We start from the raw sequence: 142,248 nt of genomic DNA on the forward strand, positions 1-142,248 counted from the left end.
GGGTTAACAGGGTAAAGGAAAAGAACAACTTCACGGTCAAAACCATCAGAAAAGCTTCACAAGGAAAGCCTGCACAGTGGGAAACAGAACATATGAAGAGTCGTTCAAGGTCTGGGGAGAATATAGGAATTACTATGTAATATAATGAGCTGTTTTCCATTGGACTTTGTGAAGTCAGTGTACAGAACAAAATCTCTGAATAAGCAAAATGTTCCAAAAACCCCCGATCAGCAGTGCTCGCTGCACAATGTGATTGTCAGGAGGAGATTTCACTTAGAAAAAAAATACAGCCTAGTCTAGGAAGAAAACTGACATTCACTCACTGCATAGCACCTTGTTGCTGAAGGTATTGCTCAATTAACCCCCAGCTACTACTGATTTTTAAAACTATGCCCCCAAAAATGCATTGCAAAGATCAGCTGTCTCTTATGCAACCTCTGTAGAACACAAAGTGCACAATTGCCCAACAACCTAAACAGGCAGCACTGTCAAAGCAGTACATTCACCCAAGTTTTTCCCATTAAAAAAACCCAAACAAACAAAAAACAAACCAAAGAACCAATGAACAAACAAAATCACAGGGGGGGGAAAAAAGAAAAAAAAAAAGACAGGTCTTCCTAGGGAACCATGGAAGCCTTTTAACAGACAACATGCTATGACAAAATAGATTATATCAAGGAACTGTCAAGGCTATCAATAACTGTCTATCAATTCACAAAACACACGGACACAAGGAATCAAATTATAGCCTATGGCTCCATTACTGACTTTTGTGGTGTTTGTCAGAAGTGCTTTTTAAATAACAGTACCTCAAATTCTTCACACAGGCCACCAGAACTTATTGCTTTTGCATCTACAGTCCAAAAAAGCAACTCAGCTCAGTAAAAATTCCTAAGGTTGTATCAATGCAATCTGTGTAGCTTTCAAATGTTATATCACTCATACCATGTCCTGGAAAAAACACGAAGCCATTATTTCTCCCCAGTAATAAATCATCTAAGCACTGCAGTACTTTCTGTAATGGAAGAGCTACACACTGCATCTTCCATTAACTTCTGGTTTAATTAAATGTTCCTTGAATAAATCTTATGCTTACACTCTTGTGACATGCTACCAGTGCCGACTTCTCCATTTATAAACTGGCTGGATTCAGTCCAATCATCCCTGCTTATTGTACCTGTCACTCACAGAAAACTCCAGGCTCTCAGTTCTCCTTGGACCCTTCTTTGCTAGTTATTCATTCTATATGGCTGTAGAACTGAATTAATCATGTGAGCTACGTACCCACAGACCTCTTTTAGCTTTTGCTTCTTTGGTGTGGCCAACAGGCTGAAGGAGGACATCAACATTTTTTGAAGTTAAACTACTAGAAGAAATTGAATTTACTAAGCAGGGGCACAGGCACTTGATTTAGGTTCAGTTTCCAATTAGGCTGAAATCATTGACTCAGTGAAAATGAAAAGCCTCCTCTTCACCTTTGAACACAGAGTCTTCTTACTCACCTCCCCTAAGAGTGCAACAGCAGTGTGAGAAGTGACTTCAGACAAGTTAGAGCAACTTTAAAACTTGAGAATCCTTCAAATGGCTGTACATCTCCAGCCCACTGAAACACCACGTGATTTAAGCTTTGCTTTTAGTGATAACAGATGAGGAGAATGTATGTTCAGCCGCTCTCTTTCAGCAGATGAAGGGATATGTCTCAGAGAGGATGTTGCAGCAGTTTAAATCACTATTAACTTAATGATTTCACTCATCTGACCAAATGTCACTGCGCAGTCTTGGAAGGGAAGGCCATAAGCAGTTCTTCCAGAACATGTCAGCACAGAACGAGGATAAGCAGCAAATCAAATGCCACTGGCAGCAAACATACACAAAGTGGAATTTTTCTTTCCTGAACCAAGGCAGTAACCAGGAATTTCTGTAATATTATATCATAATATGCACTCCATGATGATGAGGAATCATCTTAAATTTTCATCATGATAAGAAACCTTAAGTAATCTATTTTTATTGAAAACATCCCTACAAATTCCCTTATATTACATCTTCATTATATTGGCATAGTGGGGTTTCTGGAGATTTTATATTTCCTGCTTTTAAAAGGGAGGAAGAGAGGTGTAATCCATACACACATTTAAAATACTTTAACAACTTGGGCACCTAGACAGAATTCACAAATCTCTCTCGAAAACAGTTTTAAAGCACGGATTACCAAAATTAAGTATTTCAATGGCTAGAAATAGCACTCAACATAGAAGTGTTGCAGTTAAACTTAAGGTTCTTATTACCTCTGTTTCTGTTGACCTGTGGAAAATTCACAGGAAACAAGCTGTGACAGAAGTCGCTACTGAGGTTTTTGGACTTTCCAATCCATCATAAAGCAGCTGGCACCAGACAATTTAGATATACAATTTAGATTTTAAAATTCTGTTTCAGAACAGCATCACTCTCAAATAAAGGGAATAAAGTTAATTATGTGCAGAACATACTTGAGTAATATTTAACTTAATTTTCCTCACAATGTCTAATATGATACACTGATACACCAAGGAAATAAATTTTGTATTTGTAACAGATCCATTGACAGCAGCAAACACTTTTACAGCAATTCATCAACATGGTAGAAGTCTACATGTGCACGACTTTATCTTCCACCCAAATCAGTACAGCTCAGTTAACAAGCTAGCAATTTTAATCTAATTAGCACAGGTTAAAAAAGCCCTGTAATTTGGCACTGCTGTTTACTTGGATATCCACAATGACCTCAGAAATTCTTCACTTGAGCAAGGTTTACAAATCATTAAGTTTCAAAAGAACCAGTGAAATTTGAGGAATCATCACAAGTATACTGAAAAGTTAATCAAAATTCATTTTATCACCACTACAGTGGGACCTAGGCTGCTAAAAAAAATTTAATTTTATTCAAACACCAGGCCTATGAAGCAGAAAGAAAATTATATTCTTAATACATGCAACCAATATGTGCTGGGGGCCACCCAGCTGGGAAGCTGCTTTTCAGGGCAGGAGCTGTCCTGGAAGCACCAGACTGTGCAGGAGCCAGGAGTGTGTCCTCACTGCCGCGGCACCCACGGTTCCATCAGGGACACTTTGTCAGCAGGTCAGGGAGGGGATCCTGCCCCTCTCCTCAGCACTGGTGAGGCCACACCTGGAGTGCTGTGCCCAGCTTTGGGCCTGGACTGTCAGACAGCAGTGCCAGTGGGAGCTCAGCACTGCCAAGGCTCTTGGCAGCCCACATTCCTAATTCCACTGTGAGATGAGAAGCACCACTGCCTGTATCCAAACCCTTCCAGGACACACAGCACCACACTGAGTGCAACTCAGTCAAACTAATCTGGTTCCCACAATTCAGCCTAACGATAATTTTTGACCACTGGATGAAACAATTGTCTTGGTCTCTTGAAAAGGGAGCAAGTCCACTAAGACAAGGAACTGCAGTAACAATCTGAAGGCTCTTGAATAACAGAATCCTAAGCATCTGGATTTTAGAATCCTAAGCATCTGGTTCTTTACAATCTCACTGGGGTCTTTGTGGGCAACATGCATGCTGGTCTCCTCAGAGCACATGGGCCAGGTATGCAGGCACTACTGCTACTGCTTTCAAGCTCATCAGAAGCTGCAATTAAATAAAATCTCTCAAAATCAGAAAATACATGGCATGAGTCAATGAATTTCTCAGATATAAAGAAGTGATTCAGGCATAGTAAACACTTTCACTGCATTACTCCAGAATCCTCAGAGGCATTTTTTGTCACTTCATCTCAATTAACCTCCCAAGAAAACAATTCAGATCTGAACAAGAGAGAGGTGAAAAAGACATTACTGACAATACAGAAAAGCTTACCCTGATGTCATAATGCTGCATTAATTGAGTCATAGGGATATTTCCTGGAATTCAGGTTTGGAAGCAGGAAAGCAGGAGATACAGACAAAAGAACAGCTATGTGCTGAATCACAGGAGAAGATATTTCAGATATCAATGAAGTTATTACTGCTAAAAGTTAGGATTTCTCAACTGCTCCATAAAATATTATTCAGCTTCAAAATGTTCTCCATCTCAATTTAGCACATAATGTAAATGAATAGTACAGTAATTCTAACTCTCTCACGGTACCTTTTATGTTACAATATGGTTTTGTATCTCCTTACTTCCAGAAAAGACAATTTACTGTACACTGACACCTGCCACCACTTGTTTTGACATTGTTGTTCAGCACCACCTTTTCATAGCAGAAACAACAGAAATAAACCATCAATATCTACTACATTCTTTTCAGGCACTTTTTTCATTATGCTACACTGCATTTCACACAAGAAAATTCAGTGCTTCCTTTGGAGCAGGAATAGTTTTTGTTGCTTGAAGCAGTTGGTGATCACAGGGATCGTTGTAACTATATACAAAGCCCTGTGGGGCTCTAGCAGCACTGTGAAATTCTCATTAGTAGAGAGACTACCTAAAACATAAAACACACTAATCTTAAAATAAGTAACTTTAACAAAACCAGGCCTTAATGGTATTTGGACCAGATGCTCAAAATGTCTGTAGAAATCCAGCATTATGTCACCAGTGCTTTTAAATAAAATAAAAAAAAACAACAATGTGACTGGGATACAAAAGTACAAACATTTATGCAGTTCTTATACAGATGAAAGCTGAAGTTGTTTAAAGTATATCAGTTTTTCAACTGTTCATAGTAATATATCTCACTACAAACCTTCCTTCTGCTTTTTTCATAACATTCTTCATTTCACATAACTTGTCAGACTTCCAGGTTATACAACTCTTCCTCCTCCTGTGGGTTTGTACTCTTTTCATGTTTATGCACAGTGTGCTCACTCTGTACACTCATGGGTCTGTCTCAGAAGACTTGCACTACCACAAACAAGTGTTAATTATTCTGCCAGTGATCAGCGCCAGAACTACTGGGACTACATTGCTACTTTCGCTGCTCCAAGAACCAGGTCATAACCTAAGGAAATATATAAATATACGGCGGAGGAACTGGACATCACACACAGACCAATATGTGCAAGCGAACGCCAACTTTATTATACACCACACACAGTTTATATAAAGCTAAAGCTACACACTATTGGCTAAGTTAAAAACCTCACACCACCAAGCTACAAACTTTAATTGGTTATAATCAGTGTTTATATTATCTTATCCTGGCTGTTCTCACACACCTGCAGAGTTCTGTAAGAACCTAAGGAGCTCCCATGAGAAACCTCTAGGGAATAGCTAACGCCTCCAAGCAGCTGTGACTTGTTGCTGCTTCTCAGCTGATAGTTAAGTCTCACAGTGTTTGTGCAGGCTGGATTCAGTCTTACAGGACCTTATATAGATCTGAATTGCTCACTTTTGATTTTATTGTAGCTACAAGAACCAGCCTGAAAAGAGCTCCTGACAGAAAAGCTGAACACATAAACTTGATCAAGGCCACCATGAACATAAAGCTGTCAAACTAATGGTCCCACAGCCCAGTTGCTGCTCACTAGTTGTGATAACTGCATTGGAGAGCACAGAAAATCCTGAGGACTTCCCAATATCAGATGTACACAGTGGAGTCACCTGTTTCAACATACTCACTGCTTAACACGGACATCAAATCCCATCTCCTACCCCTCTCCACAGGTTGCAGTCCCAGTCTCAGCTGTGTGCCCCCCCCTAGTCCCACAGTCCAATATTATCTGTAAACCTTGAGTGGTTTAAACATTTCTACACCTTCTGTACGTTTCATTCCCCTTCCGCATTTTAGCATCCATTCCCAAGACAAGATTGCTGTGGCAAGGAGAATTGCAATGAGGTTGTTGACATCATACATGCTCTAGAAGTATCCAACCAGGACAAATGTATCGGTAGCCTTGGTGCACCCTCTCCCACACAGTTCTGGAATTCCTCACTGTGCTGCTCTCCTACCTTTTGAAACTACCCACAGTTGGTGAGAATTTATTCTTCAGTCTCAATGTAACTCAAGTATAAGAGGTTTCCCTCACACCCTAGAGTCACATGGTTTCTAATTTTAACATTAATGATGATCTAGGCAGACTAAAAAAGCAAAAGTGGGAGTTGCATTAACTATGTTAAATGGAGAATATGACCAACAGTAGAAAAGGTGTTCTTACTACATCAAATTTCTCAATGCAAAATAATACAGGAACCTGTAGCCATAGCTGATTTTTAAACAAGTTAAAAAGCACAGTATTATAGCACCATAATAAAGAAGCTGAATTCAAATAATTCAGAATTTTCTCTAACTGTTAACAGATGAAATTCACTGTATTGGCAAGACACTTCACTTGGTAAAGGTCACTTGCATTGGATTTCCTGTAGCATCAGCTGTACCTTTGAAGATTATAACTCTGAAAAAAACCCCACCAACTCCTTTTAAAGCACCTACACAACCCATTGGTACAATGGACACAATTCCCACCCTCCCATCACCAGCATTCATTGGTTTTGTCATCGTGTTTCCTGAGGGACTAGAAACAGTCTCATCCAGGTACCTGTGCAAAAACCTGAGGAACAAATTCCTGCCCTTCCAAGAGCACCCAGTCAGTGCTCCTCACTTAATCTGTGCCTCCCCAAGATATTACCAGTTTTCATGCACAGAGGATTTAATTAGCGCCCTGCGCTAAAAGCCAGCCCCGGGTGTCACTTCAAAGACCCATCTATTACAGAATGGAATGACAGGAACAATTACAGCTTCTCCTTATGAAGCACGTCTGAGCAATTGAATTACCGAACTCGGCCAACACGAATTTGCCTCTCACGCGCTTCGTGTTGCTTCGAGAGCCCAAAGCGCCACCTCCTGCTGAGCAGCTGGAACCACAAATACCCACATTTCTGCAGCCCGTGAACTGCTGCGGGGACAGCGATTCACACACTTCAAATCCGTCTGATTGGGTACCACAAAAGAAACACGTTTTCTCACTGAACAGCTCAGTCTGTCACAGCTGCCAGATCGCTGCTCCTCGAGAGGGGCAGTCACACGAACAGCTGGAGCGCAGCTGCCCAGGGCACACACCGGGAACAGGACCAGAGCAGTGACCCTTCCCTGTACTCAGCACTGGTGAGGCCACACCTTGAGTGTTGTGTTCAGTTCTGGGCCCCTCAGTTCAGGAAAGAGATTGAGGGGCTGGAGCGGGGCCAGAGAAGAGCAACGAGGCTGGAGAAGGGACTGGAGCACAAGTGCTGTGGGGAGAGGCTGAGGGAGCTGGGGGTGTTTAGCCTGGAGAAGAGGAGGCTCAGAGGTGACCTCAGCACTGTCTGGAACTCCCTGAAGGGAAGTTCCAGCCAGGTGGGGGTTGGTCTCTTCTCCCAGGCACTCAGCAATAGGACAAGGGGGCACGATGGGCTCAAGCTCTGCCAGGGGAAATTGAAGTTGGAGATCAGAAAAAACGGTCTTTGCAGAGAGAGTGCTCAGGCATTGGAATGGGCTGCCCAGAGAGGGAGTGGATTCCCCATCCCTGGAGGTTTTCAAACTGAGATTGGCCGTGGCCCTGAGTGCCATGAAAGGGACTGGAGTTGGACCAAAGGTTGGAGTTGATGATCTCGGAGGGCTTTTCCAACCCAATCGAATCTATGATTCCAAGACATAAAGCATATTTTGCTCAAATTTCAGCAAGCAGCCAAATAGCACTTTGTGCATCTTTGCAGAAAGTTCAGTATTTTTTATAAAAATCTCACTTCAAGCCTATTGTCACTGTTTCCAGCAGGAAAACAGCAGGTAACTCCCAGTTGTCCCAGAACTGAAGAGAAACTGACCTTGATAAAATTACTTCATAGACCTCACACACACTTTTTGAAAAAAATCACCGATTGTATTAATGCAAAAAAAGAAATATCCTTAGATTAGAACCAGATAGAGTCATAGAATAATTTAGGTTGGAAAAAAATCTAAGATCATTGAGTCCAAGCAATGGATCAATATAATTATCAAACAAATATAAAATACAAAGCTCAGGAACACAGAACACTCACAGCTGATACCCAGATATGATGAACATAAAAGAGACTCTAAGGACAACTAAAATTTATTATCAGAAAAAAAATTCGAGCCTCGTTCAAGTTTTGACATGAGACAAGGAGAGGGAATGAGATGAGTCAGGCATTTGGTGTATTGACTAGAGCCACCTGTGTAATAACAACAATAACAAAGCAGTTTTTATTTACATCTTGGATATAGGAGATGGCAGAGTAATAGATGCATTTGCTGTCAAAGCTACAACCAAACTTACAACATATTTGGCTAAAATTAAGAGAGGAAAAAACCATGTAATACTAAAATTTTACTTCAAATAACAGACTAATTTGCTTTGTCTGTTTGAAGGACCTTGGTAGCCTATAAATAACCCATCATTTCCCACTTCAACTATAAATTGGGCTATTCCTATTTCTCTCAGCCTTTGTAGAAAAACCTTGATTTCAGATGAAGTAGTTCCAAATCAACACAGCCAGAACCTGGAAATTGGCATAGTAATCATCATTAAACTGAAAGCTGGTGGAGCCTTAGACTCTGTGCTGGAGTCAGTGTATGAATTAGTGACATTCATGGCTCATAAAAAAGAATCCTTAGAATGATAACAAGTATTATGACACCATGCTCAGCATTGACATTCCTTCCACCACCAGTGAACTTGCTGCCAGTTCAAACTCTGGGTCCTCTGGTTCAAGTCACTTCTGCAAAAAAAGAAATGATTATTAAACTCATTTTAATCTTTCATGCTATGGAATATTTACTTCCCTTACTCTCAGAAAAAAAAAAAAGGCAACAAAAAGGGCAACCTGCAAAAAGTTGCGGAGTACAATCATTCTAAAACAGGACTTCAGTTTTTGTAGTGTTTGAACCAAACATCGTCTAACAAAGGTATGGAGTATTAATTACTTTTTAATGTAACTTCAGAGAACTTCGCAGAGAATCACAGGAAAAATCCAACAGAAAAATAATTAATACTCAGTATCTTTGATACGGCATTTGGTTCCAACAGCACAGAAATTTAATTAGAGAGGCAAAATGAAGAATACTGCATTAGAAGTACAGGCTTGAGAGACCAGTATTGCGATTGATCTACTTAATACTTTTATGATTTTTAGCACAGGAAGTTGCAGCATGTGAGTGAAAAATCTTCAAATGACACTTGGAGGAGGCGTCATCAAAGCGCGGGCGCTTTGAAGCACCTCACTGAGGAACAACGAGACAGCCCTGAAGGCCACAACGGGAGGGACAGACAGCACAGGGGAGCGGCCGCGCCCGCCGGGCCGGCGTGTCCCGGAGCCGGGAGGGCCGAGCCCACTAAGGCCGGAACTCCCTCAAGCCGAGCCCCCTCACGGCCGGGGAGGGGCGGGGCGAACCCTCCCGCGCACAGCGCGCGCCCGACCACCGGCCAATCAGGCGCCACGGCCCCGGCGCGCGCCCGACCACCGGCCAATCAGGCGCCACGGCCCCGGCGCGCGCCCGCCGCTCGCTCAAGGAGACGGAGGGCTTCGTGTGGGGGCGGGAGCGCGCAGTGCGCGGGGCTGCGATTGGCCGGGCCGGCGGGAGGGCGGGGCTGCGATTGGCCGGGCCGGCGGGAGGGCGGGGCTGCGATTGGCCGGGCCGGCGGGAGGGCGGGGCTGCGATTGGCGGGGCCGGCGCGATGGCGGCCGCGGTGATGGCGGTGGCGCCGAGCGGTGGCGGCGGAGACTTCTCGGACTTGCGGGAGATCAAGAAGCAGCTGCTGAGCGTGGCGGAGCGGAGCCGCGAGCGCGGGCTGCAGCACAGCGGGAAGTGGTGAGCGGGGCTGGGCACGGCGGGACGGGCCGGCGCCCGCGGGCCCCGCGCTGACACGCTCTGTGAGGGGCGGCTGAGGCAGCTGGGGTGGTTTGGTCTCGGGGAGGCTCAGGGGGCGCCTCATCGCTCTCTGCAACTCCCTGGCACGAGGCTGCAGGAAGGTGGGTCCGTCTTGTCTGCAGTGAGAGGATCTGGGGAAATGGCCTTAAGCTGAGCCAGGGGAGATTCATTGAGATATCACACAGTATTTTCTCACTGTTCGAGCGGTCAGGCATTGGAATAGCTGCCCAGGGAGGCGATGGAGTCACCGTCCCTGGAGGTGTTCCAGAGGCGTCGGGATCTGGTGCTGGGGAATGTTTAGTGGTTACGGTGGCAGTGCTGGGCTTGGACCTGGCGGCCCTGCAAGTCCCCTCCAAGCGGGATGACTCGATGATTGTAACTCTCTGCCCCCGCCAGGGCCGCCGAGCTCGCGTTCGCTCTGGAGCCGCTGCCGCTGAACGAGCTGCCACCGCCGCCCGCGCTCACCGAGGTACGGCCGGGGCACCGGGACCGGGCTGCGCTCGGGGAGGGGAGTGCGAGCTCCGGGGAGGGGGTGCGAGCTCCGGGGAAGAGGAGGTGTAGCCAGGTGGGGGTTGGTCTTTTCACTCAGGCAACCAACAGTAGGAGAAAAGGGCATGGGTTTAAGCTCTGCCAGGGGAGGTTTAGGTTGGATATCAGGGAGAAGTTCTTTACAGAGAGAGTGATCAGGCATTGGAATGGCCTGCCCAGAGAGGTGGTGGATTCTCGGACCCTGGAGGTTTTTAAGGTGAGACTGGACGTGGCACTGAGTGCCATGATCTGGTAATCAAAGTGGGGTTGGATTAAGGGTTGGACTTGATGATCTCAGAGGTCTCTTCCAACCCAACTGATTCTATGATTCTATGAAAGGACTGCGAGCTTGGGGAGGAAAAGGGCTACCAGCTCCGGGGGAAGGCGCTGCAGCTCCCACGGGGTGGGCTGTTTAATCCCAACTACTGGGGAAAAAAATGTGATCATGATCTCCCAAAGCCTGGGGGCGGGAGGTTGGAAGGCTGAGAACTTCCCTTCTGTTCTATGTTCATTGAGGCAACAGACTCAACAGCCTGTTGCTGTGTCCTAACTAAGGTACTCTGGAAGCAAAATTATTCCTTTTTACTGAGGTAAAAATCTATTTTAATACAAATTATGTTGTGCCACCAAACCTGTGCTCCCTAGGGCACAATAGAAGCGTGTTTTGTCTCCATCCCCACCTCTGCAGGTGTACAGTGGGGCTCATAGGTGTGTGCCTGTGCTGATAAGTTACACAAGTGTAACATGTCATACGTGCATGTCAAGGTATAGTTAGCAAGGAAGTGTCCTTGTGTATGTTTGCAGGTTAATATGCTTTGATAGGGAATTCCTGAGTGGGTTTCTTGCTTATGATCATTCATACTCATTGAGAACTAATTCCTGCCTTCCAGCACCTTGTCACAATTTGTTTCTGGAATCTCACTGTTTATTTTAAATGTTCCTAACTAGTCTGTACTCGTTATTTGAAAACTCCAGAATCTGGTCATGTGAGGGAGTGAAGGGGCTTTTCTGATAGTACTGAAACCATCTTTGAGGATGAATGAGCAACAGTTTTAGCTTTTGGAGCAATTTCATTAATATATTTGTAACCATGATTTTCCTAAAGTATGTTGGAGCTTCTCAGGTCTTAAAGCTTGTGTGTGTCCCTGCAGGAGGACGCTCGTGACCTGGATGCCTACACACTGGCCAAGTCTTACTTCGATCTGAAGGAATATGACAGGGCTGCCTACTTTTTACGGGGCTGCAAGAGCCAGAAAGCTTATTTCTTGTACATGTACTCCAGATACCTGGTAAGGGAGAGGGAAAAGTTGCCTTTCAGCACTGAACTCCTCTGCTTCCCACCCCTCCTTGACATACCCTACTTTTTGCCTATTCTGTTCCACCTTGAAGTCCCTATTCTGTGTTGGGGGAAAGGAATACAGGGATGTTCTTTTCAGAACTGTAATGCTTTTGTGAGAACCCAGTTTACTGCAGGCACTGCAGCAAACAGGGAATATACCATTTTAATGTAATCTTGGATTTCCACTTTTTTCTACAGTCAGGGGAAAAGAAGAAGGATGATGAGACAGTGGATAGTTTGGGTAAGTCTCTGATGTCAAGAAAAACAAGACAATATAATGAAGCTTCCACTATTGCCTGTTCATGTAAATCATCTTGGATTTATGGCTTTCCCCTCAATTTTTTGGATAGTAGTGTGCTGTAACATGATCTCTTTCATCCTCCTTTAATTCACTGGCTTAATGGTTACAAATTTTCATCTCTTAAGTGTTCTATTAAAGTAGGTGACCAGATTAAGTGATTTTCTTTAAAATGAGATCAACATTCGCAGGCTGGGAAGGCTTCGTGTCATGTCAGTGATGATTCTGAATGTACCCAAGACTTTGCAGCTGCTGGGGGGAGACTCCTGATTGCAGGTTTGCTCTGTGACTTTCTGTTCATGCAGGACCTCTTGAAAAAGGACAGGTGAAAAATGAAGCTCTGCGAGAACTGAGAGTTGAGCTCAGCAAGAAGCACAAGGCACGGGAACTGGATGGATTTGGCCTTTATCTGTAAGTGTCTCTGTGTGTTTGTTACATATTTGTGTGGATATGCAGAGTTTTATGATCCTGATTAACCTGGTAACATTTTTTACAGGTATGGTGTTGTGCTGCGGAAGCTGGACCTGGTGAAAGAAGCAATAGATGTGTTTGTTGAAGCTGCCCATGTCTTGCCTTTGCACTGGGGAGCTTGGCTGGAACTTTGCAACTTGATTACAGATAAAGAGATGGTAAAATCTGGGAGATACCAAGATGTGGTAACAAATTCCAGAGCTTAGCCTGATTTGGTAACCAGTGATTCTGTTGCCACAAGATTACTGTTGCCCATTGCTTTATTCTGTGACACTCTACCAGGCAATACAATTGAAGACTGTAAATTGTGTTGTTAAAACCTATTTTTCTTCAATTGTTTGCCATGCTGTAGCTTGAGAATCTTTATACAGGCCAGGCTAATTTCTTATCATTCACCCACAAAATGGTTTAAGAAGTGGCTAATTCATGTACTCAGAAGTAGTCAGCAGAGTTATTGCCTTGTCCCATGAAGGAGATCCTCCTAAGACTTACATTTTTGAAAACCAAACCAATAATGTACAAAGTCACATTTGGGGCTGGATGGTAAGAAAGAACCAAACTTAGATATAAAACCAAAATATATTTTTCTTTCTGCATGAGATTTATGAGTCCCCTGTTGGAATTCTTCAGTAAATTCTGGGTGATGAGGTATTTAAAGCAGCACAGGTGACACAGAAGAAATCCTTACCAATTTGTGGGAAAAGGGAAATGCATTTTTATGAGATTATTTTGAGTCTGTTCGCGTAGTTCATTGAAAATAGCGATAGGATACTGATGTTCAAACACAGGAAGAAAGTGCAGACTTTCAAAGGACTTCTGAATTTAATGGAAGAATAAAGTTAGTGGCTGAAGCAAGAGCCAGGTGATGTCAGATTTGAAGACAATTTCTTCACCAATTGATGAAATGGTTTCAATTCTGCAATTTCAACAGTCATGGGAGTAGATTGGGAGTAACTAAGTATAATTATGTGGTCCCTATTGCACTGCTTTATCAGACTGGATGTCTTAGTGCTCTTTTTCTGTTTCAATATTCTCAGTGTGTAGGCATTATTTAGTCTGTCCTAAGGGAGAACCTGATATTAATTCTTGGTCCTACTACTGTTCTTTTGTAGCTGGTTGTTAACAGTTTAAGAAAGCAATTGCAGGAAAGCCTCCTACCTCCAGACCATCTGCTGAATCAAGGGAGGGAAGATAATGGGTTCTTTGCCACAGGAGGCTTGTGGAATACTACTGATTGTAATCTCTTCCTCCTCTTCTTCGGTTCTTGCTAGTTGAAGTTCCTGTCCTTGCCAGATACGTGGATGAAAGAATTCTTTCTTGCACACATTTACACAGAGCTGCAGCTGATAGAGGAGGCTCTGCAGAAGTATCAGAGTCTCATTGATGCGGGATTTTCCAAAAGCACTTACATCATCTCTCAGATTGCAGTTGCCTACCACAATATACGAGGTCAGTGACACTTCACTAGTAGGAATGAGCCTCTTGTTGTGAACTTGGCATTTATAGTTCTTGGTGTCCCATTTGTTGTTGTTTCTTCAGATATTGACAAAGCCTTATCCATCTTTAATGAGCTAAGGAAACAAGATCCTTACAGGATAGAAAACATGGATACTTTCTCCAACTTGCTCTATGTAAGGGTAAGCATTCTGTGTCCTGTCCATACTCGTGGTGTTTGTCAGAGGTATGTTAAACACTGGCAAAGCAGCTGGTGCTGTCTGACCTCTCAGTACACGCTTTCTGCTTCCCAACTCCATGGAAGAGATAGCACTGTATGCATTCCTAACTGCCTGGGTTTTCTTTGAAAACATAACATGCTTTCTCAGCACTTTCATTTCTTTGTTTCACTAGAGCATGAAGCCCGAGCTGAGCTACCTGGCTCATAATCTCTGTGAGATAGACAAGTACCGTGTTGAGACCTGCTGTGTCATTGGTGAGAGCCAGCTCCTTTACATATTCTTTTTTTGCTGTCTGCAGGCTGTGAAAACACTTGGGAAACTGATCAGCCAGCAAGGCTATCAAAACCACTTGGTGAATGTGGGTTCAGGCACCCTGAAAAGCAGAGTAAATGACAGAGTACCCTTTTCTCTCACTTCTCTCTGAAAGATCTGCTGTAATAGTACCAGCACAGGAAGCAGATCCATGTACCTGAAAATCTCCTTATAGTTTTCAAATTGTAATGGAAATAATTCTCTGTCAGCACCAGGAAATTATTTTGTTAGATCATTACATTCCAAGGGAATGGGATCTTAAATTGATTGGTACAACTGGAAAAGGATTGTTCAAAATGCTGGAGTACAGTGCTATTATGTCTCTTGAGGTTTGAATCAGATTTGCCTTTAATAGGACTCCTTTTTATAATTTAAGTTAGGAGGTAGTAGATTATACCTATAACATCCTTTTTCTACACCTCTGTTGGTTTGTGGGGTTTTAAAATTTATTTAAATATTGTGACTTTTGCTTTAGGAAATTATTATAGCTTGCGTTCCCAGCATGAAAAAGCAGCACTCTATTTCCAGAGGGCCTTGAAACTGAATCCTCGTTATCTGGGAGCCTGGACACTCATGGGACATGAGTATATGGAAATGAAGAACACATCTGCAGCTATCCAGGCTTACAGGTATCACTCATGTACTGCACAAAATGGTGTTTGTGTCCGAAGTAGAAGATACTAAGTTTTGTTAGTCTGCTGCTAAACTTGGTTTTGATCCTGACAGCTTTCTGACTAGTTCATCTCCTTTTCTTTGACAGACATGCAATAGAGGTGAACAAAAGGGACTACAGAGCCTGGTATGGCTTGGGGCAAACCTATGAAATCCTCAAAATGCCATTTTACTGTCTCTACTACTACCGACGGGCCCACCAGCTCAGGTAGAGTTGAGGACGGACCCATGTTTATTGGTCTTCATTCTGACATGGTTGCTACTGGCTAAGGAATTTACATACAGGAATTAAGTTGGGGAAGGAGAAGAACATCACTGCTTTGTGATTTGTGCACTCTTACCGTACCAAATCCTTTCAGTTGTGTTAGTCAACTCCTAAGGTCTCTGTCAGTTAAATGCTGAGGAACACTGGCCAGGAGTATGAGTTATGTTTTATGCAAGAGAATGGCAGACTGCCACGTGTAGATTATTTTTTCCCCTGGCCCCCCATAGCTCACCTGAGGTCAGCTGACTACTTAAGGAATTCCTCTTTTACAGACCAAACGATTCTCGTATGCTGGTTGCTCTAGGAGAATGCTATGAGAAACTCAATCAGCTAGTGGAAGCTAAAAAGGTGAGAACTGATGTGTAAGACTTTGGGGTGTCTCCCAGGACACTGTGTGGAATCACAGCAAAATTGTGTTGCTAGTGCTGCCCAGTCTGCTGGAATCCATTCCTGTGGCAGTTACAATTGGGGAAATGCTGCTGGAATGTAATTTGAGTAGCTGATAAATAAAGAGTTGTCTGCAGATACCTGCCCCTTTTGCTGACAAACCCTGTAGTTTTCTGTTTCTGACTTGTATGCTGTAGTCATTTTTGTGGCATGCTTGACTGACTTTGCTTCCTTGACAGTGCTATTGGAGGGCTTATGCTGTGGGAGATGTGGAGAAAATGGCACTTGTGAAACTTGCCAAGTGAGTATGGACTGTCACTGAACTGTCAGAGTTGTGTTAAATGCAAGTCACACTTTGATACCTAATGGTAAAATACTGAATGTAAACAAATGGGATTGCTGATAGGTAGTATTACTTTTGGAGCTTTGTAAGGACTGGTGTCTTCAGGTCTATACTTACTGCAAATTCTGGTGTCCAGCTTTAAGTTTCCATCAGGATAACTAGGGAACTGGCAGCATAATGTGGCTTGCAAGAGACCTCTGAATCCTGAGATGATTTGAGCAGGCAGTGCTACAATTGCATTTGTTGTATTGCAGCTTAAAATAATCCATGATGGTATATTATGTACAAAATTGCAGCTTGATTTTATTTTTCCTCTCTAGTGTGTGACATTGGGACAGGGTCTAATGTGAAATAAATGTGAATATTGTGACATCAGCACTATTTTTTTGGTGGGGATAAAATAATATAAAGTGGGAAGAGTGAACGGGAAGGAAAAGGGCAAGTGAAAGGTGAGGCTTCTGTACAAATTTGGGATGTAGCAGGAGAAGGAGCAGTGGAGGAAATAATGAGTAAATAGAATGGCAAAGGTCTGTTAAAAAGCTTTAAAATGTAACAGAATAAATGAAAGTCCCTGCTTTGATTGTCACTGCTTCTTGCAGTCAGTATCTGACTGCCTCCCTGCCAGCATGAATGTTCTCAAGCTGGATCATCTCTTTCCATGGGGGACAGTACATGGTGCATGTCCTGCAAATTCTGAAGGAAAGGACCTGGCTTAAGTCCAAGTCAGGTTGAGCAGGTACTTTCTTATAGACCAAGAAGATCTTCAACAATTCAGTCTCGTTCCAGTGACCCACTTTCCTCCTTTTCTAGGCTACATGAACAGCTGAATGAATCTGAACAGGCAGCTCAGTGCTACCTCAAATACATCCAGGATATCTATTCTTGTGGGGTAAGATAGTAACTTAGGAATAAAGGAGAAGTAAACATGTAAACTATGGTAAGCTGTCCCAGAAGGCATTTACAGAAGATGTTTTTTACCGCCCTCACTGTAGGAGGTAGTGGAGCACCTGGAGGTCAGCACTGCGTTCCGTTACCTGGCCCAGTACTACTTCAAGTGTAAGCTCTGGGATGAAGCCTCAGCATGTGCTCAGAAATGCTGTGCCTTCAATGACGTGAGTAGCTGCACAGGCTGTGGTACTTCTTGCTTAAGGGATCTGTGACCTGGATCTTGGCTCCCCTTGGAGCAAAAGGAATCCTTTATGAGGGAAGGAGGGCTGTCTGCCATGCAGGTCACATCCTGAGTGGTGATGGTGGTGTTTGCTTGATAACTAATGCTGCTTATGATTGATAAAAATCATGGAATGTGGTGTAGATGGTAAAATTGAACCATATCTCGTTGGTGTTCACTAAATAAAAGAATTTGAGACTCCACATGGCAGTCTTAAGGCTGCTGAAAATCTTGGTGGTGAGAAGGTAGTTAAATGGTCACAAACTCAACACACACTATGTAATGATGGCACTCATAAAACTTCCTTTAACTCATTTTCTGTGTGCAGACAGTGCAGAGGATATAATAGTACTTGGGGTTTGTGTACAACTCCATATTCTGCAATGTTCTGTATCCTTAAGTGGGCGGTTTGGGATTTTTAAGTTCACCCTAGTGGTAGACACTAGCCATGGGTGCTGGGTGTTTGGCCTATCCTTAACAAAGCTGCCTGGAGCTCTGGGGAACCTGAATTCAGCTTTTTTGAAGCTTTTCCGATCTACTTTTTCTTGGACTATTTAGACAGCTTCAGTCATTGATGGTTCTGTTCCCTGAAATACCAAAGAAACATGCCAGTCAGGGAAGAAAAGGAGGAAAGGCTAAAGCCAAAAACCTTACATACCTTAACATTTTTTAAGGAGCAGAAGAAAAAAGAAATGAGGATTGTTCTTATAGCTGGTAGCTTTACAGAATGACAAACTACTCTAACTTACACTGCTTACATACTAAATTTGACCCAGAAGCCACCCATTCATAGGTGTTTTGTTTTGTTTTCTACAAATTAATTTCAGACTAGAGAAGAAGGAAAGGCCCTGCTGCGGCAGATTTTACAGCTTCGCAACCAAGGAGAAACATCATCCACAGATGTTGCTGCTCCCTTTTTCCTCCCTGCATCGTTGTCCGCCAACAACACTCCCACACGTCGTGTCTCCCCACTCAATCTGTCTTCTGTAACACCATGAACAATGCTGATATTTCTGACCTGTGCATTGGAGGTGACATTTCAGATGGGAAATGCAACCACTTGCTTATTTCCAGGGAAATTCCTCGGTTGGTTGCTGCCCTCCCATGAAGGGTAGGAGTTATCAGAGCCCAGCTGAAGACAGATGTGCCCCAACAGGCACAGGGGCAGCTGATGTGAAAGTGCCCGTGCTGAGAATGTGGGAACCTGCTCTTCTCGCTAAGTCATTCCAGTTCGAGGGCAGACATGCACCAGTACACAGGACTGGGGCATTGGAAAAAGCTTGTCTGCTTAAGTTAAAATACATTTGAAGCTTGATTCTGCCCTCTTACCTCTGGGCTTTGCTGCACTTCTTTGAATGACCTCTTAATAGTATCACTGCTGCCCTCATCAGAGACTGTTACCTGTTTGGCTAGTTAATGACTTTGGCTTGTCTTGAACTACACAGATGTTTCACTAAAGCAGTAGAACAGGCACAGAGATCGGTGCCATGTCTATGTTGACGGATTGAGACATGTCAGAGGAGTACCAAGTACCCACAGGTGACAGCTGTTTGATGTTCTGTCTGTGGATCTGACAAATAATTTTGGCTTTCAGTAGAAAAGCAGACAGTGGGATGGCACAATTGAAAAACTAACAGTCACTGTCCTTGGGCTTCTTTATGGTGCAGTTTTCATGTGTACTGTAGCAAATGGAATTGGATGAACCATAATGGATCTTGTTGCTAAGGAGGCAAAAAGATAATTATGCCTTTGTTTCAGAATTAGTGTCCTTATTCACCCCTATAAATTTATTACAGCCTTATCCCTATGGCTGTGGTGTGATTTTAATTAAGGACAAAGCATTTTAAAAGCCCTTTCCCATTTAGCAATAGCTTCCTCTGCTTCATGAGGCCAGTTGTACAGGGGGGCTGTGGTTCAGTCCTGGGTCCTCTGTATGATGCATGTGCCTGGAGCAGAGGGATCCCACGTTCTTGGTTCTGGGCATCTGTAGAAATTATTGTCTTGTTTTATGCTCCATAGCACACATTGAACCAGCATTTCTACAGCAGATGGTTTTAAACAGAAGTGGATCTTGATGTATTTCGCAAGCACTCTCCATGTAAACCTGAGGATATGAATGAGACCATTTGTAAAATTGTTGTCATTAAGGGCAAATTGTGCCTGATGAACTTGGTAGCCTTCTGTGATGGGGTTAATGTGTTGGGGAATAAGGGAAGAGAACTGATGTCACTTACCTGGACTTGTGCAAAGCATTTCATACTGACCTGCACAGTGTCCTTGTCTGTGTGCTGGAGAGACATGGATTCAATGGGTGGGTATGGAATTAGCAGGATGGTCGCATTCCAAGAAGGGGACCAGTGACGAGGGGTGTCCCTGGCGGGGGGGCGGGGGGGACGTCACCCGGCCCGGGGCTGCGGATGCCTCGTGTCTTGCCGGCTGTGCTCCGAGGGCAGCGGCCCCTTGGCGGGCAGGGAGCCCTGGCCGTGCCGTGCCGGGTCCGGCGGCCGCGCAGCTGCGGCGGGGCGGGCGGGGCTGCCGCATCCCCGGCCCGGCAGCGCAGCCTCGGCCGCGGGGCGGCGGCGGGGCGGGCGCCCGCCCTCAGCGTCGACGCGCAGGAGGCGGCGGGGCCGGTGTGGGCGCTGGAGCCGCGGCGGCGGCGGGAAGATGGATGTGCCGTGCTCGTCCCTCGCCGCTCGGCATCCTCCCCTGGCCGCGGCACGGTGAGTGGTGGCGGCTGGAAGGGGCTCCCGGTGCCCGCGGCGGCGGAACAATGAGCGGGCAGCTGCGGGGAACCGGGGCGGCGGGGGAGAGGCAGCGATGGAGGTGATGGAGAGAAGAGGAGGGCAGCGGGAGCCGGCGCTGATGATGGAGAGGCGATGGCGGGAGAGGCGTGGCAGGCGCATCCCGCAGCCACCTCATCCTCCCGCCGGCCCCGCACCATTGTGCGCCCGCCGGGCATTGTCGGCACCGTGCGGGGCGGCGGCTGCTGCAGGGGAGGGAAGCGAAGGGAAGGGATGCTCCGGGGGCGATCGCGGAGCCCAGGATGCTCCGGGGGCGGTCGGCAGAATCCGGGATGCTCCAGGGGCGGTCGTCGGAGCCCGGGGGATGCTCGGGGGCCGGGAGGAGCCCGGGATGCTCCGGCGCCGGGGGCGATCGGCGGAGCCCCGGCTGGGCCTCGGTGCGGCGGCTCTGCGGGGCATCCCGGGCGGAGCGGGGCCGGCGCGGCCCTGCTCGTTCGCACCCGCGGAGCATCTGCGGCCGCCCCAGCGCTCACACGGCCGTGCACAAGGCTGGTTGCCGAGAGTGATGCTCAGAATGGCACCTGTGCGTGTCTTGGGCTGTCAGGGCTGCTGTGTCTGTGTGTGTGTGTGTGAAGATACTCTCCCTTACAAGCGCCGACCCCGCTGGATGCATCTCTTTGTACGTGCAGTGCCTTTCTCACAGCCATTGATGGATGAAAATTGCCTCTTGGGCTGGTGTGCAATCTATGCTGAAATTACTGGATTGCCATCCCTCAGTTCCATTACGGCTACTCAGGACAGATCTAGATCCTGCATTTTTGCTACGTTATGGCACTGAATGCTCATTTGTAGACTGTTTCTTGTTTTTGCTGTGAATGCAAATATATAAAAGATGCCGATCCTACCTTATAGGCTGGGAACATAGAGAATGATATATTTTAGAAGTTTAATTTGCACTATTTTATAAGTAAAAAATTAATTACATGTATTATTTAAAACATTTGCATTCTGATGCTGTCCTGTGCATCACTGTAAGATGACACGTTGGTCTCCCATCCTCAATGTCTCTGATTTGCTGGGTCAGATTCTGCAGTGGAGCAGATATCGTGCCTGGTCTGGCCATCTGGGTAGCCCGTCAGAAGAATATTTTGTCCCTTTTCAGACAGTATTGTGGGGTTTATTGCATCTGCTCTGACTCAGGTTTTGTTTCTATTGATCTGGCCTGCTGCTCTGCATAGGAATTTCAAACCCAGGCCTGCTGTGCTGTAAATGCTGCCTCTGCTGGCACTGGAGTACGTTCAGATGGGTGCTTCAGTGAGGTAAAAGACCTGGTGATTCTAAGAGGTTATCCAGGAACAGGTATTATTTTGGTGAAATCTGGGAGTGGTGAAATGGTCATTGTAGAAGAGGGTGCAGGACACAAGTGCTCTATGAGTAGTTCTGTGACAATCAAAAGGCATTATGAGCGCCTTGATACAAGAAGGATATCAAACTATTAGAGTGTGTCCAGAGCAAGATGGTGAAGGGTCTTGAGGACAAGGCTTAGGAGGAGCAGCTGAGGTCACTTGCTTTGTTCAGCTTGGAGAAACTGAGGGGTGACCCATCACAGCTTCCTCATGGGGGTCAGTGATGAGGGAAGTGCTGGTCTCCTCTCTCCAGTGACCAGTGATAGGAGACAAGGAAATGGAGTGTAGCTGCATCAGGAGAGGTTCACAGTGGACAGTAGGAAAAGCTGATTCACTGAGAATGGTTGGGCACTGACACAAACTCTCCAGGGAAGTGGTCAGGGCACTAAACCTGTCAGAGTTCAAGGACCATATGGATGGTGCTCTTAGTTATGTGGCTTAGTGTTAGGTGGCCCTGTGAGGAGCAGGGATTTGGACTTGATGATCCAACTTGAGATATTCTATGATTCTAATCAAGTTATGGGATTGCAGCCAGTTCCACCTGTGCTTCCACAGGGAGCAAAATCCCAAGGAGAAGCTCAGGGAGGAAAGACTGGAAAGTTTTTGCTGGGATTTCCATAGGAGTTGCCTGGTGGAGGTGGCTGCCAGGAGCTGTTGAGGAGTCACCCCTCTGGCTTTGTCCCTTTACCAGAGCTGTGGCAATGGGGTGGGCTGCTGGGATTCCCTGATTGTCAGCAGAACTCCCAACAGAAAGGAGCAGGTTGCCACTGACAGATGCTGCAACCTTTCTGACTTTCTGCTCTCTGTTCTGGTAGTGCCTAAGGTAGAGAAACGTGGCCCTTGTCTTGGAGATTAATTGCTTCCCATGTCATCCCAAAGCTTCACTTCAGGCTCTGTGCTATTGCTAATGCATCACCTCAGCCTCCCTTCCAACAACCTCATCCCTGTCACCTTTCAGTGGCTTCTGGTAATCCCTCTGCTTTCAGGGGTTGTTCCCAGGTAAATAATCTTCTAAATAATAACTTCTGTATCCTGCTCATTAGGAACTGAACATAGGATACAGCTAAAACATGGTTATGTTTTAAGGACGTGATTGGCTGTTGTAATTTGTAAATGTATGCTGGGTTCTGGTAGAACTTTATTATCAAGACTTTATTGTATTTGGAAATATGCTGCATAATTTCTCTGCCATTATAAAGGGTAAGTGGCCTCAGCATATTCAAGTGGGGAGAATGCTGTGAAACATAACTGGGAGAATGATGCCCAGAACAATTTTCAATTTTTATTTCTATTCATTCATTTGATAGTTGATATTGCAGTTTAGAAAGTTATAAAAATAGTCCTCCAATTCTAACAAAGGTGTGGTGGTGGATTCTACTGTTATGAGTCTGGTGTAATTCAGATGTAGCTCGAGCAGTTGAAATCCAAGTAGTTGGTTAATTACAACTTCTGGGGTTTTTCCCCCACTCCTTTTTAACCAAACTATGTGAGCCTGAAGATGCTTTCACTGTTGGGTAATGGTCATTTTTAATTGTGGTCAATATTTGTGTTTTCTATTGGCTTTGTGAAGTCGCAGGGCAGCAAAATAGTCCTTACCAGATACCCAAATTTTGAACCACTTTCCAGTGATTTCGCATCTTCTGCATTCTTTCAGATTTCTCTTTAATCTTTGTGTTTGGAAATGTAGTATTTGCACTAAGACTACAAAACAAATGTTTTTGTTTTTAAAAGCAGGTATTTTGTTTTATATTTATGTTTGTATTCTTGACTGTTTACATGTTTGCATTATATGTTTCTAAATCAATGGCTTACGTAAATTTCAAGCAGGTAACATCTTCAAAGTTCCTCTATAAATCTATATCCCTTGAAGATCTGGTCTTTACTGGATTATAACAAATTTACCTTCCCATCTTCGGAGATGGGTGCTCTGCTGCCTTCTCTTTATAGGTCTGTGCAAAGCACCTGTGCAGATCTCGGTCATCAGTTCTCAATATCCAGAATCCATGAGGGGTAGAAAATGTGGGGTTTGTAGTACTTCTAGTTTCTCTATCTTTAAGGTCTATTTGAATTCCTCCTTTAAAATATGAGCACTAGAAATCTTTGCTCCAGGAGGTGGGGCTCTAAATAGAAAATTCAACAGCATGCTGGGAAGAACCATGGGAAGGCTCTGTGGTGTGGCTGCACTGAACCCTGTCAGGTCAAATAAGCATAAATACAGCTCCTTCAGAAATGACAGAAGAACAGTGTGGATCACAGTCTGCAGCTTGGATTCCAAAGCATCCAGTGAATTTTAAAGGAAAAATAATGCATGCAAGCATTTTCAGGAACACGGTCTTTCGGTTCTTCTCACTAGAACTGATGGTGCTGTTTGCTTTGCTCGCCATACAGTTGGATCACAGGTGGGTTGCTGAGAAACTGTCACACGTCCTGGAAACTTTAGGATCTGTGTTTTCCCTGGTAGATGACATTTGGACATTGCAGTTCCCTGTGTTAAACAGTGTGCATCAGTGATTGTCAGAAGGGGAGCTGTCAGGAGGGAGCTGATGTCGGGACCATCCCCACGGCAGCCTCACACAAGGAAGAGGCACAGAATTGCAACACACGTTTTATACAGAGCTGCTCAATGAAACCTTTCTAGTTAACAGCTTAACAAATAACAACAATTAAGGAATACAAAGACAGGATAGACTACAATTCCATTTCTAACTTTGATGAAATGTACTCTGATGGATAACAAAGCAAACTGATGTACGTGAGAAAATTTTTAGGATAGAAGAGCTGATATGGTATGCCAGGTCTTCTTTTGTGTTAAAAATGATAATACAAAGTGTAAAAGCATCTCAGATTAGTTAATAAAAATAACAAAATAAATTATTTTAATTAATTGAGAACAGCTAATGCTGAAATGCACCTTGTTTTTAATTTTCACTTTTTGAATTCCTTCCATCTCCACCCAGGAGGTGATATCTTCACACCTATAATCCATTTCTCAAGCTATTTGTGGATTTTTGTTGAAACTGTTTATTATAATAAAATTAAATAAAGTGTTAGGGGAAAGACTTATTAAACCTTACATTTGCATGAACTATAAACAAAGGGTCTAAGCAACGTGGAAACTAAAATTGAAAAGAAGAAGAAACAGCTGTTGAAAATTGCACTGAGGTCCCAGGTGGTTTAGGGCAATCAGTAATGAGTGAGTAAATAAAGTTGGGAGAAGGAGGGGCATCAGGGTTTCTGGTTTTGGTTTTTTTTCTGCATGTGTGCTGGTTTGCTAAAGTTCACTAAGCTGATTTTTTTTTAATTGGATGTGGAAATATTTTCCCTTATTTGTTTCTACAGTGTGAACAAAATCCTTAGAACTCTTAATGTTACAGGTAATAGAAATTAATTAGAACCAGTATTGTACTGTTTTGCTTGCATTTGGGGTAGGCTTGTACAAAAATTTTAAGGAGCCAATTGTATTAATACACAATAGAAGCTTAAATTTTCATGAACGTGAATGTGATTTTTGTTTTGGAATTCTACTGTTTGTAGGTAAGTCCTTGTGGTTTTTTTTTTCACTGTGTTTATTTGTATTTAAGCTTTTGCAAGTTGCTTTGTTCCATCTCTGTGTGTTGGTGAGGAACAAAATGAGATGCACTCATTTTTTGAGAATCTGCTTTAATTTAATGCAGCCTTCAGTAATATCCCCTTCTGATGTCCCCCCTCTGATGGGAAATTGTGATCAGTTACAGTCAGTCTTAGGTGAACAAAGAGCATGTGGGGACTGTTGCACCGGAGGAAGGTTGGGTTATTTACGGCTGAAAGAATAACTGTGCTGGTTCCAATTTGGTAACTCATAACCAGGGAAAGGTTGCACTAATTTGGAAACACTTTAAACAGCAAAGCTGTGAGTTCAATGTTTGTCCAGTGTGTGTTCCAGGGGCACAGCTGGTGGGTGGCACCCACCTCTGCCTCCCCAGAATAGCCACAGGTGACACATCCTTGCAGTCCGGCAGTGGCATCGCTGCCTCTGGAGCCCAGCAGGGCTCTGTGCTCACAGATCCTCCTGCCTTGTGCCACGTGTTTTTGTGGGTCACAGCCTGACCTACATGTTGCTGTTTCCTTGGAATGTGCAGTGACTGTTGCTGACCTGTGTGGGAGCCTATGTGAGGTGAACTCGGTGAAGATAAAAGTATTGTCTTTGGAAACAGATTTGAAACTGTATTTTGTGATCTTGTAATCATAGTGGGATTGTGTCAATGTTTGGACTTAATGATCTCAGGGGTCTCTTCCAACCCAGCTGATTCTATGATTCTAGTAGCTTAATGCCTATCCAAATCTCCCTGAAATTATCATATAAATAATTTTCTGGTTTCAGCCTTAATGGAATCTGTGTGTTCAAGACAGTATCCTGAATGTCTTATAAGGGAAACCTCTAGGGGTGTTTTTTTGTGCTTTGTCATGTTATGTATGAACCAGCTGGATCTAGTGGGGGGCATTTCACGTTGAAATTCTTTTCCAGCAGCAATCCAACTCATCACCTGCTTACAGGGGAGGAGAATACTGCTAGTGCTTCCATTTAGCAGTCCACTTCAGCTAAAAATCATCCTGTAGGTTGCAGGGGTAGTTTTTAAGTAGTGAACTGTAAGGATAAATTTTACATTTAACATGCATTTCATTTTATCCCAATTGTTTATTTGTCATGTTCTGGTTTTCCCATTATGAACAGAACTGCTTAGGTGAGCACATGTGATGTTAGATGGTACATTTTCATTTGGTTTGATTTGTTGAGAGGTGTGACAGGTACTTGTTCCTCAGCTGAGCAGTGCCATTGGTGGAAAACAAGATTCCTGTTGTTATCTGATCAAAATCCTGTTTCAGACCATTCTTAAAGAGTTCATAGGCTCAAGGGATGACAGAAGAGCCTGTCTTTCAGCATATGATAGAAGGGTAAGATTCACAACAATTCACAAATGAGCCAAGACCTACTCAGGTCACAGTGTATTCATAATCTTGCGTGTTTCTAGTCAATGTAGCTTGTAATGTTTTTATTTTTAGAGGTATTTTGACTCTAAAAGTTTAATAGAAATGGCTAATGTAAAATGTGTTTACATTTCTCTGAAAAGATGATGTGAAGAGACAAACCATTGGCTTAGTTTTTTTGCTGAATTTCCCTGGTAATGGGAACATTCATATTCTTTTCCCAAAAAATGGAAGGAAAGGCAAGAGGGATACAGGACATGGGAAATTAAAGCAATGTGTACATGAGGTTCTGTAAGACATAATAGCAATAGGGTGGTAGAAGAAAACACAGTTTTTAAAGATATATTGAACTGCAACCTGATAAGAAACTGCAAGAAGGTAGAAATCTGGTTGAAAGGAAGGTGTCCAAAAGAGAAACGAAGTCATGGTAGAGATCTACCTTGTTAAAAGTGAATGTGGGATCCCAGAGTGCAGATGTTGTTCTGATTCTTTCTGAAACCAATATCTGTGGTTATTAGTTGTATGAAAAGCTGAGCTAAAAATGGCAAAAACTTCTACAGTTAATCTTATTACGGTAAATAGAGAAATTAGTTAAATATCTGACAGTCTTTAGTAGTGAATGTAAAATATCTTTGTCTGGTAAGACAAGAGATAATCTTGATTATGGCCTTAGGAAGAAAAGGAAGGGTTTTCAGGAGAAGGATACAGGGCATGAATTTCCCTCACTGTTTGTTGTTTTCTTGTTTATTTGCATTTCAATCAAATTAGAGATGGTTTTGTTGGGTTTTAAAATCAAAATTAAATAAAGGAGAGGCTGATACTATAAACTCCATGAACTGTAGTGTTTCTCTTCCAGGCAGTGCGTGTTGTTTCGTGGCTCAGTGTGACCCTACTTGCATAAAATACATTAACAAAAACATCTTTTTAGTAAACTAAGAATGGACCTTGAATGGTACAGAACCACTGAAATGTTTTTTTGCTGGGCTGGTTGGTAGAACTTTTCCCTGTCTTGACCATCCTGCTGTTCTTAAATAGTCTCCAGTCAGTGTCCATGTGCATCTCGTGCTGAAAAGTACCAATCTTGGAAAATATCCATTTCCTTTTGGGATAGGGCAGGATTTTGTTTTTCACTGGTAGTGTTGATCTCGGTGTTCATTGTGTTATGGCAACTTCTGGGGAAATAATTCTATGAAAAAGAGACAGATGGTATTTTAGCCACGGAATACTGGAATATTGGTTTAACAAATCTGCTTAGCTCTGCTGTGGATAACAATAATGCTTCTGTCCCCTTTTGACTGTTTCCATGGAGTCGCCAGCAACTTGGATAGGGTGTTTTTGGTTCATGTTTTAGAGCAAGGGCCAATGGTAATTTTAGCATGAGCAGCCTCTCAGTGCCAGATTCATCCTGTATTCTGTGTGCAGAGCCCCATGTCCAGGGGACTCGGTGATTTCAGTTCAGAAGGTATTTTAATATTCCTGAAAATAACTACAGTATTGATTAAAAATCGAACTACAATAGGATGATTTTTGTGCAGTCAAAGGCAGAGGGTGGTTAGGATTTGTTCTGAAAGCTATTTGTCACCTTTGGGTGGAATAAAATGCACATAAACAACTACTGTGTGAAATTTATAATTTTCTGACTATAAAAAGAAATTCAGAACACATTTGTATGAATGGTGCAAATATTTTCAGCAAGTCTGAGTTTTTTGGGTTGATCTTGCGATGCTGAATTATGATGTAATAGTAAAATAATATAAATCATGCTTTTAATCACAGTTTTCATTTATTATGTGTTTTGTTATGTGACATAACACAAACAGGGCAGGATGCAATAATTCGGGCTTGGATTTTATTCCAAAAAAAATGTGAAGCATAGATGGAACCTGGTAAGTGAAACCCAAAGCAAAGACCTCTTCTAGGATTTGTTCAAATCCCAATAGCCAAGTGAGACAGATTTTGGAGACACAGGGAGTTGTGTGTGGCCAGGTGAAAGTATTATTTCCTTAAAATTCTGCTTAAGGCCAGATCAACAAACATGAATCCATTCCAGCTACTGGGATGAAATTTCCAGCAAGTAAGCACTGGGACTGCTCCTCTAGTTCCAAGGGAGTGTCACTGTTTTGTGGGAGTAGAAAATGCCCCACTCAAAATTGTTGCAAATTGCTGGCTGAGATGGTGAACCAGGAAAAGGATTTGCTGAGGATGAAAAAGTTTCACATGGTATTTGCATCATGCTTGCCATGTTCTGAGTTCTGGTTCTAGAGTCAGGATTGGGATCTAGAGCCAGGCTGCTTGGAACAGCAGTGTTGATTTGGAAAAACCCGATGTTAGGGTTGCCTAACCTGAATCACAGCACCCTTTTCTGTTGGAGAGTTGGGTCAGTGGGGTTTCAAATTAGCATGTTAACCATCATCTTGCAAGAGCTGAAATGCTGGCTGGGGGCCCAGAGGAAAACATGTTTAGATCAGAGTTTGTGCTTGTTCGCATAGCTAAATCCACGTCACAGTGCAGTGAGTGTCACTTCAGCAGAACCAAGTGTCTGAGAGCAGAGTGTTGACAGGGACACATCTGAGTTGTGGCTTCTATCTGCTCTTGCCCTCAGAAAGCAGAAATTTGAAATATAACTGAAATTGAAGTCTGACTCAGAGTGAGCTCAGATGGAGCAAGACCTTTCCTATGGGCAAGAAAAATAAAAGCTGCTTTCTTGTAATTGCAATTTCAGCTATAAACTACTTCTTAGTGGCAATAAAGTTATTTGTCCATGTGACAAGGTCCTCTTTAGAGATGATCACACAAATGAGACAATTCAAGAATTTCTGACAGTCCCTTTTAGGTGCTATGTAATTCCCAGAAACTTCCTCCTGGGACTGCAGATTCTGGAGGATTCAGTCAGAGATGTTCTATTACAGGTGATCAGTTGATCCTTGAAATGGCCATAGAGATGGGCTGGTGCTTGTAACAACATCCCTATTGAAGTGTGTTTTGCCTTGTAGAAGGGACTTCTGAGAAAGGAGATTATCACTCTCAAATCCTGGGAGTAAACAAGCAAACTTGGCATGTGCCCTGTTTCTCATTGTTTATAGAACAGGTTGTATTAACATCTCACTGAGCTGTGAACTTTTAAATACTGCTGAGAAGTGATTGTCAGTTGGGCTGAACTGCAGTTTGCTTGTTTTGATGTTGTCTGAAACTGCCCCCCCGACTCTGGAAGTCCCCAGTCCATTGGTGCTTTTTGCTTTCTGAAAAGTCTGACAGAATCCAGGGTACCAGTATGAACAGTGAGCACGGTTACTCTGAGCACTTGACTGGTGCTCCAGGGGGAAGATGAGCACTTACAGAAAGGCCAGTGAGGTCCCCAGCTGAGGTCAGTCAGATCACAAAATCTAAACCTGGCAAGGGATTGACCAGACAATAACTTAGAGAGGCAAAGTCCTTTCCAGAGTTAGCATGTAGTGATGATGTGGTTATAAAGGTACATTTGGTGATACTGCCCATCACAGTCCTGTCCAAGGAGGGTTTGCAGCTTCTTCAGGCTGCTTTCCTTTATTGTGAGGGCAGCAGGTCTGTCTAGTCATTGTGTACCTCAGTTTAAGAATGCAAGCTGGGGAAGAGTGGCTGCTGTCTTTTCTCTATGCTGTAAAAGCTGTTCTGCCTAACAACCAGTTTGTCAGTTTTAGTAAATAAATCTTCACAAAACTCATCGGTGTTGTGAACTGAAGCAACCCTTTTGCTTCAGTTTTCAACAATGTTTAATTAGTGTATGGTTTGACAAGTTGCTTGGTTTTGACACAGCTGGTTCATTAAGTGTAACAGTGTGTAAATCAAAATAGTATTCTCAGTAGTGATGCATTGATATCACAATAGCAGGTCAATTTAATAAGACACCTTCAATATTTCCAAAATTAAAATACTAAGTTTTCAATTTATTTTCTGTTAGGCTGAGAAATTCTTAAGTTTTAACATTTCTCTCACTGCACAAATTATGCCTTTTTTTTAAACCAGTTCTAAAGGTTGAGACTGTATTGAAATCTACTTAGATTTGACCTCTTTTCTTTCTTCCCCCTGCAGCACTTTTAAATTTTTTTAATGACAAGAAAGACCATGGTCTTCAGGTCATAGAGTCATAGAAGGTTTGGGTTTAAAGCCCATCCAGTTCCATCCCCTGCCATGTGCAGGGACACCATCTACTAGACCAGGTTACTCCAAGCCCTGTCCAAACTGGCCTTGGACACTTCCAGGGATGGGGCAGGCACAGCTTCCCTGGGCACCCTGTGCCAGGGCCTCACCACCCTCACAGGGAGGAATTTCTTCCTTATGTCCAATCTAACCCTGCCCTTTGTCTGCTTAAAACCACTCTCTTTCCCAAGCTTATTACTGCATTTGCATCTGAGCATTGGGGGATATGATAAAATTACATGGGACATATCCCTGTAGGGGACTCAAAGTCCATGAATGACACTTCCTCACCATTATGCATACACTTTATTTTATCCTGTTAGTAACTGGGAGCAAATATAATAGTTAACATTATGGCTAAAACATTGCAACCCACCCCAACACTTCATTTTATTACAGAAGTGGTAAAATAGTTGGCTTGATTTACCTCCTGCCTTGGAAGGCGGAAAACGTTTAAAGTATTTGAAATTTCACCATGTGGAATGAGATCAGAAAACTATGCCTGAGCAGAATTTATTCTATTCTGCAATGTTTGGATCTGTTGCTTCTTGATAAAGCAAAGTGTTGTGCTTACATATTTAACTCCAGAAATCAGTACAATGTGCCTAAAGTAGCTTTGTGTGCCTCATAAAACAGGAACCTGGAGGCATACAATTATCCAAAATACTTCACTTTATATTTTATATGTAGATACATGCTTCTATTTAAAACAAACACTTTTAAAATGTAAATTATAATCATGATTAGTGGTCATTTTTCCCTCTTAATAAACTTCTTTCACACAAACAGAAAGATGTCTCAAAACCAAAGTTCAGCTGTAGAGTACCAGTCTATATCAGCTATTCAGCCAAGCTACACTTCACTTAGTGAGGCCACCATTTATATCCCTTCTTTACTTTGAATCTGAAGGTACTCCATAGATCTCTTAGCTCAGATACCTTTTTCCTGTCTAGAAAAAGGACTTTCTATTTTGAGAGGAGACTGCTGAGTCTGTTATTGATTTTTCACAATAACCCAAGGTGCTTTAGACTCCTGTGCCTGGGTCTGATAAATCACCGCTTTGAACTGTGGTACAATTATATTCATCAAGCAACACCTGTCAGTGAATATTTTCTCTTCTCTCCAGCTTGCCCTGCACAGAGTTTTGTCTACTGTGTTCCAAGTTATTTTCATTTGAATCCCAGTCTAGTATGCCACACACATCTGTGATTACAATATGTGTCTTTTAGCATTCAAGTCTGTGGTAAAGAGAGTTGGAACGACTCTGAGGAGAGGAGCATCCCCTGGAGTGGTTACTTGGCAGAGATTAGAGCTGGTTGTTTGTGCCCATCTTTGACATACAATTAGAGCAGATAGCACCAATGCAGCAAAAGAGAACTGTTTCAGTTATGTTTTACTTTAAATTTGGTTTCATATTTAAACTTTAATTTGGCTAAATGGTGCTTCTCTGGATCACTCTTGGGAGAGGAAATTAAGATGTGTTATTCTGTGTATATCTGGATGCTTCTTAACGCTGTTGGAGTGTTCCTGATCAGACCAGAGCTGTGAATTCTCAGCCCCTCACTGTGGCATTCTGGTATATGTGTGGCATTGTTCAAAGGACAAGAAAAAACATGAGTACGTTAATTTATTCATTCAGCAAGATGAAAGGCAGTGTGGCTGATTAAGATTCTAAGAGTTAATAGAATTCTGTTTCCTTCTTTTCTCTCAAGTCCCCAGGCTCAGCTGCAAGGATGTTTTATGGATTTGCTTACCATGGGAGGTGTATTGGTCTCCTGCTTCTGTTCCTGTTGCAGTTAATGGCAAAGTTCCCTTTTACTTTAGCACTGTACAGATGTACTGGTAAAGCAGTTTTCAACAACAGACACTTTTTCATATTTCACATAAGATTTTTTTTAACTGCAGTTTGGTAGACAAGTGGATAACTATTCGATTGGAACTTCTTATTGTGGGAATGGAAACAGTTTTTCATTGGTTCTCTTTAAAGTTATTTCACACAAGTGTTTCAGATGGCTCTTGTATTTGGTGGTCCTCATATTAGGCAGCTGTTGCATAATTAGCAGAGTCTTTCTGCTTGCTATAAATGCACAGCTATATGCATATTCTTCTGTAATGAGGCCTGCTGGGAGATGCATTAATAACAGAGTAAGGGACTGTGGTACAGATTCTTGCTGTGCAGTCAAAATGGACAGCAGCACCTGCCTTTAGAAAAGGGATAGGTCTTTCTGTGTTTTGGAAAGTACTTGGTTCACTGTAATTGAATGGATTTTTGAACAAGTGTTAAGATTGTCAGGACAGAGACTACATCTAAAATTTTTCCTCTGTCTTACCCCTGTGGTATGCAATAATTTCCTGAGGAAGCCTTAATTCTGAGGATTTGTTACTGTGTGAGATTGTTCCTCTGGCTTTGAACTGAACTATTACTGCTGAAACAGGAGGTTTTGTTCTGAAGTGGGGGTTTGAATTCCATAGGACATTTCAGCCTCCATGCTGACTGTATTGCCATGCAGAGCAGGAGGTTTGTTACTGTGCTTTGCCTGTGTTGCTTTGTGGTACTGATGGCAAATCCCATGTGATTTTCTTGGTAAACAAGGTTTGTGGATGCTCCCAGGGGTACAAACAGCACTCCACAGCTGGAGCATGTCAGGGAAAGTGGTCCACAGCATACAAGTGATCTTTCTCTAGCAGCCTTGATATTAAGCTGCTCTCATTATGTCCTGATGCTGTCACTGTCGTACTCTAGAGAAGAACAGGGATGAGTAAAGTGCCACAGGAAATGCCTGGAAATGCTGGTTTGGTCAGACTTATTGGAACAGCCCCAAAATTCCCTCCTGGGTTAAAGCAGGGAAATTAGGTTCTTTCCTTGCCTTTCCTTCTACAGTTGCATGCAAGTTTTTATTGAATTAAACGGACTGTTACATTTGGAGGTCTCTTCTGTTTGAACACAGATTATGATTGTGTTTATGTTTTGTACTTAAAGCAAATAAAAAATGAAAGTTAATGTGTAGCCTGATGATAATGCCTGGAATCTAGCATTGGAGCACTGATAATTGTTCCTGCAAAGCTTCACCACTGCACTATGTACGATTCCCTTCTTTGCAGTCTTTATTGTTCAGCACTTTGCCCATCTCCAAACTTATAAACCAGATCTCCAAACATCCTCTCAGCTAGCAGCCACAAACAGGAATGATAATACTATCAAATGAAAATGAATACAGGGATAATGATGATGTTTGTCTTATGGACAGAATTTTATTTTATACTGTTAATAAACAGATGTTAAAACCCCAGTGGTTAGGTGATGGTGTGATACTGGCATTTCTTTCCTCGTTTGTAAACTAGGATCTTCTTTCTTCAAAAGGCACACGCACTCATTTCTCACCTTGTGGCAGATTGTCAGGTACTACAGTAAGAAGATAAAAAGTTTTTTCAAGATTTCATTTGTTCAAAGGAAAATATTGCAGCTACGATTTTCATAAAGCCTAAAAGAGTTACAGGCCCAAATTCCACTGAATAATTTGGGCACAGAATGTGCAGCAGGGAGCATTCTAAGTCTATTTTTGGATCCATTTCTTTTGGGTATTTGAAGGCCAGGTGATGGAAGTTACTGGGATGAGCTGTTTTCTGCCCTTGTGGGCTGTTATGGGCATGTGTTTGGCTTTAGTTTTGCCTTTGCTAGATGCCTGCACTGTGATCTTTACTACTTTGAATGAATGTAGGTTTCATTGTTCCTCAGGAGGTACAGCGTGTGCTTTTGTTCCTTCATAGTCAAGGTTATTCCTGTGTTGAGACATAGAGATTTTGTGTATGGAGGCAAAATTTAGCTCATGAGACACTTTGCTGTAAGGAGGGGTTATGCTTTAGAGTACATTTTAAAGGGACATCAAATGACTCAATTCTGTGGAAACTGCCATGTTTCTGCTTTTCTGAAAAATTACTGTTCAGGTTTGCATTTGAACCTACCTGTGAAGTACAGGCATAAAAAGCTATGCCCTTTGACCTTTGAGTCAGAACTGCAGCAGAGGGACCGAAGTGACAACGTGGCTTCAGTGCTGTGGTGGCCAGAGGAGCGCAGCCCCCGTGCATCCCATCTCCAGCTGCTCTTGTTCCGGCATTGGCCAGATCAATTCCGGTTTGCTGCGTTTTCCTGGGCATGCCAAGGCTGTATTTCTGCTCTGGCTGTGCTGCCTGTGGCGGCGGGGGGGAGGATGACCCAGAAAATGCTCACAGCTGCACAACCCAGCATGGGGTGTGGGAGGGTGTGTCACTGTGACGTGGCAGCTCTGTCTGCCAGCGTGCTCACCTGGGCAGGTGGCAAACCTGCCAGCCAAAATCACCTCTTGTTTGGAGAACATCTGCTTCTGGTACAGGAAAGATGCCTGAAAATATGTGACCTGACCCCTGTGGGTGAAGGCTGGCTGTGGTCACTTGTGGCTGCACTGGCAGTGCTGTTGAGCCAGTGGAGCGGCTGTGGCTGGGCTGCCTCCTACATGGTGCAGAGCCGGGCTCTCGAGGCAGAAAGCCGGGTTCCTGAGGCACAAGGAACCTCAGAGGCCATTGGGTGCTTCATGGCTCCCCATAAACCAGTGTTTTGGATAGTTGATTAAAATCACAGAATCACAGACTATTCTGAGTTGGAAGGGACCTACAAGGATCATCGAGTCCAACTCTTAAGTCAATGGCCCACATAGGGAATTCAACCCATGACCTTGGCTTTATTACAACCAGTGAGCTAATCTCAGGGTCGAGAAGATAGTGAGGTGGGTGGCTGAGAGAGGGACAGAAAGCCAAGGTGTGCAGAGGTGTGTCTGTGGGGGCCTGTGGACAGGTTCTTTCCTTTAGCCAAGTGGGAAGTCTGCCACATTCCTGAGTGTGAGATTTCTGGTTTAGGAAAGGCTGAATGCCAGAGCCTGTGTCCTCACGGCTGGATGCCTGGCTGGACATGATAAGCTGTTATTGATCTGCCTGTCACCCCATCCTCTCCTGTCCCCCATCCTGGACCAGCTCCCTGGGGGCACTGAGGAGGAGGACCAGCTGTAAAGTGTCTGGGGCAGGGGGCTTGCTCAGCCTACTGTCTCTTCGCTTTTTGTTTGAAACTGATTCCACATAAGAATAAAGGCTTTTCTTGGAATGCCAAGGGATTCCCTAAATACAGCAGCAAGTCTTTTCAACAGATGAGAAAGAATCTGTAAGTCCCAGAAGTACTTGTTATACTCTCATTTCTTTTCTTTTGTTCTGTGCAAATGGAAAGTTAGCTTTGTGATGATAGGCTAACAGTGGGATTAGTTATATTCTTCTGTTTCAATTTTTGTCTTCTCTGAGATCATGTTTTACAGATTGTTTCTCTAGTATTTCTAAATAGCTGTAGGCAAGAGTGAAGGGAGTGCAACATTAGTTTTAGTGACTTGTGAGGCTGGTCAAGCTCTTTGGAGGTAAAAGTTGCCACTGAAACCCCGCTGTGCTGCCTGTGGACATGACAATTTAAACGTGAGGTCAAGAGAGAGAGCAAAGCATGTCCCAGTCCTCAGAGGATAATGTGTCCAGGATTATTTCCCAGGGGTTAGAAGGAGCTCAGGACTACTGTTTCAAAGGCTTCTTTGACCTTATGTAGGTTTGCACTGTTAGCTATGTTTTGGAATTGATAGACAACCTACCTAGTGACTACCAAGTGGGGAAGGCATAGTCTGCAATTATGTCATTATATGTGTGCTTTTGAGTGTAGGTCTGTATGTGTAGCCACACCTAAAGGTGTATAACATAGTGTGTTTGCTGGGGCAAGGGCAAAATTTGCATTATGCATGTTATTTTCTAGTATGTGACTTTGACCCTATTTACACTAACAACCAAATTATGTCCACCATATATATATGTATTGTGTGTGTGTATATATGTGTGTGTGTGTATATCTCCACCCTATACATGCTGTGTTTGTCCCCGACGTGAAGTTCACTTTGCCTGCACAATTCGGGCATCCCATTTCAAATGGATCTCATACACAGTTCATGGTAAAAAGCAAGCCCATGGTTTGGAAGACAAAAACTGTCTGGTCAGATTCCTCTAATGCACTTTATTACAGCAAAACAAGATAAAAGCTAAGATTCTTACTAAAAATAGAGAGAGTCCAACAGGGAATGTTGCGGTGCAGTAAGAGGTGATGGCCTCAGCTATTTTCCTGACGAGGCACTAGGCAGTTTCTGTAAATAAGGCTCGCCTGTCACATGTGCAAACTGGAGCATATATGCCCATGGCTGTTTGGTTGGTTCATGTTCATGCCTCTTCATACTTGGCTGAACTTTCCCTGCGAAGTCTGTGATGTTTCTCATGTGCTGTTATTCCAGTGAAACAGGGATGGCATTTTCTGCAACTTGTCTTGTTCCTGTCAGATCAAAACAGAGAAGACCCAGTTTTGAGCCTTCAACTCCTGTGACAAAGGCCTTCCCTAAAACCAGATTGCTTTGAAATTGTGTGACCCCAACTTGACAGATATAATAGTGATTTTTACAGATTAACAGGGGAAGGCTCAATGCCACCCCTCCCCAAACTTTGAGATATCTTTAGTGAGATTGTTTAGTTGTGGATCCTTTCAGATGAGGGTTATTAGTGACTATCCTGATGTGAACAGGTAAGCATGTGTTTGAACTCACTGCAATGGCAGCTTCAGGGGACAAGTCCTGGTGAGAAACCTGTTACCAGCTGAGTCCTGCCCCTACTAATCCATCTTGCTTGGCCTCACCACCTCAGAGGCTGAAGGTTGTTCACCCTGAGGTTGTGCTGACCTTTCGGTGCGAGCCTGGGGGCAGCAGCCTGCAGTGTTTTCAGGTCCTGCTCATACTTAGAATAGCAGAGGGAAGTCTGGGGTCTGACTGTGACCATGGGGACCCAACTGAGAAAGATTTGGTTCTCTTGGCCAAACACAGCAGAGTTCAGCTCTCAGCAGCCATCCCAGGGCCACCTCTCCATCTGCCAAGAGTTCTGATTGACCACCCATGTGCTGGCAGGGCACATCTGTCTTGTCTTAAGGAACTGCTTGCCCTAAGGGTGGTTAACTGGGCCTTCTTGAAAGGGATGCCTGGCTTAAAAAGACCTTTGAAATGAAGCAGTCATTCCCAAGGCCTCATCAGCAGGATACATGCTGCAAGGGAGAGAAAAAAGAGTGTTCATTCCACTGCTTTATCTTCAGCCTGAAATTGGGTTTCAGGGTTGTAATCAATAGAGAAATGACTGATAGGAGAGGGGTTGGACTGTTCTTCATATTCTTCACTTCTGAGATCTGGGTGTAACCAACCAGTGGAGGCTTTGTGTCTCTCTACAGAGACCCATATAACTCATAGTCAAGGAGCTGGACATCTGTGACCATTTTCTGCTCTGGACAGCATCGTGCAGGGACAATTTAGCAGAGAATAAAAGCGTGAAAGTTACTGATGGAAATGATTTACTGACCCCAAACGTCCCTGAGGCAGAGACACAGGGCTTTGTAATGCTTTGGTATCTCCACCTACCTGAGGGCCCAGAACACTGTGATTCTGCAAGGTAGAGGCTGTGGTGAAGTGCTGATTTCTTTCCCAGGTGTTTCCATCCCAAGGTGTCTCTTGTAAAGACGGAGAAAGGTGTTTTTCCACTTCTATAATATGCAAAGCTTGTTTTTGTAAATAAATGTGCTTATTGGCATGGAGGATATAAAGCAACAAATGAGTGTAGGAGAAAGGGAGAAAAATGGATTAGATAGATATAGGTTGTCCATGTTATACATAGATTGACACTGAGAGCAGTATTCAGAACAGACTCCTTTGCCACTTCAGATAAAGGATAATGCTGTTATTGAGGAGCACATATAGGTGTTGTTTTCCTCTGTACTTTCTTAATATATTACTAAACCCAAGTATCAACAAGAAGGTAACCTAGAGTGTGATGGAAAAGAAAGACCTAGATCAAACAGCAAATAAAGGAAAAAAGAATTTAAATGGAAAGGATGGAAGTCAAAATAAAAGAAATTGCAATAAGTGAAATTTGTAGGAAGGAAGGAAAACAAAAGAATAATGAAACTATATAGGGAGGAGATTCAGTGTAATTGTTCATTCAGTTATACTTGTCTTTTTACATTCAATCTTAAAGATTACGGGGTGTTTTCCTTGAGGCATTTATACTTTTATGGCATGTTCTGCCACAGGAAGCAACACAGTGTTATCTGCACACTCAGTGTTTGTCATGCTGTGAGGCTAATATTTGTTTCAGACCTCTGGGAGCATGAATACAAATAAACTTCCAGCTGCTTATATCATGCAGCTAAGTGTGAATTGATCTTTAAAAAAAACCCAACAGAAATCAACCGTCCCCCAAACAACTAACAAATAAACCTTGAGATTCGAGTGTGTCTTTTTGTACAGTAGTAGTTTAAGTTCAAGTGTATCCACTATCTCTTACTGATAAATACTCCACAGCCTGTAGCAATGTTCTACTACTTCTCATAAAAAGTTTGGCAAATTCTTTAGTAGATTAACTTGGCTTTAACTCAAGATACATCTCAGAAGATGCAGTGCCCCATAGCTTGCTGTGAAGTCTCATTCTCCAGCCTGATGTCCAGATCAAGAGGCACAGTAGGAATAGGCTCTTCCAAACTATGCAGTTTCCCTTTCAGTGGAAGCCAAGGTGAAGAAGTGATAATGTGGCCTGTGGCTGTGACACTCACCTGTGCAATCATTCCTGTACTAGATAATTCCTGAACAGACCTGCAGCCAGTCCTGTGAGCTGGGACTTCTTGAAATTAATTGCCAAGTGCTTTGTTGAGCCCTGGCAACCCAGCTCAAACTCTTGTGGGGTGGTTGATGTGTTGTAGCTGAAGGACTTGCCATCCAGTATCCTCCAAGGTGTGCAGGACCTTCAGAGAGCTTTAGGTCCTCCCTGATGTTGCATGAATACTCAGGGTACTGCATCTAGTTTCATTTTAAGAAGTTTGAGGAGGGCAGTACTGCTCTTGGGATTATTTCTGTTTCCAAACTTAGTTTAATTTGGGCAAATTGAAAGATTTTCTTTGTCTCTCTGACACAGTTCAGAAAAGGCACATGGCAGGCTGCAGTGATTTCAGGAGGAATAAGGTTGTGGCCACTTAGGATGCACTGTTTACACTGACTACTGAGGAGCAGTTCTACACTTATCAGTCATTCTGCCATCCTTGACTTCTGCTTCATCCTTATGCCGCACGGATTTTCTTTTCATTCACCAGGAGAGTTGCACACAACACTGCACTGCTGGTGGCAGTATTCCCCAGCTTTATCACATTCATTCTTTGCAGGTAGACAAAGTGCATACCCATGCTTGTCATTCCCATTTGGATGGTTCTGCTGCTTCCTGGGTTCTTAGTATTTTACATGTCAAAAGATCAGGATGGTGGCTTTAGGTATTAAATAATGCCTTTTGCTTTTCAGAGCAAATCTTTGTGTTTTGACCAAATATCAGTTGTACCAAGGGGCAAACTGCACACAAAATAGCAGAACTCCTGGAGTTGTTACTGTTGGCAGCATGGCTGGGAGTGCTGGCCTTTGCTGGAGGAGCCTGCAGGAGACTATTAAAGCTGACAGTGCCAGTGAAAAAGCAACGAGCCACGTAGGCTTGCAGTGAGGAAGGGGACTCATAAGCAAAAAAAAATCCACCTTCAGTTTCTAAACCATTGAGTTGCTGGTGTTTTGTCACAGGATAACGAGAATAATTTCATGCTTTATATCCCACTTTTCCTCTCACAGGAGTAGAAAATATTCCGCTTTGTCTGTTTGCCTTTTGCTACCTTTCTTGAAGCCTTGTCTGTTCAGCTCAAGATCAGTAGCTCAGCAGTCCTGGAGTCCCACAAATTTGAATGATCTCAGCATATCACTGCTGCCTGTAGAATGGCTGTGCATACTAGATACTAAACCTGTGGTTTACATCTGCAGAGGAAAAGATAAAAATGCCTGTTTGATTAGCTGTTAAGGAGTAAATTACCCTGTAGTAGAAGAGTGAGAATATGTTTTTTGACCCTTGTTATGGATTTCTCTCTAAACTGTGTTCTTTCTCAAGTGTGCATGCTCTGCTGCCACGTGACATGGGCTTTTTTTGCTGCCATTCAGTCTGTGCTGTCCATCTGCAGGGTGGGCACCTGTGTATTTATCTGTCTTTATTCATTCAGGCCTCAACATCCAAGGTGGCTCATTCTTGAATGAGAACAGTAGTCTTTTATGAACTGTTTAGCTGTATACAAAGCAATGCCAGGATTTCAGAGGTGGTGTAACTGGGAGCAGAATAGAAGCCCTGGAGGATAGAGGACAGTGTTTTCAGGATAGCAGGATCAATATGGATGTGTGTCATTTCTGCAGGTTTTGTGGATGTGGCAGGAATGTCAGAGTGATCATGAACATGGCACTGTCTAATCCCTGTTCACTGCTGAGACACAGTGACACAGAAATTTCTAAGCAGCTTATAAAACCCATGTTTATTTTGTGTGTGGACAGAATACCTCTTTATCCAAGGCTGTCAGTAAGTGCTAATATACAAAAGAAATGCAAAAAACCCACCACCACCTCCCCACCTCAAAAAACCCTGAACAACAGGGATATAGGACAGAGGCATACTCATGTTCTTAGTGATATGAAAAACCCCCTTGGTTCCCTGATCTTTATATCATGCTGTTGTGCTTGGATTTAGGCTTATTGCATCACTTTGGCTTAGGACAGATTTTTCCCAATAAAATTCAGTTGATAGAAACCACTAGTGGAATTTTTTTTTACAATTCCTTGGAAATGCTGAAGGGGACAATTTCTGGTCTGTACAGGCTTTTGCATGTCATTAGTTCTCTGCTTCTACAGAGATATTGATGAGGACCAGCCCTTTCCCTTTTCTCCTGTGGCAGATGGTAGAAGTGCTGTGGAAAATCTGAGTTTGGCACAGGATCTTGCAGGGGATCAAGGTTTGGGAAGCGAAAGAGAATGATATTGTTGGTAGATCCTTGAGACTGAAGTGTCTGCTTTGTGGTTGCCTCAGACTGCAAGGAGTGGATTAGGTAACCTGTCCTTTCCAGTCCTGTACTCTCAACACCACAAACCCTTATGGTAAAAGAATTCCTGTCTTCAGTGCACGGTGCCCCTTTCTGAGAACTGAGACAGGACATCCGTGCAATCCCCACGAGTGGGCCAGGCTGGTGGACAGAAGCACGATTGTGCTGGGATGTCCCTTGCAGGTTTTCAGACAAAGATTGCAGTGTGTGGAGATGGGAGCTCTCTCTTGTGTTCTGTAACCATGTGAGCTGTCCTGCTGCAGTGTCCACTGACCAATAATAGTATGTCTTATTTTTCACAGGGCTTCCAAAGCAGCTGAGTCCAGGATCTTAAGGAATGCCACACAGTAGTTGCTGAATTAACTGGCACTGAAAGAAACAGAAAAAGATGGCAGTCAGTATTTGAAATAAACACGCGGACTCTCACAGATAAGAAACCATGTCAAAAAAAGGACGTAGCAAGGGCGAAAAGCCTGAGGCACTGATTGTTGCCCTGCAGGCTGCCAATGAGGAACTCAGGACCAAGCTAACAGACATTCAAATTGAGCTACATCAGGAGAAATCTAAGGTGAGTGAGGGTTTAGGTTTAAATAGCAGTGTCTGTCCTGAAAAAGAGAAACACATGGAAAAAGTGGTATCACAGAATTCAACAGATGCCACACAACTCTTTCCTAGAACAGTGGTCTGATTCTTTCCCAACTTATATGCATTTGCTGTGGCTTCCTCTGAAAGGAGTCCTTTTTACTGAACTGAAAGTTTAAGAAGCCTCTGCCCTCAAATGGAGCAATATATTCATGAGAAGTTGTAGGAACCTTGCTGTTTCTGAGCCCTCCAGTTTTCTGGTGAATTTGACTGATGTTGACTACTGGGTTAAAAAGCTGTTAGATAAATGCACATATATATACATAGAGTCTTATTTCCTAAGGAAGTATTGAAAATACATGTAGTGTCACAGTGAGGCAGGACACCTGGAGAAGACAAGGGTTAGAGTTTGGTTTGAGTAAAGGCAATGCCTCAGGAGTTGGCGCATGTTTTGTTGTAGAAGGGTGGAAGATTATTTAAGGTTTGCAGCAGCGTCTTGACATAGACAAGTCTGGGTGGGCTTGTTTTGATAATTTTTTGTGGGTAGGAGGTGACTTTCATTATATCTCCATGTAGGTTGCTAAACTTGAAAGAGAGAAGACTCAAGAGACAAAGCGAATCCGCGAGGTGGAGCAGCGCAAGCAGACCGTGCAGATCACGGAGCTGAAAGCCAAACTCCATGAGGAGAAAATGAAGGAGCTGCAGGCTGTGAGGGAGAACCTCATCAAACAGCACGAGCAGGAGATGACGCGGATGGTGAAGGTCCGAGACAGTGAAATCCAGCGCCTCAAGTCAGCGCTGTGCGCGCTGCGGGACGGGAGCAGTGACAAAGTACGGACAGCGCTGACCATTGAGGCTCGAGAAGAGGCCAGAAAACAGTTCGACTCTGAGCGCCTTAAGCTTCTGCAGGAAATTACTGAATTGAAGTCTGCCAAAAAGCAAGTAGATGAAGCCCTTAACAATATGATCCAGGCCGATAAGATCAAGGCAGGGGATCTTCGGAGTGAGCACCAGTCCCACCAGGAAGCCATTTCCAAGATCAAATGGGAGAGTGAAAGGGATATTCGACGCCTGGTCAGTAATCAAAACAGTTCATGTGTTCTCTGAGTTTGCCTATTGTGTCTCTTAGCTTTTTATGCATAACAGAACTCTGCAATGCACCACACTTTGAAGAAGTTTTACAAACTTCTCACTGTCGTTTCTCAGGAATATACAGATCACAGTGAGCCAGCTGGAGCACTGTGATGGCAGCTAACAGCTTGAAGTAGGAGAGTGATTGGCCTAGTCCACAAGAATCTGGCCTCCTGATACATACGTGGTGAAAAGGGTTAGATAAAAGTGTTTGCATCTGCACTTGCAGTTTGTTGGTTTCTCCAGCCCATGTTATGGTATCCTGAACATATTAAACCATGGCAGGAGAGGAGATATCTTTTGATTTGGCCTTGGCATAGCCTTCAGTAATTATGGGGGGAAAATGAACAAAAAGAGGCCCATACCAGCAGTGGTGCAGGTTGCCTTGTTTCCCTGTGTCGTGGTTTAGGAATGATACTCCCCAGTTTAGGGGTCCCACTGAGACTTTCCAAACCACACTGGCACTTGCTCCCTCCCCCTCCCTCTTGGCATGATAGCGAGGAAGATTGGAGGCACACAAGATAAAGATCATGGGTTGGAATAAGAATAATTTATTTGAAACAGCAATGAACTAGCTTAAACTCTGGAGTTTATCAGAGTTTATGCATATAAATACCTGACCAAAATGCAATGGGAAAGCTTGAGCTTTTTGTCCAATTACCCATTAACATGTCATACCATGCTCAGTTCCTGGGCTTCACCCTGTGTAATGCTGATGAATCTCCTCCTGTGTCAAAGTACAAAATCCTCAGACTGTGTCGTTTTACAGGCCTGGTGCAGGTTGGTAGAGCCGATCTGAGGGGTGAACACTGCTCTTAAGTAAATCATATACTGTGAGACTGGAGAAGGCTGAAATGCTGTTGCCTTCGCACAGTAATGTTGTTCTGGTGTTTCTCTCATTCAGATGGATGAAATCAAGGCTAAAGACAGGATCATATTTTCCTTGGAGAAAGAACTGGAGACACAGACAGGCTACGTGCAGAAGCTGCAACTTCAGAAGGAAGCTCTGGATGAACAGCTCTTCTTGGTGAAGGAGGCAGAGTGTAACATGAGCAGTCCCAAGAGAGAGATCCCAGGAAGGGCTGGAGATGGTTCGGAGCACTGCAGCAGCCCTGTATGCAGGTTTTACTGGTCCCTGTAAAACAGAAGCATGGATGTGTTTTTCTTGCTGAAATACCTCCTCAGGCCCTGGGAAAACATTGTTATTAACTACAGAGAAGTTATGTCCATAGAGCCTTCAGAGAGAATGCTGATTGGACAAAGCTTTCCTCAGTTGTTCTATTTACAAATATAAAACATCTTAAGTAACTAGTGCCCCTTTGAAAGAATAATTTGATGAATATAACTAGCTTGTTAATGTGCATCCTCAAAAACAGATAATATGAGGAGGATGGGCAGAGAGGGGCAGGGGGGGAAGCCTGGATGTGGAGAGTCCTGGAGATTCTTAGGGGGCCTCCTTTTTGTCTGCCTTATTCTACCCACAGACAACGCTTGATGCCATTCACAAAGCATGCAACTCAGCCATTGTGTGATTAAACTGAACATGTTTACACAACCAAAGTATATATAAAATTGTATTTACACATGTACAAATGAAGAATAAGAAAATAAATTTAATTGACAGTGAAATAGGTGCCCTTTTTCACGTGGTGTCTTAGCAAATAGAAGCAATCTATAGGAAAAAGCAATAAAAATTAGAATCTTTTAGCTTTTCTTCTCCCATCCTAAAAAATTCTCTGTTCGGTTGTTTTCTCTTTATTTTTAAAAACAGCTTAAAATTTTCAGGTAAAGTATCCCCTGAACCAGACACTTCCTTCCAAAACCAGAAGTATTTTCCCCAACATATTCAGTATGGTAAAAGTCCCTAAAGATAACTTGTTGATGACAGCTTAAGTTGGCTGCTGTGTGTTTTTTGAGTATCCTGTTCCCAAGCACATGTGTTGGAGAATCAGTAAGAGTGTGATGTTGTTGCCCACTCACAGGACTTGCGCAGGAACCAGAAGAGGATTGCGGAGCTGAACGCCACGATCCGAAAGCTGGAAGACAGGAACACGTTGCTCGTTGATGAACGAAATGAACTGGTGTGTGTGCTTTGCTCTGACAGACAGAGCAGGTTGAGAGCCACAGGGAAAGGCAGACGGGGCAGGATCTGAGGATGAAGCCAGGGATGAATATGCCTTGTCAGTCCATCAGGCCCATCACTCAGGAGTCTGAGGAAGACTTTTTATCCTAGAATTAAACAGTAATTTCATTGAAGTTACATGAGCACAAAATTACCATGGAAGTTGAGGCAGTGAGGCTTTATAGGATTCTACATGAATGCTTCTTTTCCCTCCTTGACCCCTTGAGCACACAGCAGTGTGTGGTGAGACTTACCTTGTAAATGAATTAAGGTCTATGCTGTCTATAGTCCAGTATTTGACCAGGCTGAGAATAGTTAAGTACTGGGTCTAGGGGGAATGGATGACAGTGAATTGATCCCTTTATCTGATTTCCCGCTCTGTGGTGAGACCTGTGTGTTGAATCAGTACCCTGGCTTTTTAACCTCTTCACATTTGTACTTCTGTGATTAAGGATGAGTGTGACAAGTTCACCTCTTGATGTTTTTTTTATTCCTGAGCTGGAAATCTTAATGCACCCCTTTCATACCAGTTTAGCTGACTTAGATCTCAGTGTTCTTACTGTCAGAATTGCAAAATAGTGTTTTATCAAGATGCAAATTACAGTTAGGTTCATGTCTCTCTCATGACAATTATTTATTGCTATTATCAATCCAGTTGAAGCGTGTCCGAGAAGCTGAGAAACAATGTAAACCTCTTCTGGAAAAGAACAAGTGCCTCACGAAGAGAAATGATGAACTTATGCAGTCTTTGCAGCGCATGGAAGATAAACTCAAAGCAGTCACTAAAGAAAATATAGAAATGGTTGGTACTAAAGATCAAAATGAGGATTACTGGATGATCTGTGTCAGTTCTGGTGGCCACATCTCCATAGTGTATGCATGTATATCCATAGAGAATATGTGTTGTATATAGTGTGTAATACTATTGCTAATGTACATAGCCATGGTTAGGTCTGTACTATTATAGACTTACATAGTATAACACCATGTATTATGCATACATTGGCAGTGTATTTAGGTGAATGCATAATCACAGTCTAATTCTAGCCCAGAAGTTAGAATATTGAGTTTCAATTAAAAAAAAAAAGTTGTATTATTAAGGCATGTCCTACTGTGTTATTTTGCATTTGGAACTCAAAAAGGAAGCTGTTAAGAGTGATGTTTTCAGCCAGCATGATGTTCATCTTGCATGTACATGTTCTTGTTACAGCTGATGGTGGCAAGGTGAAGTTCTGGTGTGGCACTGACCACTACATCTTCCCATAAAGCATATACACATGGGTAGACAGATGTGGAAAAGGGAGAATGGTGGTGTTTAAATTTGGATAGGACTATAAATTTCACATATCAGAGCTATGTGAAGGGAGGTCAAAGCAAATATGCCTGTATAGCATTCAGATGGGATTGGCCTGAATATCAGTCAGCATGCAGGCCCTATACCCTTACACATGCACTGATGTTGCTTTGGCATTAATACAAAAGGAGGTGGATGTTCTGGGTTGCCAGATGTAAGTTGGCAGGCTGAGATGACTTTCTATGCTAAGTATGTCCATGGGCCTTTTCCCTGGCTTGCCACAGCCACTGTCCTGAGCAGACTGAGTGCCGTGCAGTGGGTGCAGCTTTCCTGGTGATTAGACTGGGACTATCAGATTCACTTTCTTGTCTCATAGCAAAAAGACTTCAGCATTGCAAGGTTAATCCACTTTAAGACTCTGCAATTCACCCACGCCCAGAAGACAGATAAACTTACTGCAGATGTCACGGGTCAGAATTACTCTTCCACAACTCTCAGTGCAGGTTACAGTCCCTTGGGCTCTCACAGCAGAGAAGGCACTGGGGAATCTGCATGCATCAGTCATCAGTGGGCAGCACCACTGGTGCATATCTGCACTCACAGCATATATGTTCTTACTCAGCTCCTTGACATCTGTTCTTCATGGTATGGATGCCCAAATCATGAAAGTTATCAAGCTGTGGGTGGCTCCAGTAATTCTTCCAGACTGTACCCATGTTTTTTCCATGCATATGCTCAGGAGTAGGCAGGATATGGACTTCTAGTTAAAATAAATCTGTTACCACAGTTTTGCCTTCCCTCCTAGTCTGACTGGATGTATGTCTTTCACGTGAGTAAGGCATGTCCATCTCCCCATTCAACGGCCATACACTGAGTATCAGTAAGTGTATGGGTTCATGGGAATAGATACTATTTGAATACCCACTGAACTCTGTTTGCACATATGGGGGCACCTTGATGCATGGCCAGGGAGGAGTTATAGTGTGTGACCGTTAAGGGCTGATGTAGAGGCTGTATAGCCACACAGGAACTAAATAGATAAAGCTTTGTTGTTCTGGTTGAAGAACTCAGCCTTGCTGTGCTGCTTTATCATTAAAAAGCACTGATGGGTATTAATAAAAAAATGGTTTAGCTGAAGCATATTCAAAAGGCTGTACAGCTTAAATGAAAGGTAATGTCTAACTTTTAACTGAAAGGTGGTCTTTTAGTTGCTGGATCTTATTTTGTCTGTTTCTTCTTATTACAGAGAGAAAAAATAACATCACATCCTCCTCTGAAGAAGTTAAGATCTCTCAATGACCTGGATCAGGCTAATGAGGAACAAGAAACTGAATTCTTAAAGCTTCAAGTCATAGAACAGCAGAACATAATTGATGAGTTAACAAGGGTATGTCCAGAGCACTGGGAAATTAGGAATGTTTGCTGTGTACTGTTCACCACCACTAGTATTTCTTCTTATAACTAGAGGTCTGAAACTTAATACCTTTCCTACTTTTAGCATCTGCAGATGTTTAGATGTGGGTGTGTATGTGTGCAGTTTAACTGAATTTCTAGCCCTTACAACTCAAAGAATAAGCCTGTGTGTGAATTGAGCTTCAGAAAGGAGTGCAAGCTAACAACTGTAGAGCTTGGAAAGGTACCTTCATATTCACAAGGCAGGGCTGTGCCAAGATGCTTTACCCTTTTAACCGAGTCATGCTTAAAGTTTCCTTAGCAAGAGGCTGGCCCATAGTGCCATATCATGCACTGGAAGAGCATGTGCAGCAAAACAGTGGGTCACCAGTTCTCCTGTCCTTTAATGCTGACAATCCCTTTGTCAGCTGACTTTGCATTGTGATATTGAGGAGAAGGAGAAAGACTCCAAGACAGGCTGTTGTCTCTTCTGAGACATCACTGCTAGGAGTGGTGAGATCAATGTTCCCATCATTTAATGACCTTGAGACAGAGGCAGCATCTCAGCAGGGAAGGCAGAAGAGAGCCCCTCATACAAGGCCCAAACCAGTGCTGTGCATGAGGCCACCCAAGGTTTTTAGAGGGTAATTCATCAGTGCCTGTTGTTTTCAGCTGACACATATAGAGATTGGGACATGAATCCTTCCTTCCACCTGGATTCAGACTCCTGTTTGAACATATTAAGAGAGTGACTGGAAGCTCTATGAGAAGAGACAGTAGCTTTTTAATCTTATTTTCCAGGACAGGGAGAAACTCATTCGTCGCAGAAAGCATAAAAGGAGCTCTAAGCCAATTAAGGTAAGAAGAAAAATTGTTTTTAGTTTACAAAATGGTAGTAGGCTCTGTAGGAAAACACACTTTAGGAATCTGATTATAGAAAGCTGTGTAGATTATAACACTGTGCTTTAGTGATCAGGTTTATAAACACCTTAGTTTCTTTGGGAGAGCTTTTTAAATCCAGTTTGAAATTCATTTAAGGGCGTGCGACTATTTTACTTTCAGCAAAATGGGGCATCCCCCCCGAAATAGTAATAGTTGTCCTTCCTTCTGGTTCCTATAAATATTGGTCTCAAGGTCTGTTATTCTGAGAGATATTTACATTTCAAGAGACCTTCCCATCTATTTTATGCGATTTATTTTTCACAGCACATATGGGCTAAAGCAAAATCCTTGTGCATCCCTGAGCTTCAAGTGGAAGTTTCTGCCTGAGAAACTGAGTGTCATTCTCTCCTACTCAGTTCCACAGGCCTTGGACTAATTTTGTATGAATGGGTTAAGTTGAAAACCAGTATAATTTACAACTATTTTAGCACTGAGTAGTCAGTAGTGGTTCAAATAGCTCCTTTATTAGCTGGGTGTGAAGAATAGCTTTACAACACTCATGTCGTAAAAGTGGAAATACTTGTTGCTTGGTTGCTCTTGGCCTTCAAAGACATCCCCTTAGTGCATCAGCATGTTCTGTAAAAGTAATGCAATGCTGTCCTACACATGGGGTATTTCAGACCAGTAAATCCTTGTTGTGTCATCACATTGTTTCTGTGTGGGTTGTGAAACAATACACAGCAGACACAACTAGGAGACAAGGAATGAAAGGTATTTTATTTCTAAACCAGAGATTATAACACTGGAGAATATGGAAGTTACCTTCACTTGAGAACACAATGAATGAAAATTATAATATATGCAAAAGGTAATCGGCATCTTTGGTACATGTTTTTTGGGCAATTCAGATTCCAAGTTTAGAAGCTTTTAAGCTGTCAGCAAAAGTGAAAAATGTTGCAAAGCAGAAGTGCATCTTAATTGCTCGTTGATCGGTTTGCCTGCAGAATTATTCATGAGCCCAGTATTTAAATGCTCAAATCTGTACCTGAAACCAAGCCTGCAGAGTCAAACATCTGTACCTTCACAGGACATGTCTCAACAGTCTTCATTTCATTTAATTCAGCTGCTGAGATTGGTGATAGCAAGGTGTCAGACACACGACCAAACTGCAGTGTGAGCAATCTCTTAAAATATGTGTCCGTTACTGTAGTCCTGGAAAGATGTTACAGAAGTTGCTTCATACTAGTTTTGTTTTAGCAAAGCTTTCACTCACTTAGTCCAACAGCAATATCAGTGACAGAAGCACCAAGACTTTAAAAGTATCAGCAGTGTCGGTGAGACAGACAGGGCTTCCTATTCTGCACACATTTCCAGCTCTTTATGGTGTTATCTTTGCACACCAGTCTGTATGTCAGTAGATGTCTGCTGAAGAGCTTGTGGTTAACAAACTATTCCCCTGCCTTCCTGCAAAGGCAGAGACTTATCCTTTAACTTGTTCCTGCTCCCATTATAGTTTCCAATTAGACTGAGACAGATCCTCAGCTTACAAAAATTCATCAGCAAACCTATTCGCTACCAGCACAAGACCTAATATTCAATGTCCTCCCTTTCAGTTTGTTTGGGTATGGTAATTGCAGGGGTATCCCATTGCTCATTTTTCATACCTTGTTTTAAGTAACTAGCAACTCTCCCTGCACTCCCTTCCAAAATTCATGCTGTGAGTTTCCAGGAAGATTCAGAAACCATGTTTTTCCTTCTACAGAGACATGTGGTGGATACATTTTTTGGATATGATGATGATTCCATGGACTCTGAAACATCCTCTGTGGCCTCGTATAGGACAGACAGGACACCAGCAACCCCAGATGATGATCTGGATGAGGTAAGATCTGACTCTTCCCATAGGCAAATAGAGGTTTTTAAGAGACGGTCACTTCCAAAACAAGTGGTCAGACTCTCAAGGACACTTAGGTTTTTATAGTGCATATTGAGTGATAAGTACTTTATTAAGTTTGACCTCAATTTTGGTTACTCATATACTGAAATGCTAAGAATTTCTTCCACAATCTAGTCCATAGAGTCTATAGCTATGTCTGCATTGCAGTTTGAGGTGGTTTTTTTTTTTCCTCTCCCCCTTCAGGGAAACAAACCTATCACATCTCTTTTAGTTTAAAGACATATAAAGGCTGTACAAATTCCCTATTCTTATTATTTCATAGCTCAGCAAGCTCACTGTGATTCAAAAAGTTATTTGAATCAAGACTAAACCAACTGCTGTGCTTAACAAATCACACTTGCATTCTTTGCTTTGACAGTGTTTTGCTGTCCTGTGCTTAGACAAGTCCCTTCTTATTCTTCAGGGTTTAGCAGCGGAAGAGTCAGAGCTGCGGTTTCGGCAGCTTACAAAGGAGTACCAGGCCCTGCAGAGAGCATATGCACTGCTGCAGGAACAGACAGGAGGGGTTATAGATGCTGAAAGAGAAGCCAAGGTCAGTATTTGTTTGAGGGTTACCAGCATTTCATTCCTATCAGGACATACAAGGGAATGAAGTCATACACAACGTCCCCAACACACGTCTGTTCACTCGTTTGCTGAGTAAATTTTTAAAGAGAATGACAATTAGGAATGGACACAATCACTCAGTTTATAAGAGACTGTCCTCCACCTGAACCTGAAAGCTGCAGTTAGGCAGGCCTGCCAAAACAGGCAACTCTGCAGTCTGGCACAGAATCACCAGGGTTTTCTCATCCTTTGCTTAGGTGGGTTGAGGTTGGGTCTTAAAGGTCAATGAAGGCCTGTGGGTTTTCACAAAGGCACACATTGCACAAACTTTAGGAACACCTGAATTTCTAACAGAGAAATGCAAATTACATTCAAATTTTAATGTGATGCAGGCTACAGTAAACCTTCCAAGGGTAAAATTGTCCCTTTAATAAAATTATAGAATCACTCAGACTGGAAGGGACCTTAGCCAGTCTGCAGCCCAACTCCTGCTCAAAGCTCTCAGCTGTGAGATCATACCAGTTTTTTTAGTACTTTGATGAGTTAGCTCTTGAAGACTCTCCCAACAGTTACAGTTCCCTCTTCCTTTTGCCACTGTCATCTACTAAGCACTCTTTTTTTTTTTAATTCAGGGCTTGCCCCTTATTAGGATCTTTGAGCAAAGTACCCCAAACTTCTGAGCTTGCATTTTGCTGCTCTGATGTAATCCATGGTAATATCAGACTCAGGTGGAGAACTGGGACTGATGCACCAGTCTGTTCCCTTGTGTCATCTGTGTGCCAGTCTGAGGGGTGGCACGAAACATCACTGAGTCAGAATCTTTCTAACTGTTTCTCACTTAGTGGAACTGACAGCATGAAGCCAGGCTCTGCTAGTTTTGATTTCTTTTTAATACCAGTCACATTGTGGTTTTGTTACTGTTTAATGCTGTGTCTGACTTCAATAGGCTCAGGAGCAGCTCCAAGCTGAAGTCCAGAGGTATAGAGCCAAAATAGAAGATCTGGAGAAAACTTTGGCACAGAAAGGGCAGGTAAGTAATTCTTGGGGGTTTTTTTCCTATTTTATATCTTGCCTGCTCTGCTTACAAAATACCTAGCACAGTTTCACTATAAACTTCCATGAGATGGAATGTTGGTGGTCAGTAAACAGGCAGGTCTAGCAAGGTCAGAAATCATACTACAGCTTGGTAGGCTAATACATCATTCTGTAAATGACAGTTTGTTCCTCTAGGATTTTAAAGCCTAAATACTGTGGCTCCAGTTTTCAATAAATGTGCCCAGCCTCATGGAATTTGATTATTCTGTAACAGTACTGCTTCATCCAACAGGACTCACACTGGGTGGAAGACAAGCAGCTTTTCATTAAGAGGAACCAAGAGCTTTTAGACAAGGTACGGTCCCAAGTTTTGCTCATTTGCTCTGAAGGGTTATCTGGATCCTGTGAATCCTGTCTAGGATTTGGATTTTGCACAGTCTATGCTATCTCAACTACTACTCACCAAACATGTAATGTTTCTTGTAACAGTCACACAGATCTTGATTTTAAATATTTTTGTTAGATAGAGAAACTGGAAGCAGAAAACAACCGTCTGCAACAGGAGCTGCAGGATGCCCGAGACCAGAACGAGCTGCTGGAGTTCCGCAACCTTGAGCTGGAGGTGATGGATGGGCTCCTTTCAGTAGAGCTGGTAGAAAATTAAATGAGTGTGCTTGCACTGGCCACCCACTTTAATCAAGGATTTGCACAAGTGTTGTTGCAATAAGACAGAGTAATAAATCAGGCCCAGCATTTTCAGTTGTGAGCTGAAGTATGTCAGCTCTAATATGCTGGAAATAGAAAGCTGGTTCACCTCACCCTGAGCCAGGTGCCCAGCATGCACAGGTGAGCTCAGCTGATTAACATCAGTGTGCCTCTTACTATACCTGTGGCCATGATTTTTCCAGGACTTTGGAGCAGCCTGTCTGCCCATGTGCAAGTGCTGTCCCTTTGGTGGGCACTGGGCACTTTCCCTGTGGAGCCCCTCTCCTTATGACCTGCACTGGGTACAATGGTCCCTCAGGTGTCTCTGGACATTGATGCACCTCTATGGGTGGCCAAAGCACTGGGCCAGACCTCAGGCTGCTTCTCTGCAGACTGCCCCTAGTAACAGACTGTTCTTTGGAGCACCACCCTACCAAAACTTCACCTGCTCTTTTCCCCAGTATAAGCTGGTTTATTTTTCAGTTGTTCAGTTCAGTAGCTGTCCAAGGCCAAACAGTTGCCACACAGGGCTTTTCCTGGGTCTCCTAAATCAGTGCTGTGTCAGACTTCCCCCTTATTTATAGAACTCTCCCACAGTTTTACCTGACAGCTGTGTTTCCATATAACAGGGAGCTGGACTGATCAAGTGAATTACGTGTTCATAAACCAAAAATATATTTCAAAGTGAAGCTTTATCTTCACTTCTGTGCTTGCCTGAATGCCTGAAAGGAACAAGAAATAACATCTTCAAATTTTTATTTTTGCCTTTGATCCTTTAAAACTGGACAAATATTTACAAATTTTAAGCAATAAAGGTGTATAAATAGCTAAGCTGATCAGCATCTCTGAACATATTGTTTTCCACAGATGTTGGAATACACAACATACCAGGATGAGCAAATGTGTAATCTGAGTGTCCTAATAGTCTAAAGTCAAACACCTGTTTCTAATGAGAGCATTTACAAGATGTAGTTGTTCGACACTTCATAAAGCAAATAACTTGAATCTTACTGAGGTGACACCCTTTCAACAGACAATTTGCAAATCGACATAATTCATCAGATAATCTCCTGTAAAACAATTGGCTTGGGTTTAGGATCCTGTCCCACTTGGCCCACTTTTCAGACTAGGTCTAAATGTTTCTTCCTTAGACTTGTAAAATGAGAAGCTTGGCTTTGCAAAGCCTGACATAAACAGCATCTGTAGCATTTTCTGTGTGCATCTCCTGCTTTCTAATATCTTCTCTGGTATGTTTCAATTTATTTACAGGAAAGAGAGAGACGGTCCCCACCATTTAATCTCCAGATTCACCCATTCTCAGATGGTGTGAGTGCTCTACAGATCTACTGCATGAAGGAAGGAGTTAAGGTAGGTCAGTTTTACAAGGCAGTGCTTCTCCCTGCAGGAGTGGTGGGTGTTGCCCATAGAACCCTTTACTAATAACTCCACTACACTTCAGGCATTTAAACTCAGTCTAATGTAGGAGTGTGATGATTGATGCAGTTTGGTTAGACACAGAATTCTCACCAGAATGATAAAATCTGGTTCAGAAGCAACTGAAATTGTATGCTGCATTTGCACAGGATAAAACAAAATGACTGATTTCCACATGTTTCATAGGAGGGATGGGTAATGCAGCCATGATAAAAGGTGCATGCTGTGGCTTTACCTTACTCTCTCTTTGCAGGATGTCAGCATCCCAGACCTCATAAAGCAGTTAGACATCCTGGGTGATAATGGGGTAAGTTGAAATGGGAGATATTTTTCCTTTGCAAGCTGCATTTTGTACAGTACAGTAAGTGATACCTATAATTATTGTGGTTTTCTAAGATCCTTGTTAAATTATGCATCTTTTATGTCTGGTTTAGCAGAGTGGCCAAAGACCACTGATATTTGAAGCTAGGCTTGACTTTACTCCATTCACTCAGGAAAACACATGAATTAATTTGGCAGTCTGAGTCAACCACTCTTCATCAGGACTAAGTTGCCTTCAAAACAGTTTTGTAAATAGGCAAAAGTTACCAAATTCCCTTGTGGCTTTCTAAGAGGGCATTGCTGTCCACATAAAAGAGATCATCCTGTATCTCTGGCTAACAGTAGATATGTCTTAAGAAAGTGTTTGAAAAATAAAAATGAAGAATCATGATTGTCTACTCATGTGCAGGTGTCAATCAGCCTTATTTTTACATAAGCTTTAATGGATATCCAGCTTTGTAGAACTAACATGAAGACAAACAAATGGGTCTAATTTTAGTTTACATTATTCATAAGGTGCAATTTAATGAGGACATACAGTTAGTCCATATCATACAGAAGGGCAAATGCAGTAGTCTTTTTAATATTTTAACAGATTTCGAATGTTTCAATGGGAACAGGATATTCAGGGCTATAGGGTACCTCTGAAAACTGTAGATCTGATCTGTAGGCTGGATTGTCTTTCTTTATGCAGGAAACTGGTGCCAACTTTCTTCTTTCCTCTCTCCCTCTTCACAGAATTTAAGGAATGAAGAACAGGTGGCCATAATTCAGGCTTCCACAGTGTTGTCCTTGGCAGAAAAGGTAAATTGTGTGCTCCCTTTTCTCATGTGTTATCTAAACCTCATCTAACACATTTTCTGCCTTATTGTTGTCGTCAATATTGTCAAACTTTCTAGTGTTCGAAGTGATTCCCCAAGTAAAGTAAATCATGCCAGCAGAGTCCCAAACACCTTGCTAAAAGCAGCAAAAATATCTGACTCAGCTGGGCCAAGTTCTGAAGTAAAAAAAACTGCAAGTACAAAAGGATATCAAATGAAACCTGAAATTGAAAACTGAATGAGAAACCAGTAGACATTTAAGCCATAAATAAGGTATAGTTTGGGATTTCTAGTTCTGAGATTTCTGAAGCCTCTGAAGGGCTCTATATGCCTAAAATTTCACTGAAAGTATGTGTCTAAGTTCCTTGTTCAAGAGATTAAAAAGAATGGGGGTTGGTTAAAATTGCTTTCTGAGGCTCAAATGCAACACAGTTTTGTCAACTTGACAGCTTCAAAGGACGCTACTCAACAATTCCTCCTTTGCAAGCAGAATTGCCATCTAGCCAGCTAAGCTATTTGAGGTGCTACAGGCCCATTGTGGGCCTTTATCCATGGGATGAAATTGGTTCCCTGTCCATCCAAGGACATGTGCTTTCCCATCTTTCAGTGACTCAGCAATGGTGACTCAGTTGCTGTTTCCCTGCAGACATCCTGGCTGCCTCTGTCACGGGAGAACAGCCTCAAGATGAGCCCAGAACTAGCAAGAGGTTACTAAAGACAGACTATCAAAATGCTGTAGATATATCCCACTTGCCACTGCTTGTGTGCCTAGAAAACTTAGCAGGTTACAGCTCTCATTGTCTTCCCTCCAGTGGATCCAGCAGATTGAGGGAGCTGAAGCTGCTCTGCATCAGAAAATGATGGAACTGGAAAGTGATATGGTAAGAAAACTCTCCCTATTACACATTTTGGGGACACTGAATGTGTCACACTTAGTTGATGTGCCAAAAAAATAACTAGGAAAAGTCTGTTGGCAAATGAACTATGCAGCTTTTCTCTGATTATTGGTGAATCCATTGAATTGTTTCTGGTCTGGTTCACATACAACAGCAGAATAACAGAAATAGGGAAAGTTTGGAAACTTCCTCTGTCTTTTAATGAGGATGGCTGTTTCTTAATAAGTACAGAGGGCTCAAAGATTGCTCAGTAATTTTCAGAGATGTAAATGCCTGCACTCTGTCTCATAAGATTCACACTCTAAACATCAGCTGTTGTATTGCATTTTATTCAGAACCAGAATATGAGAAACTAATGAATTATAATATTGTTTGCTTTCATTACATGTTAAGTAAAGTTGGTACCTTACCTTCCCCTTACTCTAGTTAAAGGCAGTAACCTACAAGATGAACAACCATAACTACAAGGGTTAGAGAGCTGTAGTGGCTTGAATTCTGTTCCTGAGGTATGTCTGTACTTGAGTCTATTCAGTTTGAGGTAGGCTGAGAAGTTAAAGCACAGCTGCTTCCCCCAAGTAATGTGGATATGTCTGTTTAGCTCCTGTTTAGTTTAGTGCACTTTCACACCTCCTCCAAAATAAGAGAAAGCACAAAAGGAGTTGTTCCCTAATGCCAGTGGAGGTATCTTCAGAAAAACCCCACAGAACCCCCTAAGTTAAACTACCAAAATGCTGAGTGATGCCACTGAGGCCAACAGAGAAGATGAATTTAGTTCTAGGTACATCAGATGTATTCCCATACAAGAGCAATCCAAAGCTACTTCCCACTCCTCCTTTTCTAACTGACAGGTATTAATGACTGCAGAGAATCAGTTGAAAACCAGACTCCTCATCCTACTGAATCAGATATCTGTAGATGATTTAATAAAACTTCCAGAAGTATTTGGAGTAACTAATTCACTTTTCTGTCCAAATGATCTTGATTGTAGGAGCAATTTTGCAAAATAAAAGGTTATTTGGAGGAAGAATTAGACTACAGGAAGCAAGCCCTTGACCAAGCATACATGGTATGTACAAAGGAAATTCTGCAGCACATACTGGCCAGCCTTGCTATAGGACACACACTTGTTGAATCAGGAAGAGGTTTTTGCTCTTTTCTTAGTATTGGGTTTTTTTAAATTTGACTTTTTTCTCATTCTTTGAGAATGTACTAGCATGCAGTCTGCACAGCTTCAACACAACATCTTGCCTTTTTATGTCATAAAAAGGCACACCTCCTGAAGCCTGAAACACTTTTGTCAGTTAAAGGCAGATATTGCTCATTAATGTCAGCTTGTCCAAGTGGAGTTTTTTAGCACAATGGGTTGAAATTTTGGAATTGGTGAAATATTTTACACTTAAAATAGGTATGAAAATTCTCTCCAACTTCATCTCTGTAACTGCATAAAAAAGAATGAAGATTTCGATGAAAATTAGTATTTAAATATTTTTAAAGTTCACATCCTTTTTTCAGAACACAGAACCATTTTCTGAGTTCTGTTTCTCACATTTTTGCACAATTGAGCGCAGGGGCCACATCTCATGCAGGGAATCTGCCACCAATCCCCCAGTTCCCAATGTGTTTTAAACCATATTTCATCTCTAATTGGCTTTTGGTATTACATCAACCAGAGGATCCAGGAACTTGAAGCCACCTTGTACAATGCTTTGCAGCAAGAAACAGTGATAAAGTTTGGGGAACTACTCACTGAAAAACAGCAGGAAGAGCTGAGGACAGCAGTAGAAAAGCTAAGACGTCAGATGCTGAGGAAGAGCAGAGAGTACGATTGCCAGATTCTTCAGGAGAGGATGGAGCTGCTCCAGCAGGCTCACCAGGTATGAAAAAGGAGCCACACATCTATCTACTCAGCCTTGCTGTGTAAGAACACAGTCTGAGGTTAGATTTAGCCAAGCTCCTGGCCATGAGAGAACCTGGCATCTGCTTTTTCAATTGTTTCATACTTTATCTCTTTTCTGTGCATGCAAACAGATCCTACACTTTCCATCTGTTTAGTAAAGGATTAATAAAAAAACATACTGTGAAACAGAGGCACCATTGATACTGATTTCCAGCATTTGAGGATCCAATTACATGTACACAGGATCACATTTTGAGCAGTTGCACACATGGCAAAGCTGTGGTTTGGCAGGGGAAGTGAAGGGAGTCACAAGATTATCCCTGCCACAGAAGTGGATTTGTTGATTTCTAGGTTTTTGCACTTGGAACATTAAGTTAGTTGTTCAGTGAAGATTTACTGAGAATTTAATGAAGATGCTTTCTTTTCTGATTTCCAGAGGATCCGAGATTTAGAAGATAAAACTGATATCCAGAAGAGACAAATTAAGGATCTGGAGGAAAAGGTTGGTTTCCTTATGGTTATGAAACAAGCTGATCAACTTTGGTTTGAAAGTGGGGTCCTAGTTCTCTTGAACTGCACAACCTTTCTGTTCCACCCAATCAACTGAACCCATTGGTGGTGATCGACTCTCCTACAGATACTACATTATTAAACCTGCTTAACTGTTAATTAATTTAATTGTTAATTTAATTGTTAATTCATTTAATTGTTAATAAATATATGTATGTGTATGTATGCATATATACATAGATCTATTCCTAGGCTATTTTCAGCATGGATTGCAGCCACTGTTTTGTAATGCACTTACAAATACTCCCCATGCTATTTTTGATATCCACCTTTGTGACTTAAGTCAATCCATGGGGTTTTGTAGTAACAGTTATACCCCAGGTTTTCAATATTGTGCCAATTGTAGTCCATCACCAGAAATAACAGGGTCTGTTTTCTAAGCATGGGAGGTGGTATGGTACCTAGAGAAGTAACTAGGGGAATACAGTGTTTTCTGAATGCATAGTTACTCCAGTTGTTCTACAGAGTGCAAAATTAATTCTGATGCTTACAATGCCATTACCTTTAGTTTTTAACAACCTTCTTTTTCTTCTGCAGTTTCTATTTCTATTCTTGTTCTTCTCTCTTGCCTTTATTCTTTGGCCTTGATGTCAATGTGCCTCTTGGAAAGGTAAGACTGTTTTATTTATTTCCCCAAAGCTAGTGCTTCTTGCACAGAGCTGAGGATCACAGCCTTGTGTGTTCTTGTGGATGTTTGGAGTCAGCAAATTTAACAGGTTTTTGTTGTCAGTTTGTAATAGTTCACAGTAGGGTGTTGTCATACTCCTGAGTTACTGGTGATACTGTGCTATTCAGAATTGTAAAAACAAAAGCTAACAAGCATTTGACAATATGAAATAGCCAAGAGAATTGCAGGTAAAATTCAATGTTGGTGTTTGCAAAGGGATGTAGATAGAAAAGAATTATAATAACCTCAACCATATATATATTGTGATGTGCTCTGAAGTGACACTCAGGAAATAAATCAGGAGGCTGTAACAGGTAGAACTCCATGTCCAGCAGCAGGAAAGATGCAAAAAAGGGCAAAGAAGACTGATCAGCTGCAGAGAGACAGGAAGGGAGAGAGAGATGGAAGGATTTTTCTGGCTCAGGAAGTGACACTATTAAAAGGAGGTATTGGAGCGGTCTAGAAAATTTATCATAGAATGGATGGACGGATGGACAGCTTACTATCATTCACTGTCTCCTCTAATACAAGCAGTTGTCATGTGATAATCTTCAACTAAACAAAAATTCATAATTAACCGTACAGAATTTAAAGAAGTCTCTGCCACAACATGCTAGGCAGAAAGTTCAGAGTTCAAAAAGCAATGTGAAGATGGGCAAATAAATCAGAGAACTGTAATGGTCCCATTTTTCCATCTATGCTGGGATATCCAGGATAACAGAAGTAGAACATAGCCTAGAAAATGTTACATTAAAGTCTCAAGAACATGTCATGATGGGACGGAGTTTTCTGATTTGGGGACAGAGCCATACCATTGAATTTCTCACTGTATCTCTTGGCTCTGGCTTCTGCTATGTCAATGAATAAATTCCTCTGCTCTGCACTTAAGGCAAGCTGAGAATACAGTTGTGTGAACGATATTCTGCCATGTCCTTCCACCGTTTGTGCAGCTCAGCCTTTCTTTCCAGGTGCAATACAAGGTATTGATTATAATTAAGTGGCATGAGTCCAATTCAGTGGGGTTTCCTTTTCCCTTTAAGGAAAAAAACCCTACTTTGTGCTTCATTCCAGCTAGATCAAGGATTTCATTTGCAGTTTTGTGGAGATGCAGACACAAGTCTGAGAATTATCCACATCAAATGGGAATCCACTGTCTCCTTGTCCAGACAGACCTCAAAAGGAATGCTTCTTCCATGGCTGAGGCAGCAATACATGGGGAGGTTGGGCCGGGTGGGGAATGAGCTGTAGAAAAGAATCAGAGGCATGTGGACAGATCAGTGATCACAGCTCTTGTAACCAGCAGCAAATATCGTTATTGAGCTGCTGCTATTTAAAACATACTGCCTCGATCCAGTGATCATTAAACAGATTAAGTTCTGACTGCATACTTATTAATGTTCCTGCTGCAGGGTTTCTGGGAACCATGACACAGCACAGCAGTTGCCAGATGTTTAGAGTGACTGTGACTACTGAAAATTTGACTTTACAATTTCCTGCTTAATCATATTGGGAAAAAGATCAGGAAGCCTTCTGAAACAGCCAAATTATGTACAGGATAATTTTAAGAAGCTAAAATTTTCACATTACACAGTAGTAGCAAATAGTTTTATATGACTGTGTCTTCTGCTGTACTGCAGAATCATGAGCCCAGAACAAGCAGTCAACCTAGGGCAGATTCCAAATTAAAAAAAATCTTGGATTTAAAGTGCAGCTTGAAAACTCACAGGAATTAATAGCAACATTTGCAAGAACCTATCTGAGTTTTTTCCATTTGCCTGTAGTGTCATCCTTTTTCAGTTCCTCTTACAGCTACAATAATGTCCTTGTGCAGTATGTGAGAAAAACTTGGGCAATAAGAGGCTCAGAGTTTTCTGTATATATACATTTTACACCTCTATTTTTCTCCCTATATTGGTCTGGACTTGGTTCTCTAGTGAGTATTTACATCTGGTACAGCTACAGAATTGGTAAGAAGCTTATGCATCCTAGTTTTACCAACACTGGTATTGACTGTGGTGGAAAAAAATAAGAAGCCAGGGGGTACCTCAAAAGACATCATTTGCTCAGTTTAAGTCGCCTTGATTAAAAATGCATTCATGACATTCAACTACTGAACAGTGCTTGCTACTCCTATCTCTTTTAAGATGAAGCATGCAGTAAAGTCTGCAGTAGAGCATACATCCTGAGAAATACAAATTAAAATTTTCATTAATATTAGAACTCATCAGGAAATGGTGTCTTCCTGATTTTTACATGGTTTTTAGTTTTGAAAATAGGTTCTTATTTCAAGTTTAATAAAAACATCACTGGTAGATGCAAATGACAAAAATATTTTTAAGAAAGCATAAAAAGAATTTTTATTTATACATATGACATATTTTTCATTAGAATAGAAAGAGATGATTTACATGAAAAATTTAACTGTAATTGAACTTAGAATAGGAAGTCCCTAGTCCTGGGAAAAAAATGCCAATGTGTGCTTCTTGAGACTGTCTGCGTGGTTAAGTAGGCCAGCACAGAGGAGAAAGGAAGGCATGCTGAGAGCTACAGACCTTACAGACAAGAAACTTGGCTTTTCAAGAATTGCAATTATATAGCAGTATCTTTTGAAATAAGCATTTCCCAAAACAGAAAAGAAAATCCCCTATTATTCTGCCATTGGAATTCCAGTTATGCTGATTAACCTTTTGTCTTGGAGCCTATGAAAACATTTCCAGTGCCTTTTAAGATTTCAGTGTCTTCATGTGAAGAAAAAATGTGTTTGAGCAGCCCCACAATGGGCTCTGCAATGTGCTCGAAGTCAGACTGCATTCTTCATTGCAGAGCAGCCATTCCTTCCCTCTTCTCAAAGCAGGAAGGGGAGAACCAAGAATAGAAACTGAGAAGAATCAAGACCATCTAAAATACAACACCTCCACATTTGCTGATAAACACTGACATCCTTTTGGCCTAATTTAAGGGCAGAGATTAGCTGATTAGAAAAGTTAATGAGGAGTTTACTGGCAGAACTTTCTCCTAAACTTCTGGCAGGTTTGCTATTACTCACTTGTAGTCACTTTGTCCGCAGGGGCTGCTGGGTCCCATCCAGCTCTCACTCCCTGCTGAGCTGATGCCACCTCAGTGGTGTATTCCTTAAGTAGGGCTAACAGTCAAGGGCAGCATAAGCCCTTCTCTGCTGTCTTTAGGGCTCACAGGACTGTGCCAGCTGCAGCATTGACTGTGATGTCACTGCAGGGGGTTTACATGGATCCCTTAGGAACTGTGTCAAGACTTCACTTCCACCCTACACCCCCAGCCTGGCCCATCTCCTTCAGTGGGTTTTCCTCTTGTTTTACAGAGCACCTAAGGTTTGGCAGGTGTAAATCCCTTTGGAGACCATAGGAAGGCTGCTCTAACTACAGTGCCAAGATGAGTTTCACTCATGGAGTTCACTGTTGCTGCATAGTGGCTGGTCCCCAGGGTACTCAGTGGTCTAATTCCCCATAGAGAGGATCAGAAGCATCAGTGAGAGCTGAAATGTGGTTTACAGCCCCAGAGGGCCTGCTGGTGGGTTGTGCCACTCCTAGGACCACCCAGGAGATAAAGGATTCTTTTGCATATTTGGCTTTATGAATGTCAGGTAGGAATCAAGAATATGGATTAGAGTGAGCTGAGAGACAGAGAAAGAAGCCAGGACAGTGATGGAGATAAAGAGGATGGGACATTGACTATGAAAGTGGGAAAAATCTTGTGGGTGAGGTGTGTGTGTGGGATACATAAACTCAATGCTTTTCCAGAGGATCTGCACTGCTGTGAACTCCCTTGAACTGTAAAGAGAGCTGCAGCAGGCCCAGCATCACAGCACGCATGATACCTGTAGAGTGTTTTACCAAGGCCAGTCACTCCACAGGTGCAAAGCATCAAGTCTTGTAGCAGTTCCTCAAAAACAAGGCAATGGTAAGCTCCTCGTCCCCTGCCTTCACCCCTTCAGTTTCCCCCGTGAGATCCTCTGCTTTCAATACCTGAGGGGGAATCTCCAGACAGAAGCAGTTTGGGAACGATGTTGCAAGATTGAAAGGGATTTTAGCAAGACTACATTTTCTGAGGCTGGAAAACATGGAATTGGAGAGTATTGATTTGTGTCTCCCATTCACATTAAAAACCACCTGCCTTCCCAGGTGACTAACTTAACAAAGGTCAGTGTAGCATGGGGCGTGTACCATCAGCATCTCTTCTTCTTACAGCTACTAAGGTATATTGACAGGGGAATCTTTGCAAAATTGCTTTACTTCTACTGAATGCAAGTGAACTGTCTTAACCTTCTTGTAAGGGACTGCAAACAAAACCCACAGCTCTTCCTTGAAACCCACGTAGGGAATGGAGCCACTTGATGGTGAAAGGTCGTTCATGCCTTGGTGCAGTTCATGCCTTGGTGCAGTTTATCCTCTACCGACCTTGTAACCAGCTGAGAGAAAGCCACAGTGCAGTCCCAGTTGATACTTTCTGGTTTCTTTCTTGCCCAGAGTGAACCCAGCACTCGCTGCTGTACTGAGATTACAGGGGACAAGTATGGAGGAAACGATGTGCAGCAGTATATAGTATCCTGAAAAAGAAGCTCTCTAATTCCTGTTTATGCAGGATTTTTCAACCTGCATTGTCTCTGTGCTCGTGAACATACACATTCCCTTATTTGTGATCACAGAAGGAAGTGTGTTCTGTGTGGATTTTGCACCCAGTGAGTTTTACTATGTAGGCTTGAATTGAGAGAACAAAGACAATATATGCCTTTTTTTGCCCTGTTTCCAAACCTGAGAACTAAAATTCTTTTCCATGGGTAGGGAAGGCTTCCTTGGAACAGCAGAAGGCTGTGTTTGCCTCAGTGCTGCATTATCCACAATTCTGGGTTTGCCCTGATACCACAAGGATACTGCCTGCTGCCATGTCTCCTGTCACTGGTGAATTTTAGGCAGCTTTGGTTCAAGGGTCATTGAAACTTGAGCATAACTGTTCACCTGAAGATGCCTGTGAGGACTTTCATGGACCAGAGGGCTGTACTTTGTGGGGTATAAACGGACAGGCTTAGCAAAATATCTGGAATTTTCACAAATGCTTTTCATACAAATGAACAAAAACAGATTAACACTGATAGCTGTTAGAACAGACCTTTTCAGCTTCATCTTGGCTGCTGGGATAGGTAGGTAGAGGAACTTACCACTTATGTGATACAGATGTTCTTTTTTTTTTATTTTTAGAGTGCCCGACCACACAGAGAAGTCCTTATAAAGGCAAATGCTTCCATCCCCGATGAAGAGAATATTGTTTACACCTATTTTAAAAAGTATAAAAATGAACAGCCTGTAGCCAAGACTGCAACCACCTTGTATTTTAAAGCCATCACTCAGAATTTGTTACCTGACAGTTCCTCTCTAAAGCTATGATATATGCTGCATCTAATGAAATTCTATGTGTTGAAATTACAAAAGGGGAAGAAAAATAAGCTGTGAACCTACATCACCTAGGAAGAACTTAAAGGGAAGGAACCACTTTCAGCTGATCTAGTCAGTGTGTCTTGGGCATGGAACCAAAGTTACAACAGAAAAATCTATCCCTGCTGTGCAGGGCAATCTTCTAAATGTCACCCTGTCATCCCACAAATGGATTAAAAGTGAACAGGACAGAGCAGGAGAAACTGGAGCTGTGGAGAGATGCTGACAACCAAGCGCTCGGTTTGAACTGTGTGGCTTTCTGGCTGCAGGGACTCCTGCTCACCCTCTTTGGTTTTAACCTCAGGAACAAATGACAGCTGCAGTGTGTGAGGAAGAAAGGAAAAAAGCCAGTCTGGGTTATTGCAGGATAGGTACAACAGGGTCACCACGTTTTGTGCTTGAGATGGTAACACAGCACCACCCGCCTTGGCCAAGGAAGGGGAGAAGAGGGTGTGTGGTGTAAGGAGGGTTTCCAACAGACTTGAAGCCTTATCTCTCTTCACTGTCCCTCCATGAAGAACAGCCTGTCTACTATCAGATACTTTTCATACTCTTTAAAGACTGCCATTGAGATAATATGACTATACTTGGTTTTACTGTTGAATAATCACTGAGGATCACTGGAATGGACCTACAGAGTAGCTTCTGAGAATGAAAAGTTGGATGTGGGGGGGGAAAGCCAATGGGTCATGTGGATCATGTCCATTTGACATGATCCACAAAGCATCAGCTTCCAACTGTTTTGTCTCATCATGGAACAAATATTTTGGTTCAGCTTGTCAACTGACTTTGTTAGCTGGCTTCCTGATCAATGACACATAAACCAAAAATGGAGAAAAGCTGTGTGAACACAACCTTATTAAGAGTAAGAAGTATCCCTAGTCTGTTTAGATTTTTCCACAGTTAAGAGTAACTAAAAGTAGTTTGCATTTCAGAGCATTACTTACCTCTTCTAATCACAAAGCCTGGAACCTGCCCCTGGTGCCTCCCTGAGGGTCACAGGTCCCATGCCCCCAGTACTCTGTAAAAACCACCCTGAGGAGCATCACCCTGCAGCAAACACTGTGAGGGTCCCATGCTATGGGGAGCAGCAGAGCCAGCTGCCCCCACCCTCACTTTCCCCACTGATGGGTTGGCAGTGCACTTCTCTGTGCCTCTGCTTTCGTTTCCCTGTAAACAGCATCGTGCCTGGTCAGACTTTGGGTTCCTGTGGCAAGGCTGTGTCTTCCGTGAGGGACCCTTAATTTTAACTGGGAGAAACATATGTCTGTACTACAAACTAGAAAATTAAGGGCCAGAATACAGCCTGTGCGTTTACTTGCACCTTCAAAACAAGGCTCACATGTACCAACATCTTACGCACACAGACTGCTCATCAGAAGCTTTTAAAGTGCTTTCCAAAGAGTTTTTCCTTTGTTTGCCTATTTACTTCTACAGATGAAGCAGCTGAGGCACAAAGCAGTGAAGTCACTTGCCACAGCAGCTCAGCAGGTCAAAAGCAGTTCTTGGCCACAGGAGGGAGGAAGTTCCTCTAGTGTTGAGGGTGCCAGCCTCTCACAGATACCTTTTTTTTTTGGTCAAAATAACTTTTAATCACTAATGTCCATTTACCCAACTGCGTTGCAATGCTAGACTCAGTTTCTCTACAAAGTCTCCTATCATCCTTGAATGCCAGGAGATTGTGTTAAGGCTTCCATCAAAGGTTAGAAGTTATCAGCAAGTGATTATTTTCTTGTCATGTTCCTTAAGATTAAATATAGAATGACCACACCTTCCTGGAGCACTCTGGTTCAGCCAAGGGGTTTACTGAGTTCTGCACCAAGCTGTACGTTTGTTTGTTCATTTTTTTAAAAACAGGCTTGTAGGCAGATACATTACGGGACTGCAGGTATGTTGCATGCTCTTTGTTCAAATTCCTTTGTCCCAGCAGAAGTCTCTGTGGATCAGGCTGACCCAAATGTACGTGTACTTTCCATGAGACAGCAGTTCAGTCCTGAAATTCTGGAGTCAGGCCTTGGAAGAGTCTTGCCCCACTCCTATGAGAGCTGGAGGTCACTCAGCAGCTTTACAACAGCTTATTAGCTACTAAAAGGGGGGAGTGCTCTTTGGCTATTCTTTTTTTTCCCTCTGACTCTTTCCTGCCCTCTTGCAGCACCAGTTAATTTCTCACACCATTAGGGTGCTTTCTTCAGCATTAAGATTGGGAGTTAAAGTACTGAGCTCTTGAAGAAGAATGAGCAGCACCTGGTTTCAGTGATGGTGCAATAACTTCCCCCACTGGTTTGGCTGAAAAAAATAAAAAGGACTACAAACATTTATTTCAGGCAATCATAGGGAAGGTTTATGGCACAGATAGAAATATGTAGTTTCAGAACATACCTGACTGATCCTTGAGACTCTCAGAGCTGTGTTGTCGTAATTAATTTCTCTTTTTTACCCAGTTTGCCCTCCCTTACTCCTGTGGGTATATATATGCCTGCAGGTGCTCTGTTCCCAAGGGCTCAGGGTGGGGTAGGGGGTCTGACCACAGCAGACGTGGGGCTGCAAACCCTTCTAAGATTGCTGTTCCCTCAGGGAGCTGAACCACCCCTGCTTTGCCCCCTTGCAGCGTAACACATGCCATGCCTAAAACAGACTTGCTGATTTGAGTTAATACAAACTTTCTGCTAGATCGAAATGAGTTTGATATTTGTGTATATATATATACATGTATCTATATATAGTGTATATGTACATATATATACATATATATGCATATACTTACCTATTCCCTGTTGTATATAGAAATTGTTGCTATAGCTGATGAAGGTATACTACAATCTAGGTATGGGGAACTGAATCTAGGCTCATTTAGCTGCCACAACTGGTCCACTCCTCCAGTTTTATTTCACATCTCATGGGCAACTAGTTTTCTGATCCTTTTTTCTGGACCCTTCCCTGACCTGGGACTTACACTTGGGCTTTCTGCTATTCCTGATGTTCATTGAAGCAAAGGATTGGGAATCTTCCCTTAGGTTAAACCTTAAGCCAACCTCCCCTGCCCAAAACCAAGCAACAAAATAAAATCAATTTACTGCAGCCTTGAGGACAGCAATTAAGCCCTGGATCCCTGCCATCCATCCCTGTTCAGGAGTACCAGCACTCCAGGCTCTCGGTCCCGCCAAAGCAGGAGGGGAGCCAAGGAAGGTGGTGCAAATCGGTTTGAACACAATTTGACTTGTTGCTTTTTTTCCGCTGACCAAGTTGGGAGATTTTAAAGACTATTTCAATTTAAGCACTTCAGATGAGGGCCTGGTTAGGTGAGATGAATTTAGGCAACTGGGGCTGCAGAAGGAAACGGCGCTTCTTGCAGTGTTGTCAGCCTGGCTCACAGCTCCATCCTCCCTTACTGATGTGCCTAGGGGACCATGGAGACTTTTTTGTAGGTATTCTTCCTCTTCCAACCCTCTTTCCTTGTCTCAGTGGGAAGCATCCTCTGAACTCCAACACTTTCTGTCCTGTGGCATCCCAAGAGGTCTGCCTAGGCTCTCCTGACTGGCGCAGGGCTCAGAGAACAGATACACAGCTGCTGGTGATCCAAAGGTTTTCGTGTTCCCCTGCCCTTCCTCACATCAGCACCTCTGTGGTTTTATATATACTTTTTGTTCCCGATTTTTTTGGTGTCTATTCCAGAACAAAATTGTAAATGACTTGGCAGAATGACCCTTTGATAAACACTGGACATGTTATCTGTACTATATGTATTAACGTGTAGGAGAGAATCCTTATTGTATGTAAAGTTTTATGAATGGTTATTTTTTAATTTATGTATTTAATATAGGATTCAATGACCTCTGGTGTTTTAGTTTGTATAAAGAATAAAACAGCAGCATTTTTTAAAAAAAGTCACTTTACATTCACGGAGATATTGGGCATCTGTCTGGAATCTGTGCAGAGGAATCACGTTAAAGCTGAGCTGTGGGGGCCGGCTGGGGTGGTGGCTGTGACAGGGCTCGGGGTGGGGGGACATCGAAGCCGGGGGGCTCTGGATGGGTCGGGAGGCTCTGGCTCTCCAGGATAAATTCGCCAGGGCGGGGCCGCTCTCCCCGCGCACCGCCAGGGGGCAGCACCGGGACAGCGGCTCGGGAGGGACCCGGTGACCGACGAGTGGCCAGTGAGTGACCGGAGTGACCCATGAGTGACCAGTGACCCATGAGGGACCAGTGACTGAGCAGTTACCTGAGAGACGAGTGACTTGAGAGTCCAATTACCTAAGTGACCCATGAGTGACCAGTGACCTCAGGGACCGATGAGTGACCAGTTGCCTGAGTGACCAATGATGTGGGACTGACCAGTGATGCCTAAGAGTGACAATGACCCAGGAGAGACCAATGACCCCCAGAATGACCAATAACCCCTGGGAATCACCAGTAACCCCAGAGTGACCAATAACCCCTGGAAGTGATCAGTAACCCCTGGTTCCCAAGAACTGCAGTTCATGTCTTTAAAAGGTTTTTAGAAAACTGAAACACATAAATGGGTCCAAACCACAGAAATTTGGATCTAGACTGAATTCTCTACTGTTACAGAGTTCAAACATGTTCATCTCCATCTCTCTTGCACAATAATCTTCAAATAATGAATTAAGCAAAGAACTTGAGCCAAGCATTCTCATTTCCTTCAACTGTAAAAAAATGGAAGGGTTGTTTAATATTAAAATGCACTAATATAATAGATATGCAATATATAAAATAGATGTGCACTCCAGGGCCTGTAGGACAAGCTCAGATCAGAAGGACTTTGCAGATCCTCCCCAGATGAGGCCGTGGGGTGCAGCTCCTGTGCCCCTACAAACATCCCTCCTGCAACAGGGCAGTTCAGCAAACAGACCAGGAGACATTAACTCTTACAAATATGTAATGAAACTAGATATGTGTTTCAGGCAAGGTGCTGCTAATGGGATCTGGATCAGTAGGGGTGCAGAGAAGCTCCTGCATGATCTCCCAGCCTGAATATGCTGGTGTAAACCAGGAGTACTTTGCTGATAGAATGAAGATACAGTGCAAGGAAACCCACATCCTGTAAGGATACAGCTTGGAATGGTAGGCCTAGGTGTCCACATCTGTTAAGTCTGACACTCCACCTCCTGTGCACACATGGAAGCCTGACCATCCAAGGGCTCATTTTTATGACACTAACAAGAACTCTGCACCAGATTTTGGGTGCAGAACACTCTGGGTGTTTCTCTGTAACAGGTGCAAGGTGTCTCCAGCTACAAGAAAATAAATGGATGAGGCGATGCAAGGGAGTCCCAGACTGTCCTGGGAGAAGCCATGGGCAAACCTGGTGTGAGCCTGTCCTTGGCACATGACAGCACGTCAGGCTGCTCTGGTTTGGTGGCAGGATGAGCCCCAGGCTGCCGCTGTGTGGGCCACCTTGAGGCATCTCTGGTTTGTGCAGTGGTTTATCACTGAACAGGCTTTGGAGAGTGACTGAGCCCTGTCCCAGATTGTGCCTCTGCCAGGGCAGGCATGCCCAGTGCTCATGGCTTGTGTGAAAAGTCTGGCTGTGCATTAGAAGGTCTCTGGGTTGTCTCTGCAGCCCATTTGGAAGGCAACAGTTTTCCATTGTTTGGGAGATTGTCTAAACATAGTAAAAGCCCTAATAACTGGCAGTGTGCCATATGCTTTGTGTTGTGCAGGGCTGAGTCTCTGAATACAGCAGAAACATACATTCCAAAGCCCTGTTCCTGCTTGGACAGAGGTGCATCCCACAGTTTGTGCCACACTGACAAGAGGCCCTTGTGCAATGTCTGCTCCAGTGCCTGGACAGCAAGAGAGCCAACAACAAGCTGCTTTGCACAACAAAGAAATCCTGTGAAAACCATTTTAGAAACCTGAAACAGGACTGAGGCTAGAGATATAATGATTTCAGTGTGTACAACAGATGGAGACTCTAGAGCATGGAGCCACTAATCTGTGGATTACAGACTCCCTAATTATAGACTAACTCTTACCATTTATGAGAGGCACTTCCACTGAGGGAGGGATCTTGCAGGTCAGTGCTCAACTGAATGCCATGTTAGGGATAACTAGGGAAGAAACACAGACTGGAAAATGTCACTGTACCAACTTCTTGTATCTTGGAATGCTGCATGGAGTTCTGGTCCATTGCAGATCTTGAAACTGAGACACGTCTGGCTGGCGTAGCATGTGCACTCAGAGGCAGAGGCAGGACCCCAGCTGCACAGAACTCGACCCCAGACACATGGAACAGGACCCCAGACACATGGAACAGGATCCCAGCTGCACAGAGCAGGCTCCTCCACACCAGACACTCTCTCGAGGACAGAGCAGCTTTAGTTGGTCAGTCACATTTCTCAGCATAAAGAAGGGAGCCTCTAAGAACCAGTTACAGATCTTCAGCACCTCCAAATGTGAACCTCAGCATTGACCATAATACTAATCCCAGTATGGTCCCATCTTATCAAGTCCTGGCCTTGGAGCAGATGAAAACACATTATTCACGCTCCTTTGTGCCTACTCCTGTCCCAGTCAGCTGTATAACAAACCATACACTGAGACAGAGCCCACAAAACTGGCCCCTGGTGTTACTTCTGCCACTGCCCTTAACCTTTGAGCCCTGGGACACAAGAATTAAAGCTGTCAGCAACCAAGCAGGTGACCCCATTGTCACTGGCATGGGCCAGACAAGGTCATTTATAAACTAAGGTCAGCAACTTTTATTCCATATCCATAACTCTTAGAACAAGCCAGTCAATCATGTAGTTTGTTGTTTCCAGATTTAGCTACATGATCATGGCTGGGAGAGAAAACAGCTTTGGCACTGATGAACCTGAGGTGCCTGTCTAGAGCCATCAGGGCTTTGAGTCCACAGCCCTAACCCTGCTTCCCATCATATCTAAATTAATGGTAACTCTTTTTTTTTATCTGGCCTTATCCTATACCAACCTATCCCATAAAATGCAGACATTAACCTAATGCTGTAAATTGCTCCAATTCCTCAGCTGCCTCAGGCACAGGAAAAACACCCATATTTGAGCCACAAGAGTCTAGTGAAAACAGGAAATTCAAGCACCAGTCATGACTTTAAAGGTCTTTTCCAACCTAAATGATTCTGTGACTCTGTGGCTTGAGGACATCTCTTGCCCACAAAAGTAAATGTAAGGCAATCTTGGAGATTAATAACGAAAACCTGGGATCTGGCCAGATGGAGTCATCAACAGGGTTCAGTGTCTGCAGCCCAAACTGCTGCCCTCAGCAATGAGCCTGATGGGCTGCCCTGTGTGTGTGAGTTCTGGGCTGCTGCGAGGGCATCACCCACGTGCCACCTGCACCCCAGGTCCCTGCACAGGCACCAAAGTTGTTCCCTGCCCCAATCATGAACACGGCCTGGCAGGCAGGACCTGCCAGCAGCTCCCATGGCCGTGTGTGGCACAACCAGGGAAACAAACCCACCTGCTAAAGCTCTGTCCCTGAGAGCGCAAGACACACGGTGTACTGTGCTGGGTCTGCTCCCCTCTCGCTGCTCTGAGATCAGCCAGCAGCAGAGGAGTGAGTTCACAACCAGGGTAGACACCAGTTTCCTTCTCAGACAGCCACACCACACAGCATGACCTAACTGCTCTAGAATGCCTGCAGATGTGCAGCCTGGTACCCACCCACAGCAGACATCTGTGCAGGAAGAGTTGCCTCCCTCAGAGGACATTCAATCCTTTGCATGAACTAACATTGTTCTGAAATGCTTCAACTACACCCCAAACTGGGTTTGGCCACCTGTCTGTGCTCACCTGTCTGTGCTTTCTTGCTGTAATGGAGCTACACCCACAGGTCAGTGTCTCCAGCCTCACACCTGCTGATGAGCATCTACTGACCCTCAGGTGCTTTAAATGCTCAGGTCTTGAGCATTTCCTTTAATAACAAACTGTGACAAAAATGCTGTCAGAATCATATAATAGTGGCTCATTAGTTCTAATTTCTTTATAATAGCCTAATTAGGTTATGTGCATTCAGAGATTTGAATGGAACTGGAAATCTTTTGTTTGTACATTCTTTGTATATTTTCAACCATCCCAGAAGCTAAGTCATGTTAACCTGACACAAAACATACTTTACAAAACAAGATTATTATTCTGCTTTGCATGGTCCAGAGGAAACATAATGAGTTTCACTTCCTGGAGACAGATAAAGGAGGTCTGAGAGCTGGCAAAAGACAACATTTTTCAACAGCAGTTTCCAAGTTAGGGATCTGAACTCCTGTCCAGGCATGCAGAGAATACAACTGGATGATTTTTTAGGATTAATGGAGAGACTACACTGAAAAAGAAGGAGGAAAAATGGCAGATTTCAAAGTGCTCAGCACACAGAAAAATCAGTCCGTTTTCATCAGGCATCTAAAATAGAATTTTATGAATGGAAGCCAACTAAATTCTACAGGATCATTTTGACAAGTATCACTGGCTGCAGTTCTCTTTTAGGTCCCAAGTTTGCAAGCTGTGATACTCTCTCTAATTTAAAACCATGGAAACATTCTAAACTACAAAAATAGCATTAGTCATCAGCATAGAAAGGGTGAAACAGTTTTCCAGGATGACAACCACAGTACTTTAGAACCACAGTAACTCTCTCAGTCAGCATGTTTTAGGGCTTTTCTTGCCATGTTCTCAGCAACGTTTCCTCAGCTGCAGTCCACCCACTGATGCCTGCACTGCCCCACACTTCACTTGGGGTTATGCCATAGCTGCCCGTGTTGTTAGAGCTCTGCAGGGAAGATGTGAACCTCTCTGGTCCTTTTGTCATTGTTGTGGAAAGTGCTTTGCAATCCTCAAAGGAAAAACATGAATGCGTTAGAAACTATGATTGCAGTTTCAAACAAAGGAAAAGGTACACGCTCCTTAACAGGGTTAAGGCACACACATTGCCTGTCTATAAGACAAGCCAGAGAAGAGCACAGTGCAGCTGTGTGAGCTGGAGTGCACCCCCCCTGAGCCATTAGGGCTCCCCCTAAGCCCAGAAGTGATGCTGGGAAAGCTCTCTGTAAACGTTTTCATCCAGAACCAACACACACTCCCAAACCAGACTCTTGGTTTTGGACACAGATAGAAAGCATTGGTGCTAAACTTTCCCTGTCACTTCAGAGAATGAAGAGGAGACAAGAGTGGAACAATCTACCAAATGTTACAGTATAAAGAAAACAACCTATAGCAGTTTGGATTCCTCTGCATATGAAACAGGGAACTTTTAAAGTGACCAGCTCCCCAAAAATCCTTTAATTCCCAGGTAAGCCAGCCAGTAAAGTTGCAGCTGCTTAACTGATAGGGGCTGTGAAAAGAATTCAAGCATTCTGGCTTGGCAGGAAAAGACAAGCCTCTATTTTCACATTCTCAGCACAGAAACTTCCAGATATTACCGTGGTATCTGTTACTTGGATTTTTATCAGCTAACCTAGTCACTGAATGAAGGGTTTGAATACTCTGATGATGATCAGCCACTTAGACTAAACCTGTAAGAACAAACCATGGATATGGTACCTAACACCGATCACCTGCCCATATCTGTGTGTAACACACACAAGTCTACATTTCTGTATCACAATGTATATGTCCGAAATAATGGAAAGATAAATCACTAACAGTGAAACAGAAGGGCCACAATGCAAAAGTAACCATGTTCTACTGAGAGAAATCTGTAGTAACAGGACAAGTATAAGGAAAAGGAAAGGGATTTTAGCTTCACAGACCACAAGTGGTTCATTTGGCAGTTATGGATCTGAAATTCTTAAAATGCTGTGTGTTTTATGGATACAGGAAAGCTGCATTGCAGTTAAGGCATTAGGACATCTGGGGTGCAGATTGATTTCAACCTCAGGCATTCAAAGTCTATCATGAACAGATACAACATTCATATGCTTGCATAGAGAAATGACCAACAAGCTGCCTTTCACAATTTCCCAACCCCAAACACCTCACAGTGTTAAGAAAATTCACAGCAACTGATGTTAATAACTCACCCGTGTTCTGCAAAGGGCCCACATCAAAATGATGCAATTTGACCTGGGGTTTCAGCCTCTCCATCAAGAAAGCATCTGCCTCTTTTATCTGTTCATCTCTCTCTTTGGTCTTTAGTTTTTTCATATCTAGTAAAATTCGTAGAGTGGTGACACTCAGCACAATGGAATTTTGTGGTGCACAATTCCCTATCAGACCAGAACAATCCTGTGGTCTGATGAGTCAGGCCAGCTCCTTCCACCAGTCTTCCCATGGTGTGGCACTCAGAGGCCACTGATTTAGAAGTAAAAGCAGCTGAGATGAAAGAACCAAGCCAGAAGTTAAGAAAAGCCCCTTCATCCTAAGCTAAGGTGGGTATGAGCATGCATTATAAGATTAAACATTGATATTAATTTAGTGTCTGTAGAACACAGTAATCCCATAAGGTAAAGTGAGAATTTCCACAGGAAATGGGGATGATGGATGGTCTGAAACTGGCAAAACTTGCTCTTCTCCACCCTCTAGGTCTGTCATGGATGACACTGACCTTGATGTGGCAAGATTTACTCTGGACTAAGTCCCCCTTTTTCAGGTGGCTTCTTCACTTCTTCCAGGTCTATTTGATGCAGCTTCAGACAGAGTCTTGGGTTTCACATGAGCAGCTGAAAAAGAGTTTAGGGAACAAACCATTCCAAGGCCACTTGCAAAAGAGTAGTCTTGCAAAGGAGTGGAGGGCAGGCTGTGTTGGGGTGTTGGATTTTGGTAGTACAGAAGCCTTTTTCTGTTCTATTCCCTGAAAAGGGGGGCCTGTATGTTGTGCTTGCTTTTCCCTAGGACATACATAAAAGAAACATAAATGGATATTATCTATTTTTATCTATTTTAATGTCTGTGTGGAAGGGATAGCCCACCAGTCCTTAACAGTGAGATAATTTTGCAGTGATTTTAAAGAAAAGTTTGGTCAGAGAGTGAATACAGACTGAAAACAATTTCTAACATAACTAGATCAGCTGGAGGTCTGAAAACTAAGTGAAAAATTAAGAAGTAGTCCTGGCCATGTCAAATACAGTTTCTAGTTCCTGCAAGGCATCAGTCACTTCAGTTTAGAGAACACGGTTTTCCCCCAAAGTGGCAGAAAATGGGCTGACGGGAAAAAGGACCAGGATCTTCAGTCACAGCATGGTTCCTGCAGAACTTGCACAGCTTCTGTCATGGATTATACCACAGGCAGTAGGGCCATGACAAAAAATGTGAAGAAATGGCAGCTCTGCCTCCTTCACCAGCCTGGCCAAAATACATTTGACTGCTTGCTTCCTCACAGTCACAAGGAACCATATAAACAAACAAACAAACATACTACCTTTAAATCCACTGTAATTCTACTCTGTTGACATCTAATTACTCATTATAGGCTTGTAATCACTGGCACATAATCACTAATTATCTCTAGATACACTACCTGGTTTTGCTGTAGAGCATCAGTGTGCTCTCCTGAAGCCATGGGCAGGGAGACTGAAGGCAGTGACATTTGAGGTCTGCAATGGTTGATAAGGTCAAGTGCAACACCATGGAAACAAGGAAATCTCAGCTTAGTCCTCAAAGTCCTTTCTGGGAATAAAAGCAGGCAGAGAGGAGAGTAGCTGGTGATCCCTGGGATAGGCTGGAATGAGAGGCACTCACAACAGCAGACTGATGTTTAGAAGCAAGTCAGCATTTACCATCACAGCAGAGGCCAAATACAGAGTGAGACCAGCCAAGACAAGATTTACAGCTTGGGGAAGATGCTCGATGATGCCATCCGGGAAGCAGGAAACAAACAGAAAAGCTGGAAAGGGGCTGATTTTGAGAGGCAGAACATAAACTCAGAGGAACTGAGCTGACTGCTCTTGAAGTGAATCTGGCACATGTCTTGCAGAAGATTTTAGGCTTCAAACTTACACAAAATATGTTTTCTTATGTAAATCCATCTCATCTGAGCCCTCCACTCCCCACCACGCCGGACAGTTCTTACAGTGGCTACTGACTCACTATTCCCCAAATTGTGGTCCTAAAGATGCCCATTGACCTGCAACGAACAGAAGGTGTCTACAGGTTTACTTGGTTGTCCCTGGAAGTCTGGAGTTACATGTCTGGGGTGGTCCTGAATTATGCTTATCTTAATGGAAGGCAGCTGGAGCTCACCTGATGCGCAGAACCTCTCAGGTCACCTCCTGCTCCTCCTTGTTCCTTCAGGTGGGTGCAGCAGACTCCAGTCACGCTGGAATATTTGGGGGTTCATACTGATGCCAGATCTGTGCTTCTGAACCTCTCAAAGACATCACTTCTGCTGCCTTGTAAGAGGCCCCTTTTGTCCCCAACAACTTCATAACTGGGTGACCTGTTTTGCTGACTGTGAGGCCTTCACTGCCATGGGAGTCCTTGGGCATTGAGGAAGGAAATAATAGTACTTCCTTAGAGGACTTGGAGAGGGAGAAGGAGAGTACAAATTCAATACAGGGAAATTTTCAGAACCCTTGTTCCACAATTATTATTTGTTAACATTTTGACTAGCAGCTCATTTCAGGAGGGGGAAAAAAAGTAACATGTATTGAAATGCTGAAATTTTCCATAGATTTTGCTCAGCACTAAACAAATCTGGGAGCAAAAAGCATTACTGCATTTCAGAAATATTCTTAGAATAACCCAGCACTGAAGATTATAACTTCCAGCTGCTCATCAGAGTTGTGGTCTCTGTTAGCATGAGAGACTGACAGCATGCTGAAGTCAGGCTGTGTGTGTTGCTTGCAGTTACACCCTCCAGCAATACAATAGCATTTTGCAACAGAAATTACCATGCTATGAACCCACTTTCCCTGTGGCCTTGATATGAAATACTGAACAGGCTTTTGACAGAGTCAAATTCTTTGTCTTTCTGACTCTGCAGTGGTTTGACTTTGGTAAAGGGTTTCACCAAAGACACCACTGTGTGCAGAGCAGTCCCACAGGGACTGATATGAAGAATGGCCCAGAGGATCACAAAGGTCTGTCTCATCTTCTAACCTGCTGTGTCCAAAAGTTTAGAAACTGGAGCATGGTGATGGAGGCATCAGTCCCTGCCCTCCCCAGCTGGTTGAGACCAGGCTTGTCAGTCACTCGCTCTTCATGAATGTGCCATTTCTTGGGGAATGAAAGAACCCACCCATCTCTGACCTCTGCTTCTAAATGTAAGTAGGACAATCAGATTTCCTTGTCAAGTTTGGCTCTTTTACTGTTTCTTCTGTGTTTGTCCTTTGCCTGACTCTCCCTGAGGTGCACGAAAGGCAGTGCTGAGGGCTGTCCTGATGTTGCTGCAAGAATGAATCAGCAGAAAAACCCTGTTTGTCTGGCAGCCTCCAAAACCAGGACACCCTAGTAAATCAGGACTGCAGAGTATGAGAAGGCAGCTCTAACTTTGCATGAAACAAGACAACTCAGACTTATTTCATCATTGCTACTTAAAGTGCATATAATAAAGGGATGCACTGTAGGAAGAAGATGGAGGTGAAGAAACCAGTGTAAACCTGCCACTACCACTGCCCTGCTGACTCCCAGTGCTTCTCCAGGTGAGCCCACAGGCCTCAGAGGAAAATGAGCTCTGAAAGCCAACACGTATTTATCATGCTAACAAAGTTACACTGTTATTACATCCCTTTTATGTGCAATTGAAGATCTGCTGCCTCCAGGCCGACAGGAAAAACAGTGTAAACCCATTCTATATAGATTTGACATCAAGGAAGGAAATGTCCTCACTCAGGACATGGCTTTCCTTGCTCGAGGTCGTGAGCATTGGTGAAGGAGGGGGTCAAATTCCACTTAATGTCAACAGTCTTGTTCCTTCAAATGACACAACAGTCTCTAAGGAGCATTAGTAGTCATAGCTATGGAGCCCAAGATGCTTCTTGGTGTAATAAGAAACATACAGGGACACAGGTGGCATTATGTTAACAAGAAGTCACAAGCTGGGATATACTTCATGTTTTTTAACCATTTTCTAGTTTTATTACAGGTAATATGAGGTTGCACAAAGCATCTGAGAACTGGGAACCAGCACAGAAGTTTGCCAGAAGAGGATGCACTTTTTCCAATTAAGAAACTGCCCATTGCTCTGACAACTGGAAAATGAATTAGCAAAGTCATCAGAAAATACCCATCTGAGAAAAACGATGCCTTGGCAATGGCGGGCAAGATGACCTAATTTGACTTCTCTGTCAATACCTTTGCTGTTTGAATGATTCAGCTGACAATTTCAATTCTTCTTCAAACACTTAAAAGATAACACTGTGTAAATTGACGGCCTCATGGAGAAAATGCTTGTGAAAGTTACACCACATGTTTTGCCTCTCACAGTTACTCTGCAGCTCTGACTGTCGGGACTTGCAGCCCGTGATTCCCTGCACAGGCTCTGATGGGAACACCAGCCAGTGCTATGGCAGCAGCTGAGAGAGCAACAAAGAAAACCAGCACGGGGGCTGAGCGCACAGAACAAGAAAACGCCGACCTTGGACAGGGTGATTATGTCCCATCTTATTAACTAATCCTTTTGCAGAAAGGGATTTGCCTAAAGACCACTTCCCAGAAGGCTGCACCATTCCCCCATTCACAACCAGTGAGGCTCACCTTGTAATGTGACTGATTTCCATTTCTCAGTGCACCTTGAACAGTTCTGACTCCACTAAAAAGATGCAGTCAGGCGTGAATGAGAAGCTTGCCACTACAAAATGTAATTTCCCATAAAATAAATGCTGTTCCCTAGATCAGAAGAGCAGCCTGTGTCTTTTCCTTTGTGATACAACCAGCAGTGCCCATCTGGCATGCTCAGCTCAGACTCCTGACCCATGAGGACCAGCACTCCTGTTGTGGGGTCAGGATGTGAACCCAGCCTTTGGGGAGAGGAAATCCCCACAGGGCTGATGGTTGGCTCTGGTGGGTCCTGAGGCAGTACCAAGCAGATGAGCTCACATGCCTGCCATCTCCATTTTCCCTGGGCTTAAGCAGGGGAGACAGCCTTCCTGCTGGATCCTCTCCCTGAGCTCTATCTCCCATCTGCTTTGCACAAAGAAGTGAAAGGAGAGCTGGTTTCCCAGCAGGGTCTGAAGATGCACCACTCATGACTGTTTGCCTGACAAACAATTTTGTCCATGAGCATGTAAACATGTGATTTAAAGAAAAGAAAATTTCCATAATTACAGGGGGCATACATTTTGTCATTGTATAATTAAAAACTTCACATCAGGTCCAAGACATATATAGTAGAAACATAAATATTGCGTTCTGCTGGGCTCAAAAGTGTGCAGTGAACACACACCGAACCCAAACTTCAGTTTTCATGGTATTCTTGAACTACTGCCCTTACAACACCTCACAGAAAGGATCTTAAAAGCAAATGACAATTTGAGAAATAAAAATCAAGAAATATCTTTTATACAGTAAGAGATTTTCATTACAGGACAGATTTTAAAGCTTTCACTTTTCAGAAGAGCCCCCATACTCCTTTATGGGGGAAGAAAATTTCAGTCCAACCATTTATGCAGCAAGGCACTAGAAAAGATAAACAATGGAATCAGGATTTGAATAAATATTGCTATTAAATTACAATGCTGAAACTCTTGCACATTTGCAGAATCAGACAAAGGCCAGGCCTCGTTCCAAAGAATTTTAATTCCCCTTAAAGCTGCACAACCAAATGGAGTGGTCCCAAGCAAAACAAGGGGTTCACTCTAACTTCCCTGTGGTCAGTGCAGGCAGCCACAGGGCAGTCTGCAGCTCAGGGCTGTTTGTCCCAGGAAAGGCTCAGTCCTCACGTGCTATTGCTTGGCCCCTCGCTGTGTGCAGCAGGCTGGCTGGCAGCTCTGAGGCCAGCACACCCCTCACAAGGGGCAGAAGCTGCCTGAGATGGCTTTCATCTTCAACTCAGTGCATCCCACTTGCAGTTGGGGGAGGATAAATTCCTTTATACTAAGGCAGTCTCTTAGGAAGGTAAAGACCTGGTGGGCAGCCCCTTTGTGTGCATTTGTTTGGCCAGCACTACGCAAGTTACAGAGGAAGAGCATTTTCCAGGAAAATAGCAGAATAAACTGCAAAGCAAACTTGTTCTGGCCATTTGAAGGGATACTTCCTTCCTTAGCTGCCAGACACTGCTGCTGCCCCTGCACCTGAAACATGAGCATCCCACCAGGGTCAGCGGGGCTTTGTTGCAGGCACAGTGCCCATGGCACCGAGTGTTGTGAAGACACAACGTTGGGGCAGCTGCACAGTAAAGTTCATGTAAGAACATGAGAACAAACAAATGCAACCCTCTCAGGTGCTGCTCTAGAGAAAGTAAGGGCAGACACTGACCAGCATTTTCCTCTGCTGCGTGACACAAGGCTTTTAAAGTAATTCTTCCAAGTTTGCTGACACACTTTGTTTATATTTAGTGCATCTTCTCTTAACCCTTCAGACCTGAATAACTCGGCAAAAATTCAAGGTTCTGTAGATTGTTCCACTTAGGTGGAGGAAAAAACGGATTGAGTTAATGACAATGGTACAAGTCCAGTTACAAAAGCTTCCCAGAGTGCAAAAGGAAGGAAACAATCCCAAACCATTTCCTCCCTCATAACTTAAAGCCTCAGTCATCCAGTACCCACAGACCGCCTCTCCAGGCTTAATCACAGGGTCATTGTTCTCCACGATGGGTCAGGCTCCATGTGGATTTTCATTAAGAACCACCGGTCCTTGGAGGACTGGCAGAGACAATGGCACTGCTTTGTTTTCGCAGAAAATGTTGGAAAAAGCATAACTGACATCTCATAATGCAAATACGCGGTGTGAGAAATCACTTGGCAGGATGTTGAACCCAGGTACCATGTACACTTGTTTTAGATAAAGAAACGAGCACTTCAAAAACAATTCCAGTCAAAGCTCCGGCTTTGGTGCTGCATGATAGATTTCACAGGCCCCTACTGCTACACAGCCATTATAATTCTTAAGACCCAGCCTTGGCTGTCCCTCTGTCCTCCAGGCCTCCAGCACTTCTGAAATGAAGTTGCAATGGAGCTCTCTCAAAGCAACACCTTCAATCAGCGAACACACGGAACTTGTTTTGTGCGGCTGGTCTGGCGGTGTTTGCGTGACAAGAACACCCGTGCTCGTGTGTGAGCAGCGAAGCCTTCGGGCAGCAGACACCGCTCGTGTCCGGACACGAGCCCACCTTTGTGCAGCGGACAACGCTCGTGTCCGGACACGAGCCCACCTTTTCGTGCAGCGGACACCGCTCGTGTCCGGCTGCAGCGCCCACCTCCCCGCAGTGCCCGTGCAGGGGCCGCGGCCAGACGGGTCGAGGAGCGGCCCCGGGCTGGGATCGAACGTGGTTTGCGGGCAGCGCCCACGTACGGGCAGGGCAAACTCTGCCTGAGCGCCCGGCACGGCCAGCAGCGAGGCGCTCCCGGGTGTTCGCGGCTGGAGCGCCCCGGGAAGGGGTCGGCTGCAGGTTCCTGCAGCACCGCCCGTCGCGGGGGACGCCGGAGCAGCAGCCCCCGGGGCAGCCCAGGCAGCACCGCCCGAGCCCCGCGGCCGCGCAGAGCCCGCCCCGCCCCGCCCCGCCTGGGGCCGGTCCCGCCCCGTCCCCTCCGCCCCGTCGGTCCCGTCCGGGCGGTGCGGCGGGGATGGCGGCGGACGGGCGGCGCGAAGATGAGGAGCTGCCGGTGTACCTGGCGCGGCCCGGCTCGGGGGCCGTGCCCCGGCAGAAGCGCGGGGGGCTCTTCTGCAGCGTCGAGGGCGCCTTCGAGAGCAAGACCCTGGACTTCGGAGCGCTGCGCGTCGGGCAGCGCCGAGCCCCGGCATCCCCCCGCCCCGGCCCCGAGCCCGACCCGCCGCCCAGCGCGGCACCCGGCCCCGACCCGGCCGCGGGCGACCCCCGCGCCGGCCCCGGCGAGGAGCGGCTCCAGGACGCGGCCCCTGCGGACCAAAGGGTAGGGACCGGGACCGGGACCGGGACCGGGCGGGCGGGGATTCGGGAGGCGGGCGGGTCCGTCCGGAGCCTTCCCCGCCCCGGGATGCGGGCGGTGTCACCGCGGCTCCGGGAGCCCCAAGGCCGAGGGTCGGAACCGCTGGCTCGGTTTGCTGTAATTGCCCTTTTATGGTTGAATGAAAGAATACCTGCCCCCGCAACACTGAGCGTTTAAAAAGTGAGAATTTTGGAGCTCTTGTTCCAGGCCAGGCGATCCATATCGCCCGTGGGCACAAACCAGAAGTGCTGCACCAGGAGTGGGGGGCGTCTCATTGATCTGGAAGTGGCAGTGCTGAAGGTGCCATCAGGCACAAAGTTTCTCCACTTACACCAAACTGAAGGTGATAAACTGATCCATCCAGCTCCACAACATAGGTCCTTCTGCCAGAGGGTGAGACAGCTTGCTGTGCTGGTTCTGGTCCCATTTGTACCAGCAGTTGGGCAGGAAGATGATTAAGTTAATGGTTTTGAATGAATCCCCTGGCTGGGATTTCAGTAGGGCTGTGGCACATCTTTATCTCAGGCAGTAAGGCCACTCGCTGCTGTAGGTCAGTGAGTTTGTTTGGTACTGAACTTTCTAGTAGACATCTTAAGGTCACTCATTGTCAGTGATGAATAGGGCAAATTAATAAAACCCATTTTTGAAGATGGAATCAAAAAATCACCTGCATCTTAGCACAAAGAGGTGGTTTGAATGTCTTGGGGTTCTGCAGAAACCTCCACTTGGGTCTGGAGTGCAAACCTTGATAAACTTGAGGCAATTGTGATCTGGACGCCTGACCTCACCAGCCAGAGCCCAGTGGGAGTGCAGCAGTGAACTGTGATGACTTGACCTGTCTGGGTTTTGGGGGAAAGCATCAGGCTGTCCTTAGTGTCTGCCGTGTTTTGTTAGAAATGTCTAGCTAGGCAGTGCTTTGAGTTTTCTTCATTTCACTTCACCTTCTTCAGCCTCTGGTTTTTGGTTTCTTACTGACATGCTTCTCTGTTCCTGTTCTTGAGCTTTGCTCCTTCACAGCCTGTTTTACAGAGTTAGGAACAAAATTAACATTATTTTTGTCAGTACCAACTTTGTCCATGTGGTTTGAATAGCAGCTGCAGAACTGACCACTGCATTAAAAATGTTATGCTGCTGCTTGTTGGAAAAGAAGCAGAAGATCCTGACAGCCTGTCTGCAGGCTTTGCTGAGAGCTTTCTTTATTAGCTGTACCAAAAATTTGAAACAGTCTTGTTCCCTTTTAAGGTCGTATGTAGACCCTTATCTCCGGTGTTTTATAGCTGAGGTTTTCCTTCAGCAGCTCCTCTCTTCCTGATGATTTCTGCCCCGGGTTTCTTCCTCCGAGGCCTTCCACCTGGCAAGCATCAGGAACCAAACCCCTTTTATCTGCATATCTTGCCTAAGAGAGTGGGAAGCTTTATGCATGTGTCTTGTGTGTGCATGGCTAGAGGGAATCATATGACTGGTTCCAGAGCAGGACAGTCCAATGGGAAATGTGTGTTGTGCACACTCAGCCCTGCTGCCTGCACAGCCATGGGGAGTTTGCCTGCGTTGGACTCTGCAGACTCAGAGCACACAAAGGCACTTTTGTCAGGGCAAATTGGACTTCTTTGAATAATTTCATAGATTAAGAATCAGAGAGAGCTCAAGTCGTCTACCCTTACCTAAGTAACTTGTTTATCAGAGAAGCTGAGAGTAAGAGACTTGCCTGTGCCCAGGGCAATAGGCAGAGATCTATCTCCTAATTTTCGCAGTGAAAAGTTTCTGATTTTTTTCTGTAATGACATTAATTGTAATTAAAGCACCAACCTTTCTATGAGGACTGCAGTGAGGAACTGCCCAGCGATAACATGTGGTGTCATAACCAGACAGTGTAATACAGGCCCAGGCACATGGTTCAGCCTCACTTGGTTTTATCACAGAGTGTATTGGAAGGACAAAACCTGGCCTGTGTATTGGGGTGCAGAGAAGCCATGGTGGGGATGTGGGTCAGAGCAGTTGGGGGCTGTGCCTTTGCTCCGTCAGGGGAGTTTGAGCTTTGCCGGTATATTCAGGGACAGTCTCAGTCACTGGGGCAGGCGCTGGGGGGGCTGCTGGGGGAAGCCCTGGCTATGAGGGGCTGCTGCTGCCTGTCTGTGTGGGCAGATGGGCTTTTTGGGGAACAAGAGATGTGCCTTTCGGGTGCTCTTTGATCAAAGTAGGAGGTCCCTTTCCCCAGCAGCAAGAGTTGTCATTGCAGAACACTTAGGATTTGGAGGAACAACACTGGGAGGCCACATTCTGCTCTGGACTACTCACAGAGACCTTTTTTAAAACAGAATGATTTAACTTGGTTCAGATTTCCATCAGTAATAGCCAATATGAACTCTACCCTTCTGAAGTGTCTTGCAGTTTTCCTTGAGAGCTGTCATGGCATTTGTTTAGCCAGAGTGGATTACTACCCTCACTTTACTATAATGAAGTCAAAGAGAATTTATCTGTAAGTCAAAGACAACACTGCCTGAATTCCTGTGGTCAGGGTGTTCGCTGAGGGCAGGTGATGTATGAACAGGTACTGGAGAGCTGCAGCATCTTGAGGCAACAGGGCTTTGAGGGAAAGAGCTTTACACTCTGTGCCTGGTGCCTGGGAAGAAAGTCAACCAGAAGCCTGTGTTGGCCTCCTCCATGTCACTTCTCATTGCTCAGCCGTGCAGAGACCCTGAGTTTTCTTCCCCCTGTGCAGTCACAGAGGCAGGAGCACGTGGCTCGTTGTGCTCACCCCCAGACACTCCGTCCCTCCTGCTGCGTGGTTCTGCAGTGAAGTCGTCATTTCCAAGGCAACTGGCTGTGGTCCCACAAACACGGGATCGTGGCTTCACTGCAGCCTGGGGCAGCTCCGTTAGCTGGGGAGGACGAGTAGTGTGAGGGAAATGAGCAGACAGTGAAAGCAGGCGAAGGGTCTGTCCCCTTCAGAAGACTGTCAAGAGCCAGACCTTGGTGATATCCTGCAGGCAGCCAGTGTCACATGTGTCCAGTTGTGTGACACCACTTGGATTCAACTTGTATTAAAACCTGGAAAGACAGCCAGGGCTGCCTCAAATGGAGCACAAAGCTTGGGCTAACTTGATGCTCTCATAGTTTTTTTGACACTTGTAAAATATGCTCTGACTTCAGTATTCAGCTTTCTGGTTTCCATTGCCAGTAATTTATGGCAGGAACACCAAGCCAGCAGTGGTCTGTGCCTCACGAGGCAACTCAGCACAATTGGAAGTTGCAGTTGTGCACTGCCTTTAGCACAGTTTAAACTCTTGCATTTGTGGAAGGGATCCTAATAAAGCACTTTGAAAATATTAATTTGTCATCTCAATATCACCCCATTCAGCATCTGTGTTTTGGTTTTACTTGTTCTTTTTATAAGAAAACCATTTGGAGTGACACTATTTCTGTTACTTTTACAAACAACAGGAACAAATCCAAGCCAGTGAACTAGTTCCCACAATGCAAATACAACAGTGAAACATGTGTTACTGTTCATGGAGTTGAATGATAAATACTCAGGTCTTTATTGAAAAAAATCCCACATGTGTGTGTTGGTGTTTTTTAAGAAACTTGATGCCTGAAGCACAGCAATGAGTCAGTTTCTTTGGCTGCTCATGCCAGGACAGAGGTTATTGCTAGCAGTTATGCAAAACTGCAGAGCTTGATAACCCAGCCCCTGTGTAAGAAGACAGATACTGGATTCTGTGGGAGTTCTGCAGTAGGGCTAGATTTTAAACGAACCCCTGATTTCTTTGGAAGAGTTCCTGCTTGCTGCTTATGTTTTACCACAAAGCTTACCCTAACATGTAAATAGTTTGATTTTTCACACTATCTTGTGGCAACAGTCCTTGGTTTCCTTCTGTCCTTATTCTCACCTCTGGGTGGTCAAGGCTTTGAAGTGACTGGTCCCTGTGTGTGGGCAGTCCAGTGGGAGCAGGGAGCTGGCTGACAGGTGTGGCTGGGGCACGTCACCTGGGGTACCTGGCCACCATGTCCAGGGCACCGAGGCAGCTTGCCAGGCTTACACTGCCAGTGGTTTGGAACGATGCTGTGAGTGTTACTTGGGATGATGTGTTCTTGAAAACCTCATTCTTCTCTAGCAATAGCCTGTTGCAGCAGGTACTTCTTCTTATACCGTAGATGTTTTCTGAGGTTATCGAGAGCACAGCAAGCCCTCACCTGGTGCTACATCTGGACAGGGCTGTTTTCAGGAGCAGCTTCCAGAGTAGCCGCCATTGCTTCTCCCGTGACCACAGGCCAGCCGTGGGCTCTCTCAGTGCTCTGGTGGGGGATGCCCAGGGAAAACACCTGCAGCAGGACATGGTGGCAGCAATGCAGCAGGACATGGCAGCGATGCAGCAGGACATGGCAGCAGCAGTGCAGCAGGACATGGTGGCAGTGACGCAGCAGGACATGGTGGCAGTGATGCAGCAGGATGCGGCAGCAGCAATGCAGCAGGATGCGGCGGCAGCGATGCAGCAGGATGTGGAAGCAGTGATGCAGCAGTGTCTCTCCTCTGATGTGACCAGTGAGGCCCAGCAGGGTACAAGGGGTCTCTGTCCCTGTCACGGTGCTGTAGGATGAGGCACAGTGATGAGAAGCTGGTTCGTGGGTGTCTGTGGTCCTGACAGGGGTGTTGGGGAAGTGTCACCTCTTGGAAGATAGCTGTCAATCCACAAAAATACTTTGCCAGCCAAACAAACTGCATGAGCCAAGTGGGCATGTCCTGTTCTCACAAATTCATGTGACATTTGAGATTTGCAAGGCAAGGGTCACTTCTTTCTTGCTTAGAAAAGGCTTTGTTATGTTGGAAACTCTTCTAAGCATTTTTATGAACATAGTTGAAGATGTCAAATGCAAACTTTGGATTTAAATTGAAGTAGGTTTAGTAGGTTTAAATTGAAACTAAACATTGTGGCTTGGCTGCAGCCAAATAGTTGGCTCTGTCCAAAACAATCTTTTCCTTTTTATCTAAGATGTCAGTACCTTCAGCAGGCCAGAGCTCTGCCTACTCAGGCTGGGAACAGTGTCTCCCATATAAAGCAGCCAAAAGGTGGACCAGCTTTTGGGGGCTGTTGTTTCCCAGCAGAGGATGCCCTGCCAGCAGCCTGCCAGGTGCTGAGTTACAGCTCTTTCAGGAGAATTCAGCACAGTCCCTGGGTGGTCACTCGGAGCTGTGGTGTGGCCTCCTGCTGGGAGGGCAGGAGATGCTCTGTGGTGTTCAGGTGGCTTCCCTTTTGCAGGAGGGGTTTTCTTGCCAAAGTCCCTGAGCAGCTGAAGTCCTGCAGTGGCCAGTCCGTGACCAACTGCTGGCACCCTCCACACTGGACACATGGACCAAGGCAGCCTGGAAGAAGCTGAGCACTTGTGTGTGAAGAGAGGAGACCCCAAAATGGCCTGGCCCTGTGCACACCCCATCAGCTGGGCTGTCTGCACCACAGCGGGAGCTTGGAATTGGCTCAGTGGATATGTCTTCACAGGAAAATTGTGTGGGGCTTAAAGGGAGGATGCTTGAGTTGTTTAGCAGAGAGCTGGCTGCATCTATGCTAGAAGTGACTCTTCTCCAGCATCTCTAGTGATCTGGAAGGAGAGATACAGCATGTGTGCAGGTAACACTGATGTTGTGAGTGCCAGTTGGGAAGGAAACATCCTGATGTGGTGTGGAGTGCTCAGAGACATGATCCAGGAAGGACAAAAAGAGTCTAGGCTCTGAAAAGCACAAGCAAACAGACCTAGAGGAAGACTGTAAAGTGTCAATGCCCTTGACAAAATAGGGAGGTTTTGTGATGAGACCCAGAAAAGTAATTTCATATGTGTGGTCTGCTCCTGGGAGATGGTTCAGGTGAGAGCAAAGCTGGTCACTGACAGCCCTAATCCTGAGGAAAACCACAGCAGAGACTAGCTGGAGCTATGTGTGCTCTGTTGCTTTATTTCGGGCAAAAGCTTTTGTTACACAGACCCCTTCCATTGCCACCTCTGCCAAGAGGTGGAAGACAGAGAAGGTTGATTTTTCTCTGGGGAAGCAGTTGTTGGATGTGGCTGGAGGAAATAGGAAAAAACCAAAAACCAAACATGCCGGCAGCCTTCCTGGAGACAGGGCTGAGAAGCTGGAAAATATAGCTGGACCTTGGCTCATTCAGCTGGGCTGGCTCTTGGGTGTGGGTCACATCCAACAGCATCTTTCCTATCACTTTGCTGGGAACAGCTGAACTCCATTTTACAGCTCACAGTTTTCTGTCCAGTATCAGATGTTTCCGTACAGCTGAGGGGGGAAAAGAAGTGATGCTAAGCAGAGAGCTCAGCCCTTTTCAGTCCTTGCTCTGCATGTTAAAGGGGGTGAGGTGGGTGCCTGTGTTGCAGGGACTCAGGCTGGTCTATCTGCACTCTGATGGAACTGAGTTGTTTCAATGAAAATCCAGATATTCATGTGCAGCCAAAGCTCACCCCACAGAGGGAGCCAAGTATGAAGTGGGAGCCATCTCCCTGCAGGCTTGGCATCAGTGTTTTGCCAGGGATGACCTTCTGAGTGAGTATGCTCCTACAGCCCAAGTGCAGCAGGAGGAGGGAGGGATGCCATTGCCAGCAGCAGGAGCATTGTGCCTTTGGAGAGAGGTGATTCTCCGTCAGAGCTGGTGAGGGTGAAACATCTCAGCTGGTTGCTGCTGCTGCTGGCAGCAATGCCAAGCAGAAGGACAAGGGTCCTGGCAGTGACTGGTCCTGTAGCTTGCTGGGCCAGTCCCTGTGGCTGGCAGCTCCCTTCCAGGCCTGGCCTCGTGTGGGTCACTCAGCTGACCCAGCCCCAAGAGAGGAAAAACCCTTGTTGAGCCACCCAGCTCAAAGAAACTTCATTGCTCTGCAGGATCAGTGAATTAATTGGCCTTGAAGCAGCAGTCACTTGTGTATGCATATTAGCACATTTCATTTGACGTGTTTGGTTTCAACCTCATTTATTTTTGGCAAAGAGAGAAAAGAGCCTCTCCCTCACCTGGACACCTTCTCTACATGCCTGCAGGGTGCAGGAGCTCTTCTGGGAGCACAGGACTCCCAGCTTTGGTCCAGGGATAGTTTCTGTCCCTTGGATTCACTGCCTCTGAGGTAACTTCATCCCTGAAAGTGCATCTGCTAGGACAGGAGAGGGGATGGCTTCATGCAAAGAATGTGTATGGGAAGGGGGAGATCATGTGTGTGGGGACAGGCTGGCCTGGCAAATCTGCTGAACATTGTGACATTTGAGCCCAGATTGTTTCATGACCAGTGATATTCACTGAACCTCGGCTGTGCCTAAGACCCATCAGTCACAGATGAGTAGGGCTGGTGGGATGTGCTTTTGTCCTTTGCCCTAGAGCTGGGTCACCAGCCCCTGGATCTCACAGACAGGGGTTGAGCCAGACTGCTGAACACTGGGAGGCCACAGTTAGAGCTGGATCTGTTTTGGTGGCAGAGTCCTTGCAGCAGCACGTGCCTTCTACCCTGTGTTCACACTGCTGGTGCTCCTCGCCATGCTCCTGTCACTTGTGTCTGGCCACAAATATCTGGTGCCATGTTATCCCTGCAGGTGTTTTGTGAGGATGTTGTGAGCTCTGAGGACTGCCATTTTAAGTAACTTTTCCATTGACCACGATTCCCATAGAGGATGTTTTGAAGCATGTGCGTAATGCCTCGTGGACTGCACCTGGAAGGGATCCTATGGAAAAAGTCGTTTTCCATTTTGAATGTTTTGGGCCCAGGGCAGCATGTTTGACTGTATTTGTGCGAGTGTCACATAGCAACCAGGAGGAAAGCACATCCCTTCAAACGAGGGGTCTGAAGTCACCATGGCTGGCCAGCATCCAGGGACCTGATGCAAGCTCAGCTCTTGAAACTGTCCAAGTGTTGAAGTCAGCAGCATCTGTCTGCATAGTCATTTATTATTAACTAATTAACTGCTGCTCTTTCTGTTACTGACTTCACACAAAGTTCATGTGGCACCACCCGATGGGGATCCTCTTAAACTTTCTGAAGAATGTGCAAGTGAAGTTTCAGGAGGTTTGGGGACAGGAGTTGAGGGTCTTTGTCACCTGCCAGCCCCAGCCAGTCTAATTTCAGTAGAGACCAGGACTTGTTCTTGAAGCATTGCAGTGTTGTGACAAGAACAGCATGGTGTGGTACCTGATCTGCTCCCCACATGCTCCTTAGTTTCAGAGGCTCTGGCACAGCACTGCTCCCCCATTCCCTGCCTGGCACTTGCAGACACCCCCTACCCATGGATCTGTCAGGGAGGGGGAGGTTTCCAGACATCCCTTGCTGACTGCGGAGGTGCTGCAGCTCACAGGCAGCAGCATAGGAGCTGGGACATGAAGGCAGCTGGGCCAAGCAGCCCTTGCAATTTTGTGAATACTCTCGCAATCCTGGTAGTAATAAGTCACTGAGCATCTGCTGACTTTCACTTCAAGCTGGTGAAAGGTTTTTTGGTTTAGAATAAATACATATGCAGTAAAACTTTCCAAGAGCTTCAGCAGAAGCACACACAGAGTAACAGGCTCAGTGGGTAATAAAAGCTTCGGGTTGGGTTACTGAGCCAGTGGAGACATCCAAGGTTTTGGTGAGGGAGGAGGGAGGGCTGCACCAATCTGCGTACTTAAACCCTTGGGCAAGGAGAACAGACAGTTAACGCTGTTGTGACCCCACACTGAACTGGCGGCAAAGCACGCAGTCCTGACAGTCCACGCTGCTGTCACCCACTTCTCCAGAGAGTAGCAGCAGTCAGAGTTGGCTGCAGCGTCAGGGGTTGTGCTGTGAGATGGCACTGCCTGTGCACGCACTGGTGAGGAGAGTGCTCGTCAGGCCTCTGCTGCCATTGTTAGGCTCTAGTTTGGAAAGAAATTGAAGGGCAAGTTTGGGTGTTGGTCACCCAGGTCAGATGACTTATTTTTCTGCTGGAGCTAGAAATTGGATTGCAGCAATGTCCATGCTAGGTATGCCTGTAAAATTTGTGGAGAGCACACAGTTTGCTGCTGTCTGGCAGCAGGATCTGTAGGAACATCTCACTGATGGTGTTCAAAGCTCTGCACATGAACGAAGTCGCAGCTGGCCTGGGAGAGAAAGTGAGGTTCAGGCCAGCCATGACTCTCAGGACCTGCTGGCAGCACCATGGATTGTGACAGGCAGGAGAGGGCAGGTGAGTTTATCCCATCATAGCACAGCTCCAGCTGGCCTGGTCCTGGCCAGCTGTGGGGTCCCAGGCTCAACATCATCTGTCTAAGCACATGCTGGGTACTCATAACCAATTCCACCATTTAAACCTCCCTACCAACGTCACAGTGGAGGAAAGGCAAGAAGTCCTTGGTGCTGCCAGCACCTGCAGTGTTTACGTGGCACACAGGATTCCTGGAGCCAGATGTGTGGTGTATTTTATTATTTTTAATGTTTCCAATTCTTGTGCCTGTGAAAGAAAGTTTGACGTGTGCAGGGGCACTCTGGCAGCCCAAGACAGCTCCTTCTGTTACAGACCCTGGTCATTGTACTCGCTGTTGTTACATGGGAAGTCTCAGCTGGTGCAGAGCCCTGGTTGTGGCTGCTCTCCTGGGCCCTCCCTGCGGGCTGAGTGCAGACATACACTGGATGGCGTTGGTGCCAGTGGCAAGGGCCAGTGTCAGTGCCCAGTGCTAGTGTCGGTGCCTGGTGTCTGATGCCAGTGCTCGGTGTCAGTACCCAGTGACAGTGCCTGCTGTCAACACCTGGTGCTGGTGTCAGTGCCCAGTTACCAGTGTCGGTGTCAGTGCTCAGTGCTGATGCCAGTGCTCTGTGCCCAGTGTCAGTGCCTGGTGTTCAGTGCCAATGCCGGTGCTCCGTGCCCGGTGTTGGTGCCCGGTGCCGATGCCGGGGCACGGTGCTCGCTGTTGGTGCCAGGTTCTCCGTGCCAATGTCAGTGCCTGGTGCCCGGTGCCCACTGTCGGTACCCGACGTTGGTGCTCGGTGCCGATGCTGGTGCTCCGTGCCCGGTGGCGGTGCCCGATGCCGATGCTTTGTGCTCAGTGTCCGCTGTCGGTGTCCGGTGCTCGGTGCCGGCACCTGCCGTGCGGGGCGGGGCGGGGCGGGGCTGGGCGGGGCGCGCCCTGCCCGGGTCCGAGCGCCCGCTGGCGGCTGCGGGCGGCGCGGTGGGCGGGGCAGGCAGGCGGCCGTCCCGGTGCGGCGGGTGCGAGCTTGGTCTCGCCTTTGTGCGGAGCGGCTCGGAGACAGCACGGGCGGCGGCGGCGGGGCGGGCGGCACCATGTCGTACCAGGGCAAGAAGAACATCCCGCGCATCACGGTGGGTGCGGCGGGCAGGGCAGGGCGCCCCACGGGGCAGGCGGGCAGCGCGGTGCCGGTGCCGGTGCCGGTGCCGGTGCCGGTGTCGGTGTCGGTGTCGGTGTCGGTGCCGGTGCCGGTGCCGGTGTCCGGCGGTGCGCGGCGGGTCGGAGCGGGGCGGCGGCGGCGCGCAGACAAAGAGCCACCGCCCACGCAGGTGCCTCGGCCCCGCCGGTGAGCCGGGATGGGCAGAGCCGTGTCCCGGCGGGTGCAGCCCGGGCTGGACCGTCTGCGGCGCCGCTGCCCGGCGGCTCCCGCTGCCCCGGGGCCGGCAGGGCGGGTCCCCCGGGCGGGGCTGGCGGCGCTCCCCGCACCCGCTGCCACCGCCGAGCCGCTCCCCGGGCTCGCCGTATCAGGTGCGCGGGGACCCGCCCGTCCGGCTCGCCCGGTGGGTTGTCCCGAAAATACCGGAGCCCCGTCCTGCCCATGCCCCGCCGTGCCGCTCCCTCCGGGGCTTTCTGCTCTGATCCCTGCCGGGGCAGCTGCGCCCCGACCCGCCCCGCGGAGGCTGCACGAGGCTTGCTCCTGGGAAAGCATCGGGGCTTTCATCTTGATGGCTTTTCGCTGGCTTCATGTCGCTCCTGATTTTTTTCTTCAGGCAGGCTGCCTGAAGAAAAAGGAAAAGCAAAGCTCTTGCCTTTCGTTCTTCTTTTGAATGTAAAGATGTGAACAAAATGCTCCCAAAGAAGCACTAAGATCTTTACCACTATAAAGTGAAATTCCTTTGTCAGCCCTGGTTTAGTTGCTTCCATAAGCAATATTATGGCTTTACACGTCTTGCCTTTGCTGTATTCCTAGACCACTACAGAGACACCACCATTGCTATTGCAGGTGGGATTTCTCCCATTTGCTGGGGCGTTTCCTACAGGGACCTTTATGATACACTTTACCTGTGTGCAGGGCTTGTGCCTGCTCTGAGGGGAGCTCTCTCGCCTCAGTAGTAACAAAATCTCGCAAGCTGCTTGATTTCTCCCTGTTAAATCCTTTCCTTTTTTACTGAAGCTGAAAATGCAGTGGGCACATGGTGTTCGTATTGCTGATGTTAAAGGTCACTGTTCTCCTCTGACTTCTGCAGCTTGGGGGTGACCCTCTGAGACTCGCTGGCCCCATTCTGCTGTCTTATCTTGTCCTGGTTGGAGTAGAGAAGGTGGCTCTGGAATTCTGGTCAAATGACCGGTATGTCCTAAACCCATGCTTTGGGACCCAGGGGAGGCAGTGATGTGAAGTCAGGTGTTGGGCGGACTCCTGTTTTAATGCAGTTACAGAAATAAAAGCTCAGATCCTGTGACTCTGCTAGAACAAAGCCTTTTCTGTCCCTTTTCTACTGATTGTGCCCCCAGGGCAATGTTGGCATTGTTTATTCCTCCTTCCTAGATTTCTGCCCTAGAATCTTCTTGCATGTCAGTACAGATAGCAGCTGATGGGGATGGCAGATTGTCACCTAAGCTGTGCTTGTTAGTAGAGAGACGTTTGGGATGGTGTTGTGCTGTTTCCTTTAAAGCATCTAAAGCATTGCAGGCAGGGGGAGGGAACGTCTGGAGCATGAGAACATACAGAGAATTACTGGAGCCACCTCCCACTGGCAGGTAACTCACATATAGATCTCACACCTGAGACCACAAACAAGGGGAGCAGTGCCTTCCTTGGTTCTGTCACTCAAAGCTATGGGCAGATTGAGCTTTTGTGAAGGAGTTATTGAAAAACTAGATATTTGTACTTTCCAACAGCTATTGTTTGAACTGCCTAGTGTATTTCTGGAGATGCAGAAACACTCCTTCCTGGTTCCTCTTGTACTCAGCAGTGCTGGAGTCAATATTTGTAGTTGTTTTCTGACAGTAACATGTGAAAATCTATTTTGCCTGTTGTATCTTTGCAGCAATTTCTGGTCTTTTCTAGGACAGCCATTTTAGTGGAGAAGCCAGGAGCATGAGTGAGTGGTGCATGTGTTAGTGTGAGATAAATCACTATGCAAATTATTCCCAACCTGAATTGTAAAAGTCTGGTCAAAAGCTGTGTGTGACAGTGTGACAGGCAAGACTGCAGCCATTGATAGAAGACTGGTAAGTACAGGCGTGTCTGTTGGTTGCACAGTGGGGGAAACACGGGGAGGAAAGGTTAACCAAGCCTTTGGCTTTCTGAGTGATGGCTCCATCAGTTTGATATGGACATGTTGCTCTTTCCTGTGCCTTGGGTTTTGCACTATCCATCAGAGATGACTAAACATGGTATTGCTTCCCAGGCGTGTGCTGATGCTGGGATGTCCAGCTCAGGAGAACAGTAATTTCAAATCTTATGTGTCTATTGAGAGACTTTTTATTAGTTCCTGGAAAGCTAATAAAATATTTCCCCTCTTGCTGTCCATACTATTTTTTTCTTGCAGAAAGAGAGGTGGAAGATTAAAGTTCTGCCCTGATTTCACAAAATACCTTATCAGAGCTGTTAGTTGAATCAGAATTACTCAGTGTTTGCGTTTTTGTCTTAAAACAACTTCCTAGCCCAGGTGGACTGGAATTGCCACGTTTTTTTCTTGGTGTGAGCCATACCCATCCCAGTTACCCTGCCAGAGCCCATGAGAACAATCTCTATGATGTCTCTTTCCCCTCTATAAACAAGGAGGTCTGCAAGGGGGTGGCCAGTATGTTGTATCAGGTGCAAGTGAGGAGGAAAACCATAGCTACTAACTAGACAGATTTGGTTAATCTGGCAGCTGCTGTTATGTCATATCTTGCCCATGGGCTGCTGGGAATAATGGTGTATTTGCAAGCTGGCTGGATGTCCTTTGACTCCAGCCAGGGTTCTTCCATGCTGTCTTGTGGTACATTAGTAAGGACAAGACACCATCTTCTGATGAAACACCACTGCAATTAGTGTCTCTTACAAGGGAAAAAGCAGTAAAACCAAGCACCTGTTTCCATGCTCCCCTAATTATGCCCTTGTGCTTTGTAAATTAGGTGAGCGCTGCTCTTGGCTGGATTCAGCAGCCTTCTGGAAGCTGCTGCCTACCTTTCCTTCTGCAGCATCACTCTGAGAAATGTTAAGAGACCACCTGATATTTTGGGATCTCAAAATGAGCAGATGATGCTTAAGAGCATCAGGAGCAGAGTGTGAGCATGAGGAAATGGGTAATGGGTTTGAAAGCTTGATCCCAAATGCAAACAAACAGACAGGGAGTGTTGAGAAAAAAGGGTTCCCAGTGTGGTGAGGTGTTGCAGACTGGTGGTGATCCTGGCAGGTTTTGGCAGAGCTGTTCTGGAAGGAAGCTCCAGGGGTGGCCTCGTGGGCAGAGATGGATCCTGGTGAAAGGCACTGCACTGGTGACAGACGGGCTGTCGCTGGCTGCCCAGAGACTTCAGAGGCACTGTCAGTGATGGAGGTCAGTGCCAGTGGTCAGGTAGATCATTGAGCAGCCACATCTGTGCAGGACCTCGCCCTTCACCCAGAGGCTGCGAGGGCAGTGGCCAGGGTCAGGCCCTGGCTGCTCCTTCTCAGCCCTGCCCCACAGCTCCTGGGGCAGGAGGGCTTTTCCCTCTGCTGACAGTGGCTGATGACATAGCCTGACACTGGCTGGCGGGAGCTGTGGTGGGTGTGCAGAGGCACAGTGAGCCCTGGCAGGGGAACAGCATGTTTATTGTGGTCTGGGGCTGCTTTGGCAGTGTGTGCTGCAGAAGCCTGGCTATTAAATCAGACTCGTTTCATCATAACTGCTTCGTTCTCTTCCTTTCTTCTTCCCCCGTCTCTTGACATCTGGGCGCATCCTGAACGATGCCAGGGCTTATAAGATGTGTCATTTGGATTTTTCTTGTACTTTTTTGCATTTTTATCTTGAAGTCGGTGGGTGGGTGCCAGTGGAGCCCTTTCACTGTCAGGTGGGTGTGGGGGGTTCTGGCAGTGCCCAATCCTCTGAATGGATGCCTTGTTTGTGCTCCAGCCATTATGGGCCTCTCAATTTTGTGTACTAACAGAGTTAGCACTGAGCAGCCCTTCACATCTGCCACAGAATGATCATTTGAGGGGGGGAGGCAGGCATATTTCCCGAGCTCATATTAGCAGTTTATTCAGTAATTGTCAAGTGTTACAGTCTCCTGGCACCCTGACGCCTGTGCTTGACTCCCTTGGCTTCCTCTTGTCCAATGGGCAGGGGAGGGCAAGTGAGCATCATCTCTATTTTCTGATGCTCCCACTCTAGTGAGAACAAACTCCTGGATTTGGAAAAGCACGTTGGGGAGGTTTTAAGGGTATAGGCAAGACAAAAAAATGGAGGCCCAGTTGTGTTGCTGAATCTGGGCAGGGAGACTTTCTTCTCATGTGTGCGCCAGGTAAAGCCAAGGGGGAATCTACCAGGGAATAGGGGACAGATTACATGGGAGAAATTCTATCTATGGTTGGCTGAAATAGAAAACAAGTTTTTGACCTTGACCCTGATTTATCCGTAGCTGATGCCTGATACAGTGGCTCTGTAGTTTTTGTCTACAGCTCTTGTAGGTTACTTAAATATTCATCGTTTGCCTCCATAGGAGCCACAGCTCAGCTGCTTGCCCAAGCTCTAACCAATAGCTCATTCTTTTAGGGGGTTCTGAATTTAAAATTACAGTATTGTTAGTGAGATTACATTTGGATAGACACAAAAAGGAGGACAAGGCACCCTGTGCTGAAGGAGGAGGAGGAGAATCCGTGGCTCATCAACAGCATTTGTTTGTGCTCAGGGTCCTGAGCCCCAAAGCTCACCATGACCCAGCATGTGCCTCTTGGGGAGGGACGTGGTACCGGTGTGTTGGTCCGAGCACCTGGGGCTGTCAGTGCACACCGGCTGTCCTTGAGCCCCGGCTGCTCGAGAGAGGTGGCAATGGGGCCCCGGGTCGCTGGTCAAGGCCATTATCTCCGTGTGCTCATGGCGGTGTGTCCCAGGGGGCTTTTGGAAGGAGCTGTGCGAGGGCTGGACCAGCGACGCGCCCTCGCTGCAGAGCCCCGCTCAGACGGCGCGGTCCGGGCACAGCCTGTACCCGACGGGGCCAGGGCAGGAGGGGCTGCCCGAGGGTCTGCCCGGAGGAGGATGGTGGGTGGAAGGGGAACGGGGGAACAACTCGGCGGAGCTCTTTTCCCGGTGGCAGGCGAGGCTGGGCGGGGCAGTTGGATCCGCGTTGCCGGCACCGGGACCGCCGGGCATCGGCAGCACCGTGGGCGGCCCCGCCGGGGATCCGCGTTGCTCCCCCGCGCCGAGCTGCGGCGGGGCTGAGCATTCCCGTCCTTTCCACACCCAGTTCCTTTGTCTCGGCTGCGTGTGGGTGCGATTGCTGTAAAAACGCACGCGGGGCTCTGGGCTTTGGCTGCCGCAGGGACTCAGGAGTGTCTCTGCATCCTTCTGTTGCCAGGGAGGAAGCTACAAATTACGAGCACTGTGGCGATACGTAAGAAATTGCCCTTGGGACAGTGGATGGAGAACAAACCCGGTTCCCTGCAGAGGAAATAATTGTGCAGGAGCTTCGCTGTCTTGTGAATCCAGCTGAAGGCTCTGGTCAGCCCTGGTCCCTGCTCAGACTGCCGATGGGGACTGTACTCACATGCCAAAATCTGGGCTGTGGGCACCAGGGGAAGCAGAGAGGAACGCGAGGGATCGTAAAGAGCTGGAGGGTTGCTGGAGGTGTTACAAGCAGTGAGGGACAGGGCGTATTCTCTGGCACAGCACAGTCAGCCTATGTCACCTGAATCCCGGGCATCCATGTGTGAGATCTGGTCGTTTGCCCCTGTGCTGCCTGCAGCTGCTGTGCAGACTTGAGCAGGTGAAGGTAGGTAGAAGAGCGGGGCCTCAGCCTTCCCAGTTCCTCAGGCAGGGTCTGTTTCCCCAGAACAGTGTCCATCCTCTCCCATTAGTAGATATTGAGTTGCCCGGGTTCAAATGTGAATGCAGGAAGAGCATAAGTGCAGTCCTGATCCAGGCGTTCTTCTACTGTCTGGCTGTGCTCCTTCAGAGAAGGCTGCTGGCCCCTTCATCAGTAGAAAGAACAGAGGAGGTGGTAAATCATGAGACTGGAACGCAGTCCAGTGCCTCCTGGGTCTTGTATAGACCTGTGGAATGCCTCAGAAGGACTGCCTTGAGCCCAGCAAGGGAGAGAGACAGACTACAGCAATGGCCTGCCTTTCCTGTTGGGGATCTTTGCAAGGTGCTAACAGAGGAGAGCATAAACTGTCTTTAATGAAACTTATTTTACATACTATCTGGAAAAGATTTAAGAACATGCTCTTAGTACAAACTTGCTCTAAATACTGGTGTTGGCTCATGCTGCCTACAGAGTTACGTGCATAATGTCCTAGGAATTTTTTGACTTCTCTGTGTATTTTATGGAAACATATTTGTTATGTCCTCAGTGACTCCTTTGTGCTCACTCTGCCTTGGTGGTGTTTCTGGCAGCCCCTGTCCCATTCAGAAACAGCCTTAGGAGCCTGACATTTTCAGTCCTGGCTCCTGTCCTGTTGTTTCAACTGTCAGTACAGGTGTGACCTTTCTGCAGCATCAGCTGTGGAGGTGCGAGCACCCATGGAGGGCCCTGTACAGGGCACTGAGAATCATGGGATGTTAAAGCGTTGGAATGGACCTTAAAAATCATCTAGTCCCACCCCACCTGCTGTGAGCAGGGACACCTCCTGCTAGACCAGGTGGTTCAAGGCCTTATCTAGCCTGGCTTTGAGCACTGCCAGGGTTGGGGCATCCAAAACCTCCCTGAGCAACATGTTCCAGTGTCTGACTACCCTTACAGTGAAAAGAGAATGCAGTGTGTGTGTGACCTGCTACTGACAACTGCTATGCTCTTCCTTTCTCAGAGTGATCGTCTCCTTATTAAAGGAGGGAGAATAGTCAATGATGACCAGTCATTCTATGCTGACATTTACATGGAGGATGGCCTCATAAAGTAAGTATTATGGGACTTCTATTATGTCTGTCACCCCTTAAACCAGCTTTAGGTTGGGTGGTTATTGGCTTTTTGTGGATATGTACCCAACCTGCCAGCTAGAAAAACTTGATAGCCCTCTCTGGTCAGAGGCTCAGCTATCTGCAATGTGTGTGACACACATGTGATTGCCTGACATGTTTTCAGTCAGGCTTGTGGAATCATGATACAGTGTTCATTGTACAGCAAAGCTGTGTCTAATTGCACCAGGAACAAGATTTATCTTTGACTCCTGTTTTACCTTGTGTTAACCATATTAGCATGAATGACCCCACACAGGATCCTGTTCGTTAGCACTAACAAGGACAGTGCTGTGCTGCAAGACATCTGCATTCTTGAGATTTCCAGGAACTGCAGGCAAACCTCTGGGTTCCCCCTGCTTTTCCCTGTGTGTTTCAGAGCTGCAGGAATATCTCCATTGTTTAAAGGCAGTTGTTCAAACATGGCAAAGGTATTGTGTTGGGACACTTGAAATGAAGGTGAGGTGATAGTTTATAGCAGAGAGACTTAAAAAGGCATTGCTTGCTCTATGGTAAGGTTTAAATATCCAGCCTTATCAGGGTAGTATATGTTAAAAATCCAGCAACAGATAAATACTTCAGGAAGTGGGACTGTATTTTTATGAGGCTGTTTTTAGATGGTGGACAAGAGCATTTGTGACTGACAAGTAGTTGTCCCTGGGCATGGATCAGAACCAGCTTCAGGTCTTGCTACAGCACAGGCTTTCTGAGTATCCTTGGGCAAGTCACTGAGCCTCATCTGCAGTGTGGAGGTCACAGAATTTCACTGCCTTGGAAGTGAAATGCTCTCATAAGTGAATTCGGGTAAGAATACAGTGAGTAGTTTAAAACATTTAGTGATTAGTTCATCTCCATTAAAGCATTGGGAAAAACGGCTGGTTTATTGCTATGAGGACACTGGGGCAAGCAGTTCTGTCCACAGAATTTTTGTTATGGTAAGGAAAAAAACCTACAAAGTGACTAAGCTCAAGTGAAATTCCAAAATGGAATTTGCTTCTCATTTTTACCTCCCCAGTGTGCCAAGGAAATCAGAAGTTTTCCACTAAAACCAACTTGTCTTTTATTTTGATTTATCAGGGAAGACTGAGAAAGGCTTGATGAAAATAGGATTTCTGAAAGAAGAGATTTGAAGGCTGAGTGCTACATATGGGCAGATAAAGGGATTGAGCAGGCAGGGGCTGAGGGAAGGGAGCGCTGGTTCAGGTGACTTGGCCTACAGGAGGGCTGGGTATGTCATGGAGTTGTGCTCCAACAGGACAGGCTCCAGAGAACTGTAACTGTATTAGGTTACTAGTGAATGTATACTGGAACTTTCTAGATTTCCTGTTTTCAGAAGATATTTTTGGGTGCTTTTGGTTTTAGCTGCCTTCACTACAGTGTGGCCCTGCTGATAGCAAAGGTGTCCTTCAGGGCCACAGAGGAGACTGGGTGAGCAAGGAGGGGACTCTGCCCTCCTTGGGAAGACAGTGAGCCCAGAGCTTGCAGGCTGTGCCATGAGCCAGCGGGTTGGAGCCAGGATGGGCACTTGCTGAGCTCCTCCCCATCCCCCAGGAGTCCTTTCACGCTTGGGACTGTGTGCTGTGAGCAGCATCGCAAGTCCCTGATGAGCCTGAGCTGGCCTAGCAGCTGTGGCATTACAGTGGAAATCATCTTTCTCTTGTAAGTAAGCCTCAGACTTGAGCCTTACTTAAAGTGGGCAGAAGGACAAGGAAGAGGAGAGATTATGGGTGCAGCTTACTGGAAGCAGGGCTGGTGTTGGGTTTTGTGAGCATATACCCTGGGTGGGCAGTTAGGTCTGCTATGCCTGTGAGGCTGTAGGGTGTGTGGTATCCTAGACGTGCATGGCCATCAGACCATACTTCCCCAGCTACCCAACCCAGTGCCTGCCCCAGGCAGCAGCTGCCATCCCAGTCACCTGCAGAGCAGCTGGACAGATGGCAGCCACCCCTGGACTAAGCACATTGTAGGTGTCAGCAAGCCAGACCATCCTGCACGTGGCTGCAGAGCGGGGTGGTTTCGGTCTGCTGGGTCCAGCAAGCCCCGGCCTGGAAGCGGGACAGAGTGGAGTGTTCCTGCTGGCAGGAAGGTGACCTGGCAGTTCCTGGCTAAGTTGTTCAGAGGTTATGTTGGGGCTGGTTTTCCTTTGTGTGACCATCTTGGTGTGATCTCATCAGGCAGATTGGAGACAACCTGATTGTCCCTGGAGGGGTCAAAACCATAGAAGCCAATGGGAAGATGGTGATCCCTGGAGGAATTGATGTCCACACTCGCCTGCAGATGCCATATAAGGGAATGACCGCTGTGGATGATTTCTTCCAAGGAACAAAAGCAGCTCTGGCTGGTGGAACCACCATGATCAGTGAGTGCAGCAGGCAGGGCTTGTGCATGACACCATCCAGCACTCCTGCAACATCGCCCAGTTCTTTCTTTTTTCTCCTTGCTTTTCTCAGTCTTCTTTGTTTTAAAGGCCCATGATGGTGTGTTCATATTTTCTGTGATCTGTCAATGCAGTCTAGAGAGTGAGGATTGGGATGAATCTTTGGATTCTTAGTAATGATGAACTGATGGGACAAGAAGTATGAGTAAGACCCCTTGCCCTTGCAGATCCTGTGTTCTGCAGTGTTATTTCTCTGCAGCCACTGCTGCCCCTGGGACCCTCAAAAAGGAACTGTGGCATAATGTTTTTGCCCTGTTAAATAAAAATAGGGCAGTGTGGTGCTCAGATGACTCTGAGCAGAGGCACAGAGCAATGTGCTGGCATTCCACACTGCTTGGAAATAAACAGTGCTAACAAAAAAGGAAAGGGAATTCTGAGGTCCCTCTCTGGAGGAGGCCATGGCTGTGCACTGGTTTGGGGTTCAGGTGTTACTGCTTTGCAGTGGTTGCAGCTGTGTGCACTGCAGGATTTCTTGGGATGCAGGAGCAAGTGTTGATCATTCCAGTAAAGGGTTGGATTTCTTGTCTTCCCCCCACCGGTTTTCCTTCCCTCTGTGCCAAAAAAATATGTTTTGTGAAATGGACTGTGGCAGGGTGTGGGGATTCCATGGTGGGCAATAAAAGGTGCATTAGTGTTGCAGTGTGGGAGGAGGCTGTGTGCTAATGGGGTGAGAGTGGGGATGGAGAAGCACAGGGTCCTTCAGCTTCCAGCCTGTTTCTCAGCAGAAGCCTGTAAAAGCCCCTGGTGCTATGCCAGAGGCCATTAAGCCAGGGCTCTGTGCACTTCCTTGCCAATAAATACACTTGAGGAGCCAAGGCACATTGGGAAGGTAATGGGAACCTCTTGGGAGCTGTCCTGAAGCCCCTGAGGAGACCAGCCCAGGGTGGTGGAGGTGCCAGGGCACATCAGGGTGGTCTGGTCAGGGAGCCCTTGCCCAACCCTTGCTGTGCTGTCCCCCTGCAGTGGACCACGTGGTGCCAGAGCCTGAGTCCAGCCTGACTGAGGCGCTGGAGCGGTGGCGAGAGTGGGCAGATGGGAAGGCCTGCTGTGACTACGCTCTGCACATGGACATCCCACGCTGGAGCGACCGTGTCCGGCAGGAGCTGCACACCTTGGTCCAGGAGAAAGGTCTGTTGCCTCGGCCAGCCCTGTCCCCTGGCCAGAGAGGGCAAGCAATGGCCATGGTGTGGGTACCTGTGGGATGCTGCATGGCTGTGGGCTGGAGCTGTGCCCCACAGGGAGGGTGGCCAGAGCAGGCAGCCTGACCAACCTGGCTCACTCCTCTCTCCTCTGCCCCAGGCATTAACTCCTTCATGGTGTACATGGCCTACAAGGATTTGTACCAGATGTCCAACACTGAGGTGAGACCCCCTTTGCCACTGTGGCTGTGTTGATGCAAGGGGCAGCAGGGGGTTGCTGCCTGTGCGGGACTGCCTCAGGTTGTGGCCATGGGCTGGCTGGGCTCCTGTGCTGCAGGCAGAGGCACAGGTCTGGTGTGGAGATCACCAAGAGCATCTACTGTTGACTGCATCCTTAGAGAGCTGATCCTGGCATGGCCAGAGCACTGCCTGGCATGGCCACACTGGGCCCTGCTGCCAGGGCACTTGGTTGAGGGACCATGGGGGGTGCCAGGGCCATGGGCTGCCTGCTCAGTAATCATTTCTTCTTGTCTCTCTTTTAGCTGTATGAGATATTCAGCTGCCTGGCAGAGCTGGGTGCCATAGCTCAAGTTCATGCTGAAAACGGGGATATAATTGCACAGGTAACTATCTGCTTCTGCCATGCAGGGACTGAAAATCTATTTCAGGCCGAGTTGGTGTGGGGCATTAGCAAAATGGCTTTAAATCTGCATGGACATCTTTTGCAGGGTGGTATCTTTGCTGCTTAGCAGCAATATCAAATTTAGCAAATTTTTTTTCTGTGAATATGTTGTACATAAGTGAATCTGAAATAGTGAATTAGAGATAATCTAAATGGAAAAGAGTATCTATCAAGTATGGTACGTTCACTGCAGCTCTTTTCAGTGGGGAGGGGCAGAGACCTTTGCTTTGCACATAATGAGACAGGAGAGAGGTAAAGTGGATTGAGAAGTGCCAGGACAAGAGAGGAATTTTGTCCCTATAAGCAAACAGCTGGCTAATTAAGCTGCATTTGCAAGGGAATTGTTCTGAGGGATGTAGTTTGGTGATCAGGTGGGTAGTCTGTATTGGCCCACTGTGTTGTAATTGGTGCTGGATGACAGAAAGTCCAAATGTTTTGACTTTCATTAAGACACAAAAGACATGGCTTAATTAAGCTCTGCAACTACATGTTTTTTTCTCTCTTATTCTTGGGAGCTGAAGGACCGTGAACCAAAAGGTCATTCTTTGAACCTTCTCTCAGACTACAAGAATCAGTTTTTCCTTGGACTTTGTAGAGCTGTAGTGCACAATTGAATGGCTCCTTCACATGAAAACTGAGAGTGACCAGAGGAATTGTATTGGCTAGAGCTTAACTAGCTCATCTACCATCCTAACCCCAAAATGCCCCCAAACTACTTACTGGTAGCACTTCACAAATGTGGGAATTGGAGGGGCTGGGGAGTTTTGTACCTTTTTTTTGCCTCCACGCTATGCTTGTTTCATTGAAGAGGTTTCAGCCAATTTCTCCATCCTCCCTCTTTCTCTCTCAAACCACTTGAGGATAGAGCAGCCTCTCACTGCTGAGACAGGACACAGGATGATGATGGTTCCGAGGGAAGGGCTTAACACAAAAGCGATCTGCTTTTCTGGTTGACAGTTTCAGTCTTGTAACAGCCTCTGTTTTTTTGATGTTCTAGGAACAAGCCAGAATGTTGGAGATGGGAATCACAGGCCCTGAGGGCCACGTGCTGAGCAGACCTGAGGAGGTAAGATGCAGAGGACAGTTCAGCCAGCCTTGCTGCACTGAAGAGCTTTCCCAGTCAAAGCAGGGCTCAGTGTGTGTAGAGTGGCCTGGCAAACACTGGGGCAGGTGTGTGTGTGTGTCCAGGGGTATCCATTTATACAGGCACTGCTCTCTTGTTCATCATCAGCTCAGGAAGGAGTGAGGTGTGTGTTTGTGACAAACAGTTCCCAGCCTTGCGCAAGTTGCTCAGCAGAGACAGAAGCCTTTGTTCTGAGTCTCACAGAGAGGAAGCAATCAACAGAAATGTCTGTGGCTGTAGCAGCCTTTGGGGCTGGACTGGGGGCATTTGTCCTGTATAGTTGATTCCATAGGTGTGAGAGGCCTGAAAAGAATCAAATCATGAGTTTTAGTTTCTCTGAGAATTCACTGTACACATCTGAGTGCTGACAGATTCCAGCCTCCTCCTGCTTTATATCTGCTTAGGGTCTAAAATGTGTTTCAGAGTCAGATGGACAAAGCCATTGGTGGAAGGAGTGGGAGGGAAGGAGAGGGGGAATTCCCTGGTTACAAGTCACTGTCAGAACACTAATTAGATTATTTCTAATTTTAGCTCGCAGGGTATTTTTCTGTTTGGTCCATTAATCTGAGTTGAGTCTAATTTTAGGTAGGTTTCCTTGAGATAACTCCCTGCTGAGAGGTGCTTTAATTTTCCACAACATGTGAAAGAAGAAAATAGGAATTTGGTATAATAGCAAAGCCAAGCAGTGAAGCACAGGGATAGATTTGTACTTCAGAGTCCGCTGAAATAAAATGAGTTAGCTCAAATTAAAAGTGAAAGAAATTGACTGTTAGGTCTGGTAACAACATATATGGCCTACTGTAAGACAGTGCTTATTCTCTTTGAAGTACAAGAGTGTAAAGCATTTTCCTGTACAGGGAAGAGTCTCGGTGTCCAATACAGTGGCTCAGAGTCCCTCTGTATGTAAGCTGCCATTTATTTTTATGACTGTAACCTGTTGCCACTAGTTGGCAAGCTAAGGTGTAATTACAGGATGCTGTGGTTGTGCCAGCATTTGAGAACTGTCCTACTGCCGTAAGACAGCACTGCAGATCTTGTCCAGAGCCAGTAAAACATTGTTGAGTGTTTGATCTTGAAATGCCATTAAAGCATAAGGAAACTGAGAACTGTGCAAGGCTCTAGATATCATCTCTTCAGCCAAATCCAGATGTCATTGCATTTGAAAGTAAACAGTGTCCTTCCAGAACACACTCTACCTGGGAAAATGTTTAGGTGGAGCACAAATGACCCTGCTACCCCATAAAGCCCACACGTGGATGGCAAAGCATTGGGAGAGTGGTCAGTGGCTCTGTGGGTCTGGTTTGTCTTGGAGGGGCCTCAGTGGGGGTTAAAGACAAGTTCTATCAGGTGATGATGGTGACTTGGTAAGACAGGATGGTGCTGTTCCACATTGTAACCTGCTGTGAGGGATATTGAGTTACAGCTGTTTGCTCCTGTCTACATGCTAAACACCATCAGCTACTGCAGTCCATAAGTGCTGATATAATTGTGTTCTTGCTTAAATTTCTATTTAAAGAGTCTTTAAGCAGAAGAGAAGAACCTCTTTTCACTGTACAGCAAATAGCCCAGCAGAAGTATGAGAGGCGTAGGGGTGTGGGGTTGTGTCTGGGTGCACTGCTCTGCTTCACCTGCCCCCAGACAGTTCAGCTGGCACAGCCCCAGGCGCTCCCCCAGGGGCTGGATTGTTGGTGTCTTTTTAAGGCTTCTGTTTTGAACTTCCTCATTCCAAAGCTTGGAGCCAAACTGTAGGAAAACACTTGGAGAACTCGGGTTGAGCTCAGGCTGAGCACAGACTGATGTAATAGTCCAAAGATATCCCCTCCTGATGGAAATCCACCCTCCAATAGGAGCATGACAGTGAGACAGGGCGGGTGGCAGCAGGCTGCGGTGAGCAGCAGCCAAGGACAGCCAGGCCCCAGTGCCAGCAGCCTGCCAGGGCACAGGCCCCTGTACCCAGCCACGGGGACGTCTAGTTAAACCTACTGCAGCCATGGGACAGCCTGGAGCAGGGAGTGCTCCAAAAGGGCCAACCCTTCCGCTGCCTGGTGTCAGCCTGTGAGCTGTGCTGGCAGGCTGGGCAGTAGTCCCTGGATTCCTGGAGCTGTAAGGAAAGCTGGAACCAGGCAGTGGAAAAAACAGCAGATGCAGCTCTGCTGGCCCCCAAGCAGGGTCCAGGCAGTGCTCCTGTTCTGAGTGTGGAACAGCATCCAGGCAGTGCTCCTGTGCAAGGCATTGTGTTGCTGTAGCCTGAGATTTGGGCCAGGCCCTGGGGAGACTGAAGCTTCCTCCCTCAGATCTCCCTGATTAACCTGGCCTTGGGATAAAAGGGCACAGGGTGTCAGCAGCAATCCATGGTGTGCTGAGAGGAGCAGGGGCTCCTCCCTGCCCACTCAGTGCTCCTCTCAGCTGTGTGCCATCCTCTCTTCCAGCTGGAAGCAGAAGCTGTCTTCCGGGCTATCACTATTGCCAGCCAGACCAACTGCCCTCTCTATGTGACTAAAGTGATGAGCAAAAGTGCTGCTGACCTCATCTCACAAGCCAAAAAAAAAGGTGAGTGGCAGCTGGTGCTGCACCCAGCCCTGCTGCTGTCACCAGGGTCCGTGACTATGTGCCCACTGTGTCCTCATGGTTGTTTTGCCAAGACCATCACTGGGTTTCAAGTGGCATCCAGTGCTTCCCCTTCTGCTGGGGAGCAGTTAGCTCAGGGGTTTGCCTGACTTGTGAAGGGCAGGGGAACACTGCATCAGGCCACACGGAGCCACCTCCTGTTGTCACATCAGGTAACATCTTGTGGGGCACAGGTAGGAGCAATGTTTTAAATGTCGTAGTTTGTGGCTGAGAAGGGCTCAGCTGAGGATACTTGTTCAATGCACATGCTGGTGGTTTGAGCTGCTGCGCACAGTTCTGGCCTCTCTTTGAAGTGCTGGCCCATTGGAGGTACCTGGGTGCCTTTCCAGGTGGCTGGGGGCTCCGTTTGTCATGGGTGGGGGAAGTACAGGGATGCCCCACAGGCATGTGAGCATGTCAATGTGTTCAGTGGGCTCTGTGCCCCCTCAGTGTGGGACAGCCCAACATGGGTCTGGGTGTTCTCTGGGCATGGCAGGCTGTTGGTAGTGCTGTGGAGCAGAGAATGCTCCACCGAAACAGTCCCCTTTCTGTGCCCTTTTCCAGGCATTGTGGTGTTTGGTGAGCCCATCACAGCCAGTCTGGGGACTGATGGAACACACTACTGGAGCAAGAACTGGGCCAAGGCTGCAGCATTTGTGGTCTCTCCACCCCTGAGCCCAGACCCAACAACTCCTGACTACATCAACTCCCTCCTGGCCAGGTGAGTGACAGCTCTGCTGGAGATGCTGCTAGGGGGAAGTGGACTCTGGATAAGGAAGGAAGAGGTTAGTCCAATATGAACCACTTCGCTGTAGGTATTTAATGAGTTGACTGGTAAAATGACTCTTGACTCCAAGCTTTGGTAATCTATCCCTGAGAGTGGAGTGAGGGAGGACAGGGGAGGCCCCATAGGCTTAATGTGAGTAATGAGAAAAGACAAGTAGTCATGGACCATTTTAAATGCTCTGAATTCAGAAGGCAAAGAAATGAGGGCCAGCTAAAACAGAGTTGTCAATGGAAGCATTCACCTATCTGGAGAAGTGGGGAATGGCTGCCTGGGTTGGGATGCTGCAGGAGAATGTGGAAAGGTTGCAAGTGTCACAGGCTGGTGGGGGCCCTGGTCAAATACAAAGTAGATGTGTTCTCATGCCTGTACGAGTGAGCAGTAGCAGAGCCTGCAAAGTGCAGGAGTCCTTTAGAAGCAGCTCCTGCACAGCTGGCTGGGATGGTAGGTTGTTTTTTCACCCTGAAGGCAAGGGGGTGGGGAAGGGATTTGTTGAAAACAAAGACAAGCAATAAAACCACTTCAGCAGTTTGCTGTGACCTTTCACAGTTACACTTCATCCTCTCACTGGCAAGGCCTACACAGCAGCTGTGGGCACAGAGCACATTCCTGGCCCTGTCCATGTGCCATGTGCCCATCCACACCTCTCTCACCCTGCATTTGTATGTCCGACTGTGCATGGGGTGGCTGATCTGTGTTAGCCAGGGGATGACTGACACTGAGGGGGTTGTAAATGGAAATGACCTTTGAGGTAACGCTGGAAACATCTCTGCTGAGATGGGCAAGGGATGAGCAGTCAGTTAGAGGTGTCTCTGCAGTGGGGCATGTTAGGATAAACCTGGGTAGTGCCAGAGTGGAGATGCCTGGGTGTAAGAGAGGTGCCAGCATAACTGGGGTCTGAATATGCAGCTCGCCATGGATTTTGCTGTGGTCAAGGACCAAGAGATGCCTCCACTCAGTCTGGATGTTTCACAGAGTTGCAGGTCATAGCAACTGACAGGGAAAAGTGAGCCCAACTCCTGAACTGGCTTTCTAATCCTCCCCCTTCCACGTCCAGTTTACCCCAGACCTCAGAGGAGACATGAGCACTTCTCAGTCCCTGCAGCCAGCAAGTGTCTGTCCTGACAGCTTTGCCATATTTTCTGTGAGGCTGCAATGGGAGAGACTGTGAGGCTCCAGCTGGGCTGAATGGCTTGTTTTCCTCTACCAGGCCAAATCTGGTGGAGATTAGGAAGCATGTTGTGTCATGAGCCCGGGCCTCTGGCTGTGCAGTCAATCAGACATATGGCAGAAATTATCAGAGGAAGGTGGAGATTACCAGTGGATTAGGGCTGATTCACAGCCTCGAGCAGAGTTGCTGTGTCTGCACTGTCCAGGTGCCTGAGGTGCCTCACCTCACACAGCAGTGCCAGGAGCTGGCCTGCCTTGGTCTGTGACCTTTCACCTGGCAGCGATGACTTTCTAACTGCTGCCTGTCCACGGCTCCAGCAGAAGCTGGGTGACTTCCAGGGAGCCACAGACAGCTCCTCGCCCTGCCTTGGCTGTTGGCAGCTTGCTGGCTCTGCCTGTTCCAGGGGAAATAGATGTGTCAGGATACCTCATCTGTTCAGTGACCCCTTTGGGCAGAGGGGTCTGGACAATGGTGTGGGGTGCAGAGCATCTCTGTGAAGTGTTTCTGGGCTTCCTGGAGAGAGCTGCTTTTGGGCAGTCCCAATTCCCTCCATCCCACTGCAGCAGGCTTTTGTGAGGCAGGGTAGGACTGTGCTTGCCCTTAGAGTGGCACAGGAGCTGGCAGTGCACAACACAAGGGCTGATGGTGAGGAACAGTCCTGGAGCAGAGAAGCCTCTTCCTTTCTGTGTGGCAAAACAACTTTCCCAGGCAGACCTGACAAACTGCTGAAAATGGGGTTTATGACTTGCACTGGGATATTTTTTCCTTTGTGCTCATGCAAATGATGGAGTTGGGTTATGAAACATCATGTGGCCACCCCGGTCCCTGGGAGCTGAGCTGTTGACTCCCCTTGTGTGCAGGATGCTGTCCATATTCAGGCAGGCAGCACAGTGTGACAGAGGTCTCTTGTCCCAGGGGACACAGCTGCCCCAGGGACTGGGTCAAGTGGAATTCTTCAGGCTGAGGGGCCATGGAAATGAGGGTGCAGAGGAAAATAGAACTGAGCCAGGGGCTGCCTGTAGCCAGAGGAAATCCATGTCCCTCGTGTCTCTGCTGCTGTCTGATTGCAAAATGACTGACAATGTGTTGTTCCACCACCCCTCAGTGGTGACCTGCAGGTTTCGGGAAGTGCTCACTGTACCTTCAGCACTGCACAGAAAGCCATTGGAAAAGACAACTTCACAGCCATCCCAGAAGGGACCAACGGCATAGAGGAACGAATGTCAATCATCTGGGACAAGGCAGTGGTGAGAGTCCTGCCAGGGAGGGGGCAGAGCGGGCAGGGTTCGTTGCCACCTCACATACCTGTGCACCTGCCCCACAGAGCTGGGCACCTGGCTGCTTGTCTGGCTTTGAGAGTCAGACCAAGCCAGAGCAGGAGAGGCAGCTGTCACAGGGTCAGGGTGAACTATCAGGAGGTGTGATTGTGCCACCAGTTCTTGATCTTGTCTGGCACTGTCTTGGGCAGTGCCAACACAATAGTAAGATCAGCCTTGACAGTTTGGGCCCAGCCAGCTGGCACCTTGTGTGGGAGTGAGTGTGGTGCTTCCTGGGGCTCTTACTTCCCCTTTCCCCAAAGAGAGGACTTAGTTCTCTTTGTGTGTGAGCAGGCCACAGGAAAGATGGATGAAAACCAGTTTGTGGCTGTGACAAGCACTAATGCTGCAAAAATCTTCAACCTGTACCCACGGAAAGGGAGAATAGCAGTGGGCTCGGACAGCGATCTGGTTATATGGGATCCTGATGCAGTGAAGATCATTACAGCGAAAACCCACCAATCTGTAAGTCCTCTGCTGATCTGTATGAATGCTGTAGGGTGGGGTGCAAGTAGTCTGTAGGAAGGCTGCCTAGCTGCTGGGAGCTTGGTGCTGCCCTGTTTGACTTTGAGGATGGGGGACTGAGCCCTGGCTCTGGGTAGGGCCAGCTGTGACAGCAGGTAGGATGTCACTGAGCCCTGGGCTCTGCACATGGGGCTTTTCTCACCCCACATGGGTGTTCTTCTCCTGACCTTGGCCCATATGAGTGTAAGGAGTCAGGTTTCTCCTCATCTGGATTCCTGTTCAGGCCTCTGAGGCAGACAGGGCTGTTACAGGTGTCCTCTGGTGGTGCACTGGTGACTCCAGCAGCAAGGCGTGGGCACTGAACCACCCTGAGCATGCAGCCAGTGCATATATCCCTCCTGACCGTTATTCCTGGGTTGCTGCAGGCAGCTGAGTACAACATCTTTGAGGGAATGGAGCTCCGTGGGGCCCCGCTGGTTGTCATATGCCAGGGGAAGATCATGCTGGAGGATGGCAACCTGCATGTGACTCAGGGGACTGGACGCTTCCTGCCCAGCAGCCCTTTCCCTGACTATGTCTACAAGCGCATCAAAGCCAGGAGGAAGGTGAGGAAATGGGAATGCTGGGAGACAGTTGGGTGTTCACCCAAGTTGCCTTTTTCCTTAATAACTGGTTGATTTTCCTTTGCTGTTCTTGCTGGACCCTGTAAGCACTGCTGCAGACTGGTGTATTTTGTACAGTTGGATAGCTGAGACTTGGGTAGGGAGCTTTGCCCTTCAGGTTGGTGGTAAGCCAAACTGGAGGCAGATGCTCCTTGAGGTCAGCAGCAGTGATGCCTGTCCTCATCCTGTCCTGCTGCAGCAGGCGTCTGGAGGGAAGTGATGAGTTAGAAATTAAGAGATTGGCCAAAATCACCTTGTCATCCCCCATTTGTGCAGCACAAACCCCATCTGGATCATTGCCTGTTGCACCAGCTCTGCACACCTTGCAGGGCAGGTGAAGGGTGGGCAGTAGGGCTGTGCCAGGCCTGATGTGCAGGACTGATGGGGCACGAGGCCAGCAGTGAGAGTTCCTTCTGCAGAGGGACTGGGGAGGCAGCAATGGCTGGAGCATGAATCTGCCTGGATTCAGAGGAAGTGTCATTGTCCTCTTCTCTCTGGTGACAGATGGCAGAGATGCACGCCGTGCCCCGGGGCATGTATGATGGACCTGTGTTTGACCTCACCACCACCCCCAAGGGGGGCACCCCTGCAGGGTCAACCAGGGGGTCCCCCACACGGCAGACACCCCCCGTCAGGAACCTCCATCAATCTGGATTCAGCCTGTCAGGTGAACACATGTGGCAGCTGGGCTGGGAGAGGGCAGACCCACTGGCCATGAGTTCCAGCTCCTGGACTGGGGCAAAGGCAGCTGGGAGGTGACCTGGGGCAAGGTGAGCACAAGAGTAGACCATGGCTGGAGGTGCACCTTACAGTAGAAGCAAGGCAGACTGCCTTTGGAGGCCAGCACAGCATCTGATGCTGCTCTTGCTGCATGGGTCTGTCATGGAGCATCTGCAGGGTTGTCCAAGCCACTGCTGCTCTTGGGGTCTTTGCTGGGGTTAGAGAAGAACAGGTTGCTGTAGACAGCCTCAGGAGGCCCTTGGCTGCCTGACTGCTCAGTCCTGTGAAGAAAATGCTCGTAACTCTGCTTTCCCCCTTCCCTTTGTGCTTTCTTGTCCTGTCCCAGGTACCCAGGTTGATGAAGGTGTGCGCTCAGCAAGCAAGCGCATCGTCGCACCCCCGGGAGGCCGCTCCAACATCACCTCCCTGAGCTAAATGTCCCGGCTGAGGAGGAAACAAAATCCCTGTTCAAGCAAAGGAAGAAAAATGGTATATTGGTGTTTTAAGAAGGAAAAGAAACAAACCTGTTCAGAAGAATCAATAAGCCTCAAGCCTTATGTTTCACAAATGCTACTTGCTACCTAGCTTTAAATATGTTGCTTCATTTTGTTTTTGCATAGCCTTAAGGTTCTGTTGTTGTTCCTGTTGTGGGTTCGGTCGGGTTGTGTTTTGCTCTTCCTCTCTGTATGCATGCAGCTCGGACAGGTCGCTCGGTTCAGTGTGTTATTGGTGTTGAACGCGTGTGGGATGCCGTGGTGTGGGGCAGTGGGAACAGCCCATGGGGTGACCCGGCCAGGCAGGACAGGAGGCAGGGTGTGGCCAGAGGCAGGATGTGGCCAGAGGCAGGATGTGGGATGGGAGGGCAGGTGCACTGAGCTGGTAGGGGCAGGTGGGTCTGTCGTGTTCATGCCCTTCATCTCCACTCAACGCTCTGGCATTTCACCACAAGGCCTATGGGGGAGCCCAAGTCATCTCTGTAACGGCTGTCACAGCACCTCATGTAAGGAGTTTTACTACTTTGTACACTTTATTAAAAAAAAAAGTTGTTCCTTCCAAAAACTCGTGTTGCCAACTGGCTCTTTCCTTCCTCAGGCAGTGGCTGAGCCCATGGGGAATTGGGCTAGAGGGGCAGGAGGGGCTCAGGGCAGTGTTGGGGCTGTAGGGGCTGCAGAGAGGGGCTGTCAGGATGACAGAGTGCAGTGCTTGCTGCTACAGGTGTCAGGGTTGGTGCAGCTTCTCAAGCAAAGGTAAAGGTATTGAATGTAAAACAACACATTGCCAAGTGTTTCTAAAACCCTGTTCAGTTTGTCCATGCAGTCTCTGGCTAAGCCTGGCCTGGACACGGGGGCTATGACTGCCTGGCCAGAGCTGTGCCCATTGTGTGGTGACAAGGACTGGCTCAGAATTTGGGCCATCCCAGCTGGGCAGGCTGGGAGGCTGTTTTCTGTGGGCACCTGTGAGTTAAATGCTCCCTTCCCATCTGGCAGTGTCTGTCTAGCTGAGAGGTACTGCCCTCTAAAGCTTGCAAAGCATGCAGAAAAGTGATTGTTTTTTAAAGATTACAAAAATTACGGGTCAGTTTAGCTTGTGCTAAACAAATACACTTTTCTTTTTTTTTCCTTCTTTAGTATTTACTATCTGACCTTGAAATACTTATTTTGACATGCCTGCAGCTTGGGCAGAACAAGCTGTCCATGCAAAAGTCCTTAAGGGGCCAGGCCAGAATAGTTGTGCCAGGGGTGGGGAAGGCTGTTTATGCTTAAAAGCTTTTTTAAGTTCTGCTATCAAGTAATTAAAGATTTCTCCCTGGTGCCTGGTAGTGATTGAGACTGTGCCTCTATTTACAGAGGAAGAGGGGAAAGGAGAGATGGTTGCAGAAATCTTTGGGGAATTTTTAAAGATGCGATCTTCTAAGTACTTCAGTTGCTTTGCATTTTTTTGACCAGCCAGTACAGAGGCATTTCTGCATCACTGGATTTTTCTGCAGGAGGAGCAAGGCTGGTTTCCTTGTTTGGAGATCCAGATAAACACACTTAGGGTGTGTGAACCCCTACCTGCACCAGAGCAAGGCAACAATAGCAATGTGCTGCGCAGGGGACATGGACAGCTGTCAGCACAGCCTTATGCCAGACCCTGTGTAGGACTGGGCAGAGAGCAGAGGACAAATGGAAAATGCTGGAGGGGTTCTGGATAGCCTCCCTGGGAATGGCAAGTCAAAGGCAGAGACACACAAAGCCCCCACCCCGCTCAGATATCCTATTGCTAGATAGCGGGGATGGCTGGGGAAAAGGAGAGCAAGAATACAGTGACACTAGTTAGTGTGCTGTGACTAAGCAGGACATGGTGACCTTACCCTTTTTGAGGGCTCCAGTACCCACTTACTGCTGAACTAACTCCATTCCAGCTTCACAGCTCCCTGGGCAGAGCAGGGTTGCCTCTCCTGGTGGTTGTTTCCTCATGTACAGCAATACTGCTGCCCAGGAGCAGTGTGGGGTGGGAGGTGGTGGGGCTGCACCACATCAACCTGTGCCTGCAGGGCACTGCTGGGGGCACAGAGCAAACTGGGGCACTGGCTTAGAGAGTGCTGCAGCTGAGGTCCCCACAGCCTTTGCCCAGAACCGTCTTCCCCTCACTGCAGCACCCTGGTGTGATGGCAGCTAACTGGGGGATACCCACCCTCCAGCACTGCAAGAAGAGCCAGAACATGGAAGCTGAGGTACAAACTATGGCTGAGCTGCTCGGTGCCATGACACCAGCTTATGTGCCACTGCAGAGGCAGAATGGGCAGACAGGATGTTTGCCTTTGGGTAAATGGGAGGCAAAGAGTTCATCATGCATTTACTATATTGCTGAGAATATCAATAAGGAAGGGAAACCTCAGGCCTGCCAAAGCATTTAACTAATAGCATGGTTCCTGGCATTACCACAGCAGAAATGCTTTGGCCGATCTCAGTCTTGGCCAAAACCACACCAGCAAACAGTTCCTGCAAACAGTCCGTGCTTAAATCAAGCGTGATTTCAAGGGTAGAGAGATTAAAATTACACATTCAAATTTTCTTCTGATGGCAGCAATTTAACATGATGGTGAATGGGTTTTTCAGGCATTTTTCATGCTGGAAAAGCATTTGGGTTCACCAGTACCAAGTTGTTACCTCTTGGTGTCCACATCTGTTGGCATACTCAGGCCATGCCAGCCCTGCTGGGCCCGTGGAAAGAGGGGAAAATGGGCAGGAAACCTTTGCTGCCTCCTCTCAGCTGAGGAAGGAGCTGATTGCCTGCTTCCGGCCCCCATGCCCACCCTCATGGGGTGTTTGCAGGAGCTGTCTGTAAGCAAAGGCCACTTTTGTCACTATGCTCTGGTGGAGAGACTGCAGTTGGGAGCTGCCTCTGCCACCTTGAGCAGCCCAGTCACACAGAGTCCTGACCTCTGCAGAGCCCTCACCCATGGCCTTGCTGTGGCTCCAGCACCGTGGCTGATGGGGTGGTGACACCTCTGAGCACAGGTGGCACCAAGGGCTGTGTCACCAGTCAGCCAAGCCAGAAGAGTGGATACAGTCTCATCCATTGTCACATGGTCACACTCCTGCCACCAGGAAAGGCAATACAATACGATCTGACTGGGGCAAGGCAGCATCCATAGCCTCTCCCTCCATGCCCAGGACCCTCTGGCTGTGGAGTGGTGTGCCCTGGTCTATTGGCAGTGTCCCAGCAGCAGAGGACGAGTCCATGGTCCAACAGGGTGACTGTGTGTAGGTGGGTGAGCCCCAGGCCCACAGGGAGGTCTCCTGCAGTAGCTCTACAGCTTTCAGAGGTTGTTGTTCTGGTTGTCCTCCCTGTACATGCCTCCGTCTTTTGTCAGTGGTGCAGTCTCCTGGATGCTGTCCTGGTGGTGTCTCACTCTTGGGGACAGAATAGGACAACGAAACTGTGAGGGAGAGCCCAGGCAGAGGCAAGACCCGGCACTGGGGCAGCTGCCTGGGAGTACCCCATTCCCTGGCACAAGCTGCCACTCACCCCACAGGGGCTTCAGAGTGCCCTGAGACCCCTCAGACCTGGGTCCTCCCCAGCCCCAAGGCCCCCCCAAACCCATCAAAGGCTTTGGTAAGGGTCAGAGGCTCTTGTTGCCTCTGGATCAGAACTTACTTTTCTCTGTTGAAAACAATGAAATCCCTCTGGAGCATCTCCAGATGCTTCTGGAGGTGGCTGGCCTTTCATGTTGAAATAGAAAAACAAAAGAGATGGGGGATAAATTCACAGTTGTCACAGAAAGACATTGCAAGGACAATTTCAAGGAGACACAGTGATATCATCAGGCACAGAGCATCTTTAGCCCTGCAGTGGGGAGAATGGCATTAAGGCTCTTCTCTCACACTAAAGCAGTGCATACACATTCTATCTTCTACCACAGGGAGCATGTAGGGAAGTTTTCAGAATAAAGTTGGTCATAAGGGAAAAAAATGTTCTGTTCAACTAGTTTGCTGTGATTTTGCTAGATGGCAATCATCTTCCTTGGAAAATGAGACCTCCATAACCACAGGCTTGTACCTGCTTGCTCTCACCTGGGAGGAATTGCTTTTGCTGGTGTCCTTCTCCTTCTTAGCCAAGCGCTTTTTTTTTTTGTGAAGAGGTTTGGATTCCAGGATCATTTCTTCCAGTTCAAAGGTTGGGTCACAGTTCAGTCTGCCTTTCTGGAGGGGAGAGACGGATGACCTTAAATGGTCAGAGCCTGTCTTGAGGAGTCTCTCATAAACTGGACTGCATCTGAGAGCTCAGTTTTGTAAGAAAATACACTAATTACAACTGCACATGCAGTGAGAGCAACTGCTGAACTCCTGCCATGCTTTATCAGTCCCTTCAGCCAGGGGTCATATTTAAGGTGTGACAGTGGCTCTTTCTGTGCTCCTGCTTCTACTCTGCCCTTTGGCTGCTTCCTAGTGGCAATAAGGATGAGGACAGTGTCCTGGCTGGGCTGTGCCTATTTGGGAGTAGCATAGCAGGGTGCAGAACTGGTCTTAAAGCAATACAGAATCACACCCATAATAAGGTGGGAAATGCATGCAATTAACAAACAGTCATAGTTTAGCCCAATTTCTGTGTGGCTGAGAGCCAGCTGGAGTAACACAGCAGCCCTCAGACTATTCTCTGTAAGGGTTATGTTACTTTGTGTGCTGCTTTAATCCAATTAAAAAATGCTCAGAAGCACTAATCTAGTGTATGTGCTATTTACTGTGAACAATGAGCTTGTCAGGGGAGGCATTACAGGAGGAAGCAGTTCCCGTAAGATGGTGGGTGATCTCTAGGCTGCTGCTGAGCCTGTCCTGGTGCACTGGCTGTTTGGATGTCGGGAGCAGTGTGGCTCAGAGCACAGATCACAGGGGCTGCCCATGTGTTCCTTCCCACAGGGACCCACAGCCCAGAGCCTGTAACAGCAGTTCTGCACCCAGAAATTCCAGGCACACTATAAACAGAGCAGATCAGTTTTGGGGCACCTACACTGCAGTCAACCCCCCATTACTCTTTCTTAAACCAACAGGGAAGTGAGAACTCTGCCCCAGTCTCTCCTTTTCCCCTTGTCACATCTGATGCTCCAATGGAAGTCTGTCAGAATGTCCCATGTCCCAGTGCCAGCTGTGAGGACAGGCTGTATCATGTGACTCTCAGGCATATTAAGAACCTTTACACTCAAATGGCCTTACCGTGGGAATGAATTCTGGCCTTATCCTTTTCTGGAGAACGGCATCCCAGTTCACATCAGACAGATAGGGGAAGGCCTGGATGTCCTTCAGCTGAGAAAAACGTTTCTCAGGGTTCAGCTCGAGCAACTGCAGTGAGAGTTAAAGGGAAGAGATGAGACCATCCCCAAGAGGCACATGCTCCATGGAACAGGGCTGAGGAGAAGTGGGCACCAGTGACACTGCAGCAACACTGGCACTTGGACTGATGCGCCTCTGCTGCTCTGGGGCTCAGAGTCCCTTCAGCACGGTATGTGACAGCCTGACAAGCTCTAACTCCATTTATTCCTATTTTCATGAGTGAATTTTATCCACATTGTAGGAATAGCCAAGGAGGCAGTACAGTGGCATTAAACAATTTGTCCAAGGTTAAAAATAAGCGTTTATTTGGAATGGGGAGTTAAACTCAGGCCTTTGTGTTATGCATTTAATACCGTATCAGTAGCATATCCCATTTTCTCACTCTGCTAATGGAATATTCTGATTCCAGTGTGGAAGCATGCCTTCACACTGCTTATTTTCACCATTTTGAATCATTGCTGTAGGAATTACTTGTGTGAAAGGAAAGGGTTGAGGTTTGTCTGTTCAAGAATTGTACACTGCATAAACTCCTGACAACATGCACTCCCAAGAACCCAGCAGGAAAACCAGGTGATCCAAACCCATTGGGGAGAGTGTGGACACAGTGATCACCCTGTTCCTCCTCACACTGGAGGCACAGCTGGGCACTCAGCAGTATCCCCACTGCCCAGGTCCCTCTGGGAGCTCTGGGCTCCAGCCCAACGCCTGCCTGTGGCTCTGCAAGAACAAACATCTGCCTTGGACATTAATAAATACAAAACTCCACAGGGGATGGTTGAGCCAGGAAGGAGCCGCAGTTGGCCTCATATATAATACATCTGGCTGTTAAACCAGATGCAAAGGGGCACTGGGAAATTTAAATAATTGTGACATTGCATTATTTATTCACAAGGGAGCCTCCATGGCTTACAGCATGCTGTGGTTCCAGGGAAAAACTTCCAGCATAGCAACCCAGAGGACATCTGCAGTAAATATCCCTGTATTACTGTTAGGCTCAATGAAATATTAGCTCCACTGAATTTTAAGCAAATGGAGATACTCTTCAATTTTATTCCTATAAAATATGCTGTGATTCTGTCTCAGGAAAGAATTTATGGCCTCTTTTCATTAAAAAGTTTGAGAGTATTTCATCAGAAATAACAAAATACTTACACATATTATTTGGAAAGAAAAATAGATGAAAGCTTCATTAAGTACTGCTTTATAATCTACCCTTACTTGAAAATCAGAAAACTATTTACCTAATTCCCCAAACTGTGCTGCCAGTGCTGCTATGCAGGGATCACTGCCCAGCTCTGCTGCCACTCTGTATAAACAGTGTCTGACACTGTCAAGCCACAATCTTGCTTATTGAAGCTATGGCTTCACTTCAGATGGGATTTCAGCTTCAAAATTATTCCAGTAATGATTTTGAAGCAATTTTGATAACAGCTTTACTGAAAAAAACCTGCAGTGGTGCATAAACCACAAGGTATCAAAGGATTTCAACAGCGCCAGCACTTCCTGCAAATATTTCCACTACTGGGAAAAGAATTTTTTGAGGAATAAAATCTGTAATTTTTTTTGCTAAATTTATTGACATGTATATCAGTATCTGCTTGTGTGCTAGGTCACTCCAGAGAGCAAAGTTATAGAGGAAGCTCTGGAAGCCAAGGAGATGTAGCAGCCACCTCATATGCCAGCACAGCCATCACCATTGCCAGCCCAGGACACAGCACTGCTCGCTGCCACCACCTCCTGCAGCTGAGCACCAAATGCTGACATTTATTTCATGGTGCTGCCCAAAGGTCACAGGCACTGACCTGGACACTGTTTCCAAGGACTCCTCCTCACACACCATGGAGGCTGTGAGTGGTAGGAGTACCGGGAACATCCCAGCCCTGCACCCGTTCCGCGGCCACCTCACCTTCTTGATCAGCGACACCATGTGTGGGGACCACGCGGCTGGGTACATCACCGTGGCTGTCCTGAACATGTGAGCGATTTCGTTGGTGGAAGTGCTGGAGCGAATGTGATACGGTCTCTGTGGGAAACGCCACAAGGAAAGAACTTGAATTTATCTGCTTTTTCAGACTCCTTGGGAAATCTGTTTAGAGCACAGAAGGTTCATGCAGTCTCTCTCTGTGCAGCCCCTGATGGGACATCAGTCCCCATGTGACTGTGGCTCAGTTGAAATAAAGAAAACATCAGCAAGATCTATGCTAACAACAGAGGACGGAGTCTTAAGCTGCGCCAGAGGAGGTTTAGGTTGGACATTAGGAAGAAGTTATAAACATAAAGAGTGATTGGGCATTAGAATGGGCTCCCCAGGGAGGTGGTGAAGTCACCATCCCTGGAGCTGTTTAAGAAAAGACCAGATATGGCACTCAGTGCCATGGTCTAGTTGACAAGGCAATGTTTAGGTCATAGGTTGGACTTGATCTCTGAGGTCTTTTCCAACCTAGCTGATTCTGTGAACTGGACATTTAACAGCAGGACAGGCAGGAGCAAATCCTGGTAGAGAGTTACCACCCAGTGTGGGTTTGCTTGGCCTTTTCAGTGTTTGTGTCTTACAGGGCTATGACATCCAATGCTCTGGTTAGAGCATTCCAGATATTCCCTGTAAAATGGGCCACTGTTTCCAGTTCTTCACTTATGCTGGGGACAACGCCAGTGAAGAGGAGCCGTGTTTCTCCCACCAATCAAATCATCTCAGAAAACGATGTCCCAGGAAGGGTCAAGCAGCCCCAGCTGAGTGTCAGGCTGCAGGGTGAATGTCCCTGTGGCCAGTGTCATGGCACTGGGATGGGTGAGCCATTGCGAAGGAGCACGTGGCACAGCAAAGCACTGGGGCCTCCACTGGCATCCACATGCAGTGTATGGCTGGGGACACTGTGCATGTGGAGTCACCTCCCTACTACAACAATGCTGCTGTGCTGCCTTACCCAAGAGGCAACTTACGATGGCAAAGTGTTTCCATTTGTAATGTCTTGATTCCCAGAATTTTACCTTATTTCAGAAGGGAGGAGGTGGGGGTTTTAAAAACCAGTAGCTATAAAAAGTGAGATCAGATCAGGTGCAGTGTGTTTGGCATGTGCCGACACTAGATGGACCTCAAGGTCTCCCTTCACTTCCCTCACACACCAGCCACCCAGGAGCCAACATCTTGCCATGGCTGTGCCATCAGATGTGAGCACCTAAGGGCATCTCTGCTCCTGCCTCTGGAAACAGTGCCATGGAGTCAAAAATCAGCGTCATGCACAGTCCTGGCATTCATTTAGCATTATAAATGGAAAACTTAAATATTCATTAAGTTGTTTACAAAGGGCACGTGACTTCAGTTACCCAAGAGGTCAGCCAGCCACATCCCCTCAGCGTCTGCTAATTTGAGATACACAGATTCATCTGAAAAATCTGTTCATCAAACAATTTTTAGTCATTCTGCAAAGATTAATGATAGTTTTTAAAACACCTATTTTGCATACTCATACTGAAAGACGTTTCCAAGCCTTAAAAGATTTTAAACACTCTTCTTTAAATTACATTCTCCTTTTGTTTCTAAGAATGTAATGTTTAAAATTTTGTCCCACTTTTTAACACAGCACTTCCAAAATATAGATGTATTTGTCTGTCTATAAGGCCCCCAACCTCACCCAAGACAGCAGCAGAGCCCACACAGCAGAGGCAGGAGTTGGGCTTTATCCATCATTTGCTCCAACTGCTCAGTCTGGTTACAACACCACCAAGATTTTCTTTCAAGTTTTCTTTTTTCCTTGCAGGATGGGAGCTCCAGGTAAAGGACACTGCAGACCAAACCTCAGGAGCTTTTTCTTGTTTGCCTTGCCCTGTTTATGCCAATCCAGAGGCCCTTGTGTGCAGCAGCAAACCACCACCACACGGTGTTCTGTGTTGTGGCAGCTTCTCTGAGCTCAGCCATCACAGGAACCCCGGTGGACATGTGGTCTGCTTCCTACACTGTAGTAACTCCTAAAGTCTTGAATTTGTCTTGGCCCTCTCATCCCTGCTATAAAGCATTAACCTTCCCAACAGCGTGTCCCACAACGGAGCCAGCCAGGTGCTGCACACATACCCGGGTCCTGAGCAGCTCGTAGGCAGTGACTCCCAGAGACCACCAGTCCACAGCAAAGGAGTAGCCCGTGGGCTTTGTAGAGTTAAACATTTCAGGTGCTGTGAAATACAGGGAAAAGAAAGTTTCCTGCGGTCCCAAGTGGAAATGAGCAACACAATGCCTGACCCACATCCTGCCCATCTGCTCCTGTGCCAGTGGCACCAAGCAGTCCCACAGTCCCCTACACATGAGCCTCTCAGTGCTTCTCTGCCCCCGAAGCCCAAAAGGAATAAATATCTTTTACTGACTTAAGAGTTGCCCAACAGCCATGGTAAATGTGCTCCAGGAAGCCTCTCTGCCCCAGCAGCACGTTGGGAAGCTGCTCCCACCCCTCATCCTTTGCTCATATTTAAAGCACCTCAGTCTTGCAGAGCCCAAATCCAGCCTCAACCATCAATGAAAGCAGCTCTTTGGGAACAATAACATGCAGCATAAATGCAGATGTGGTGCCAACTGCACCCTTGGCAGGGAAAAACAAATTTTAACTGAACCAAGCCTCAGAGTCACAGCTTTTAATGGGAAGCAGGGGGGAAGGCACTGACTGAAATATTCTTTCTTAGCCAATAAATTTCCCTTTTGAGAGTAAGATAAAAATTACTTCAGGATTTTTGTGCAAGCTGGGAGCAAGATTTGCTCTAAAACCAACAAAACGAGGAGCAATGCTTTCTTACAACCATTTACTTAGTCTAAACACAGACTAATGCTAGTTTTTAAAGCAGCCATTTTACACAAAAATTCAAATTATTGCTAGTGGTGCAGCAGCATAAGGCTTGTGCTGATGTACTGAGGGGCCAAATACAAACCTTTGTGCTTCACTTCCCTTCTCAAGGGTAGCAGGAGCATTTCATCATTGCTACACAGCATGACTGCTGCTTGTGAAATGCTTGGGGATATCAGGAGCACAATCATCTTAGTTTATAATCAAACCCATGGTGCAGTGTGGCATCATGGCACTACAATCCATGTTTGCTGTGTGCTTGTGTCTGTCTGCATGTAGGATTCATAGAGAGAAACAGGGCACATTCCCCAGCTGCACTGAGGGATTTCCTATCCCTGCCCTGCAGCCCCTCTCTGGGGTGCTCCTTATTTCAAACGAACATGTGCATTTCAGTACAGACAAGGCATAAAAGAGACCAGACTCTCACCAAAAAGGACTTCACCTGTGTCCCACCATGGCAGTCAACCCATCCCCTGGAACAATGATTCACAAACGTGTAACTGCCATCGGTTCTTACCCATGTAGGGCTTTGTGCCAGCAATGGTGGTGACATGGATCTCCTTCGTCAGCATTGTGGCGATGTTGAAATCAGTGATGTGCACATGCCCTGAAAGACAGAGGTTAACATGTAACAGGACTGGCTTTAACTGCACACCAGAAACAGCTTCAAATCAGAAACACAAAGTAAAATACTTCATGGAAAGGAGTCTCCAGGAAAAAAATATTCCTGTGGGAGAACAGAGAGAAAATCTATCTGCTCGCAGGCTGCTTACAGATATCTCCTGCTACTTCAAATATCCCCTTATTTTCCCTTCAGGGAGCAAAAAAATAGGAGTTCTCCAAGAAGTAATTTAGTGATGATTGTTTTGAGTCTTCCTAAATTTGAGGGGAAGAGAACTGTACTTTTCTCGCAGAAAAAAAATCCACTTTTAAAAAATAAACATAAAAAATAATCCTTGATGTTTGCCTTTCCTGGTTGCTTGCCATTTGGTGTTCCAGATACTAAGCACTCCCTCCATTTTCCTCTTTATAGGATGCCTTTAGTATGGAACCAAACACCTTTGGTGGCCAGCAAAAGAGCCTTGCACAGAAATTCAAACATCACGAACCCCCCTTGGGGCAGGAATGGGCTCTGCTGCCCACGGATATAATATGAACAGCTGCTGCTTGTGAACTGTAAAGGAAATAAAAGAGGTGGATGTGATCCACAGGGATGGGAAAGGCAATGCTCCCACCTAGCTCACTGTGCTTTTACTTGCCTATTTTTTTCCTATTTTTAGGCAATCAATTTATTATTTCCCATTCACTGAACTGCTGTTGGTGAGTAGAGCAGCCCCATCAGGAGATACAGGTGATAATCAGACCCGGCTGGCTGCACCAAGAGAATCTCTCTGAAACTTGTGGGTTAGTTCAGCCCAATTCCCCCGATCAAACATCGACAACTTCGCTTCCCCACCTCCTTCATCTCCTCCTCAGGCACTGAGCCTGCTCGACCCTGACAAAGGTGAGCTCATTATCAACACATCAGCTGTTCTGTTTACTGTGTTTTGCAGCCTCATTGCCCCCTCGGCAGTAACAGAGGGGAGCTGGATTGCTGCTGTTTCCTCTAACCACAGAGACTGAAGTAAAGTGGCTTTTGCTGACAGAGATGCTGTGACAACACCTTCCTCAGTCATTAGCTTCAAACAGCTAGAAATTCACTGCTGCTGTAGTTTATGAGTAAAAACAGAATAAAATCACCTTTATAGGTCTAACAGTTGATGTTTTGGACAGGAGCTTCTGTTGTCTTGTCTGGATACTGTGAGCATTTCAGTAAATATTTACAACTGTGCCTATATATCTGCTCTGTGAGAGCAGTGATACAAGTTCCTGCTGCAAATGGCTGATCTAGATAGGAATATGTGGAGAGTAAACGCAGAACTTGTGAAACCTCTGCATCACGCCCATGTCCCTCTGGTGAGCCGTGGCACTGCTGGGAGAGCATGAACCAGGCAGTGGCACTACACTCACACACGGTCCCCAAGAGACCTATGGATCACATGTCCCTCTGCTGCCCAAACCCTCCACTGGCACCCACTCCCCACATCTGCCCACTGAAGAGCAGCATCACATCACTGGGGAGCACTTGGGACAAAGAATGACATCCAGCTGCCCTGCCTGGATACATCCTCTGTGCACTTACACTGAGTTTCCTTTCAGCTCTAGCTCTCATTCTGCTTTGTGGGGAGCTGTTTTCATAAATATGAATCATAAAGGCTTATTAAGATTTTGATATTCCAAGCACAAACATCCCTTTCTCTGGATTCATCTTTTAAATTATTCACTTCAAATAAATCAGAAGTTTTATAAACTAGCCCACTTGAGAGATGATCAAATCAAGCCAGTGAGGCTGAGGAAAGGGCTTGGGGCAGTATGATGAGGCTGAACAGGGATGGCAGCGTTACAGACCACAGTGGGAGCTACTGATGCCCACGAGGGATGTACTGTGAGTTGCTACTGGGCTTCAGGGTCAAACCTTAAGGCTTGTGTTTTGCTGATTGATCAGCCTCTCTAATTGCAGACAGTTTTGAACCAGCACAGCCAGAAGCTGTGCTCAAGAGCCACGTGGCTTCTTCCCCAAGCCCAGCCTGCCTGAAACTGGCACTGCCACATCAATCCTTGGGTTTGCCTTGAGGCAAACAATTCTATTATTGCATTCAGCACTTCATAATTTCTTCACCTTTCTAGAGCATCTCTTGTGCAAAAAATGTAAGGCTTTTGCAAATTCAAGTAAGAAAACTAAAGAATGTGAAATTAGAGACCGCAGAAGCTGTGGAGCATGGAGGCTCTTAGGCTGTGCTCTAACTTTCTCACCTGCAATGAGGGAGCAAATGGGCTATGTATGCCATGCCTGCCTTGGCATAACTCACCCATTGCAGCACTGCTTTTGAGAACTTTCCAGCAGCAGTACAAGAAAGGATACTGAGCACAGCTATTACAGGGTCTTACAAAAAACCTCTGTTTTACTAGAGATAAAACCGAGCCTTTCTTCAATTTTATTAGACAAATGACCTGGTCAAAACCCCCTGATGAATTAGTGACAATTCCCAGAAACTGCCATCTGTTATATTCTTTCATTCCCAGGTGAGCTGTGCTGTCACTGAGCCAACTGTCTTTAAAGGACGAAATCACTTTGTGCTTGGAATGACTGCTGGAGGTGTCATCTGCTGGGGATTTTTTCCCTGGGGGACCTGATCCCAATCTCTGATGTTGAACAATGGCTCCTTCATTGCACAGAAAGCCATTTCCCTGATATTCCACTTAATTTGTGACTCACATGAATTCCTTGGCTGAAATTGGTATGTAACAAACCAGGGTGACAGAAGCAAAAGTGTGAGGTGTTTGTCAAGTCCATGACAGTCAGTGTCAGGACAACACTTTTCAATCAACATGCGGCATCATGAAAGGCATTAAAAAGTGAAACCAGTCCCCTGCACAAAGATCAGGTGATGTGCCCGAGGGCTCCTGTAGCATCCTTGGCCATTAGTGCCCACAAAAAGGGTGCTGGGGTCTGCAACAGAGCTGGGGCCCTTTCCAAACCTAAATCTGAAACATGAAGGAATCAAAGCTGGAAAGGAGCTTCACAGCTGGAAAGGGAGATAGGACAAAGAACAGAGTTAGGGGACAAGACTAAAAATGAAGGACTGAAGTCTGACTACTGAAAGTCTTCAGGTACTATTTATTCTCAGGTGACTGATCCCCATCAAGAACATAATAAAAAAAATTAACGTTAGCAAATTGCACCTATATTGAGATCCCAGTTGTGGGATGGGTATGTGAGAAGAGAGAATGGGGAGCTGCAGCTCTGTGCCACAGGGGAAAAGACACTGAAAAACAACCATGATCTACTAGGCTAAATATGGATAAACATGCAGCTACAGTAACAGCTACTCTGGGGACAAGAAAAAAATTGTGCATGTGCCCCAAGCTTTCTGTATGCCTCGAAGGACACACCTTTCCTCCCATGGATTAAGAAAAGGAATACTACAAGTTACAGACAGAAGGACATTGGAGTCAAAGGTATGTCCTCAGAAAGAAACTCTGAAACCTCTGCAAAAGACACGTAAAACATCACGGTGAACAACAAGCACGCTCAAAACTCATCCTGAATTGCAGTGTCATTATAGAAGTTTGCAGGTTGTGTCCTTCTGGGCTAAATGCAACTGCAGAGATGAGCAGAGCCTTTTCCCTTGTTTTGTCCCTCTCTGGGGAGTGCTGACCTACATTCCTATGGCCACAGGGATCCCAGCTGTTCTTGGGGGGCTGTCTCACCCCAGTCTTGAGGCATGCAGAGGTTCTGGGAGAGTGAAAAAGGGTCACTGGAGTGTCTGCCAGCAAGGACTGACCAAAGGCAGCCCAGCACAGGGAGGGTGGCCCGGACGCCCAGCAGCGCTGGCAGAGCAGGTCGCACATCAGGGAGGACAGTGCTCTCCATCATCTGTGCACAGGGCAACAACCAGAGAAAGACCAAACGAGACAGGACAGAGGCTCCAGCCCCTGTAGGCAAAGCCACTTTACTGCCAGCTCCTAAATAAATAATCAGCCAGTGCTCTGAAATGAGAGGTCGTATGCAAACAGATCGAGCCTGGGCTCGGTGCTGCCAGGCAACCCCGGTCACACACACGGTCACACAGAGCCAGGTAGATGCCTCCCTCGGGGGCTGCAGCATCTCTGCTACAGCTTCTCAAGTGATAACAGATTCAGATATGCCTCTTCCCTGCACTCACTTTTTCTCTAAAAGCACTTTGCTGTAGCTGCTAATTACGATTTCTCACAAGTCAGTTACATGGATTTTTCAAAAAATACGAGATGATGAAGTGTTTCTCTAATGAAAGCTAATAAATATCAGACAACTCTTCACCGTGAGAGCTTTCCCAGGTGAAAAATTGTGACTACAGAGTCATGCAAGAATATAGTCAAGGGTTTTACCTGAGAAAGACTATAGAAAAACTGAGAGCAACATGTATAACATACCCAGAAGCAAATTTTCTTTGGAGCACCCTCCCAATGCCAAACGCTCAAGGAAAAAGAAAATACCTGAATGAAGATTATCTGTTGCATCATAATCCATCCTGTTTGTGAGCATACCCTTCACAAACCCTGCAGTGACAGCAGCATTACCCTTCAAATGATGCACTTTGAGTAAGTTTTAAGCAAGAGTCAAGAAAGTGTTAAAATCAGGTGTGCTGGGGAACTGACCCTGAGCAGCATCAACGTGGGGTCCCTGCCAGTCCCTTGTAGGGACACCATCAGGTGAGTCAACCAAAGAGGTGCTGGTTAAACACCGAGGCACGCCCAGAAGCACAGGAGCATCACAGGGTGCTCAGTGCCCTGGAGGTATGAGACACTGCCCCTCAAAAAGGAATAGACAGCAAGTGAAGCACAAAAGGATGGGATGATCCTGCTCCCAGCTGGGTTGAGGAACAGAGAACAACACCAAATGAAGGCACCAGCAAGCAGTAAGACTACAGCTTGTGTCTCCTGTCTCTGACTCTGCTTTTACACATACCTTTTTTACACAAAGTACCCGACACTTACCATGTTCATCCAGTAAAATGTTGTCAGGTTTGATGTCTCTGAGAAAAAAAGGAGAGAAGGAGAGACAGTCATTAGCCTAGGGATGTGACAGGAAACATGGCAGGCACCTCAGGAAAGCCCGGGCTCTGAGACACACCAGGAGAGACACCGTGCCCTTGGAGCTTCTCAGCTCTGATGTTCTTGTTTGATTTAGGTATAAGTGACTAAACAAACAGCAGCAGCAGCAGTGAGTAGAGGGCTGCCAAGGCTATAGAGATTTGGGTGAGAACCACCCAGGTAAGTCCACCCACAGTTAAGTTAGAGCTTCTTTTTATCGTTTTCCTCCTGTTACTTCTAATCTGTTTCAATACTGTGTTGAGAATGGTTCCCCATTTACTCAGTACAAAACAAATTATTTTAACATCTTTGTTCTAGAAACAAATGAATTCCCCCAAATGAGTTCCTGAGTGAAAAAACCCCACAAAATAATACCTGTATCAATGCCGCAGGGAAACACTTTCACTGAAGGGAGGAAATGTACACCCTGATATGCTGATACACCCAGTGTGTCCACCTGAGTGACTTTACAAGCCATTACCTTGCTTTAATGAGCTCATTACACAGGTCCCCACTGAGTTCCTGCCCAGCTGATACCACTCAGTGCCCAAGGGAGAAGGTCCCAGCTACAAGGCAGGCAACAGGTGCAGTGACTCTGTGCCAGCTGGTGCTCCCCACAAAGCCCAGGGGATCCAAGGGAAGAAATGAGCAGGTTTAGTATTTTATCTTTGAAAATCCAATTCCTAAAATACAGTTTGAGTTCACAAGCCATGTAGAATCAAGAAAATGCAGTATATCTAATTGTCATGTAATAGCTTACAGCTCTCTGGCATCTTGTCACCTAAACTACTTCCAGTGGATTATAAACACCAATTGTCTCACACATGTGAGCACAGAGACAGGCATCGTTAGCAGAGCATGGGGTTGTGTCAGGTAAGTGTCTGGTTTTCCCTCATAAGCACAACTGAACTGTTTCCAACCTTTTTTTTAATTACTATTTTTTACTTTCCAGTGTGGCTGTTTCTGATTTCCCTCAGTCTGGCATGCAGCCTCAGAATTACACCAGCATAGTAAAATCATACTCAATGCAAACAATGACAAGGGATAATTCTTGCTACTGTTTATTTGTGTACTTCTTTTTTATGAACTGATTATACTATTTCCTAACCAAAAAAGGTATCTGCCATTCTTTTACATCTTGGTAGGAAATAATTCCAGCTTGGGTTTGCTGTCTCTGCACAGCTTGTTCAGCCAAATGAAGCCACGGCTTCCCTGTCTCCTGATGTTCCCAATTACAGCTGTTGCAGTGTAATTGACACAGCTGAGTTACTTTATCAATCTAATACTGTCCCACTGGGTTACAGTGTTAATTAAACAACTTTCATTACAGTGTTAATTAAATAACTTGCAACTTTTAAAGCCTGCCATACATGTTTTGTTGTACTTGATTCACCTTAAAAGACATGCAGCTGTGTGAACTGCACACTGCAGCCTCACCTGCAGCTTCTGCCACCCCGCATCCACATCGGGGCAGAGATCCATTCAGGTTTGCCACAAAACAAGCAGCATGAAAGAGGAGACTCCTGAGAAGGTGGGAACTGTCCCCAGGATCCATCCCCAACTACAGCAGAGCAGAACTGCTCCAGGGTCTCAGCGCTGTGTGGGGAGGTGAGGGGTGGTTCTGCCCTCACACCTCAGACATGACAGCGACTCACTGGGAGCAAGAACAGACATTTATCCTCACCAGCCCCTCACCAGTGTGTGCCTTCCCCACCAACCACCTGGATCATTTCAATTTTACACTCTGAGCCATGCTTAATTCTTACACTGCTCAAGAACACTGAGGTGACCTTCTCCCTGCCTTTATTGACCCTCATAGTCCCTCCCTGTTAATTCACCGACAGCAGCTACTTGGTCAAACTCTTGGGCCCCCAAAGGTTGCGCTGCCCATGACACCAGCAGGAGAAAGTCATGTGTCTGTCTGTCCAAAGCCAAACCCAGAGCCAAACCCTGCCTCCCCACCAGGGGAAAGTTCTCCCTCCTTTACTATTCTGCAGGTCTTCAAAGGTGTGGGAAGAGCTCACGCATTTTTTCACTGGCCACGAGAAACTTTGGTTGCCAAAAAGAAACTCTCAGCACTTCTAAAAAGGGATTTACCTCAGACAAAAAAAAAGCTGTGTTTGGGCCCATTCCTCGTACTTTGGTGCGGTACAGAGAGAGGGGTAAAGAGAGACACCTCAAAGTGTGAACACAGGGGAGTTCTGAGTGCTGACACCTACCCTGCCTGGACCAGGACAGATATTAATGAGCTACAGCTAATTAAACCTATTCAAGACAGCTTTTTGCAGAATCAGCAGACAATCAAATATGCTATTTCACAGCTACCCCAGAGGGAGAGATCAGATGCTCTCTGCTGTATATTAAAAGCTTTTCTTGTGTTTCACATAAAAGCAAAGGTATGTGGGAGAATATTTTGTTTAGCACTTAAGCTTCTATTTGTCATTTCACGTCAATGAGGAACAAGCCTTTCCCCAGTGCAACCTGTGGCTATCAGCCCACCCGAGTTCCCCGCTGACCTGTGAATGATGTGCCTGCTCTGCAGGTAGTCAAGGGCCAGCACCAGCTCACAGATGAAGAGCTTCACAGTGCCCTCCTGGAACCGCACGTTTTGCTGGAGATGGTAACGCAGGTCCCCTCCAAGCAGCAGGTCGACAACCATGAACATGTCCTCTTCATCCTGGAATGAGTACCTAAAACAGCACATGCATCACTCAGGGATGGTAGCATTGAAAAATGACAGGTCATAAAGGGACATGTTGTACCTCTGGGAATACTCATCATTTCTTGGAAATTTTTCACTTGGGAAATAATAATTTCATGACCTTTCCATGCTCCCATTTCCCACTGTGACTAAAATCCTATTGTCACACCTGTGATGACAATGATTTAGCCCCAGATCCATAACACAGTTAGAGTAGATTGTATGAACAACTTGAGACATTCTGCCTTCTCCAAGCACTCATGGGAAGTGACCACAGGAGCAACACAGAGCAGCCCTGGCCCAGCACAGCCCTACCCAGACCCTCAGCACTGCAGGTCTCGCTGTTGGATGCTGTCTCTCCCAGCAGCAGCCTGTCCATGAATCCATGTGCTCAACACAACAGGGGTGCAGCTGCTCACTGCCAGTCCTCCGTAAGTGACCTGATTTGATGAACTGTTTGCCCAGTGTCCCTCTGAGAGGGGCTGACAAACAGCTATCAGCCCTCTCCTCATGCATTTTTCCTCACCAACACACCAACTGCTTGCTGTGATGAGCAGCACTACAAACCAGGCCACTGCTCCACACAAAGTTTGTGGCCTGTGTATTGCTCAGAGAATAGGAAAGCCATGGGAATGCTAAAGGGATCTTGAGGCCAGGGAAGGCATGGCAAGAACAGGGACACTTGGATGGTTTGTTTTGTACAGGTCTGTACATTCACGCATGCTGGTTGCCAGCTGCTGAGTGAGTGAGTTTTGCCTGTATATTCAAGTAGGGAAGCAAAGTTTGGAGATATGACCTGGAAAGTGTAGCTGCACCTTTCCCATATAAAGCCCAATCACAACAACACTGAGTGGCAACTGCAGCAAAATCCTGAAGAGTTCACCAAACAGCACTCACGCTACAGGAGATTCCAAAAAGGAACAGTCATTCAAAGATTTGTGATCTTCAATGCGTTTTAGCCTCATTTTTTTATCTTTACCATCAGTAAGTTCTACCTTACTCTAAAATTAAATCCAATTTCCAATAAATGTAATTACCCACCACTCCAGAGGAATCCTATAACTACAGGATATTTGCTACTTCATCATGCGGCATATGAGCTCACACCACTTGGAATGTTACTGGTGTCCTAATAACATTAAGAGGAAAGCAGTGCCAAGGGACACCTTGCAAAGAGCTCTGCTTGGCCACTGATCCCGTGCTGCTGCTGGGAGCTGGTGTTGGCTGCAAAGAGCACCATAAAATATAGGTGGGTTATGGTGATGGGCAATACCTGCCTGGGGGGCCACTGCAAGGGAACACGTGAATAAACTCTCCTGTGCTGTCTGGGGGGGCAAGCGAGATAACTGCTTTTGTAATTAAACAGGATTCCCACGAAACCAGAGCCCCAGTGAGCAGAACACACCAGCTGCTCCCAGGACAGGCTTGCAGCAGACAACGGGGGTCTGGTCTCAAAGGTGACTGTAACTGACTGCGCTGACTCAACCAGTGAGCCAAGGAACCACTTCTTACCATAAATTAACCAAAAAGGGGTGTTCCAGCCCCTGCATAATCTGCAGCTCCTTGAAAACATTTCTCACTTCATTACGCTCCACACACTTCTGTTTGTTCATGTATTTCATGGCATACATCTTCTTGGTGTCAGTCTTTTGCACCACACAGACCTAGAAGAACAAACCAGGGGATAAATCAGAGATGCTTTGTCAGCTACTCTGAGATGGTAAAACCTGGCGACATGAGCGTTCTCCAGGTGCTTTGGTAGAGCCCACACTGCCAAGACACAACTCCATGCACTGATGCTGCAACACTGGGCCTTGCCCAGGAATCTCTTGCCCAGTTTTCATCTGAAGAGAAGTTTTGTGGGAAAGGTGAGCAGAAGGAATTTATCACCACAAGATGAGAGATAGGGAATCACACAGATGTCAACAATTCATTTAATATCACTCACTAATCATGGCCATGTCCACCCCTCCCACACTTAGTTACTGTTGGGAAGAGCCACCACCACCACAGACCCTGGGGTCAGACCCTGGGAGCAGTACCTGATCCTTGCCTTCCTGAGAAGTATCACTCACAGTGACCAGCTCACAGTGACTCTTGGGTTGTTTGAGGGGTACTGGGCTTTGAATTGTAACCCTTCTTACACATCACCAAATCTAGAAAGAACCATTACTTTAAGCAAGCCTTCAAGACTGAGAGCACAGAATAAAACAGCTGGTGGCTAAGATTAGTTTACACAATAGTTTATGAGTTTGGCATGAATTTGCAAACTTCAGTCAAACTTTTTTGTTTTGCCTCCAGACACATTTCTTTGTCTGTTTGTCTGAGATTCTTGTTGCCTTCTGCACCCAAGGCACACCCCACTTCTGGCATCAGGGTGCCTTTACATGAAGGGGCAAACAACCTTCTGTCAGCATATACAAGTGGCAAATTCCACTAGAGCATAAAAATGAAATGCATGACCGTAACCTGATGCTTAATAACAAACACTGTATCTCACAGAGAAACATTGAACTTATTAAAAAACATGATAAAAAACCTACAAGGCTTCCACATTGATTGTAGTTCTTTATTTAATATGCATCATGATGTTCAGTGCTGATTTGCTGGGAAATCTTAGGAAATGCTAATTCAGAAACAATGAAATTCAGTTCATTTGACTGATCAATTTCTCATTTAAATCTCCTGTAATATAATTTGTGTCTACAGAATGGATGAGGAATTGAGCTCTCATTTCTTCCTGATTACCAGGAGTTGAAGCTCAGGTCAAGGCTCACTGGTAGTGCAGGGCGTTGGTTCTGTACTCATGGGAGCCTCCAAGTCACTCATTTCCACCCACTTACATCTCCAGCTTCCCACACAGTCGTTAGTTCCCCAAACACTCACTTTTCCAAAGCTGCCCTTCCCAATAGCTCGCAGTATCTCAAAATGGTCGAAGGTAACTGCAAGAAAAAGGAAACATTTCAATATTAAACTGCTGAGCAAACACTTGATGATATCACATGATTTCTACTTCTTCTCTATATGATCTGAGAAAAACAAGGGATTTGTCAGCAACACTCTGTTGCTTTTGGAGATTTGGGTGTTGTTTAAACTCAGCATTCAACAGGGCTTTTTTTTTTCTGCAGCTCAGCTGCAAAGGCAAGTTCCCTGGGTCAGCCTGTCAATGGCAGATCAAGCCAATGTTCTCACTCTGCTCTCCTGCCTCGCCTGTTAGAGGTATCAGCCTCATCTTGCTTCTGCTGAGACCAAACGCAAAGCAATAAAACCCTTATACCACATGAAGACACAGCATTACCTTTTCGGGTAGGAAGGCACAGTCTAACCAAAGCAAAGTTTATGGTGACCAGCTACAGCACTTGGAAGGAACACAAACTTTTAGGCACAGATGCCCTTTCTCAAACCTAGAACAGGTGCAAAGCAAGTATCGGAATAAACACAAGTTGATGATGATTGAGTTTAACTGGATCTGTTTACCAGTGAGATCATCTGGGAGAAGGGTAGTGGATACCTGCAGAATAAAAAGGGAGAGTCAAGATATTTATCACCTGCAGGGGAAGGTGAGAGGGGTGCCTGGTATGGAGAGAGGTCAGCTGCACAGCCCAGTGCCATGACACACCACAACTGCAGGGAGAGGGAGATCTCTGGTCCCCAGCACTGGGACCCCACATGGGGCTCTGCAGAGCAGGGCAGACCAAAGCATTAACAGCCTGGCATTAACATCTAGAACAGCTGCAAATCCAGAGGAGTTAGACCCGAAGCCAGATTTTGTATGTTCATGCCCTGTATTCCTATTTTCCTTTACAGTAATGCTTTTGTGAGCATGTTCACACCCTCTGTCTCCTTGTTTAATATTGATGCTTACTAAACATTTTAAACACAGACCTATAACTGAGCTGGGCTTAAAAAAGCTAAGTTGCATACTTTATTTAAAGACTCTCAAAAGAGGTACAGAAACATTTTAACCTCTCTCTGGTTTAGCTTTCCTACCATCCCCAGCTTTTGCAGGGAGTCAATCCAGAGCATGGCTCTCAAAGAGCACAGAAATTTGTGGGACCCAAATCAGGAACCAAATACATGCTGCTCATTCTGAATCCACATCCACAGATTTGATAAGCTGCACTTCCCTGCCTGATGGCATTTAAAACAGAAGAGGCCAGAGCTTTTGCCCTTCAGAGACAAAACTCATGTACTCTGCCAACTCTCACAAACTGTGTTTAAGAGATACAGAGGCAGATAACAGAATTGCCATAAAGAAGCAACTGCAGTATAATCATGAAACACTGCTTTGTAAGCAGGGATCATATTTCCAAACTGAGGTTAAAGAAACAATATTTAGATCAAAAAGTACAGATCCCAACCAGCCACAAAAGCCATCCTTAACAGAGACCAGTCAACTATGCCAAAGTCCTCAGGCTCATCTGCCAAAGTCAATGCTTCAGGAGCTCAGGTCCCCTCATCCCTGTTGCCCAGTCCCACACAGCCAGCAGAGAACCCACCTCACGGTCTGTTACAACTTGTCTTCCTTTTCTTACTGTGATTTCCCCCACTGTCATTATCTTCCCTCCCTCCCTTCTTCTCTGCTCTGCAGCCTCAGTAAAACAAGTACTGCCACTTGACTGGGAATGATCATACCAGTCCCTCTGTACCAGGGAGTCAGATGTGGTGCAAACCCAGAGAAACAACACGGCTGATGCTCTGCTCAATCCAAGGGCAATTTAAACCCAGAACAGCTGCTGGTGGACTTGAGGACACCAGCAAAGGACCACAGAATTATGTGTGTCCTTCTCACCCCACCGCTTCCTCACCTACTACCTATTTCTACTTTATCTTCCAGCAAACTTGGGCAGGTGGGGAGAACCCCTGCCTGCCATCCCCCAGGATGTTCCACACACTCTTCAGTCCAGGAGTAGCACAAACAACATGTGCCTTTCCACATAGTCTCATCTTGACTATGTAGAGAGTCAGATCACTTCTGACTGACTCAGAAGTGAACCTTCTGCCTGGTTATTATATTTTGTTTTCATCTCACTTGCTTATTATCCACAATTGTCAGAGGAAATGCTAAGAGAAAAATAACACACTGTCACCCTGCTTCAGCTGAAGGCAAACAAAGCCCTTCAAAAAGTTTAAATAAAAATCATTGTACTACAGAAAACAGTGAAATTATAGCAACAGCAATTTGGAAAAAGTATCCAAGAGTCATTAGGACTGGCACAGGAGCACCTACACCACTTGTGGTGTTCCACCCACCCTCACGGGTCCCTGTGATGGCTGAGGCACAAACATCTCCATGGGAGACATACACAACTAAGGCATGGACTCAGGTTGCTTGAACAAAATGAGAACTTTATTGAACACAGAAAATTGGAAAATTATAGGTTCTGGAGAAGGAGAGGATGAGCTGCTACTTTTTCATTCTTGAGATCAACCAATAACTTCCCACTATGGTTTCCTGCAGATGCTTCCAAGCATCTTTGTGGTTTCACACCGAACTTGTACTCCAACATCTGCCCTGCTTTTGTTTTAAAGGTGTAAAACAAACTTTGTGCAAAACTGCAATTAACTATATGCATGCAAGATAGCAAACAGGATACAAAGTGAACAATACAAAAGAACATGAACAAATCCATCAGTGTAACAATAAACACTTTCTTTAACTAAAGCCTTATGCCAAACATATCAGGCTCATCAAACTAACTACTTCAGTTTTTTAATGCTCTGAACTTCATGAACAAAACCATACAAATCACAACCCAAACTGTTTTTAAAACAAAACAAACTTACTGCAAATAGATGTTTAACTTGGAACCTATTCTTTGGTTACCTTTATTATCTTCTTAGGTGAGTTTTCTTACTGGTAAGTAATTTGGTGTGTCCAACCTTTATCTGAGGGTTCATGTGGAGCCAGGGTAGAACCTACTAAACTTTTACTTAAAACCTTCATCATGGGAGTAATACGTATTAAGAACTTTTATTTTAGGGTGAATGTGCTAGGGCAGTGTGTCCTCTTATATTTTGAGGGGATAGGTAAGGATGAGGCAGCGTTTTGTATGGTTGTACTTGCTTTGGAGGTAGGGTGATTCTGTTTGAGGGAAGGTAATTATAAAGTGCACTTAAGTCCCTTTCCCACATTCAATTCAAAAACTTCAAAGCATACAACTCTTTGATAAGCATTTCTATAGACCAGAGGTAATCCCTGACTCCCCCTTTCTTTTTGTTTTAGCATCATTTCTTTTAGGGTGCACATAGAAAAGCACACAAATTCTAGATTCTCCTCAACAGTCAGATCCCTCATCAGTAAAAATGCAATTTGAAAGTAACCTCGCAAACTGTGTTGAAGATTTACCAGCTCCAGTGCTAAATGTTCTTAACTGCACTCACCAAAGGACTGAAAATCTTAAAGCAATGTCTGAAGATGAAAATTAATGCAAAAATTCACAGAAAAGGTAATACAAGTCCTTTCCCTGACCCACAGTAGGAGAACGGGTAGATGTTCACATTTTACACTTATTAGAAAGGTAAATGAATACTTAGTCAACCATTATAATTGATTACAGCTATGACTTCATATGAAATCAGGTGAGAGCTCTCAAAGTAAATCTAGAGAGAAATTTATTTCACCTAATGTGGTAACCAGAGAAGAAACATTGCAAAATACCCACAACAAACTTAGATGCATATTTTAAACTGAGATGAGACATACACCAATATAAACTAGTACAAAACTACCAATAACAAAACTTAACCTATTTCAAGTTCTCTAGGACCTTAACAATACTACTGAATGTTTTTAACACTACATATACAAACTTGTTTCAAAAATTCCATTATACAGAAACAGTCAGCCATCTTTTTGAGATCCTTTTCAGTTTCAGATAGGGTGGTTTTTGACAAATTTACACATCTTATCACAACCTGTTTTGCCAATTTGGAATAAAATCCCTAAATCAATCATTGAAGTCGAATTTATTAGGTTATCTAATCAAATATATCTTAAACTATGCTTGCTATTATGATTAGTTGCGAGGTCTTGCAGAGATGGTTGACTAATCCAGGCACAAATAACCATGTTCCCATACTGGAAACCATGTTCTTCAGGCACTAAAAGATATGCCATTTATGTTTTCATTTTAGAGTTTCTGATTCTGTTGCCGTTTTATTTGCATATTTATTATATACTGTACTGTCCAGTACAGTTCTTCTGTCTCTGGAGCTGACTTTAATCTAGCAGTTTTGGCCCATAGCTTTCACAGCAGTGTGGTTAATCACAAGAATTGTGAATAATCTTTTCCACTTCTGTTCAAGGGGCTTGCCACTTCCCATTCAGACATGCACCCAGCCTCCTGGCTTGTGAGGATAAACTCGAACATTCCAGGTTATCAGCAAGGCAAAGTTATACAATGATAAATGACCTCTGCAATGCCATCTCTGACACCAGAGCAGGGGGCAAGGCTGTTTTCACTGTCCTCAGTGAGGGAGGCAAATGCAGCCCCTACTCAGACCAACTGCCCAATATTCTCTCTGGCAGAACTTCTGGTTCCTTAGACCTATAACAACTACAGCCTGCTATTATTTGAAATAGCCACATCATAGCAAATAACAGTTTTGCTTTTCATTCTTTTAGGGTAAGGATCTCAAACATCCTCACAAACAGAGCTTACCCATCACCTCTGTGCCAGGTTAACTTTAGTTCGGTTTGATGTGGAAATGACAACACTCTTACAAATCATGACTTAAGTAAAATTTCCAGAGGTATTATGTCAGTTGCAGTTATGCAATGACCAAAATCAGCGAATTTGTAGCTAATACTAAATTAGAATGGTGAAAAAACAGGAACAAATAGTTTCATGGCACATACTATTTTTACCATGGGGATAAATGCTTACCCTTTGTCCAAAGGGACAACAGAAACAAGTATAAATACAGAAACTGTCTCAAAACTGCAAATCTAAGCTTATATTGATGCCTTAAACCATCACTGACTTTCACTAAAATTATTCAGATCCAAACATAAACAATGACTTAGGATATCAATTTGTAATGTAATGTTGGTGATCCTGTACCAGTTAGGCTGGATTGGCTTCTGTACACACAGCAAACTACAGACTGATCTTCCAAGAGCATTTAGTACACACACATTCCCCCAAGTTCAACCGTAGCTGAATATTCTCCCAGTTTTCAGTAATTTTTAGACAAATTAGATACCATAAGCCCTTTTGTTTGAATGCTTTGTTTCCTTTTTCCAGCCTAATTGAGCCTACAGATATTTTCTTAAGTTATACAAGGTCAATGTTTCACTTTGCAAACACTGAAAATGAAGGGATATTAGAAGCTTCAGTATCAGAAGGAAAGCAAGGAAGAGTGCAGAGGGTAGCTCTATTCAGGACCACTGAGGTATAACAATTATCATTCCACTTTAATACAAGTAACTCAAGATTCTTCTTCTGAATAGTCCTGTTGTTCCTGTCTTTTCTGGTTTGTTGCTGGGATCATTACAGGAACAGCTCCCATTTCACTTGAATTAGGTGCAGCTACCTTTGAAAGTGCAAAAGTTGCGTTTTGACTCGGAGCATGTTCAAAGTTTTCACATGGGACTTTTGTTGGAGTTTTGATATGTCCTTCCATGTTTGAGGGAGACATTGAACCCAGAGAAGAAGCGTTGCTGCTGATGTAGATGCGAGCTGTTGAATGGTGGTGGTGTTTTGGAGGTGAAGCATCCATTTTGATATCATTATGTACTTCTTCCTCATATTTCTTTTCTCTGTGCTTCTTATGCCAACAGCAGATGAGAGAGGTCAGTACAGAAAGACCCAGTAGAGTTCCTATAACAGCTCCAACAATTATACTCGCTGTATTTATGGGAGGGGTGACATGGAGCTCAACAGAACATTCATCTGTGCCAACGCTGTTTGAGGCAACACAGCTGTACATTCCAGAATATTCCTGAGAGGCATTTTTCAGGAGAAGTTCTCCTGTATCCTCATTCAGCATGGAAGTGTCAGGAAGTTCCTGTGTGCCAGGTACTCTTCTCCAGTTGTAAGACAAAAGTGGGGACCCTTCCTGTGATGCACATTTCAAGGTAATGTCTTTTCCAATCTCTTGTGATCCTTCAATGGAACATTCAGTTTTTCCTGGCTTTACAAGCACAGACAGTTGTATTTTTCTGCTTTCAACTCCAGGAACTTTCTTCACTTTGCATTGGTACATGCCAGTGTCTGCTGCCTTTAAGTTCTGGATATCTAATGAAGCATCACCAGATCTGGGATCAAGATTAGTAAACTGCACCCGCCCAGTCATAGCAGTATAATAACCATTATAAATCCTGTCTACAGTGTACATAATTATTGTTTGCTCTCTATTTTGTTTATCTGCTGGTATCAATACCCACTCAATATCTAGTGGGCCTTCATCTTCCTCTGAGAGGTTAAAAGTACATGGCAATGTAATTTTCTCTCCCTGTGCTCTTGCAAAAAATGATGGCTCAAGTGAAGTTATCGT

General features: G+C 45.6%; 4 protein-coding genes and 1 pseudogene across 6 annotated transcripts in view; 3 read left to right on the top strand and 2 right to left on the bottom strand.

The window, feature by feature from the left end:
- The first annotated feature begins 9,640 nt into the window (after window positions 1-9,640).
- On the top strand, window positions 9,641-19,491 carry CDC23 (cell division cycle 23). The gene is made up of 16 exons (XM_071570440.1): window positions 9,641-9,791; window positions 10,248-10,320; window positions 11,531-11,668; window positions 11,917-11,959; window positions 12,322-12,427; window positions 12,513-12,645; window positions 13,759-13,936; window positions 14,027-14,124; window positions 14,336-14,417; window positions 14,951-15,104; window positions 15,236-15,355; window positions 15,685-15,760; window positions 16,039-16,100; window positions 16,953-17,031; window positions 17,135-17,254; window positions 18,138-19,491. The coding sequence occupies exons 1-16, from the start codon at window positions 9,658-9,660 to the stop codon at window positions 18,306-18,308; spliced, it is 1,767 nt and encodes a 588-aa protein (XP_071426541.1). The 5' UTR covers window positions 9,641-9,657; the 3' UTR covers window positions 18,309-19,491.
- A 452-nt stretch (window positions 19,492-19,943) lies between these two features.
- Window positions 19,944-69,225, top strand: JAKMIP2 (janus kinase and microtubule interacting protein 2). 2 transcript variants are annotated; one of them, XM_071570277.1, is made up of 22 exons: window positions 19,944-20,030; window positions 41,921-42,186; window positions 42,777-43,274; window positions 44,236-44,445; window positions 45,314-45,412; window positions 46,109-46,255; window positions 47,994-48,134; window positions 48,941-48,997; window positions 50,784-50,903; window positions 51,382-51,510; window positions 52,471-52,554; window positions 52,852-52,914; window positions 53,083-53,181; window positions 54,534-54,632; window positions 54,952-55,005; window positions 55,758-55,823; window positions 56,653-56,721; window positions 57,725-57,802; window positions 58,407-58,610; window positions 59,070-59,135; window positions 59,741-59,813; window positions 65,102-69,225. In XM_071570277.1, the coding sequence occupies exons 2-21, from the start codon at window positions 42,058-42,060 to the stop codon at window positions 59,789-59,791; spliced, it is 2,463 nt and encodes an 820-aa protein (XP_071426378.1). In that variant the 5' UTR covers window positions 19,944-20,030; window positions 41,921-42,057; the 3' UTR covers window positions 59,792-59,813; window positions 65,102-69,225. The 2 variants fall into 2 exon arrangements, with proteins under 2 accessions (XP_071426378.1, XP_071426379.1); XM_071570278.1 differs by lacking the exon at window positions 65,102-69,225 and adding an exon at window positions 63,647-63,750.
- A 13,724-nt stretch (window positions 69,226-82,949) lies between these two features.
- DPYSL3 (dihydropyrimidinase like 3) lies at window positions 82,950-115,743 on the top strand. 2 transcript variants are annotated; one of them, XM_071570324.1, is made up of 14 exons: window positions 82,950-83,287; window positions 100,481-100,569; window positions 102,803-102,987; window positions 104,029-104,193; window positions 104,365-104,426; window positions 104,747-104,827; window positions 105,884-105,952; window positions 108,439-108,559; window positions 109,181-109,337; window positions 111,677-111,818; window positions 112,182-112,352; window positions 112,778-112,957; window positions 113,519-113,681; window positions 114,081-115,743. In XM_071570324.1, exons 1-14 carry the CDS (start codon window positions 82,982-82,984, stop codon window positions 114,167-114,169), a joined length of 1,980 nt encoding a protein of 659 aa, XP_071426425.1. In that variant the 5' UTR covers window positions 82,950-82,981; the 3' UTR covers window positions 114,170-115,743. The 2 variants fall into 2 exon arrangements, with proteins under 2 accessions (XP_071426425.1, XP_071426426.1); XM_071570325.1 differs by lacking the exon at window positions 82,950-83,287 and adding an exon at window positions 93,498-93,626 and having other exon boundaries at window positions 114,081-115,742.
- Window positions 115,744-117,346: 1,603 nt separating this feature from the next.
- STK32A (serine/threonine kinase 32A) overlaps window positions 117,347-142,248 on the bottom strand; it is a 27,434-nt gene continuing 2,532 nt past the window's right edge. The window contains exons 2-12 of the mRNA XM_071570172.1: window positions 135,634-135,689; window positions 134,260-134,411; window positions 132,563-132,736; window positions 129,951-129,988; window positions 124,891-124,980; window positions 123,617-123,714; window positions 121,454-121,570; window positions 119,431-119,556; window positions 118,294-118,422; window positions 117,878-117,942; window positions 117,347-117,633 (exon numbers count right to left, since the gene is read on the bottom strand). Coding sequence (XP_071426273.1) covers window positions 117,540-117,633; window positions 117,878-117,942; window positions 118,294-118,422; window positions 119,431-119,556; window positions 121,454-121,570; window positions 123,617-123,714; window positions 124,891-124,980; window positions 129,951-129,988; window positions 132,563-132,736; window positions 134,260-134,411; window positions 135,634-135,689 — 1,139 coding nt within the window. The 3' untranslated portion in view covers window positions 117,347-117,539. The remainder of the gene's footprint in view (window positions 117,634-117,877; window positions 117,943-118,293; window positions 118,423-119,430; window positions 119,557-121,453; window positions 121,571-123,616; window positions 123,715-124,890; window positions 124,981-129,950; window positions 129,989-132,562; window positions 132,737-134,259; window positions 134,412-135,633; window positions 135,690-142,248) is intronic.
- LOC139679144 (coxsackievirus and adenovirus receptor pseudogene) overlaps window positions 141,181-142,248 on the bottom strand; it is a 1,140-nt pseudogene continuing 72 nt past the window's right edge.

This window comes from Pithys albifrons, chromosome 15, assembly GCF_047495875.1.
Source record: "Pithys albifrons albifrons isolate INPA30051 chromosome 15, PitAlb_v1, whole genome shotgun sequence".
Lineage (NCBI taxonomy): Eukaryota > Metazoa > Chordata > Aves > Passeriformes > Thamnophilidae > Pithys > Pithys albifrons.

Coding starts and splice junctions, on each gene's coding strand:
- CDC23 (XM_071570440.1), top strand. CDS start 9,658: ATGGCGGCCGCGGTGATGGCGGTGGCGCCGAGCGGTGGCGGCGGAGAC. Junction 12,646..13,758: donor TGATTACAGATAAAGAGATG/GTAAAATCTGGG, acceptor GGTTCTTGCTAG/TTGAAGTTCCTGTCCTTGCC. Junction 17,032..17,134: donor AGGATATCTATTCTTGTGGG/GTAAGATAGTAA, acceptor CCCTCACTGTAG/GAGGTAGTGGAGCACCTGGA.
- JAKMIP2 (XM_071570277.1), top strand. CDS start 42,058: ATGTCAAAAAAAGGACGTAGCAAGGGCGAAAAGCCTGAGGCACTGATT. Junction 44,446..45,313: donor CGGAGCACTGCAGCAGCCCT/GTATGCAGGTTT, acceptor GCCCACTCACAG/GACTTGCGCAGGAACCAGAA. Junction 52,555..52,851: donor CTTTGGCACAGAAAGGGCAG/GTAAGTAATTCT, acceptor TTCATCCAACAG/GACTCACACTGGGTGGAAGA.
- DPYSL3 (XM_071570324.1), top strand. CDS start 82,982: ATGGCGGCGGACGGGCGGCGCGAAGATGAGGAGCTGCCGGTGTACCTG. Junction 83,288..100,480: donor CGGCCCCTGCGGACCAAAGG/GTAGGGACCGGG, acceptor TTCCTTTCTCAG/AGTGATCGTCTCCTTATTAA. Junction 112,958..113,518: donor GCATCAAAGCCAGGAGGAAG/GTGAGGAAATGG, acceptor CTCTGGTGACAG/ATGGCAGAGATGCACGCCGT.